Source organism: Sorex fumeus, unplaced genomic scaffold (genome assembly GCF_029834395.1).
Source record: "Sorex fumeus unplaced genomic scaffold, SorFum_2.1 ptg000125l, whole genome shotgun sequence".
In the NCBI taxonomy this organism is placed as follows: Eukaryota; Metazoa; Chordata; class Mammalia; order Eulipotyphla; family Soricidae; genus Sorex; species Sorex fumeus.
This window is the reverse complement of record NW_026606182.1, coordinates 4,630,648-4,774,466: the sequence shown is the minus strand read 5'-3', so window position 1 is coordinate 4,774,466 and position 143,819 is coordinate 4,630,648. Positions and strand designations below refer to the sequence as shown.

At 48.8% G+C, this 143,819-nt stretch overlaps 3 protein-coding genes across 3 annotated transcripts in view; all 3 read right to left on the bottom strand.

Annotated features, from left to right (window-relative positions):
• The window catches only part of LOC130044891 (histone acetyltransferase p300-like), a 7,536-nt gene extending 7,162 nt beyond the window's left edge, over nt 1-374 (bottom strand). The window contains exon 1 of the mRNA XM_056137557.1: nt 331-374. The gene's annotated coding sequence lies outside the window, so the exon portion shown is untranslated. The remainder of the gene's footprint in view (nt 1-330) is intronic.
• A 10,290-nt stretch (nt 375-10,664) lies between these two features.
• LOC130044901 (histone acetyltransferase p300-like) lies at nt 10,665-19,227 on the bottom strand. Its single transcript, XM_056137569.1, has 2 exons — nt 19,199-19,227; nt 10,665-11,263 (listed from the first exon to the last, which is right to left on the bottom strand). Exon 2 carries the CDS (start codon nt 11,214-11,216, stop codon nt 10,872-10,874), a length of 345 nt encoding a protein of 114 aa, XP_055993544.1. The 5' UTR covers nt 11,217-11,263; nt 19,199-19,227; the 3' UTR covers nt 10,665-10,871.
• A 38,774-nt stretch (nt 19,228-58,001) lies between these two features.
• On the bottom strand, nt 58,002-126,896 carry EP300 (E1A binding protein p300). The gene is made up of 31 exons (XM_056137544.1): nt 126,715-126,896; nt 107,366-108,003; nt 101,454-101,630; nt 99,923-100,184; nt 97,324-97,437; nt 95,535-95,771; nt 92,393-92,486; nt 91,759-91,896; nt 89,806-89,923; nt 88,692-88,860; nt 87,633-87,710; nt 87,073-87,182; nt 85,320-85,457; nt 83,617-84,033; nt 82,223-82,402; nt 81,151-81,295; nt 78,583-78,701; nt 76,196-76,435; nt 75,719-75,807; nt 73,738-73,818; nt 71,025-71,081; nt 70,453-70,530; nt 68,352-68,419; nt 67,553-67,703; nt 67,296-67,442; nt 66,688-66,801; nt 65,606-65,771; nt 64,778-64,942; nt 63,638-63,799; nt 61,453-61,734; nt 58,002-61,287 (listed from the first exon to the last, which is right to left on the bottom strand). Exons 1-31 carry the CDS (start codon nt 126,806-126,808, stop codon nt 59,092-59,094), a joined length of 7,224 nt encoding a protein of 2,407 aa, XP_055993519.1. The 5' UTR covers nt 126,809-126,896; the 3' UTR covers nt 58,002-59,091.
• Between the last annotated feature and the right edge of the window lie 16,923 nt (nt 126,897-143,819).

Genomic DNA, 143,819 nt, shown 5'->3' with positions numbered 1-143,819 from the left:
GAATCCCGGGGGGGGAGGGGGGCTCGCGCGGGCACCCGCAGCCCCCTGCCCTGCCCCCCGCGCCGGACACGACCCCTCGCCGGCGCGACGGGAGCCTGTCACCCCGAAACGCCTCGCGGGGTCTCACCCCCGCCCCCGCACCCCCTCAGGGAAGCGAACGGCGACGCCGACCTCCGCGGCCAGGCTCGGTTCCGCTACCTCAGTTTCTCCATCCTTGTCCCTCCCCCCGCCGCCCCCGGGCAGCGCCCGAAGACCCTAAGAAGGGTCGCGCGGGATGAAGAGACGCTCGGGGGCTGCCTCTGCCGCCGCAAGGAGCCGTCTCGCTCTCACCTCCACGCCCCGGGCCTTCTCCCTCCGAGATGGTACAATTTCTACGTCGTCACCAACTGCAAGAAGCCGCGATGGCGTCTCGCGGCGCTGGCAGGGCGCGCTCATTGGCTGCCTGCTGGAGGCGCGGGCCAATCAACGCCCGAGGAAAGCGGACGCGCTGGTGCTGCGCCCGCCCTCCTCGCCTCCGCGGGGAGACCCGGATGCCGCGGGCGGTTGTGGGACTTGTAGTTCGGGCGAGAGGCGCTCGCCTGGAGGAGGGTGCGCCTGGCCGTTACACGTGACCGGTTAAGGTGTGGCCCTAACCCGGCCCCACCGTCCAGTAAAAGCAAAGCACCAGGGGCCGGAGCCACACTAGTGCCGGGAGGGCGGTGCCTTGTGCGCGTTGGATTCAGCTTCAATCCCCGACATTTAATACAGCCAATCCCCTGAGCATCCCCAGGACTAAGTCCTGAGTGCAGAGCCCTGAGCATCGCTAGTTGTTATGCAATGAGGCAAAGAAAAAAGCACAGGAGGTGGATAGTACACTTGTTGTAACATTGACCCCAATTTAATCCCCAGTACCACATAGTCCCTTGAGCCCTACTAAGGACTCAGCACAGACCAGTAGCCCAATACCTATATCCATTATGATCACATGATCATCCTGTTGTTCGTGGATTGCCTCCAGCAGGCACCAGTAACATCTCCTACTCCTAGCCCTGAGATTCTAAAAAGTGCTACATTAAAGGCTCTTTCAGGATTAGGAGAATGAGACCCATCATTGTTACTGGTATTTGGCATAATGGCTATGCCACGGGGAGTTTGTCAGACTCTGCCTTGTGGGCAGGTTATATTCAGTAGCCTGCCAGGTTGTCCAAAGCAAGACATAAGAGCAGAGCCCCAGCAGCCAAAGACCTCCGGAACCAGCCACAACCATGCTGGGACCACTCTCCAAGCAAGAAGGTACCGCAGAGGAACAAAGGCATGTGGGTCCCGGGGCTGAGATCTCCAAGCCTACTCGGATAGGGGTTGAGCATCCTCCACCCAGATCCTCCATCTTCCAGTAGGCAGGGGTCACATCCACCAACTGCCCCCCTGGTGCCGTGTAATCCCATCAACGGCCAAGACCCAGAGACTATAAAACCCAGCTCTCAGAAGAGAACAGCGCAGTCTCCTGCCCCTGCGCCTGGCTGTCCTCACAGGGGCCCCTTGGAGGGGGGCGGGTTGAGTTTCTCTCCCTGCCAGAGCAGAGCCCCCGGCAGCCAAAGACCTCTGGAACCAGCCTATATCCATGTGTGACCCAGAACTCAAAATAAAAAAAAAATAGGCCAGAAAGACAGTATAGTAGTTAATTCACTTGCCTTACAATGCCAGGGCCTGGTTCCAATCCGCTGCCCTAAGTCTCCAATCCCTGCCTCTGAGCACAGAGCAGGAAATTAGTCCTGAGCTTCTCCAGATGTGATTCCAACTGCCCACACTCTCAGAAAAATCACTGAGAGTCTGCGAGTCCCGTTCTCTCTGTCTTATCTCACTGCACACATTATCAGCTATAGAAAATAAAAACAAGAAGCCTGCAGTGTTTAATAGCATGTCAAACACCGAGGAGTGGAAGTGGTGTTCTTTGGGGGAAGAAAAGGAGAGGAGCGAGCTGGGGTCTCAGTGACTAGAACTCTTAGTGGAAGTTGAAATGGCAGTTAATGAGGAATTCAGTTGAAACATCCTGTTAAAACGGGTTGCTAAGCAACTGTGGCTGCCTTAGAATGTGCAGTGCCCCCTGTTCCTTCAGGCTCAGAGCGCCTCACTCTGGGTGGCCTGGTGTAGCACGACATTTGACTGGATGTCCTGAATGCCCGCACCTGTACACACTGATCACACTGATTCATAGCCTTTTTTTTCCCTTAACAGATTCACTCTGATTTACAAAGATACAAAGTTGTGCAGTATCTGAATTCAGTCATACGATGTTCCAACACCCATCCCTTTCAGAGGCTGTTCTTGAGAGAGGTCTCTTCCCTCTGAAAAGGACACTTGTCCCTCCTCTGGGTCCTCTGTCGCTCCTCTATGGGAACATTTCCAAAGGAAAAGCAAATGTGCTCTTGTGTCACCAACTCAAAATCACCCGAACAACATGTTTCCAAGCCCATGTCCATCTGTCTTGAGACATAGCCAACTTCTCTTGGACTTTGAGGAGGCAGAGGACTTTCTTCCTCAAACACTGTCTGTTCTCTCCTCCCGCTTGCTGTTCCTGCCTTTTGGCAGATTGTTTCCCGGTTTGCTGGACTCCCCGCTTCTCCTTGAGATCCACAGACTGGTGCTCTCCAGTGTTCCAACTCTGCCCAGGACTTGCTCTTCAGCTGTAAGTGATGGCATCCACGCTCAGTGCTACCAGTATCACCGATGTCCCAAACTGCAGTCCTTGTTTGTGCTCTAAGTTCCTCTCATGTACCATTGCTACAAAGCCAACAAACAAACCCAGCGATGCTCAGGGCTTACTCCTGGGTCTGCACTCAGGAATCTCTCCTGGCGGTGCTCGGGGGACCATATGGGATCCTGGGAATCAAACCCGGGTCGGCCGCGTGCAAGGCAAACATCCTACCTGCTGTGCTATTGCTCCAGCCCCAAGCAGCCATTTTTGAACCAACCAACCACTCTCCAAATTCCTCCCTCTCTATCCCCCAGATTCAATTCAGCAACCAATCCCTAGAACTCTCCAAACCTACATGAAATATTTCCTCTACTATTTGTCCTTAGAACCACCCCAAATCCAGACCATCATCCTTTCTCTAGATTCCAATGAAGCCTCTGTACTGGTTTCTTCTTTCACCCTAAGTCATGGGCTGAGTCCAGGAGAATATCAGCAATTTGCCAGTTGTCTGCTCTGTTCCATACCTGACTACCCACTTCACATATTATTTTATTTTATTTTTTTGCGTTTTGGGTCACACACCGGTGCTCAGGGGTTACTCCTGGCAGTGCTCAGGCGATCATATGGGATGCTGGGATTCGAACCCAGGTAGGCCGCGTGCAAGGCAAACGCCCTACCCACTGTGCTCTCACCCCAGTCCTCACATATTATTTTAAAATTTATTTATCTTGGGCTGGAGAGAGAGCATAGCGGGTAGGGCGTTTGCCTTGCACACGGCCGACCTGGGTTCAATTCGTAGCATCCCATATGGCCCCCTGAGCACCTCCAGGAGTAACTCCTGAGTGGAGAGACAGGAGTAACCCCTGTGCATCATTAGGTGTGACCCAAAAAGCAAAAAAAGATCACGATCATGACCATCCTGTTGTTCGGCGATTGCCTTGAGCAGGCCCCAGTAACGTCTCCTTCATCCTAGCCCAGAGATTTTTTAAAAAGTGCCATATTCAAGGCTCTTTCAGGTTTAGGAGAATGAGACCTATCACTGTTACTGGTATTTGGCATATTGGGTACGCCACGGGGAGTTTGCCAGACTCTGCCATGTGGGCAGGCTACATTCGGTAGCCTGCCAGTTTATCCAAAGTAGGAACGAGATAATAAGATATCATAATAAGATGTCACGTGCCCGCAAATGCGGCTGCGCTTCTGGGAGCTGGGTTTTATAATCTCTGAGTCTTGGCCTTTGATGGGATTACACGGGCGGCAGGGGGGCAATTGGTGGGTGTGACCCCTGCCTACTGGAATTTGGAAGATCTGGGTGGAGGATGCTCAGCCCCGATCCGAGCAGGCTTGGACATCTCAGCCCCATACCTTCATGCGTGTGGAGAGTGGTCTCAGCATGGTGGTGGCTGGTTCTGGAGGGCTTCGGCTGCTGGAGCCCTGGTCGGGGCGGGGAGGGAAACTCAACCCGCTCCCCTCCAAGGGCCCCGGTGAGGACGGCCAGGCGCGAGGGCAGGAAAAAAAAAATACTTATCTTTGTTTATTGGGCCACACTCAGCGACACTCAGGGAATGAAACTCCTGGCTCCGTGCTCAGGGATCACATGTGGTACAGAAGACGGGACCTGGATTGACCACGAGTACCTGCCCCACTCTCTCTGATCACTCACTTCGTCTGGTTTGCCCCTAGCAATTTTATAAGACCCTTAAGAGGGGCCGTGGGGCGGGGGTCTCCAAATAAGGTTAGAAAGTTATTTCTTCCGATAATTTCTGATGTCTACACAGCTCTCAGCCGGGTGAAGGGCGAGATGGCACAGGCATCCCTGGCACTGCAGTCTGATCCAGAGAAAAGGCGACCAATGCTGCTCTCTGGCGTCTAAACAGGACACGTGCTAACCTCAGACTGGGCGAGGCGAGGCTGGCCGGCCCCAGTACACCCCGTCGGCAATCGGCTCGGTACTGGTGAGCCCCCAGCGAGCGCACTGGCATGGGCGTGGCATGGCGTGGGCGGAGCGGGCTCTACCCCAAGCCCCGCCCTCCCACCCAACTCCCAGCACTGGGGGCGGGGCCTGGGATCACGTGCCCGCACGCGGGGAGCCCGTTCCCAGCGCCAACCGCCTGACGCCCCGCCCCGGGCCCCGCCCCCGGAAGCTCCGCCCCCTGGGCGCCGGGCCCCGCCCCCCGCCCCCAGCTGGAAGGTGCAGCCCCGTGGGGCGACCCCAGGCAAACGTGTCCTGGATCAGGTGTGGAAAGAGGGAAGGCTGCGCCCCTTCCCCCGGCCGGCTGCCAAAACCTGGGGAGACGTTTGACTTTGGGGACCCCCAGGATCGCTCTTTCCTCCCCGATCTAAACGGCTGCACTGCGCTGCCCACCCAGGGTAGTGCTGTGCAACGTGCGACGCACTATCAGTCCCCGCGTCACAATGCCCCGCCCCTCGCCGAACCGCCCCGCGCCCCCCACCCCCGCCGGCTGCCAGAATCTGGGGAGAATTTGGAGATCCCCCGGACCGCTCTTTCGTCCCAGGTCCAAACGGCTGCCCTACGCTGGACCAATTCTGAGGGTCCTTGAGGTCAAGCCCAAACTCGGAGGGAGTTGGATGGGGTTGACAGATTCTGAAACTTCCAACTGAGTGCTCAGGCCAGATTAGCCTTTTCTAACCTTGGCAGGATCCTAATCCAGTTGTTACTCTTTGGATCATGACAGAATTTGTCCATGACCATGGTCTTAACTTACAGTTAAGTATTACAGTGCTTGGCCTGGCCCCTTTCCATGGCAGGGCAGCTCACAGCTTGCCTTGGGTCTATACAGTCCCTCATTGGGACCCTGCTTTTGGGGTGCTAGGGACAACGGGAAACCGAGGCTTAGGTCAAGAAAGCAGATGCCCAGGAGTGAATATTATTCGGAGTCAGTTTACTCCCAACTTGCAAAAGCATAGCATTAACTGTCTTCATGTGTCTATACAAAAAGGACATTGCTCTGAAGTAACTATGCAAAGAATATAAGGGAAGGAGAAAGGCAATATTTCACTTACAAATACAAAATTAGAGATTTCTGAGGAATTAGGCTTTACAAGTGACTTTACAAGTCATAGGTACTGCTCACGGGAAATGAGTGATTAATATCTGGTGAGAACAGAGCACAGAGAAGTTAAAGATGAATACTGAGGAAATGGGAGAACTTTGGGAGCACTGTGATGGGTATTACTCAATAAACCTGAGCTCCTTGTGGCAGAGGAGAAATCACAAACCAATGTTATCCTACACCAGACCATCCAGGCTTCTTGGTTCCAGGGATTGAAGCCCACTGGCCTAGTCAAGGTCAAGTGCCCTATATGCTGGAGTGTCTCTCTGTACAACCAAGGTTCAGGATTTTAAAAAAAAATTGTACTAGCTCTTTAATTTAGGTCTACAATCTTGAGTTTATGTTAATATTCAAGATCTATAGATAGACAGATGAGCACTGTAGCACTGTCCTCCTGTTGTTCATCAATTTGCTTGAGCAGGCACCAGTAACATCTCACAACAAATTGTGAGACTTGTTGTTACTGTGTTTGGCATATCGAATACGTCATGGGTAGCTTGCCAGGCTTTGCCGTGCGGGCAAGATACTCTTGGTAGCTTGCTGGGCTCTCTGAGAGGAGCAGAGGAATCGAACCCAGGTCGGCAGTGTGCAAGGCAAACGCCTACCCGCTGTGGTATCGCTTCAGCTCATAGATAGATAGATAAAATCTTTTCCCATTTTGGGAGCCACACCCAGAGGTGCTCAGAGATTACTTCTGGTGGGGCTCAGGGGGCCTTGTGTGATACTGGGGATCGAACCCAGGTTAGCTGAAACCCCTTACCTGCTGTACTATCACTCTGGCTCTCAACTTTATTCTACTGAATGGCAACCTTTAGTTATCCCAGCACTGCTTTAAAATTTTTTCTAGGTAGGGCGTTTGCCTTGCATGCGGCTGGCCTGGGTTTAATCCCCGGCATCCCATATGGTCCCCCAAGCACCACCAGGAGTAACTCGTGAGTACAGAGTCAGGGTACCCCTGAGCATCGCTGGGTGTGACCCAAAAAAAGCAAAAATTTTCTCTTTCCCTTTGAGTGGTCATGGCATGCTTGATCAAAAATCAATACAGGGGCGAGAATGGTAGCATGAAGGCTCAGTACTGGGGCCAGACCCCGTTCCAATCCCCAGCACCACACATGGTCGGTAGGCCCTGAGCACAGAGCCAGTCATCCCTGAGTACTACCAAATGTGGCAGTTACACCCCTTCCCCATCACTTGGCCATCTGGATTTAATCTGGAATATGATCCTATTCTATTGATCTATACGTCTGACTTTAGCTTGTATTTTATTATTTATGGGGCTTCCCGGGTGTGTGAGCACAGCTGGGGTCAGGGGCCGTGCTGGGCTGGGATCTAAGCCTGGCCCTCACGCATGTGTGGCCACCCCTGAGCTAACTCCTGGCTTTTTGTAGCATAAGTTTGAAAATTAGGAACTATGGGACTAGAGCAGTATTATGGCCTGTAGAGTGCTTGCCTTGCTTGTGGCCGACCTGGGTTCGATCCCCAGCATTCTCTATGGTCCCTCAAGCACTGCTAGGTGAAAATTCCTGAGCACAGGGCCAGGAGTAAACCCTCAGCACTGCCAAATATGGCTCCCCACCAAAATAAATCAAGTTACCAAGTGCGACTTGTCAAGGTTGTTTCACCGGCCAGAGTGTCAGAGTTAGGGCTCTTGCTGGGTACCCAGGCATAATCCTTCGCACCCCAGGCTTCGCCAGGCATGAGCCCCAAGGAGGCAGAAGTAAGCCCTGAGGACCACCAGGTGTGGCTCCTCTTCCCACAGTTCCCCACCCCCAAACAACCAATTTGCAGCCATCCTTCTTGGGCTTCTCTGCAGTAAGAGGAAAGGATTTGGAGGATTTGGCGATGAGCTCCTGAGCAGGTCACTTCACCCAAGCTGTTTTCTCCATTGTTTTGGAGTCACACCTGGTGGTGTTCAGGGCTTAGTCCTGGGGCGCAGGGGATTGAATCCAGGCCACCAGCCTCCCCACTATACTGCCTGTCAGTCATTGAACTCTGGACTTGTCATAGCCTGTGTGATCCTCAGTTGGTGGCCCTAGTAACCTCTCATATCACTTGTATCTTGGAATTATTTAACACGTCACTTTTATTTCAGGTTTCAACCAATCCTTTCTGCATTTTCACCTCATGTTACCTGTTTTAGTCAACAATACTAATAGAAGAAAGACAGGTATTGTTGTCAGTGATGCCTGTCAAAAATGTCTTAGACCTGATCCCTTTTTTTGTTGGGAGATGGGGCAGGTGGGGGCCATGTCTGTCTGTGCTGAAGGATCATTTCTGGCGGAGCTAGGCCTGGGACGGGGCCTCCCAGTGGAAAGCATGTGCTAACCCTTTAAGCTCTCCCCCTGGTCCCAGAGCTGACCCCTCCAGTACTTGCTCATTCTCATCCTGTGACCTGAGGTAATAGGAAGACCATCAAGTTACCTACAGCAAACCATATTAGTTTCTGGATTTTCAGTGCTTGGGAGCGCCCTGACCCCTGTCCGCTACCAGGAGGGCTTCAGTTCGGATTCTGGGCAATCGGATAAATGAATTATCTGTGAATCATTAATTGAATTTTTCAAACGGCTGGATGCCGTGAGCTAGAGCCTTTTGTTTCATCTTCTGAATCTAACATGTGATTGAAAGGGAAAAAAAAGAGGCGTGTATCTGTTTTAAAAACCAGCTCCTTATTATGGCATCTCATTCCTACTTTGGACAAACTGGCAGGCTACCGAATGTAGCCTGCCCACACGGCAGAGTCTGGCAAACTCCCCGTGGCGTACCCAATATGCCAAATACCAGTAACAATGATGGGTCTCATTCTCCTAAAGAGCCTTGAATATAATCTCAGGGCTAGGATGAAGGAGACGTTACTGGGGCCTGCTCGAGGCAATCGACGAATAACAGGATGATTTGTGATTTGTATCTGTTTTAAAGTATTAAAGGTTATTGAAGCATAGGTAATAGATGAAATTTAGCAGTCTCTACAGTGATCCAATTCATATTTATAAGTAATCAACTTTAATTGCATGATTTACAACAGTTGAGGGATTTTTTACTTCCTATTTTCACATTTTACAGAAAGTGTGTGTGTGTGTTGGATGAGGGCATTGTAAGGAAGACATTTTACATGTTAAAATTCTTTTACTGGAATTGTTTTTTTTTTACCCTCTTTTTATCTTTTTCCATTTTAGAATAAAAAATAATGAAAAAATTCTAGAAACAAAATCACAATATATAATAAATCAATTTGGCAGCTGCCTCATAAATTTAGAAAAAGTCTTGTTTCACTCTACATGTACCAATCATTTTAATACGTGGAGGTTTTTACGTGGAGACAGACTTATTGAATAGAAAATTTAGTGGAGCACAAAAGTTGATGTGAGGGGAGGAAAGGGAAAGGTAAAGGTAAATGCCCTCCCGTTGTTCATCGATTTGCTTGAGCGGGCCGCATGCCTTTGTTCCTCTGCTGGTACCTTCATGCTTGTGGAGAGTGGTCTCAGCATGGTTGTGGCTGGTTCTGGAGGTCTTCGGCTGCCACAGCTCTGCTCAGGGTGGGGAGGGAAACTCAACCCGCCCCCTGCAAGGGGCCCCGGTGAGGACAGCCAGGCGCGGGGGCAGGAGAGACTGCACTGTTTCTTCCGGGAGCTGGGTTTTATAGTCTCCGGTTCTTGGCCGTTGATGGGATTACACAGTGATGAAAAATAACAATACAGGACTCTTTCGAGGTCCTGTAATTGGAATGAGTCCACTTTAAATCCTTTAACAAGGATCCATTGGAGGGCAAGTCTGGTGCCAGCAGCCACGGTGATTCCAGCTTATATTAAAGTTGCTGCAGTTAAAAAGCTCCTTGTTGGATCTTGGGAGCGGCGGACTGCCCGTCCCCGCCCCTTGCCTCTCGGCGCCCCCTCGATGCTCTTAGCTGAGTGTCCCACGGGCCTGAAGCGTTTACTTTGAAAAAAATTAGAGTGTTCAAAGCAGGCCTGAGCCGCCTGGATACTGCACCTAGGAATAATGGAATAGGACCGCGGTTCTATTTTGTTGGTTTTCGGAACTGAGGCCGTGATTCAGAGGAACGGCCGGGGGCATTCGTATTGCGCCGCTAGAGGTGAAATTCTTGGACCGGTGCAAGACGGACCAGAGCGAAAGCATTTGCCAAGAACGAAAGTCGGAGGTTCGAAGACGATCAGATACCATCATAGTTCCGACCATAAACGATGCCGACTGGCGAGGCGGCGGCGGCGTTATTCCCATGACCCGCCAGGCAGCTTCCGGGAAACCAAAGTCTTTGCGTTCCGGGGGGAGTATGGTCGCAAAGCTGAAACTTAAAGGAATTGACGAAAGGGCAACACCAGGAGTGGAGCCTGCGGCTTAATTTGACTCAACATGGGAAACCTCACCCGGCCCAGACACGGACAGAATTGACAGATTGCTGGCTCTTTCTCAATTCCCTGGGTGGTGGTGCGTGGCGTTCTTAGTTGGTGAAGCGATTTGCAGAGAATGTGTTACAAAAACCTGCTGCTGCTGCTGCAGGGGAGAGCTGGGAGAGCGCAGAATCCGCAGGAGCTCCCGTAAGGCTTGCTGACACACTGTGCCTGGCTTGGGAGGGCTCAAGCCCACCTGGCCCAGTCCCGGCTGGGGAGCCACGTTCAAAGGCTGACCAGGCTGGGTCACGGACACCATGGCCGGTCTTGGCATCCCAGACTGGAGCGGCTGGGTCTGAGGCGATCCTCCTTGGGTCCATAGTGGCTGCTGCTGCATATCTGTGGGTCCCACCCCTGCCTCCAAATGCCCACGGGCTGCATGGCCATTTCGACCGCTGCTGGTGGGACCCAGGAAAAGGTGGTTGAGCAGTCTCAGGGTTGGTTGGGGCGGGGGGGTCACCTGGCTGCTGCCTTCCCCAGGGACCCAGGGCCAGCCGCCTGAGTCCTGGGCATGTAGGGCGGCATGCTGTTGGGAGGGGAGGGCTAAGGCTGCGAGGGGGGCTGGGGCTGGGGTGTCTGCGGGGTGCTTGGCTGCTGACCCGTTGGCGTGGTTGGAGTAGCAGGAGTCGGGGAAGGCAGGCCCTGCTGCTGCCCCACCGCCCCAGTCCGCTGCATGCAGGCCAACCTCCTTCGGATCATCTGGGCCTGCTGGAGCCGGTGCTACAGCTGCTGCTGCCGGAGCTTTTGCTTGATATATAAGCATAAGGTCACGGGGCACACGTTCTCCTGGCAGTGCTTGGCATGGAAGCAGCAGAGGGCGATGAACTGCTTGCAGATGGGACACCCGCCGTTGGTATTCCGCTTGCAGTCCTTGGTGTGCTGCACTATCTGCTTCATCTTCTGGCAGGACGGCAGGGAGCAGCTGGCGTTGTGGCACTGGTAGGAGTGCACCAGGGACTGGATGCAGCGTTGGATGCTCTCGCGGTGTGAGTCTCCTGGGCTCTGCGCGGCCATGGCCTGCTGGTTGTTACTCTCCTCCTCTTGGCCGAGGCCGAGCTTCTCCATTTTGTGGTCTTTTTATTGTTACAGCAGGTGATACACAGGCCCCAGTCCTGAGGAGCAGAAACACAAGGGGTTGGTCAAGGTGTAAGTCATCCCAAAATAACTGACTTCTATAATGTTTTCACTGGGCAGCAGGCGCCCGCTCCCTTTTCTAGAACTTGCCAAAGGGACTCACTTCCCAGAAAGTCCTTGGGGACGATGTCTCACCATTCACACGACTCACCCTGTTTGCCAACACTGCAGAGGTGCTGCCCTGACAAACTGCAGGTGCCTGTGATCTGGCCATTCGGGTGGAAGAACAAAGTCGGCTGATGCCTACCGGGCAGTCTAACTGCCACTTGCTGAGACCCACCATCAAGATGAATCCGCTGGGAGCCAACACACCTCCTTGTCCTCAAGCTACAACCTTAGATCCTAATTCCTCCCTAACAGCGGATTACTACTACTCTGTTTTTTGGAATGCCGCCCACACCTTGTGGTGTTCCGGGGACCAGTTGTGGTGCCCGGGAGCAAACCCGCATTGGCTATACGCAAGACGAATGCTCTATCCCTAGAGATATTGTTCTGGCCTTTCTACTAATCCTTTTTTTAATCCTTTTGAATAACGTCACAGAGTGCACCCATGATTATATGTTCCAAACCTACAAAATTCAAGATATTCCCAACGGCTTTTATGGTTAACGTTCTCACTTTTTGTTGCCTGAGCCTATGTCTCCTGAGAGTGAAGGCAGGGCCGCACCCATGAAGCACCTACTTCATGAACCCCTCGGGTCAGGTGACCTTAAATACTTTCCCTCTGGCCCCTACTGCTAAGCATTTACACATGTAACACAGAATTTCTGAATTCCTAGGGTGGTGGAAGTCAAAAGGATTATTAAGGTTTATTTATTTCCTTTGGGTGCAAAGAAAAAAGTAACGGGAACAGAGTGATGGTACATGACACAGATGCTTGAATATCCCTAAGAGAGTGCTCAATCTGTCATTCCCTAACCTCAGATAACCATCTCCGATTAAGGTCCTATCGAAAATAGGACTGAGAGAAACTGAGAGAAAAAGAAAAAACTGCATCTTAAAAATATCAAGGGGGGGAGACTGGAGCAATAATACAGTGGATAGGGCATTTGCCTTACACTCAGCCAACCTGGGTTCGATTCCCAGCATCCCATGTGGTCCCCTGAGCACCGCCAGGGGTAATTCCTGAGTGCAGAGCCAGGAGTAACCCCTGTGCATTGCCTGGTGTGACCTAAAAAGCAAAAAAAAAAAAAAAAAAAAAATCAAGGGGGAGGTTCCAGCACACCAATTACACTCCAAATAAACTAAAACAGAGTGACAGTTCAAAGTTGTAACTTTGCAGAGAATGTGTTACAAAAACGGGATTTTCCAATTCACTTTGAGGAAGGAAGACAATGCTCATTATTCCTTCTGGGATGTTTGCTTTAACAGAGGCTCCGCCCAGGGATGTAGCAGCCAGTGTCCTGGACTGCACTTTTGAGGCAGGAGCTCTCCTCCTTCCCCCATTCTGGTCTTTGGGCCGCACTCCCAGCGCAGCTTCTGGGGCCATACAGGCTGCGGGGAAGGAACCCAGGCGGCCATGCGTCAGGCAAGCGCATGACCTGCTGTCCTGGTTCTCTCTATTGAGCTGCTTCCTACAGACCAATATTTTTATTTTTCTAGTTCTGCTACAGGCAAAGTGGAGTGGTCAATGAAGTTCTTAGGACTGTGGCTTGAAACAACTGATAGTCAACAAGCCAATTTTCCGACAATGAACCTAGTTATCAGTGAAATGGGGCTGGAGAGAGAGTACAGCAGGTAAGGCCCTGGTCATACACTTTCCCAGGATTAGATCCCTGGCACCCCACATAGCCCACAAAGCCAGCAGGAAGGATTCCCTGATCATAAGCCAGGAGTAAGCCCTCAGCACCATGAGGTGTGCCTGTAAAATAAACAATGATAATAAAATAGGAACCAAAGAGATAGTATAGTAGGTAGGATGCTTTCCTTGCATGCACTGCCCTGAGTTTGATCTCAAGCATCCCGTAAGGTTCAGCAGGAGTGATTCTGGAGAGCTGGCCCCACGGAATGCGTGCACGCTCTGCACACTGCAAGCCCAGGCTTGACTCCTGGTGCCACACCCCAGACTCTTCCCGGAGTGACCCCCAAGCCAGTGCTGGGAGTAGCTCCTGACAGCAACCTGCTTTGGCTCCAAATCCAAACCCAAAAAAGGCCCAAGCTTGAGAGTTTAATGGGTCTAGAAAGGGAAGATGCTACCTGTAGTTTGGTACAAAGCTTGCCAGGGGCTGAGGAGAAGCTCAGAGGGCTGCAGTGTGTGTCCTACATATGAAGGCCCAAGTTCAATCCCGGCTACCCCATGGGCCTGAGCACCTCTGGGGATAACCCCGGTGGCTGCCAGCTGGGCCTGCAAAGAACTGCCATATCAGTACAGGCGTCACCAGATACAGTTTCTGAACACTGTTTGGGAAGCTCCTAATAAGGTCTCGCGATACATCAGTCTGATGACCTTGATGGCCTCTAATGGTTCTGGCTCGTTGTAATGTTGTGAGATTCTCGGAGAACACTTGGCAGACAGAGGAAGAAAAATAAAAGGCGAGAAAGGGAAGAAGAGGATGAATCGCAGGACGATTCAGCAGGGCCGAGAGTCCAGGGCTTGAGGCACCTGCCTGGCACTCACCCGGCCCCTTTGCTCCCTGGAGGCACAAAATGAGCCCTGAGCCCAGCCAGGTGGCCCAGAAGGAATACGACCACACCAGCAGCAGATTCAGCGGGGCGCTCTGCTCTCCTGGGCGGGGGCCAACTTCTCCAATGGGGGTGTCCCATCACAGGAGGCCACCAAGTGGGGACCAGTGAGGCTGACACAGGGCTCCAGCAGCTGCCCAGGTATCCCGTCTCTGAATGCCTGAAACCACTGCTCCCACACGGGAATCGTCATTGGGGGGGTGACTCTCTAAGGGTGTTGATGCCTACTCTTAAATTGGTGCTCAATGGACCACGTGGTGCTTAGAATGAAATCTGGGTCTCAGAGCCATCTCCTGACCTTCCTGGGTGATTATTATTATTATTATTTTTTTGGTGGGTGAGGACCACACCCAGCAGTCCTCAGGGCTTACTCCTGGCTCTGTGCTGAGGGACCCTGCCTGTCGGTACTGAGGGACCATATGAGATGTCTGGGATTGAACCCGGATCAGACCCGTGCAAGGCAAGTGCCCTACCTGCTGGAGTATCTCTCCAGTCTCTCCAACGGAACCTCTAATCCGCTGGTCCAGAGGTCCCTTTATTCTGCTTTTCCCTCCTCATCACTACCAATGCCACTCCACTTCCCATCCCTTTCCCGGACAGAACCCAACACAGGAGTTGACCAGCTTATCCTAGTTCTCAGCTATTCACAATAGGGCAAAGCAGAAGCCTGCCAACGACTGCCATTAAATTGACGCACTCACCAAGTCAAAGTGAATGAAATGAAAATCCAAGGACTGGAGAGACAATACAGAGGGTGGGGTGGTTGCCTTCTCTGCTGCCAACCTGGGTTCAATCTCTGGCCCAGAATATGGTCCTCTGAGCTTGCCAGGAGTGACCCGAGCATAGAGAAGACTAAACCCAGAGCACTACTGGATGTGGGCCCCAAACAAACAAATTAGAAAGTCCTGCCACTGGGGAACTGATCCCTGTAGGCTGTATGAATGCTTCCACCACATGCAACTGTCCTTCACCCCTGCAGGGCTCTGGCCACAAGGTCCATTCCCTGCTTTCCTCCACAGCCCCCTGAGCTCTCCTTGTCTCCAGGGGACACCCCAAAAGCATCTGGCTCTGAACCATTGCCGACCAAGGAGTGGGGCGTCCCAGGGCTGAGCAGATGTGGAGGGAAGGTGGGCAGCTCCCCTGCCTCTCAATCCTCAGTTTCTGGTTCACTGACTCAGGTTAGAGATGCTCTCACTGCCTGTGCTACTGCTGTAGTTACAGAAACTGTTGTAGCTGCCCAAGAACTCCAAGTCATCTTCACCCTCTTCCGCTTACATTGGTTCTGAGGAGGGTGTGAGTCTGGGGGTAGGTGGTGACACAAACAGGCAGAAGCAATCAGGGCTGACTTTGGCCCTGGGCAGGGAAATGGGCCTTTCCACAGTCTTTCCTTCTCGGGGTCAGTGCTTTGGGACGAAAAGAGTGACAAGCAGAATGAAACCCTCCTTTGGCAGACACAAGGATTAATACTGGGACATACTCAAGGGTAACTGAACAAGGTAGAAAGCATACCCCTTGGGGGTTTGGTGCTGCCAGCACGTCAACCTGTACCTGCAGGGCGAGTGCATCAGCAGCCTGATGGTGGCTTCAGGATTTCTGATACCCCCAAATAGCCGTGTGGGGCCCAAAAGCAGGCTCCTCCTTAGCAGCCACGATGGCCTAGAGGTAGCATTAAGTTTTAACTAGGCCTCAGTTTCTGTTTCCCCGAAAGAGGAAATGCAGTTTCTGGTAAACTCCCAATTGAGTAGTTTACCTAGATAAGAAAGAAACTGGGCAGTCATGGGCATGATCAGTCATGAGGGGTCACCACACCCTTGGATAAGAAGCTGGGAAGTCATGAGCATGATCAGTCATGGGGGGTCACCGTACCCTCCTTAGAAACTTCCAACCTTGGGGCCGGAGTGATAACGCAGAGGGTAGGGCTTTTGCCTTGCACGCGGCCTACCCAGGTTAGATCCCCTATGCACTGCCCTGAGCACTGCCAGGAGTAATTCCCGAGTGCAACGCCAGGAGTAACCCCTGAGCATTGCTGGGTGTGACCCCAAAACAAACAAACAAAAAAGAAACTTGCCAACCATTGCCTAATTGCTGACCACCATTGTAATAGGGCCAATGCTAAACATAGATCAGTATAAATTGTCTCTTAACGCTGAACCCTATATAAGCTGCTTGTGATTTGGAGTCGGGGTCCTTGTCAAGACTCCACTGTGTTGGATGAGACTTGGGCCCTGGCTCGAGCTAGCGCTGGCTTGGGCTAAGAATAAGGTCCCTTTGCTCCTGCATTATCGTGTGCGGACTGGTTCCCTCGGCAACTGGGATCTGAAACTTGGGCACAACAGCTGCTGCAGAAACCTCGCCAGAACCCAACAACTTGGGACCAACCTCCTGACAAATTAAACGGTCAAAATTTATGTATGTGGGAGACATGCCCACAAACCACCTCCAGTTCATTTATAAAACTTCATTTATCAATCTTGCTTCAGAGACTCATAAATAAATCTCGAAAGAGATCACAATCAGGCCACTTACAGCATTAAAGGCCACGATTCAGAGTCTCACAAATGAATCTCAGAAGAGAGCAGCATGCCTCAGAGATGTCTCCCTACCTGGTGCCATGCTGATTTCACCAGGGCACCTCGGAGGGAGACAGGAGTGTCCCTCGGCCTGTCCCAAATGAACCCCAGCAGACACAAACCTTCAGAATCTAATCGCCGCCAGGCTCACAACCAACCGTCACAGGCTCGTCCCAATCCACAAAAATGAATCCATTGAAAACTGCATGTATGAGGCACTAGTGACTGAAAACTCCAGGCTTCAGATGTCTAGGAAGGAGCTCTTCCCACCCCATCTCCACACCCTTCAGGTTTCCTGGCAGCCACAACCATGAACTGCCTAGCACACCATTTAAGGGCATAAAGGACCATGACTCAGAAACCCATGAATGAATCTCGGAAGAGAGCAGCACACGGCAAGAGGTCTCCCCACTCTGCGCAGGCTGGTTTCAACGGGGCACCTTGGAGGAGGGCAGGAGTGTCCCCCTGCCTGCCCAGATGAACTCAGCCACAATTCTCCAAAACCCAATTGCCGCCATGCTCACAGCTAACACTCACAAGATTGTCCCGAGTCCCACACAACGAAAATGAAAGTGCCCAGAAACCCAGGTATGAAGGACGAGTGACTGAAAACTCCAGGCTTCATGGAGTTGAGATGATCCCTCCCCACTTCCCTCTCCTTCCCATTTCCTGGCAGCCAAGATCAGGAACTGCCTCTGGGCTCCATCTAAGTGCATTAACAGCCAGATTCAGAGACTCACCAATGAATCTCAGAAGAGAACAGCATGCAGCAAAGCTACCTCTGACCACAAGTATTCAAAAATATTAGAATTCCAGGAGCGCACAGCTGCTTTTGCAAATGCGCGGCATCTCATACTATTCATAACATATTTTATTTTATAGTAAATTATTTATCATCTGCATTGGTGGTGGGAAACTTCGAATGGTGGTGGGATTGGTGTTGAAAGACTGCATGTAAACAATTATTGTGAACAACTTTATGAAAATAAAACTCAAAAAATATATTTTAAAAAATGTACAAGAGAAGAAAGAAAATATGCACCTGGGGCCAAAAAGACAGTACAACGGGTCTAGGCATGTGCGTTGATCCCTGGCACACACATGAAGGCCAGAGGCAACCAGCGTGATCCCTCACTGCAGAGCCAGGAGGAAGCCCTGAGCACAGCTGAGTGTGGCCGAAAAACCAGACAAGAAAACATGCATTAGGAATTCCCCAAACTCTGTTGGAGTAATAAGTGACAGTTTTTCAGCACGATTGAAGTAGAATATAATCCTGTGACCCAGATGTCTCAGGAGGGCCTTCACTTGAACTAGCAGCAGAGGGCTGGAACGGGAGGAAAGGCGCTTGCCTTCAGTGCAGCCAAGCCTGATTCAATCCCTAATACCACACAGGGTCCCCAAACTCTTCAAGGGGTCCTGAACACTCCACTCCTGAATACAGAGTCAGGAATTTTCCCGGAGAACGACTGGGTGTGGCGACCCCAAACTAAAACAGAAATGTGGAGCCAGAGAGTTAATTCAGGACTAAGGCGCTTGCCTGCACACAGCCCACCCGGATTCAATCCCTGGTAACACATAAGGTCCCCGAGCACTGTCAAAAGTGATCCCTGAGCACAGCCCTAACCAGGAGCAAGCCATAAGCACTACTGGTTGTGGCCCCAAACTTCCGCTCCCACTGGCACCCAGAAAGGAACTCGGGCCAGTGCCTCACATACAGTCAGTACTCTGTAAATGTCAGCATTATTACCAGGTAAAAGCACCGGCTCTGGGCTGGAGAGAGGAACAATGCTTAGGACAGCGGGTAGGGCACTGTGCGTTGCCTGCTGCCCACCTGGCTTAATGCCCCGAGCATCACCAGATCAATGGTTGGCTCCAGCGGGATTCATTTATGGATTAACAGGAGAGCGGACTTGGCATAAGCAGCTTCCAGCTCTCATCTCCTCCCCACTCCCCCCACACCAGGTCCCAGCCAGCGGCCAGGGGCCCCCAGCTCTGCCCGCAGCGGCCAGTGACAGCGCTGCAGGGGGCGGGATGGCGCCGTCCTCACTCCCCGTCCTCACTCCCCGACCCCCAGTTCCTATTTGCGTCTCTGCCTGCCCAGGTGCCAGAAAGGAGGCCGAATTCAAAGACCAGGTGCCCAGATGCCAAGCGCCTGCGCGGGTGGGGGTAGGGCGGTTATGGACCTGGTGGGGAGGAATGGGGGGAGGGGTACCCGAACCTGGGGAGCTTTCTGGAAGCGCCTGGCAGCTGCGACCCCTCCCCAACCTCGGCGGCGCCAACCAGGAGGTGCAAACAGCGGCCCGGCCGTGGACAGCCGCCTGCCCGGGGGGAGGGGAGGAGGGGGGTTCGCGCGGGCACCCGCAGCCCCCCGCCCTGCCCCCCGCGCGGGACACGCCTCACGACCCCTCGCCGGCACGACGGGAGCCTGTCACCCCGAAACGCCTCGCGGGGTCTCACCCCCGCCCCCCGCACCCCCCCAGAGAAGCGAACGGCGACGCCGACCTCCGCCGCCGGGCTCGGTTCCGCTACCTCAGTTTCTCCATCCTTGTCCCTCCCCCCGCCGCCCCCAGGCAGCGCCCGATGACCCTAGGAAGGGTCGCGGGGGATGAAGAGACTCTCGGGGGCTGCCTCCGCCGCCGCGACGAGCCCTCCCGCTCTCACCTGCACGCCCCGGTTCCTCCCCTTCCGAGCTGAAACAGTTTCCTCCAACTTCAGGAGCCGAGAGAAAGGATGGAGCCGCGGCCCCGGCAGGGCGCGCTCATTGGCTGCCTGCTGGAGGCGCGGGCCAATCACGTGTGAGGAAAGCTGGTGCTGCGCCCGCCCTCCTCTCCGTCGTCGCGCGCGGCGGTGGCCGAGGCGCTGGCTGGAGGCTGTGGGTCGGCCGTTACTCGTCACTGGTTAAGGTGGGGCCCTGACCCCTGACTCCCACTTTCCAGTAAAAGCGGTGGCCGGGGTCAGAGTACAGCCGTGTGGGTTCTTTCCTTGCACGCGGCCGTTGGGTCAATCCCCAACATTTAATAATACAGTCAATCCCTGGAGCTGACCAAGAAGAAACCAGAGTCCCTTTTTTTATTTGCTTTTTGGGTCACACCCCGCGATGCTCAGGGGTTACTCCTGGCTTTGCACTCACGAATCATTCCTGGCGTGCTCGGGGGACTCTATGGGATGCTGGGAATTGAACCTGGGTAGGCCGCATGCAAGGCAAACGCCCTACACGCTGTGCTATTGCTCCAGCCCCCAAGTCCCATCTTCTTTATCGCATCTCAGCGCCCACACCTTCGGCTATACAACATGAAAAGAAATAAGAAACCGTTTAATAGCATGTCAAGCAAAGGGGTGGAAGCGGTATTCTTTGGGGCAAGGGAAGGAAAGGAGAGGAGTTGGGGTCTCAGTGACTGGAACTGTTCATGGAAGTTGAAATGGCAGTTAATGAGGAATTCAGTGGAAACATCCTGTTAAACGAGCTGCCAAGCAACTGTGGCTGCCTCAGAATGTGCAGTGGCCCTTGTTCCTTCTAGCTCAGAGGTCCTGGCTCTGGGTCTCCTGGTGCAGCAAACTTCCTTATTAGACTGGGTGAGGCCACACTGCCACACAGGGCACCATTGACTTCTTCTTCTTAAAGGAATCACCGAGATTACAAAGTTACAAAAGTCACAGGATCTGGTTTCATTCAAATGTTCCACACTCCCTTTCAGAGGCTGTTCTTGAGAGATGTCCCTCCTTCTGAAAATCACACTTGTCCCTCCTCTGGGCCCTTTGTCTCTCCTCTATGGGCTCACTCCCAACAGCAACACAAATCTGCCTATGTGTTGCAGACACAAAGTATCTGTGAATCATTAATTTAAACAGTGAGGCTGTGAGATAGAGCCTTTTGTTTCATCTTCTGAACAAGTGATGCAAAAGAAAGAGGCGTGTAGCTGACTCGGTTTACTAAAGTTTATTGAAGCATACGTAATACGTCAAACTGAGCAGTCTCCATAGCGGTCGTATTCATACAGTACTCGACTTTAGTTGTATGATTTACACTAGTTGAGGGGTTTTGCTTTCGATTTTCACGTTTCACAGATTGTGTGTGTGTATGTTTGTAGGGTGGGGGCAGAGTAAGAAAGATGCAAGCATGCAAAGAAGAAAGCCCGAGGACATTTTGAACTTAAAATTGTTTCACTGGCACTATTTCGTACCCTCTACTTATTTTTCTCTTTTACGATGAAAAATAACAGAAAAATCTGTCAAGAAACAGAACCACAATATGTAACACATCAATTTACCAGCTGCCTCCATGTATTTAAGAAAGTCAGAATTCTCTCTACATATACAAATTATTTTAATACTTTGAAGTTTTCATGCTCAACACTTACAAAACAGAAAATTTTCTGGAGCACAAAAGTTGATGTGAAGGGAAGAAAGGAACTGTTCTTTGCCCTTTTGTATTATTTAGTTGTAAAATGAACTTCTTTGCACCCAGAAGAAATACTTTAACACACACACACACACACATATATATAATGTAATTTTAAAGTATCATTAACCCCTTTTGTCCTCTGGTTTTATAAACTTTCTTTTTAATCTTCCGTAAAGTGAACAGGGACAAATGTCAACCATCCACACCAGTAAATGTACAACTATTAATATTACATCTACTCATTAATTAAAAAATAATAAAACCTACTGAAGTACAAGGCAGGATCATGTGGCTGGTGTCAGAGACTTCAGCCTCCTCCCAGTGCACACTTGAACCGCACAATAAAGAAAAAAAAAGGCTGGCAGGAACCAGCCAAAACAAAGAGAAATTCTTTGTATTCTGTCTCAGGTCCATCGTGCATGTTTGCTTTAACCAGAAACAGGCTGCTGCCGTTCTTATGTGCTCCAAGAAAATTGTCACTTAGGCTAAGAAAGTTTCACAAATTATTTTCAGTACATAGTCTTGTTAAGAGAAATAACTTTTATTGGTCTCCAAATATTATGACGTGTCTCTAGTGTATGTCTAGTGTACTCTGTGAGAGGCTTGGATTCAAGTCTGAGTTCTCGGTGCTGAGTCCCAGGCCCGTGGCACTTGCACCATGGAGGTTTGTCAGGCCTGGATTGTTAGCAAGCTGAGAAAGCATCGAATTCTGGTCCGGGCTGGCAAAATGCTCGTTCTATGGGTTTGGCCCGAGCAGCTACCAGTCCAGGATGTGGAAAACTGGTCTGTGGGGACATGTCATGAGGAGGAGGTTGAGGCTGCATCCTCAGGGAAGGGTTGGAGTGGGGTGCTGCTGGAGGGGTTTCAGTTTGCTAGACAGGGAATGAGCCTGACCAGCGCCTCCCTGCCTCCTGCCGCAGTCTCTGCTGGGGTCCACAAAGGCATGGCGCTGTGGTTCCTGTTCATCTGCTGCGCCTAGGGGCTCAGCCCGCAGTAGCAACTTCTGCCTCTGCAGCACCAGGCCAGCTGCAGGACGCCGGCCTGCATGGGGTTCACGTTCTGCACGTTCAGGGTCACGTTCCAGGGGGGGGCTGTGCTTTGGATTTGGCATACCTGGCAGCCCGCTGCTTGATGAATGCAGCCAACAGCTGGGGGTTGGCGTGAAGGATACTAAGCACCTGCTGCTGCTGCAGGGGAGAGCTGGGAGAGCGCAGAATCCGCAGGAGCTCCTGTACAGCTTGCGGGCACACTGCGCCCGGCTTGACGAGGTTCACGCCCACCTGGCCCAGTCCCGGCTGGGGAGCCACGTTCAAAGGCTGACCAGGCTGGGCCACGGACACCATGGCTGGCCTTGGCATCCCAGACTGAAGTGGCTGGGCCTGAGGCATTCCTCCTTGGGCCCACGGTGGCTGCTGCTGCATGCCTGTGGGCCCCGCCTCTGCCTCCAGTTGCCCACTGGGCTGCACGGCCATTTCGACCGCTGCTGGTGGGGGCCCAGGAAAAGGTGGTTGCGCAGTCTCAGGGTCGGTTGGGGGGGTCACCTGGCCTGCTGCCTTATCCTGGGATGCAGGGCCAGCCGCCTGAGTCCTGGGCATGAAGGGTGGCATGCTGCTGGGAGGGGTGGGTTGAGGCTGCGAGGGGGGCTGGGGCTGGGGCTGGGGTGTCTGTGGGCCGCTTGGCTGCTGACCCGCTGGCGTGGTTGGAGTGGCAGGAGTCGGGGAAGGCAGGCCCTGCTGCTGCCCCACCGTCCCAGTCCGCTGCATGCTGGCCATCCTCCTGCGGATCATCTGGGCCTGCTGGAGCCGGTGCTGCAGCTGCTGCCGCCGGAGCTTTTGCTTGATGTTTAAGCAGAAGGGCACTGAGCACACATTCTCTTGGCAGTGCTTGGCATGGTAGCAGCCAAGGGCGATGAGCTGCTTGCAGACGGGGCACCTGCTGTTGGTTTTCCGCTTGCAACCCTTGGTGTGTTGCACTATCTGCTTCATCTTCTGGCAGGACGGCAGGGAGCAGCTGGCGTTGCGGCACTGGCCGGCGTGCGCTAGGAACTGGATGCAGCGTTGGATGCTCTCGCGGCGTGAGTCTCCTGCGCTCTGCGCGGCCACGGCCTGCTGGTTGTTGCTCTCCTCCTCTTGGCCGAGGCCGAGCTTCTCCATTTTGTGGTCTTTTTATTGTTACAGCAGGTGATACACAGGCCCCAGTCCTGAGGAGCAGAAACACAAGGGGTTGGTCAAGGTGTAAGTCATCCCAAAATAACTGACTTCTATAATGTTTTCACTGGGCAGCAGGCGCCCGCTCCCTTTTCTAGAACTTGCCAAAGGGACTCACTTCCCAGAAAGTCCTTGGGGACGATGTCTCACCATTCACACGACTCACCCTGTTTGCCAACACTGCAGAGGTGCTGCCCTGACAAACTGCAGGTGCCTGTGATCTGGCCATTCGGGTGGAAGAACAAAGTCGGCTGATGCCTACCGGGCAGTCTAACTGCCACTTGCTGAGACCCACCATCAAGATGAATCCGCTGGGAGCCAACACACCTCCTTGTCCTGAACCTACAACCTTGGATCCTAATTCCTCCCTAACAGCGGATTACTACTACTCTGTATTCTGTATTACTACTACTCTGCATTCGCAGCCGCGCGACATCTTATTATGACATCTCATTCCTTCTTTGACAAACTGGCAGGCTACTGAATGTAGCCTGCCCACACTGCAGAGTCTGGCAAACGCCCCGTGGCCTACCAAATATGCCAAATACCAGTAACAAAGATGGGTCTCATTCTTCTAAAGAGCCTTGAATACAATCTCAGGCTAGGACGAAGGAGACGTTACTGGGGCCTGCTCGAGGCAATCGACGAATAACAGGATGATCTGTGATCTGTGATCTGTGTTTTTTGCAATGCCGCCCACACCTTGTGGTGCTCCGGGGACCAGTTGTGGTGCCAGGGAGCAAACCCGCGTTGGCTATATGCAAGACGAATGCTCTATCCCTAGAGATATTGTTCTGGCCTTTCTACTAATCCTTTTTTTAATCCTTTTGAATAACGTCACAGAGTGCACCCATGATTATATGTTCCAAACCTACAAAATTCAAGATATTCCCAATGGCTTTTATGGTTAACGTTCTCACTTTTTGTTGCCTGAGCCTATGTCTCCTGAGAGTGAAGGCAGGGCCGCACCCATGAAGCACCTACTTCATGAACCCCTCGGGTCAGGTGACCTTAAATACTTTCCCTCTGGCCCCTACTGCTAAGCATTTACACATGTAACACAGAATTTCTGAATTCCTAGGGTGGTGGAAGTCAAAAGGACTATTAAGGTTTATTTATTTCCTTTGGGTGCAAAGAAAAAAGTAACGGGAACAGAGTGATGGTACATGACACAGATGCTTGAATATCCCTAAGAGAGTGCTCAATCTGTCATTCCCTAACCTCAGATAACCATCTCCGATTAAGGTCCTATCGAAAATAGGACTGAGAGAAACTGAGAGAAAAAGAAAAAACTGCATCTTAAAAATATCAAGGGGGGGAGACTGCAGCAATAATACAGTGGATAGGGCATTTGCCTTACACTCAGCCAACCTGGGTTCGATTCCCAGCATCCCATGTGGTCCCCTGAGCACCGCCAGGGGTAATTCCTGAGTGCAGAGCCAGGAGTAACCCCTGTGCATTGCCTGGTGTGACCTAAAAAGCAAAAAAAAAAAAAAAAAAAAATCAAGGGGGAGATTCCAGCACACCAATTACACTCCAAATAAACTAAAACAGAGTGACAGTTCAAAGTTGTAACTTTGCAGAGAATGTGTTACAAAAACAGGATTTTCCAATTCACTTTGAGGAAGGAAGACAATGCTCATTATTCCTTCTGGGATGTTTGCTTTAACAGAGGCTCCGCCCAGGGATGTAGCAGCCAGTGTCCTGGACTGCACTTTTGAGGCAGGAGCTCTCCTCCTTCCCCCATTCTGGTCTTTGGGCCGCACTCCCAGTGCAGCTTCTGGGGCCATACAGGCTGCGGGGAAGGAACCCAGGCGGCCATGCGTCAGGCAAGCGCATGACCTGCTGTCCTGGTTCTCTCTATTGAGCTGCTTCCTACAGACCAATATTTTTATTTTTCTAGTTCTGCTACAGGCAAAGTGGAGTGGTCAATGAAGTTCTTAGGACTGTGGCTTGAAACAACTGATAGTCAACAAGCCAATTTTCCGACAGTGAACCTAGTTATCAGTGAAATGGGGCTGGAGAGAGAGTACAGCAGGTAAGGCCCTGGTCATACACTTCCCCAGGATTAGATCCCTGGCACCCCACATAGCCCACAAAGCCAGCAGGAAGGATTCCCTGATCATAAGCCAGGAGTAAGCCCTCAGCACCATGAGGTGTGCCTGTAAAATAAACAATGATAATAAAATAGGAACCAAAGAGATAGTATAGTAGGTAGGGTGCTTTCCTTGCATGCACTGCCCTGAGTTTGATCTCAAGCATCCCGTAGGGTTCAGCAGGAGTGATTCTGGAGAGCTGGCCCCACGGAATGCGTGCACGCTCTGCACACTGCAAGCCCAGGCTTGACCCCCAGCGCCACACCCCAGACTCTTCCCGGAGTGACCCCCAAGCCAGTGCTGCGAGTAGCTCCTGACAGCAACCTGCTTTGGCTCCAAATCCAAACCCAAAAAAGGCCCAAGCTTGAGAGTTTAATGGGTCTAGAAAGGGAAGATGCTACCTGTAGTTTGGTACAAAGCTTGCCAGGGGCTGAGGAGAAGCTCAGAGGGCTGCAGTGTTTGTCCTACATATGAAGGCCCAAGTTCAATCCCGGCTACCCCATGGGCCTGAGCACCTCTGGGGATAACCCCGGTGGCTGCCAGCTGGGCCTGCAAAGAACTGCCATATCAGTACAGGCGTCACCAGATACAGTTTCTGAACACTGTTTGGGAAGCTCCAAATAAGGTCTCGCGATACATCAGTCTGATGACCTTGATGGCCTCTAATGGTTCTGGCTCGTTGTAATGTTGTGAGATTCTCGGAGAACACTTGGCAGACAGAGGAAGAAAAATAAAAGGCGAGAAAGGGAGGAAGAGGAAGAATTGAAGGATGATTCAGCAGGGCCGAGAGTCCAGGGCTTGAGTCGCCTGCCTGGCACTCACCTGGCCCCTTTGCTCCCTGGAGGCACAAAATGAGCCCTGAGCCCAGCCAGGAGCCAGCGCTGAGCCCCACCGGGAGGCCCAGAAGGAAAACGACCACACCCGCACCTGATTCAGCAGGGCGCTCTGCTCTCCTGGGCGGGGGCCAACTTCTCCAATGGGGGTGTCCCATCACAGGAGGCCACCAAGTGGGGATCAGTGAGGCTGACACAGGGCTCCAGCAGCTGCCCAGGTGTCCCGTCTCTGAATGCCTGAAACCACTGCTCCCACACGGGAATCTTCATTAGGGGGTGACTCTCTAAGGGTGTTGATGGCTACTCTTAAATTGGTGCTCAGTGGACCACGTGGTGCTTAGAATGAAATCTGGGTCTCAGAGCCATCTCCTGACCTTCCTGGGTGATTATTATTATTATTATTTTTTTGGTGGGTGAGGACCACACCCAGCAGTCCTCAGGGCTTACTCCTGGCTCTGTGCTGAGGGACCCTGCCTGTCGGTACTGAGGGACCATATGAGATGTCTGGGATTGAACCCGGATCAGACCCGTGCAAGGCAAGTGCCCTACCTGCTGGAGTATCTCTCCAGTCTCTCCAACGGAACCTCTAATCCGCTGGTCCAGAGGTCCCTTTATTCTGCTTTTCCCTCCTCATCACTACCAATGCCAGTCCACTTCCCATCCCTTTCCCGGACAGAACCCAACACAGGAGTTGACCAGCTTATCCTAGTTCTCCGCTATTCACAATAGGGCAAAGCAGAAGCCTGCCAACGACTGCCATTAAACTGACGCACTCACCAAGTCAAAGTGAATGAAATGAAAATCCAAGGACTGGAGAGACAATACAGAGGGTGGGGTGGTTGCCTTTTCTGCTGCCAACCTGGGTTCAATCTCTGGCCCAGAATATGGTCCTCTGAGCTTGCCAGGAGTGACCCGAGCATAGAGCAAGACTAAACCCAGAGCACTACTGGATGTGGCCCCCAAACACACAAATTAGAAAGTCCTGCCACTGGGGAACTGATCCCTGTAGGCTGTATGAATGCTTCCACCACATGCAACTGTCCTTCACCCCTGCAGGGCTCTGCCACAAGGTCCATTCTCTGCTTTCCTCCACAGCCCCCTGAGCCCTCCTTGTCTCCAGGGGATACCCCAAAAGCATCTGGCTCTGAACCATTGCCGACCAAGGAGTGGGGCGTCCCAGGGCTGAGCAGATGTGGAGGGAAGGTGGGCAGCTCCCCTGCCTCTCAATGCTCAGTTTCTGGTTCACTGACTCAGGTTAGAGATGCTCTCACTGCCTGTGCTACTGCTGTAGTTCCAGAAACTGTTGTAGCTGCCCAAGAACTCCAAGTCATCTTCACCCTCTTCGCTTACATTGGTTCTGAGGAGAGTGTGAGTCTGGGGGTAGGTGGTGACACAAACAGGCAGAAGCAATCAGGGCTGACTTTGGCCCTGGGCAGGGCAGTGGGCCTTTCCACAGTCTTTCCTTCTCGGGGTCAGAGCTTTGGGATGAACAGAGTGACAAGCAGAATGAAACCCCCCTTTGGCAGACACAAGGATTAATACCGGGACATACTCAAGGGTAAATGAACAAGGTAGAAAGCATACCCCTTGAGGGTTTGGTGCTGCCAGCAGGTCAACCTGTACCTGCAGGGCGAGTGCATCAGCAGCCTGACGGTGGCTTCAGGATTTCTGATACCCCCAAATAGCCCTGTGGGGCCCAAAAGCAGGCTCCTCCTTAGCAGCCCCGATGGCCTAGAGGTAGCATTAAGTCTTAACTAGGCCTCAGTTTCTGTTTCCCCGAAAGAGGAAATGCAGTTTCTGGTAAACTCCCAATTGAGTAGTTTACCTAGATAAGAAAGAAACTGGGCAGTCATGGGCATGATCAGTCATGAGGGGTCGCCACACCCTTGGATAAGAAGCTGGGAAGTCATGAGCATGATCAGTCATGGGGGGGTCACCATACCCTCCTTAGAAACTTGCCAACCTGGGGGCCGGAGTGATAACGCAGAGGGTAGGGCTTTTGCCTTGCACGCGGCCTACCCAGGTTAGATCCCCTGTGCACTGCCCTGAGCACTGCCAGGAGTAATTCCTGAGTGCAAAGCCAGGAGTAACACCTGAGCATTGCTGGGTGTGACCCCAAAACAAACAAACAAAAAAGAAACTTGGCAACCATTGCCTAATTGCTGACCACCATTGTAATAGGGCCAATGCTAAACATAGATCAGTATAAATTGTCTCTTAACTCTGAACCCTATATAAGCTGCTTGTGATTTGGATCGGGGTCCTTGTCAAGACTCCACTGTGTTGGATGAGACTTGGGCCCTGGCTCGAGCTAGCGCTGGCTTGGGCTAATAATAAGGTTCCTTTGCTCCTGCATTATCGTGTGCGGACTGGTTCCCTCGGCAACTGGGATCTGAAACTTGGGAACAACAGCTGCTGCAGAAACCTCGCCAGAACCCAACAACTTGGGACCAACCTCCTGACAAATTAAACGGTCAAAATTTATGTATGTGGGAGACATGCCCGCAAACCACCTCCAGTTCATTTATAAAACTTCATTTATCAATCTTGCTTCAGAGACTCATAAATAAATCTCGAAAGAGATCACAATCAGGCCACTTACAGCATTAAAGGCCACGATTCAGAGTCTCACAAACGAATCTCAGGAGAGAGCAGCATGCCTCAGAGATGTCTCCCTACCTGGTGCCATGCTGATTTCACCAGGGCACCTCGGAGGGGGACAGGAGTGTCCCTCGGCCTGTCCCAAATGAACCCCAGCAGACACAAACCTTCAGAATCTAATCGCCGCCAGGCTCACAACCAACCGTCACAGGCTCGTCCCAATCCACAAAAATGAATCCATTGAAAACTGCATGTATGAGGCACTAGTGACTGAAAACTCCAGGCTTCAGATGTCTAGGAAGGAGCTCTTCCCAACCATCTCCACACCCTTCAGGTTTCCTGGCAGCCACAACCATGAACTGCCTAGCACACCATTTAAGGGCATTAAGGACCATGACTCAGATACCCACGAATGAATCTCGGAAGAGAGCAGCACACTGCATGAGGTCTCCCCATTCTGCGCAGGCTGGTTTCAACGGGGCACCTTGGAGGAGGGCAGGAGTGTCCCCCTGCCTGCCCAGATGAACTCAGCCACAATTCTCCAAAACCCAATTGCCGCCATGCTCACAGCTAACACTCACAAGATTGTCCCGAGTCCCACACAACGAAAATGAAAGTGCCCAGAAACCCAGGTATGAAGGACGAGTGACTGAAAACTCCAGGCTTCATGGAGTTGAGATGATCCCTCCCCACTTCCCTCCCCTTCCCATTTCCTGGCAGCCAAGATCAGGAACTGCCTCTGGGCTCCATCTAAGTGCATTAACAGCCAGATTCAGAGACTCACCAATGAATCTCAGAAGAGAACAGCATGCAGCAAAGCTACCTCTGACCACAAGTATTCAAAAATATTAGAATTCCAGGAGCGCACGGCTGCTTTTGCAAATGCGCGGCATCTCATACTATTCATAACATATTTTATTTTATAGTAAATTATTTATCATCTGCATTGGTGGTGGGAAACTTCGAATGGTGGTGGGATTGGTGTTGAAAGACTGCATGTAAACAATTATTGTGAACAACTTTATGAAAATAAAACTCAAAAAATATATTTTAAAAAATGTACAAGAGAAGAAAGAAAATATGCACCTGGGGCCAAAAAGACAGTACAACGGGTCTAGGCATGTGCGTTGATCCCTGGCACACACATGAAGGCCAGAGGCAACCAGTGTGATCCCTCACTGCAGAGCCAGGAGGAAGCCCTGAGCACAGCTGAGTGTGGCCGAAAAACCAGACAAGAAAACATGCATTAGGAATTCCCCAAGCTCTCTTGGATTGATAAGTGACAGTGTTTCAGCACGATTGAAGTAGAATATAATCCTGTGACCAAGATGTCTCAGGAGGGCCTTCACTTGAACTAGCAGCAGAGGGCTGGAACAGGAGGAAAAGCGCTTGCCTTCAGTGCAGCCAAGCCTGATTCAATCCCTAATACCACACAGGGTCCCCAAACTCTTCAAGGGGTCCTGAACACTCCACTCCTGAATACAGAGCCAGGCATTTTCCCGGAGAACGACTGGGTGTGGCGACCCCAAACTAAAACAGAAATGTGGAGCCAGAGAGTTAATTCAGGACTAAGGCGCTTGCCTGCACACAGCCCACCCGGATTCAATCCCTGGTAACACATAAGGTCCCCGAGCACTGTCAAAAGTGATCCCTGAGCACAGCCCTAACCAGGAGCAAGCCATAAGCACTACTGGTTGTGGCCCCAAACTTCCGCTCCCACTGGCACCCAGAAAGGAATTCGGGCCAGTGCCTCACATACAGTCAGTACTCTGTAAATGTCAGCATTATTACCAGGTAAAAGCACCGGCTCTGGGCTGGAGAGAGGAACAATGCTTAGGACAGCGGGTAGGGCACTGTGCGTTGCCTGCTGCCCACCTGGCTTACTGCACCGAGCATCACCAGATCAACGATTGGCTCCAGCGGGATTAATTTATGGATTAACAGGAGAGCGGACTTGGCATAAGCAGCTTCCAGCTCTCATCTCCTCCCCACTCCCCCCACACCAGGTCCCAGCCAGCGGCCAGGGGCCCCAGCTCTGCCCACAGCGGCCAGTGACAGCGCTGCAGGGGGCGGGATGGCGCCGTCCTCACTCCCCGTCCTCACTCCCCGACCCCCAGTTCCTATTTGCGTCTCTGCCTGCCCAGGTGCCAGAAAGGAGGCCGAATTCAAAGACCAGGTGCCCAGATGCCAAGCGCCTGCGCGGGTGGGGGTAGGGCGGTTATGGACCTGGTGGGGAGGAATGGGGGGAGGGGTACCCGAACCTGGGGAGCTTTCTGGAAGCGCCTGGCAGCTGCGACCCCTCCCCAACCTCGGCGGCGCCAACCAGGAGGTGCAAACAGCGGCCCGGCCATGGACAGCCGCCTGCCCGGGGGGAGGGGAGGAGGGGGGTTCGCGCGGGCACCCGCAGCCCCCCGCCCTGCCCCCCGCGCGGGACACGCCTCACGACCCCTCGCCGGCGCGACGGGAGCCTGTCACCCCGAAACGCCTCGCGGGGTCTCACCCCCGCCCCCCGCACCCCCCCAGAGAAGCGAACGGCGACGCCGACCTCCGCCGCCGGGCTCGGTTCCGCTACCTCAGTTTCTCCATCCTTGTCCCTCCCCCCGCCGCCCCCAGGCAGCGCCCGATGACCCTAGGAAGGGTCGCGGGGGATGAAGAAACTCTCGGGGGCTGCCTCCGCCGCCGCGACGAGCCCTCCCGCTCTCACCTGCACGCCCCGGTTCCTCTCCTTCCGAGCTGAAACAGTTTCCTCCAACTTCAGGAGCCGAAAGAAAGGATGGAGCCGCGGCCCCGGCAGGGCGCGCTCATTGGCTGCCTGCTGGAGGCGCGGGCCAATCACGTGTGAGGAAAGCTGGTGCTGCGCCCGCCCTCCTCTCCGTCGTCGCGCGCGGCGGTGGCCCAGGCGCTGGCTGGAGGCTGTGGGTCGGCCGTTACTCGTCACTGGTTAAGGTGGGGCCCTGACCCCTGACTCCCACTTTCCAGTAAAAGCGGTGGCCGGGGTCAGAGTACAGCCGTGTGGGTTCTTTCCTTGCACGCGGCCGTTGGGTCAATCCCCAACATTTAATAATACAGTCAATCCCTGGAGCTGACCAAGAAGAAACCAGAGTCCCTTTTTTTATTTGCTTTTTGGGTCACACCCCGCGATGCTCAGGGGTTACTCCTGGCTTTGCACTCCGGAATCATTCCTGGCGTGCTCGGGGGACTCTATGGGATGCTGGGAATTGAACCTGGGTAGGCCGCATGCAAGGCAAACGCCCTACACGCTGTGCTATTGCTCCAGCCCCCAAGTCCCATCTTCTTTATCGCATCTCAGCGCCCACACCATCGGCTATACAACATGAAAAGAAATAAGAAACCGTTTAATAGCATGTCAAGCAAAGGGGTGGAAGCGGTATTCTTTGGGGCAAGGGAAGGAAAGGAGAGGAGTTGGGGTCTCAGTGACTGGAACTGTTCATGGAAGTTGAAATGGCAGTTAATGAGGAATTCAGTGGAAACATCCTGTTAAACGAGCTGCCAAGCAACTGTGGCTGCCTCAGAATGTGCAGTGGCCCTTGTTCCTTCTAGCTCAGAGGTCCTGGCTCTGGGTCTCCTGGTGCAGCAAACTTCCTTATTAGACTGGGTGAGGCCACACTGCCACACAGGGCACCATTGACTTCTTCTTCTTAAAGGAATCACCGAGATTACAAAGTTACAAAAGTCACAGGATCTGGTTTCATTCAAATGTTCCACACTCCCTTTCAGAGGCTGTTCTTGAGAGATGTCCCTCCTTCTGAAAATCACACTTGTCCCTCCTCTGGGCCCTTTGTCTCTCCTCTATGGGCTCACTCCCAACAGCAACACAAATCTGCCTATGTGTTACCGACACAAATTATCTGTGAATCATTAATTTAAACAAACAGTGAGGCTGTGAGATAGAGCCTTTTGTTTCATCTTCTGAACAAGTGATGCAAAAGAAAGAGGCGTGTAGCTGACTCGGTTTACTAAAGTTTATTGAAGCATACGTAATAAGTCAAACTGAGCAGTCTCCATAGCGGTCGTATTCATACAGTACTCAATTTTAGTTGTACGATTACACTAGTTGAGGGGTTTTGCTTTCGATTTTCACGTTTTACAGATTGTGTGTGTGTATGTTTGTAGGGTGGGGGCAGAGTAAGAAAGATGCAAGCATGCAAAGAAGAAAGCCCGAGGACATTTTGAACTTAAAACTGTTTCACTGGAACTATTTCGTACCCTCTACTTATTTTTTTCTTTTACGATGAAAAATAACGGAAAAATCTGTCAAGAAACAGAACCACAATATGTAACACATCAATTTGCCAGCTGCCTCCATGTATTTAAGAAAGTCAGAATTCTCTCTACATATACAAATTATTTTAATACTTTGAAGTTTTCATGCTCAACACTTACAAAACAGAAAATTTTCTGGAGCACAAAAGTTGATGTGAAGGGAAGAAAGGAACTGTTCTTTGCCCTTTTGTATTATTTAGTTGTAAAATGAACTTCTTTGCACCCAGAAGAAATACTTTAACACACACACACATATATATAATGTAATTTTAAAGTATCATTAACCCCTTTTGTCCTCTGGTTTTATAAGCTTTCTTTTTAATCTTCCGTAAAGTGAACAGGGACAAATGTCAACCATCCACACCAGTAAATGTACAACTATTAATATTACATCTACTCATTAATTAAAAAATAATAAAACCTACTGAAGTGCAAGGCAGGATCATGTGGCTGGTGTCAGAGACTTCAGCCTCCTCCCAGTGCACACTTGAACCGCACAATAAAGAAAAAAAAAGGCTGGCAGGAACCAGCCAAAACAAAGAGAAATTCTTTGTATTCTGTCTCAGGTCCATCTTGCCTGTTTGCTTTAACCAGAAACAGGCTGCTGCCGTTCTTATGTGCTGCAAGAAAATTGTCACTTAGGCTAAGAAAGTTTCACAAATTATTTTCAGTACATAGTCTTGTTAAGAGAAATAACTTTTATTGGTCTCCAAATATTATGACGTGTCTCTAGTGTATGTCTAGTGTACTCTGTGAGAGGCTTGGATTCAAGTCTGAGTTCTCGGTGCTGAGTCCCAGGCCCGTGGCACTTGCACCATGGAGGTTTGTCAGGCCTGGATTGTTAGCAAGCTGAGAAAGCATCGAATTCTGGTCCGGGCTGGCAAAATGCGCGTTCTATGGGTTTGGCCCGAGCAGCTACCAGTCCAGGATGTGGAAAACTGGTCTGTGGGGACATGTCATGAGGAGGAGGTTGAGGCTGCATCCTCAGGGAAGGGTTGGAGTGGGGTGCTGCTGGAGGGGTTTCAGTTGGCTAGACAGGGAATGAGCCTGACCAGCGCCTCCCTGCCTCCTGCCGCAGCCTCTGCTGGGGTCCACAAAGGCATGGCGCTGTGGTTCCTGTTCATCTGCTGCGCCTAGGGGCTCAGCCCGCAGTAGCAACTTCTGCCTCTGCGGCACCAGGCCAGCTGCAGGACGCCGGCCTGCATGGGGTTCACGTTCTGCACGTTCAGGGTCACGTTCCAGGGGGGGGCTGTGCTTTGGATTTGGCATACCTGGCAGCCCGCTGCTTGATGAATGCAGCCAACAGCTGGGGGTTGGCGTGAAGGATACTAAGCACCTGCTGCTGCTGCAGGGGAGAGCTGGGAGAGCGCAGAATCCGCAGGAGCTCCTGTACGGCTTGCGGGCACACTGCGCCCGGCTTGACGGGGTTCACGCCCACCTGGCCCAGTCCCGGCTGGGGAGCCACGTTCAAAGGCTGACCAGGCTGGGCCACGGACACCATGGCTGGCCTTGGCATCCCAGACTGAAGTGGCTGGGCCTGAGGCATTCCTCCTGGGGCCCACGGTGGCTGCTGCTGCATGCCTGTGGGCCCCGCCCCTGCCTCCAGTTGCCCACTGGGCTGCACGGCCATTTCGACCGCTGCTGGTGGGGGCCCAGGAAAAGGTGGTTGCGCAGTCTCAGGGTCGGTTGGGGGGGTCACCTGGCCTGCTGCCTTACCCTGGGACCCAGGGCCAGCCGCCTGAGTCCTGGGCATGTAGGGCGGCATGCTGTTGGGAGGAGAGGGCTGAGGCTGCGAGGGGGGCTGGGGCTGGGGTGTCTGCAGGGCGCTTGGCTGCTGACCCGCTGGCGTGGTTGGAGTGGCAGGAGTCGGGGAAGGCAGGCCCTGCTGCTGCCCCACCACCCCAGTCCGCTGCATGCTGGCCATCCTCCTGCGGAGCATCTGGGCCTGCTGGAGCCGGTGCTGCAGCTGCTGCCGCCGGAGCTTTTGCTTGATGTTTAAGCAGAAGGGCACTGAGCACACATTCTCTTGGCAGTGCTTGGCATGGTAGCAGCCAAGGGCGATGAGCTGCTTGCAGACGGGGCACCTGCTGTTGGTTTTCCGCTTGCAACCCTTGGTGTGTTGCACTATCTGCTTCATCTTCTGGCAGGACAGCAGGGAGCAGCTGGCGTTGCGGCACTGGCCGGCGTGCGCTAGGAACTGGATGCAGCGTTGGATGCTCTCGCGGCGTGAGTCTCCTGGGCTCTGCGCGGCCACGGCCTGCTGGTTGTTGCTCTCCTCCTCTTGGCCGAGGCCGAGCTTCTCCATTTTGTGGTCTTTTTATTGTTACAGCAGGTGATACACAGGCCCCAGTCCTGAGGAGCAGAAACACAAGGGGTTGGTCAAGGTGTAAGTCATCCCAAAATAACTGACTTCTATAATGTTTTCACTGGGCAGCAGGCGCCCGCTCCCTTTTCTAGAACTTGCCAAAGGGACTCACTTCCCAGAAAGTCCTTGGGGACGATGTCTCACCATTCACACGACTCACCCTGTTTGCCAACACTGCAGAGGTGCTGCCCTGACAAACTGCAGGTGCCTGTGATCTGGCCATTCGGGTGGAAGAACAAAGTCGGCTGATGCCTACCGGGCAGTCTAACTGCCACTTGCTGAGACCCACCATCAAGATGAATCCGCTGGGAGCCAACACACCTCCTTGTCCTCAAGCTACAACCTTAGATCCTAATTCCTCCCTAACAGCGGATTACTACTACTCTGTTTTTTGGAATGCCGCCCACATCTTGTGGTGTTCCGGGGACCAGTTGTGGTGCCCGGGAGCAAACCCGCATTGGCTATACGCAAGACGAATGCTCTATCCCTAGAGATATTGTTCTGGCCTTTCTACTAATCTTTTTTTTTTTATCCTTTTGAATAACGTCACAGAGTGCACCCATGATTATATGTTCCAAACCTACAAAATTCAAGATATTCCCAACGGCTTTTATGGTAAACGTTCTCACTTTTTGTTGCCTGAGCGTATGTCTCCTGAGAGTGAAGGCAGGGCCGCACCCATGAAGCACCCACTCCATGAACCCCTCGGGTCAGGTGACCTTAAATACTTTCCCTCTGGCCCCTACTGCTAAGCATTTACACATGTAACACAGAATTTCTGAATTCCTAGGGTGGTGGAAGTCAAAAGGATTATTAAGGTTTATTTATTTCCTTTGGGTGCAAAGAAAAAAGTAACGGGAACAGAGTGATGGTACATGACACAGATGCTTGAATATCCCTAAGAGAGTGCTCAATCTGTCATTCCCTAACCTCAGATAACCATCTCCGATTAAGGTCCTATCGAAAATAGGACTGAGAGAAACTGAGAGAAAAAGAAAAAACTGCATCTTAAAAATATCAAGGGGGGGAGACTGGAGCAATAATACAGTGGATAGGGCATTTGCCTTACACTCAGCCAACCTGGGTTGGATTCCCAGTATCCCATGTGGTCCCCTGAGCACCGCCAGTGCAGAGCCAGGAGTAACCCCTGTGCATTGCCTGGTGTGACCTAAAAAGCAAAAAAAAAAAAAAAAAAAAAAATCAAGGGGGAGGTTCCAGCACACCAATTACACTCCAAATAAACTAAAACAGAGTGACAGTTCAAAGTTGTCACTTTGCAGAGAATGTGTTACAAAAACAGGATTTTCCAATTCACTTTGAGGAAGGAAGACAATGCTCATTATTCCTTCTGGGATGTTTGCTTTAACAGAGGCTCCGCCCAGGGATGTAGCAGCCAGTGTCCTGGACTGCACTTGAGGCAGGAGCTCTCCTCCTTCCCCCATTCTGGTCTTTGGGCCGCACTCCCAGTGCAGCTTCTGGGGCCATACAGGCTGCGGGGAAGGAACCCAGGCGGCCATGCGTCAGGCAAGCGCATGACCTGCTGTCCTGGTTCTCTCTATTGAGCTGCTTCCTACAGACCAATATTTTTATTTTTCTAGTTCTGCTACAGGCAAAGTGGAGTGGTCAATGAAGTTCTTAGGACTGTGGCTTGAAACAACTGATAGTCAACAAGCCAATTTTCCGACAACGAACCTAGTTATCAGTGAAATGGGGCTGGAGAGAGAGTACAGCAGGTAAGGCCCTGGTCATACACTTTCCCAGGATTAGATCCCTGGCACCCCACATAGCCCACAAAGCCAGCAGGAAGGATTCCCTGATCATAAGCCAGGAGTAAGCCCTCAGCACCATGAGGTGTGCCTGTAAAATAAACAATGATAATAAAATAGGAACCAAAGAGATAGTATAGTAGGTAGGGTGCTTTCCTTGCATGCACTGCCCTGATTTTGATCTCAAGCATCCCGTAAGGTTCAGCAGGAGTGATTCTGGAGAGCTGGCCCCACGGAATGCGTGCACGCTCTGCACACTGCAAGCCCAGGCTTGACTCCTGGTGCCACACCCCAGACTCTTCCCGGAGTGACCCCCAAGCCAGTGCTGGGAGTAGCTCCTGACAGCAACCTGCTTTGGCTACAAATCCAAACCCAAAAAAGGCCCAAGCTTGAGAGTTTAATGGGTCTAGAAAGGGAAGATGCTACCTGTAGTTTGGTACAAAGCTTGCCAGGGGCTGAGGAGAAGCTCAGAGGGCTGCGGTGTGTGTCCTACATATGAAGGCCTAAGTTCAATCACTGCTACCCCATGGGCTTGAGCACCTCTGGGGATAACCCCGGTGGCTGCCAGCTGGGCCTGCAAAGAACTGCCATATCAGTACAGGCGTCACCAGATACAGTTTCTGAACACTGTTTGGGAAGCTCCAAATAAGGTCTCGCGATACATCAGTCTGATGACCTTGATGGCCTCTAATGGTTCTGGCTCGTTGTAATGTTGTGAGATTCTCGGAGAACACTTGGCAGACAGAGGAAGAAAAATAAAAGGCGAGAAAGGGAAGAAGAGGATGAATCGCAGGACGATTCAGCAGGGCCGAGAGTCCAGGGCTTGAGGCACCTGCCTGGCACTCACCCGGCCCCTTTGCTCCCTGGTGGCACAAAATGAGCCCTGAGCCCAGCCAGGAGCCAGCGCTGAGCCCAGCCAGGTGGCCCAGAAGGAAAACGACCACACCCGCACCTGATTCAGCGGGGCGCTCTGCTCTCCTGGGTGGGGGCCAACTTCTCCAATGGGGGTGTCCCATCACAGGAGGCCACCAAGTGGGGACCAGTGAGGCTGACACAGGGCTCCAGCAGCTGCCCAGGTGTCCCGTCTCTGAATGCCTGAAACCACTGCTCCCACACGGGAATCTTCATTAGGGGGTGACTCTCTAAGGGTGTTGATGCCTACTCTTAAATTGGTGCTCAGTGGACCACGTGGTGCTTAGAATGAAATCTGGGTCTCAGAGCCATCTCCTGACCTTCCTGGGTGATTATTATTATTATTATTATTATTTTTTTGGTGGGTGAGGACCACACCCAGCAGTCCTCAGGGCTTACTCCTGGCTCTGTGCTGAGGGATCCTGCCTGTCGGTACTGAGGGACCATATGAGATGTCTGGGATTGAACCCGGATCAGACCCGTGCAAGGCAAGTGCCCTACCTGCTGGAGTATCTCTCCAGTCTCTCCAACGGAACCTCTAATCCGCTGGTCCAGAGGTCCCTTTATTCTGCTTTTCCCTCCTTATCACTACCAATGCCAGTCCACTTCCCATCCCTTTCCCGGACAGAACCCAACACAGGAGTTGACCAGCTTATCCTAGTTCTCAGCTATTCACAATAGGGCAAAGCAGAAGCCTGCCAACGACTGCCATTAAACTGACGCACTCACCAAGTCAAAGTGAATGAAATGAAAATCCAAGGACTGGAGAGACAATACAGAGGGTGGGGTGGTTGCCTTCTCTGCTGCCAACCTGGGTTCAATCTCTGGCCCAGAATATGGTCCTCTGAGCTTGCCAGGAGTGACCCGAGCATAGAGAAGACTAAACCCAGAGCACTACTGGATGTGGGCCCCAAACACACAAATTAGAAAGTCCTGCCACTGGGGAACTGATCCCTGTAGGCTGTATGAATGCTTCCACCACATGCAACTATCCTTCACCCCTGCAGGGCTCTGGCCACAAAGTCCATTCCCTGCTTTCCTCCATAGCCCCCTGAGCTCTCCTTGTCTCCAGGGGACACCCCAAAAGCATCTGGCTCTGAACCATTGCCGACCAAGGAGTGGGGCGTCCCAGGGCTGAGCAGATGTGGAGGGAAGGTGGGCAGCTCCCCTGCCTCTCAATCCTCAGTTTCTGGTTCACTGACTCAGGTTAGAGATGCTCTCACTGCCTGTGCTACTGCTGTAGTTCCAGAAACTGTTGTAGCTGCCCAAGAACTCCAAGTCATCTTCACCCTCTTCGCTTACATTGCTTCTGAGGAGGGTGTGAGTCTGGGGGTAGATGGTGACACAAACAGGCAGAAGCAATCAGGGCTGACTTTGGCCCTGGGCAGGGCAGTGGGCCTTTCCACAGTCTTTCCTTCTCGGGGTCAGAGCTTTGGGACGAACAGAGTGACAAGCAGAATGAAACCCCCCTTTGGCAGACACAAGGATTAATACCGGGACATACTCAAGGGTAAATGAACAAGGTAGAAAGCATACCCCTTGAGGGTTTGGTGCTGCCAGCACGTCAACCTGTACCTGCAGGGCGAGTGCATCAGCAGCCTGATGGTGGCTTCAGGATTTCTGATACCCCCAAATAGCCATGTGGGGCCCAAAAGCAGGCTCCTCCTTAGCAGCCACGATGGCCTAGAGGTAGCATTAAGTCTTAACTAGGCCTCAGTTTCTGTTTCCCCGAAAGAGGAAATGCAGTTTCTGGTAAACTCCCAATTGAGTAGTTTACCTAGATAAGAAACTGGGCAGTCATGGGCATGATCAGTCATGAGGGGTCACCGCACCGTTGGATAAGAAGCTGGGAAGTCATGAGTATGATCAGTCATGGGGGGTCACCGTACCCTCCTTAGAAACTTGCCAACCTTGGGGCCGGAGTGATAACGCAGAGGGTAGGGCTTTTGCCTTGCACGCGGCCTACCCAGGTTAGATCCCCTGTGCACTGCCCTGAGCACTGCCAGGAGTAATTCCTGAGTGCAAAGCCAGGAGTAACCCCTGAGCATTGCTGGGTGTGACCCCAAAACAAACAAACAAAAAAAGAAACTTGGCAACCATTGCCTAATTGCTGACCACCATTGTAATAGGGCCAATGCTAAACATAGATCAGTATAAATTGTCTCTTAACGCTGAACCCTATATAAGCTGCTTGTGATTTGGAGTCAGGGTCCTTGTCAAGACTCCACGGTGTTGGATGAGACTTGGGCCCTGGCTCGAGCTAGCGCTGGCTTGGGCTAATAATAAGGTTCCTTTGCTCCTGCATTATCGTGTGCGGACTGGTTCCCTCGGCAACTGGGATCTGAAACTTGGGAACAACAGCTGCTGCAGAAACCTCGCCAGAACCCAACAACTTGGGACCAACCTCCTGACAAATTAAACGGTCAAAATTTATGTATGTGGGAGACATGCCCGCAAACCACCTCCAGTTCATTTATAAAACTTCATTTATCAATCTTGCTTCAGAGACTCATAAATAAATCTCGAAAGAGATCACAATCAGGCCACTTACAGCATTAAAGGCCACGATTCAGAGTCTCACAAATGAATCTCAGAAGAGAGCAGCATGCCTCAGAGATGTCTCCCTACCTGGTGCCATGCTGATTTCACCAGGGCACCTCGGAGGGGGACAGGAGTGTCCCTCGGCCTGTCCCAAATGAACCCCAGCAGACACAAACCTTCAGAATCTAATCGCCGCCAGGCTTACAACCAACCGTCACAGGCTCGTCCCAATCCACAAAAATGAATCCATTGAAAACTGCATGTATGAGTCACTAGTGACTGAAAACTCCAGGCTTCAGATGTCTAGGAAGGAGCTCTTCCCAACCCATCTCCACACCCTTCAGGTTTCCTGGCAGCCACAACCATGAACTGCCTAGCACACCATTTAAGGGCATTAAGGACCATGACTCAGATACCCACGAATGAATCTCGGAAGAGAGCAGCACACTGCATGAGGTCTCCCCACTCTGCGCAGGCTGGTTTCAACGGGGCACCTTGGAGGAGGGCAGGAGTGTCCCCCTGCCTGCCCAGATGAACTCAGCCACAATTCTCCAAAACCCAATTGCCGCCATGCTCACAGCTAACACTCACAAGATTGTCCCGAGTCCCACACAACGAAAATGAAAGTGCCCAGAAACCCAGGTATGAAGGACGAGTGACTGAAAACTCCAGGCTTCATGGAGTTGAGATGATCCCTCCCCACTTCCCTCCCCTTCCCATTTCCTGGCAGCCAAGATCAGGAACTGCCTCTGGGCTCCATCTAAGTGCATTAACAGCCAGATTCAGAGACTCACAAATGAATCTCAGAAGAGAACAGCATGCAGCAAAGCTACCTCTGAACACAAGTATTCAAAAATATTAGAACTCCAGGAGCGCACGGCTGCTTTTGCAAATGCGGGGCATCTCATACTATTCATAACAAGTATTTTATTTTGGAATAAATTATTTAGCATCTGCCTACGGGCATTGGTGCTGGGAAACTTTGAATGGTGGTGGGATTGTTGTTGAAAGACTGCATGTAAACAATTATTGTGAACAACTTTATGAAAATAAAACTTAAAAAATGTATTTTAAAAAATTTACACGAGAAGAAAGAAAATATGCACCTGGGGCCAAAAAGACAGTACAACGGGTCTAGGCATGTGCGTTGATCCCTGGCACACACATGAAGGCCAGAGGCAACCAGCGTGATCCCTCACTGCAGAGCCAGAAGGAAGCCCTGAGCACAGCTGGGTTTGGCCCAAAAACCAGACAAGAAAACATGCATTAGGAATTCCCCAAACTCTGTTGGAGTAATAAGTGACAGTTTTTCAGCACGATTGAAGTAGAATATAATCCTGTGACCAAGATGTCTCAGGAGGGCCTTCACTTGAACTAGCACCAGAGGGCTGGAACGGGAGGAAAGGCGCTTGCCTTCAGTGCAGCCAAGCCTAATTCAATCCCTAATACCACACAGGGTTCCCCAAACTCTTCAAGGGGTCCTGAACACTCCACTCCTGAATACAGAGTCAGGAATTTTCCCGGAGAACGACTGGGTGTGGCGACCCCAAACTAAAACAGAGATTTGGAGCCAGAGAGTTAATTCAGGACTAAGGCGCTTGCCTGCACACAGCCCACCCGGATTCAATCCCTGGTAACACATAAGGTCCCCGAGCACTGTCAAAAGTGATCCCTGAGCACAACCCTAACCAGGAGCAAGCACTACTGGTTGTGGCCCCAAACTTCCGCTCCCACTGGCACCCAGAAAGGAACTCGGGCCAGTGCCTCACATACAGTCAGTACTCTGTAAATGTCAGCATTATTACCAGGTAAAAGCACCGGCTCTGGGCTGGAGAGAGGAACAATGCTTAGGACAGCGGGTAGGGCACTGTGCGTTGCCTGCTGCCCACCTGGCTTACTGCACCGAGCATCACCAGATCAATGGTTGGCTCCAGCGGGATTAATTTATGGATTAACAGGAGAGCGGACTTGGCATAAGCAGCTTCCAGCTCTCATCTCCTCCCCACTCCCCCCACACCAGGTCCCAGCCAGCGGCCAGGGGCCCCCAGCTCTGCCCGCAGCGGCCAGTGACAGCGCTGCAGGGGGCGGGATGGCGCCGTCCTCACTCCCCGTCCTCACTCCCCGACCCCCAGTTCCTATTTGCGTCTCTGCCTGCCCAGGTGCCAGAAAGGAGGCCGAATTCAAAGACCAGGTGCCCAGATGCCAAGCGCCTGCGCGGGTGGGGGTAGGGCGGTTATGGACCTGGTGGGGAGGAATGGGGGGAGGGGTACCCGAACCTGGGGAGCTTTCTGGAAGCGCCTGGCAGCTGCGACCCCTCCCCAACCTCGGCGGCGCCAACCAGGAAACGCCCGAAACGCCTCGCGGGGTCTCACCCCCGCCCCCCGCACCCCCCCAGAGAAGCGAACGGCGACGCCGACCTCCGCCGCCGGGCTCGGTTCCGCTACCTCAGTTTCTCCATCCTTGTCCCTCCCCCCGCCGCCCCCAGGCAGCGCCCGATGACCCTAGGAAGGGTCGCGGGGGATGAAGAGACTCTCGGGGGCTGCCTCCGCCGCCACGACGAGCCCTCCCGCTCTCACCTGCACGCCCCGGTTCCTCCCCTTCCGAGCTGAAACAGTTTCCTCCAACTTCAGGAGCCGAAAGAAAGGATGGAGCCGCGGCCCCGGCAGGGCGCGCTCATTGGCTGCCTGCTGGAGGCGCGGGCCAATCACGTGTGAGGAAAGCTGGTGCTGCGCCCGCCCTCCTCTCCGTCGTCGCGCGCGGCGGTGGCCGAGGCGCTGGCTGGAGGCTGTGGGTCGGCCGTTACTCGTCACTGGTTAAGGTGGGGCCCTGACCCCTGACTCCCACTTTCCAGTAAAAGCGGTGGCCGGGGTCAGAGTACAGCCGTGTGGGTTCTTTCCTTGCACGCGGCCGTTGGGTCAATCCCCAACATTTAATAATACAGTCAATCCCTGGAGCTGACCAAGAAGAAACCAGAGTCCCTTTTTTTATTTGCTTTTTGGGTCACACCCCGCGATGCTCAGGGGTTACTCCTGGCTTTGCACTCTGGAATCATTCCTGGCGTGCTCGGGGGACTCTATGGGATGCTGGGAATTGAACCTGGGTAGGCCGCATGCAAGGCAAACGCCCTACACGCTGTGCTATTGCTCCAGCCCCCAAGTCCCATCTTCTTTATCGCATCTCAGCGCCCACACCATCGGCTATACAACATGAAAAGAAATAAGAAACCGTTTAATAGCATGTCAAGCAAAGGGGTGGAAGCGGTATTCTTTGGGGCAAGGGAAGGAAAGGAGAGGAGTTGGGGTCTCAGTGACTGGAACTGTTCATGGAAGTTGAAATGGCAGTTAATGAGGAATTCAGTGGAAACATCCTGTTAAACGAGCTGCCAAGCAACTGTGGCTGCCTCAGAATGTGCAGTGGCCCTTGTTCCTTCTAGCTCAGAGCTCCTGGCTCTGGGTCTCCTGGTGCAGCAAACTTCCTTATTAGACTGGGTGAGGCCACACTGCCACACAGGGCACCATTGACTTCTTCTTCTTAAAGGAATCACCGAGATTACAAAGTTACAAAAGTCACAGGATCTGGTTTCATTCAAATGTTCCACACTCCCTTTCAGAGGCTGTTCTTGAGAGATGTCCCTCCTTCTGAAAATCACACTTGTCCCTCCTCTGGGCCCTTTGTCTCTCCTCTATGGGCTCACTCCCAACAGCAACACAAATCTGCCTATGTGTTGCCGACACAAATTATCTGTGAATCATTAATTTAAACTGTGAGGCTGTGAGATAGAGCCTTTTGTTTCATCTTCTGAACAAGTGATGCAAAAGAAAGAGGCGTGTAGCTGACTCGGTTTACTAAAGTTTATTGAAGCATACGTAATACGTCAAACTGCGCAGTCTCCATAGCGGTTGTATTCATACAGTACTCGACTTTAGTTGTATGATTTACACTAGTTGAGGGGTTTTGCTTTCGATTTTCACGTTTTACAGATTGTGTGTGTGTATGTTTGTAGGGTGGGGGCAGAGTAAGAAAGATGCAAGCATGCAAAGAAGAAAGCCCGAGGACATTTTGAACTTAAAACTGTTTCACTGGAACTATTTCGTACCCTCTACTTATTTTTTTCTTTTACGATGAAAAATAACGGAAAAATCTGTCAAGAAACAGAACCACAATATGTAACACATCAATTTACCAGCTGCCTCCATGTATTTAAGAAAGTCAGAATTCTCTCTACATATACAAATTATTTTAATACTTTGAAGTTTTCATGCTCAACACTTACAAAACAGAAAATTTTCTGGAGCACAAAAGTTGATGTGAAGGGAAGAAAGGAACTGTTCTTTGCCCTTTTGTATTATTTAGTTGTAAAATGAACATCTTTGCACTCAGAAGAAATACTTTAACACACACACACATATATATAATGTAATTTTAAAGTATCATTAACCCCTTTTGTCCTCTGGTTTTATAAACTTTCTTTTTAATCTTCCGTAAAGTGAACAGGGACAAATGTCAACCATCCACACCAGTAAATGTACAACTATTAATATTACATCTACTCATTAATTAAAAAATAATAAAACCTACTGAAGTGCAAGGCAGGATCATGTGGCTGGTGTCAGAGACTTCAGCCTCCTCCCAGTGCACACTTGAACCGCACAATAAAGAAAAAAAAAGGCTGGCAGGAACCAGCCAAAACAAAGAGAAATTCTTTGTATTCTGTCTCAGGTCCATCTTGCCTGTTCGCTTTAACCAGAAACAGGCTGCTGCCGTTCTTATGTGCTGCAAGAAAATTGTCACTTAGGCTAAGAAAGTTTCACAAATTATTTTCAGTACATAGTCTTGTTAAGAGAAATAACTTTTATTGGTCTCCAAATATTATGACGTGTCTCTAGTGTATGTCTAGTGTACTCTGTGAGAGGCTTGGATTCAAGTGTGAGTTCTCGGTGCTGAGTCCCAGGCCCGTGGCACTTGCACCATGGAGGTTTGTCAGGCCTGGATTGGTAGCAAGCTGAGAAAGCATCGAATTCTGGTCCGGGCTGGCAAAATGCCCTTGTTCCATGGGGTTGGCTTGGGCAGCTACCAGTCTGGGATGTGGCAAACTGGTCTGTGGGGACATGTCATGAGGAGGAAGTTGAGGCTGCATATTCGGGGAAGGGTTGGAGTGGGGTGCTGCTGGAGGGGTTTCAGTTGGCTAGACAGGGAATGAGCCCGACCAGCGTGCCCCCCCCCCCCCACCCCGCAGCCTCTGCTGGAGTCTATGGAAACGTCTCAGAACCACGAAGCCATGGCGCTGTGGTTCCTGTTCATCTGCTGCGCCTGGGGGCTCAGCCCGCCCAGCGGCGGCTGCAGCTGCTGCCGCTGCCTCTGCGACGCCAGGCCGGCTGCGGGACGCCGGCCTGCATGGGGTTCACGTTCTGCATGGCGGGATTGTTGCGGACGCCCTGCTGGCCTGGCCTGGCAGGAGGCTGCTGCCCAGGCTGGCCCTGGGGCATGCCCGGCTGGCCAGGGGGGGGCTGTGCATTGGAGTTGGCACGCTGGGTAGACCGCTTCTTGATGAATGCACACAACAACAGGGGGTTGGCATGAAGCATACTCAGCACCTGCTGCTGCTGCAGGGGAGAGCTGGGAGAGCGCAGAATCCGCAGGAGCTCCCGTAAGGCTTGCTGACACACTGCGCCCGGCTTGGGAGGGCTCATGCCCACCTGGCCCAGTCCCGGCTGGGGAGCCACGTTCAAAGGCTGACCAGGCTGGGCCACTGACACCATGGCCGGCCCTGGCATCCCAGACTGGAGCGGCTGGGCCTGAGGCATTCCTCCTGGGGCCCACGGTGGTTGCTGCTGCATGCCTGTGGGCCCCGCCCCTGCCTCCAGTTGCCCACTGGGCTGCACGGCCATTTCGACTGCTGCTGGTGGGGGCCCAGGAAAAGGTGGCTGCGCAGTCTCAGGGTCGGTTGGGGGGGTCACCTGGCCTGCTGCCTTATCCTGGGACGCAAGGCCAGCCGCCTGAGTACTGGGCATGAAGGGCGGCATGCTGTTGGGAGGAGTGGGCTGAGGCTGCGAGTGGGGCTGGGACTGGGGTGTCTGCAGGGCGCTTGGCTGCTGACCCGCTGGCGTGGTTGGAGTGGCAGGAGTCGGGGAAGGCAGGCCCTGCTGCTGCCCCACCGCCCCAGTCCGCTGCATGCAGGCCAACCTCCTTCGGATCATCTGGGCCTGCTGGAGCCGGTGCTGCAGCTGCTGCCGCCGGAGCTTTTGCCTGATGTTTAAGCAGAAGGGCATGGGGCACTTGTGTTCCTGGCAGTGCTTGGCATGGTAGCAGCAGACAGCGACGAGCTGCTTGCAGATGGGGCACTCGCCGTTGGTTTTCCGCTTGCATTCCTGGGTGTGGCGCATGACCCGCTTCATCTTCTGGCAGGACGGCAGGGAGCAGCTGGCGTTGTGGCACTGGCCGGCGTGCGCCAGGGACTGGATGCAGCGCTGGATGCTCTGGCGGTGTGAGTCTCCTGGGCTCTGCGTGGCAACGGCCTGCTGGTTGTTGCTCTCCTCCTCTTGGCCGAGGCCGAGGTTCTCCATTTTGTGGCCGTGGTTTTTAATGTTACATCAGGTGATACACAGGCCCTAGTCCTAAAGAGAGAAACACAAGGAGTGTGGTCAACGCTCAAGGTCTAAATCATTCCAATAGAATCGGCTTCTGTAGTGCTCGCACTTGAGTGGTGGGCACCCATCCTCTCATTCTAGAACTTGCCAAAGGGACTGGCTTCCCAGAAAGTCCCTGGGGTCAATGTCTCATCATCCACATGGCTGACCGTTTGCCAATACTGCAAAGGTGCTGCTCTGACAAAGAGCAGGTGCCTGTGATCTGGCTATTCAGGGGGAAGGAACAATGCAAGTTAGCTGATGCCTGCCATGCAGTCTAACTGCCAACTGCTGAGAGTCAGCATCCCGATGAATCTGCTAGGTGCCAATACACCTCACTTTCCTAAATGTACAATCGCAGACCCTAATTCCTTCCTAACTTCTGATTAGTTACCCTTTTTTTTGGGGGGGGTGCCTCCCCACCTCGTGGTGTCTAGGGGACCATATGTGGTGCAGAGATCAAATCTGCAATGGCTGTGTGCAAGTCAAATATCGACCCCCAGTCCTATTGCTCTGATACCTCTACTAATCAGGTAAGACGCTTGTCATGCACTTACCCAGAATTAGATCTCTGGCATTCCATATAGTCCCCAAAGTCAGCGGAGGGATACCTGAAAGCCAGGATTAAGCCCTCAGCACCATGGGATGTGGCCTCAAAACAATGAAGACTCACAACTGAATCTCAGAAGAGGGGCTGGAGCTATAGCACAGCAGGTCGGGTGTTCGCTTTGCACGCAGCTGTTGACCCGGGTTTGATTCCCAGCATCTCATATGGTCCCCCGAGCCCCACCAGGAGTAATTCCTGAGTTGAAAGCCAGGAGTAACCCTGTGCATTGCCGGGTGTGACCCAAAAAGCGGAAAATCTCGGAAGAGAGCAACACACTGCAGAGATGCCACCTGCCCTTCCTGTGCCAGGTCAATTTTATCTGGGCACCTTAGACGGGGGTCAATGTGTCCATTCGATACCCCAAAAGAACACCAGCAACAACAGATCCCAAAAACATAATGCCGCCACGATCATGGCCGACCTACACAGGGTTGCCCCAAACCCCTCAGGTATGAGATTTAATCTGCTGAAAAACCCAGTTATTCGGGACGTGTGACTGAAAACTCCAGGCTCCTTAGGAGTCAGGGATGGGCCGTTCCTCCCATCTCCCTGTGCTTCCGGTTTCCTGGCAGTCATGCCCAAGAAACACCTCTCAGCACCACTGAAGTACATTAATGGCCATGATCCAGACTCACAAATGCATCTTGAAAGAAAGCAACATGATTCAGAGGTGCCTCTGGACCTCAAAATCACAATCCAACATGTTAGTGATCTGTAATATGGGGCTTAATGGCTCCACAATGAGATATAACAATTTTCACACACTTTCCTTTAAGGAAACATTTTTGAATCATTTATAGTCAATTATTCATAACAAGCAATACAAAATAAACTACTTGGTGTCTGTCTTTGGGGTAGCTTGGGAGGTGGTGGTAAAATTTGAAATAATGGAGGTGGGAAATTGTAATGGTAGTGGGATTGGTGTTGGAATATTGAATACAATCAATTACTGTGAAAAACTCTGAAAATCCAAAACAAACAAACAAACAAACAAACAAAAAAACTACTACAAATAACACAGGAGCCGAAGAGATAGCACGGCAGGTAGGCTGCTTGCCTTGCATGTGGCCGATCTGGGTTTCATCCCCATCATCCCGTATGGAAGCCCGAGTCCACCAGGAGTGATTCGGGAGGGCTGGCTCCATGGGAACGCACACACGCACTGCACACGGAGAGCCCAGGCTTCACCTTCAGTGCTGCACAAACCCCAAACTCTTCCCAGTGTGACCCCCAAGGAGAGAGCTTGGAGTAGCGCCTAACCTCAACCTGAGTGACTCCCAAAACCAAACTCAAAAAAGGCCCAAGCTTGAGAATCTAATGGGTCTAGAGCAGGAAGATGTAGCCTGTAGTTTGTTACAAAGAATCCCAGGGTCTAGGGAGAATCTCAGAGGGTTGGAGTGCGAGTCCTGCACACAAAGGCCTGAGTTCAACCCCTGCTGCCCATGGGCCAGAGCCAAGCCTGATTCAATCCTCTCCTGGATAAGGGCCAGGCATTTTCCCTGAAGGATGACTGGGTGTGGCAACCCCAAACCAAAACAGAAATTTGGGGCCAGAGAGATAATTCAGGGCTAAGGCACTTGCTTGCACACAGCCCACCCGGATTCAATCCCTAATAATACATATGGTCCCCCAAGCACCGTCTAGAGCGATCCCTGGGCACAAAGCCAGGAGTAAATCCTAAAGCACGACTTTGGGCTTTGGAAGTTTGGGCTGTGGCCCCAAACGTCCCGACCCACCGGCACCCAAAAGGGAACTCGGGCCAGTGCCTCACATACAGTCAGTACTCCGTCAATGTCAGCATCATTACCAGCTAAAAGCACCAGCTCTGGGCTGGAGAGAGGAACAATGCGTAGGACGGCGGGTAGGGCACTGTGCGTTGCCTGCTGCCCACCTGGCTTACTGCCCCGAGCATCACCAGATCAACGATTGGCTCCAGCGGGATTCATTTATGGATTAACAGGAGAGCAGACTTGGCACAAGCAGCTCCCCGCTCTCACCTCCTCCCCCTCCCCCCACACCAGGTCTCAGCAGCGGCCACTGACGGCACTGCAGGGGGCGGGATGGCGCCGTCCTCACTCCCCGGCCCCCCAGTTTCTATTCGCGTCTCTGCCTGCCCAGGTGCCACAGAGGAGGCCGAATTCAAAGACCAGGTGCCCAGATGCCAAACGCCTGCGCGGGTGGGGGTGGGGCGGGTTGCGGCCCTGGTGGGGAGGAATGGGGGGACGGGGGACCCGAACCTGGGGAGCTTTCTGGAAGCGCCTGGCAGCTGCGACCCCTCCCCAACCTCGGCGGCAACAACCAGAAGATGCAAAGCAGAATTGAACCCAGGAGGGGGGGGGCTCGCGCGGGCACCCGCAGCCCCCCGCCCTGCCCCCCGCGCCGGACACGCCTCACGACCCCCCGCCGGCGCGACGGGAGCCTGTCACCCCGAAACGCCTCGCGGGGTCGCACCCCCACCCCCTGCACCCCCCCCCCCCCGGGGAAGCGAACGGCGACGCCGACCTCCGCCGCCGGGCTCGGTTCCGCTACCTCAGTTTCTCCATCCTTGTCCCTCCCCCCGCCGCCCCCGGGCAGCGCCCGATGGCCCTAGGAAGGGCCTCGGGGGATGAAGAGACGCTCGGGGGCTGCCTCCGCCGCCGCAAGGAGCCGTCTCGCTCTCACCTCCACGCCCCGGGCCTTCTCCCTCAGAGATGGTACAATTTCTACGTCGTCACCAACTGCAAGAAGCCGCGATGGCGTCTCGCGGCGCTGGCAGGGCGCGCTCATTGGCTGCCTGCTGGAGGCGCGGGCCAATCAACGCCCGAGGAAAGCGGACGCGCTGGCGCTGCGCCCGCCCTCCTCGCCTCCGCGGGGAGACCCGGATGCCGCGGGCGGTTGTGGGACTTGTAGTTCGGGCGAGAGGCGCTCGCCTGGAGGAGGGTGCGCCTGGCCGTTACACGTGACCGGTTAAGGTGTGGCCCTACCTCCGGCCCCCACTTCCCAGTAAAAGCAAAGCACAGGGTCTGGAGCCTTAGTACAGCGTGAAGGGCGATGCCTTGTGCACGTTTGACTCAGGTTCAATCCTCGACATCTAATACAGTCAGTCCCCTGAGCATCGCCAGGAATAATTCCTTACTGCGGAGCGCTACCTGAGCATCGCAGAGCGTTACTCAAATTGCGAAAAGAAAGGAAAAAACACAAGAGGTGAAGAGACAATATGCGTGTTGTATCCTTTGACCCCCAATTTAATCCCCAGTACTACTGGGTTCCCTGAGCTTTGCTAGAAACAGCCCAGCACAGACTCAGTAGGCCCAGGGTACCTATGTCAAAGTGTGACCCCAAACCCCAAAACAATAACAGGTCAGAAAGACAGTCTGGTGGTTAATGCGGTTGCCTTTCAATGTCGGTGGTTTGGTTTCAATCGCCTGCCCTGTGTCCAATCCTCACCTGAGCACAGAGTAGGAAATGAGCCCTGAGCATCTCCAGGTGTGATCCCAACTGCCCACAATAACACTGCACTCTCAAAAAAAAAATTACTAGACCAAATGAGAGCCCCATCTTCTATGTCATATCTCAGTGCACACATTATCAGATCTACAAAAGAAAAAGGAGTGAGCAGTCTGTTTAATAGCATGTCAAGCACAGAAAGTTGAAGTAGTATTCTTTGGGTGGAGGAGAGACGAGTAGCTGAGGTCTCAGTGTAATGAACTGTAAATGGAAGTTGAAATGGCAGTTAATGAGGAATTCAGTTGAAACATCCTGTTAAACAGGTTGCTTAGCAACTGTGGCCACCCAGAATGTGCAGTGCCCCCTGTTCCTTCTAGCGCAGAGCTCCTCACTGTGTGGTCTCCAAGTGTAGCAAGCTTCCTCTTTTTTTCACTCGGAGAGCCCACACAGCTACACACAGTCTTATAGACTTTTTATTCTTAATAGAATCACCCTGAGATTAAAGAGATACAAAGTTGCTCAGGATTTGGTTTCGGTCAAACAATGTTCCTACGCGTCCCTTTCAGAGACTTCTTGAGAGATGTCCCTCCCTCTGCAAATCACTGGTGTCCCTCCTCTGGGCTCTTGGTCTCTCCTTCTCTATGGGATCATTCCCAAAAGAAACACAAATGTGGTCCTGTGTCACTGACTCCAAACAAATAGACGACTGAGTTCAGATCTGTGACATGGTAAAAGGTAACATGGGACTGTTACTGTGCCATCCCACCCACCAATTACTTGAAATATTGTTTCAAGCTCATGCCCATCTGCCCTGAGACACAGCCACACCTCATCTCTTGGGCTTTATTTTTTTCTTTTTGGGTCACACTCTCCGATGGTCAGGGGTTACTCCTGGCTCTGCACTCAGGAGTTACTCCTGTCGGTGCTCAGGGGACCATATGGGATGCTGGGAATCGAACCTGGGTTGGCCGCGTGAAAGGCAAACGCCCTACTGGCTGTGCTATCTCTCCAGCTCCAACTCTTGGGCTTTGAGGTGGCAGAGGACTCCCTTCCTCAAACACTGTCCATTATCGCCTCCTGCTTGCCGTTCCTGCCTTTCCGCATATCATCTCCCCGTTTGCAGGACTCCCCGCTTCTCCGGGAGATTCACAGACTGGTTTTCCATTACTCCGACTCTGCCCAGGACTTGCCCTTTCGCTGTAAGTGACGGCATCCACGCTCAGTGCTACCAGTATCATTGATATCCCAAACTGCAGTCCTTGTTTTGTGCTCCAAGCTCCTCTCATGTGTCATCGCTACAAAGGCAACAAACCTACTCCTCGAATGACAGGACACAAGCAGCCATTTACGAACCAACCAACCACAGGATTCCTGCCTCTCCATCCCGCAGACTCAATTCAGCAATCAATCCCTAGAACTCTCCAAACCTATGTGAAATATTTCCACTTCTATTTGTCCCTAGAACCACTCCAAATTCAGACCATCATCCTTTCTCTAAGTTCCAGTGAAGCCTCTGCGCTGGTCTCCTCTTTTACCCTAAGTCATGGGCTGGGTCCAGAACATCAGCAATTTGCCAGTTGTCTGCCCTGTTCCATACCTGATTACCCATCTCTCTTATTATTATCATCATCATTATTATTTTTTGCTTTTTGGGTCACGTCTGGCGATGCACAGGGGTTACTCCTGGCTCTGCACTCAGGAGTTACTCCTGGCGGTGCTCAGGGGAACATATGGGATTCTGGGAATCGAACCCGGGTCAGTTGTGTGCAAGGCAAATGCCCTACCCGCTGTTCTATCGCTCCAGCCCTGATTATTATTATGATGATGAAAATAACTTATTTTTGTTTTCGTGTCACACTTGGCGATGCTCAGGTCCTTACTCCTGGTTCTGTGCTCAGGGATCACATGCAGAGCGGGACAAATAGAACTGGGTGACCACGAGCACGCAAAGGCCCTACCTGCCCACTCTCTCTGATTACTCACTTCATCTGGCCTGCCCCCAGGAATTTTATAAGACCCTCAAGAGGAACCAGGGGAACTCCAGATAACATTAGAGAGTTATTTCTTCCAATAATTGTTGATGTCTCCACAGCTCTCAGCAGGGTGAACAGCGTGATCCGGAGAAAAGGCGACTAACGCTCTCTGGCGTCCACGCAGGGCAAGTACTAACCTCAGACCCCGGCGAGGCTGCGGGTCCCGAGTACGCCCCTCGGCAACGGGCTTGGCATCAGAGAGCGTTTGCACTCGGCAGAGCGGAACGGGGCGGGGCGAGAGGCGGGGCGTGCACGGGCTCAACCCCCAAGCTCCGCCCTCCCGCCCAACTCCCGGCGCTGGGGGCGGGGCATGAGGTCACGTGGCCGCGCGCCCGTTCCCAGCGCCCAACCGCCGGTCGCCCCGCCCCGCCGGCTGCCCCGCCCCCTGCGCGCCCGGGCTCCGCCCCCCGCTGGAAGGCGGCAGCTCGCGGGGCGAGCCCGGCCGGAGCGGGCAGGGGCGCGGCGCGGGCTCGCCGGGGCTGCTGGGCAGCGGGTGCCGTGGGGGAGGGAGGCCCTGACGGGGGCGTGGAGGCGGTCGGCGAGACCCGACGACCCTGAGCGGGGGCTGCGGGGCGGCCCTACTGCCCCCGGCTTGGTGCCCAGCTCGGGGGCGGCGACCCTGTCCTGGGGAGGGGCAGAGCCATTGGCGCGGTGCCGGCCAGGAGCGACGCCGTCCAAGACGCTGTTTGCAACCGCAGGGCCGGGAAGAAACAGCAAACGGGCCCGGGCTGAGTGCCAGGCGTCCACCCCAACTCCCGCCGCCGCGGTCAGCGAGAGGGACCCGAGCTGCGAGAGGGACCTGGGACACGCGCCCCGCGCCCCCCGGGCTCAGGCAAACGTGTCCTGGACCAGGCGTGGAAAGCGGGGCGGCTGCGCCCCGCCCCCCGCCGGCTGCCAGAACCTGGGGAGACGTTTGACTTTGGGCACCCAGGGACCGCTCTTTCCTCCCCGATCCAAACGGCTGCGCTCCGCTGCCCACCCAGGGTAGTGCTGTGCAACGTGCGACGCACTATCAGTCCCCGCGTCACAATGTCCCACCGTTGATTCCCGGCCAGAGCGTTTTATTAGCCGCCTCTGGTTAGATCAGGGACCAGGGAGAGCATTTCCTGCAGAAGAAGAGGGTGTTTCCGGCGAGTTCCTACAACTCAAGCATCCCTCTAAGCTGTTTTTAAAACCGTACCTTGGCTGTGAGCTGCTAGGTGCCCTGGGCAACCCCACCACGGGAACCAGGATGCCTGCTACTCAGATGCCCAGGACCCAGTGGGAAATGATAATCGTTGTATTATCGTCATTGTCTGTTCTGGTTTGAGCTGGCCCAACTCTCAGGCCAAGCTAAAACTCGGAAGCAGTTGGATGGGAGTTGACATTACCTAAAAATTCTGTGTTTTGCGTTTCCTAAGTAGCTACTATTGTGAGGGCAGTGATGATTAATGGCTTTTGTCGTTTGTGTTGACAGAGCCATCTACTAGACAGCTATTGGCAAGACCATGAGAAATGGAAGTTGGGATTTTGAAGCAGCAGTTGAAGGAGGGCAGGTAGATTGTTTATAGAATACTGGCAGTTAATTTAGAGTGGGCCTTTTCTGGGTGGATGAGGCTGGCCACCTGGCAGGTGCTTCTGAGTGTCTGGATGTACAGGCAGGCTGCGGCACCTCTGGGACACGCATGTGCCCGGCAAATGCCCTTCGCCTCAGTCCCATGTAGGCCTGTGCTGTGTGTGTCCATTCTAATGGGCTAAATGTCTTCACCCACCTTACAGCCTGGTCTCTCAAACTTTAACACCAATGTTTTAATTATTTTAAAATTATTTTAAAATAATTATTTAAAAAATTTTATTGGAATCACTATGGATTAGAAAGTGAGATTTTTGTGATTTTTGCCCATGTCCTCTGCGTATTTCCATTCCCTTCCCTGACTTTACCCCTGCCAGCCTGCCCCGGTGGCAAGCTTCCGACTGAGGCCAGCTCTGCTCTCCGTTTTGTTGCTTTCTGGAATTTAGTGTTCCACTGGGAAGTTTCTTTATATCCCGCGTCTGAGAGTGATCCTCCTGAGTCTGTTCCTCTCCCTCTGACTAACTTCACTCAACACATGATTCTCTCCAGATCCATCTGAACTCAGGTAAGCGAATTCCCCAGTCTTCTTGGTGATAGAGACCAAGTCCAGACCATCTGAGGCTTCGTGGTGCCTGATATTGAAGCTGACTGGCCCAGCGCAAGGCCTGTGCCCTACCTCCTGGAGTGTCTCTCCGAACAACCAAGGTCCAGGTTAAAAAAAAAAAAGGGGGACTGGAGCGATAGCACAGCCGGTAGGACATTTGCCTTGCACGCAGCTGACCCGGGTTCAATTCCTAGCATCCCATATGGTCACCCGAGCACTGCCAGGAGTAATTCCTGAGTGTGTGAGCCAGGAGTAAGTAACCCCTGTGCATCACCAGGTGTGACCCAAAAAGAAAAAAAGCAGTACTAGCTCTTCTATTTAGGTATACAATCTTGAGTATATGTTAATAAAAAATACATATATATATATAAATTTTTTCCTTTTTTTTGGCCACACCCAGAGGCGCTCAGGGATCTGTCCTAGTGGGGCTCAGGGGACCATGTGTGATGCTGGGGACTGAACCCAGGTCAGTCACATGCAGAGAAAAGCCTTACCCGCTATATTATCACTCTGGCCCTCATCTTTATTCTATTGAATGGCAAGGTTTACTTATCCCAGCACTGTTTTAAATCTTTTCTCTCTTCCTATTGTCTTGGCATGCTTGATCAAAAATCACTACAGGGGCCAAAATGGTAGTAAGAAGGTTCAGAACTGTCACCAGACTCCAGTTCAATCTCCCAGATCCCCAGCAGTACACATGGTTGGTTTCCTGAGAACCAGCAGCAGTGATCCCTGAGCTCAGAGCTAGTGGTCCTTGAGTACTGTCAAATGTGGCAGTTTCCCCCAACTCCCAACCCCAATCAGTTGGCCACTGGATTTAATTCTGGAATGTGGATCCGATTCTATTGATCTATGTCTGCCCTAGCTTGTATTATATTTGTATTATCCATGGGGCTTCTTGCATGCCTAGCACAGCTGTGGTCAGGGCCCATGCAGGCTGGGGTGTAATCCAGGCCTTCACACATGCATGGCCTGTACCCCTCCCTCCACTCTTGAGCTAACTCCTGATGTTTTGTGGCTAGTTTTAAAACCAGTAAGTATGGTAAGAGCAGTATTATGGCCCATAGGATGCTTGCCTCACGTGTGGCCGACCACGCATATGGTTAGAGACCTGGCATTTTATGATAGGTCATTTATTTTGTTTTTTTGGGCCATATATGGTGATGCTCAGGGATCACTCCCACTCCTTTCAGTGCTTGGGGGACCCTGTGGGATGCTGATGATTGAATTCAGGTCTTTAGCATCAAGATAAATGCCCTACTTGCTGGACTATTATTGCTCTGGACTCTATCCCCAGCATTCTACATGGTGCCTCAAGCATCGCCAGGTGAAAATTCATTAGTACTGAGCAGGAGTGAACCCTGAGCATTGGCAAATATGGACCCGCACCCAAATAAACAGGAAATAATGAGTCTTCCGAACTTCCTTGCTCTTGCCATGTACCTAGGCTTGATCCTTAGCAGCACTGGGTGTGGCCCCTCTCTCCCCAGTATCCCACCCCCAAAACAACCAACTTGCAGCCTTCCTTTTGGCTTCTCTGCACTAAGAGGAAAGGATTTGGAGTTCAACTTGCACTTGGTGGTGTGCTTTAGTGCTGTGCGCTCCTGAGCACGTCACTTCACCTGAGCTGGTTTCTGCGTTATTTTTTGAGTCACACCTGGTGGTGCTCAGGGCTTACTCCTGGGGAGCAGGGGATTGAATCCACAACAGGCCGCCTCCCCACTATGCTCTCTCCAGCCAGTGAACATGAGAACTTGTCATAGCCCAGGTGATTCTCAGCTGGAGGTGCTAGTAAACTCAGATTACTTGTCACTATCACTGTCCACCCGTTCATGCTCAAGTGGGCACCAGTAACGTCTCCAGTTACTGTTTTGGCATATCAAATATACCAGGGGGAGCTCACCAGGCTCTTGCCGTGCAGGCGGGATACTCTTGGTAGCTTGCCGGGCTCTCCGAGAGGGACGGAGGAATTGAACCTGGGTTGGCCGTGTGCAAGGCAAACGCCCTACCCGCTGTGCTATCACGCCTGAAATTATTTAACACACTGCTTTTATTTCAGCTTTCAACCAATCCTTTCTCCATTTTCACTTCATGTAACCTGTTTCAGTCAACGACACTAACAGGAGAGGCAGGTACTGTTGTCAATTATGGTTTTCAAAAATATCTTAAATCTGATCCCTTTTATTGTTGGGAGATGGGGCAGGTGGGGCCCCATCTGTCTGTGCTGGAGGATCTGGTGGTGCTAGGCCTGGGACAGGGCCTCCCAGTGGAAAGCATGTGCCAACCCTTTAAGCTCCCCCCCCCCCCCCCCCCGGTCCCAGAGCTGACCCCTCCAGTACTTGCTCATTCTCATCCTGTGACCTGAGGTAATAGGAAGACCATCAAGTTACATAGGGCAAGCCAGATTAGCTCCTGGATTTTCAGTGCTTGGGAGCACACTGACCCCCGCCCGCTACCAGGAGGGTTTCAGTTTGGATTCTGGGCAATCGAGCAAATGAATCAATGACCTGTGAATCATTAATTCATTTTTTTCAAATAGAGAGGCTGTAACTGACCCTTTTGTTTCTTCCGCTACATCCAGCATGGGAAAAAAATGAAAGAGGCCTGTATCTGTCTCACACAGTTTATTTAACAATAGGTAATAAGAAATCAAATTTAACAGTCTATACAGTGATCCAAAGTTCATATTTATAAGTAATCAACTTTAATTGCATGATTTACAACAGTTGAGGGTTTTTGCTTTCTATTTTCAAGTTTTACAGAAAGTGTGTGTGTAGGGTGGGGGCAGAGTAAGGAAGAAGAAAGCAAGCAAAGAAGAAACTCCAGGGACATTTTGCATGTTAAAACTGTCCCACTGGACTGTTTCTTACCCTCTTTTTAATTTTTTTCCTGTTAGATGTAAAAATAACGAAAAAAAGTCTTCCAAGAACAGAACAACAATATATAATACATCAATTTGGCAGCTGCCCCTGCATGTTTCGAAAAAGTCATGTTTCATTCGCCATGTACAAATTATTTTAATACTTGAGAGGTTGCACGCTCGACTTAGGAATAGAAAATTTTCTAGAGCACAAAAGTTGACTTGAGGGGAGGAAAGGGGAATTTTTTTTTCTTTTTATTATTTAATTTTAAAAAGAACGAACATCTTTGCACCCAGAGAAAAAAATTGGTATTTTAATATATATTTATATATATTTATATATATAGAATGTAATTTTAAAGTAACATTAACCCCTTTTGTCCTCTGGTTTTAGAAATGTTCTTTTTTTTAACTCTTCCATAAAGTGAGGAAAATAGGGAAAAATGTCAACCATCTGCACCAGTAAATAATAACTATTAATATTACATATTTTCATTAATTTAAAAAAAATAATAAAACCTATTGGAGGTGCAAGGCAGGAGCATGTGGTTGGCGTCACAGACCTCAGCCTCCTCCCAGTGCACACATGAACCACACACACAAGGAAAAAAAAAAGGCTGGCAGGAACCAGCCATAACAAAAATATATTCTTTGTATTCTATTATCCCTCAGGTTCATCTTGCATGTTTGCTTTAACCACAAACAGGCTACTGCAGTTCTTACGTGTTGCAAGGAAAATTGTCATTTAGGCTAAGAAAGATTCAAAAAATTGTTTTCAGTACAAAAAGTCTTGTTAAGAGAAAATAATTTTTTTGCTCCCAAAATACTACAAGGTGTCTCTAGTGTATGTCTAGTGTACTCTGTGAGAGGCTTGGATTCAAGTCTGAGTTCTCGGTGCTGAGTCCCAGGTCCGTGGCACTTGCACCATGGAGGTTTGCCAGGCCTGGATTGTTAGCAAGCTGAGAAAGCATCGAATTCTGGTCCGGGCTGGCAAAATGCCCTTGTTCCATGGGGTTGGCCTGGGCAGCTACCAGTCCGGGATGTGGCGAACTGGTCTGTGGGGACACGTGGTGAGGAGAAGGTTGAGGCTGCATCCTTGGGGAGGGGCTGGAGTGGGGGGGCTGGGACTGCGGCCGTGGTGAAGGGACGGGCTGAGGAGAACGCACTTGATTGGAGAGAGAAGGGATCTGCTGGCCTTGTAGGTGTGGTGACTGCGCCTGATTTGGGAGCATGTGTTGCTGGGGACTCATGGGGTTGGGCTGAGCAGGAGAGCCCATCTGCTGCTGCAGGAGCCGCTGCTGATAGGCCTGCAGACTGCCCGCGTCTCCTGCCAAGGCCTGTGGGATCTGTCCCATCTGTCCCATGTTCCCCTGCTGCATCTGCTGCATGTGATGCTGCAGCCGCTGCTGCTGCTGCTGCTGTTGCTGCTGCTGCTGCGGGGAGTAGCCAACGCCTTGGGGCTGCTGAAACTGGTTGTGGTTGGCCATCCCGGGGCCGAGGCCCGGCCCCGCGCCCCCCTGCTGTACCATCTGCTGGCGTCTCAGGATGTCTCGGAACTGTGAAGGCATGGCGCTGTGGTTCATGTTCATCTGCTGCGCCTGGGGGCTCAGCCCGCCCAGCGGTGGCTGCAGCTGCTGCTGCGGCTGCTGTGGAGGCAGGCCAGACCGCGGGACACCGGCCTGCATGGGGTTCATGTTCTGCATGGCGGGATTGGAGTGGACGCCCTGCTGACCTGGCATGGCCGGAGGCTGTAGCCCAGGTTGGCCCTGGGGCATGCCCGGCTGCCCAGGGAGCGGCTGTGCATTCGAGTTGGCATACTTGGCAGCCCGCTGCTTGATGAATGCAGCCAACAGCTGGGGGTTGGCATGAAGGATACTAAGCACCTGCTGCTGCTGCAGGGGAGAGCTGGGAGACCTGAGAGTCCGCAGGAGGTTCTGTAAGGCTTGTTGAGACACAGTGCCCGGCTTGAGAGGGCTCACGCCCACCTGGCCCAGTCCCGGCTGGGGAGCCATGTTCAAAGGCTGACCGTGCTGGGCCACGGACATCATGGCCGGCCTTGGCATCCCAGACTGGAGTGGCTGGGCCTGAGGCATTCCTCCTTGGGCCCACGGTGGCTGCTGCTGCATGCCTGTGGGCCCCATCCCTGCCTCCAAATGCCCACTGGGACCTCTGGCCATGGGGGGCGGGTTCATACCCATGGGGGCCATGGGAGCCATCTGGGGCATCTGGTGCTGGATTGGCCTTTGGAAGATTTGCACATGGGCCATCTGGCGCTGCGTCTCGGCTGCCCTCTGAATCTGCATGGCCATTTCTACCGCTGCTGGTGGGGGCCCAGGAAGGGGTGGCTGAGCAGTCTGCGGAGGGGTTGGAGGGGTCACCTGGCCTGCTGCCTTACCCTGGGACACAGGGCCAGCCGCCTGAGTCCTGGGCATGTAGGGCGGCATGCTGTTGGGAGGAGTGGGCTGAGGCTGCGAGGGGGGCTGGGGCTGGGGTGTCTGCGGGGTGCTTGGCTGCTGACCCGTTGGCGTGGTTGGAGTGGCAGGAGTCGGGGAAGGCAGGCCCTGCTGCTGCCCCACCGCCCCAGTCCGCTGCATGCTGGCCATCCTCCTGCGGAGCATCTGGGCCTGCTGGAGCCGGTGCTGCAGCTGCTGCTGCCGGAGCTTTTGCTTGATGTTTAAGCAGAAGGGCACGGGGCACTTGTTCTCCTGGCAGTGCTTGGCATGGTAGCAGCAGAGGGCGATGAGCTGCTTGCAGATGGGGCACCCGCCGTTGGTTTTCCGCTTGCAGCCCTTGGTGTGCTGCACTACCCGTTTCATCTTCTGGCAGGACGGCAGGGAGCAGTTGGCGTTGCGGCACTGGCAGGCGTGCACCAGGGACTGGATGCAGCGCTGGATGCTCAGCCGGCGCGAGTCTCCGGGGCTCTGTGTGGCCACGGCCTGCTGGTTGTTGCTCTCGTCATCCAGGCCGAGGCCGAGCTTCTCCATCTTGTGGTCGTGGTTTTTAGTGTTATAGCAGGTGATACACAGGTCGTAGTCCTGAGGAGCGGAAACACAAAGGGTGGGTCAACCTTCAAGGTCTAAGTCACCCAACAGAACCTGCTTCTTTAGTGCTCGCACTCAGGAGGCGGTTCCCCACCCCCTTGTCCTAGAACTTTTCAAAGGGACTGGCCTCCCCGGAAGTCCCCGGGAATGACGTCTCACCTCGCACACCGTGCAATGCCAGCGTGTCTCCACGTGGTGCTTGCACTCATTGCAGGTGTAGACAAAGCGGTCCTGGCTCTGGGTGTGCAGCTCCACCAGCATGCACATGGTGGACCACTGAGCCCTCCGGAGCGACGAGAACTCCAGGTGCTTGTCCCGCGCGAGGGTGAGGAAGGCATCCCGCCCGTCCATCAGGTCACAGGGAATGAGCGGGTCAGGATCAACAATGGGGGGCAGGGAGTTGGCATTCGGGCTGGAGGTTAGCCGGATCACAAAGAAGACCTGCAAAAGACATAGTCTGACTGACTCTGGGACAGGAAGGCCACAGGACAGCAGACGGCAGAGGCCAAGACTTCCAGACACGAGGCAGGGCACACAGCGCAGCCCCTCTGGTGGCACTTCTGTAGCAAGACCTTGTTCTCTTGCCTACTCAGGGATTTTCTGCACTCAGTCACTGCTAGTGGGGGACTGAACCCGGGTCGGCCTTGTGCAAGGAAAACACCTTACCCACCATACTGTTGTGCTGGCCCCCAGAAAGTCTTTTGGATCAACAAAGGACTATGACATGAGTCAGCAATATTGGGGCTCAAAGAACTAAGTCACCAAGGAAGACAAACCAGCAAAGGGGCCTGTGACCGGCCATTCAGGGGGAAAGAGTAAAGCCAGCTGGCGAACGCACCCCGAGACCGTCAAATCAAATGCTGAGAGTCACTATCCCGATGAATCCACTGGGTACCAATACACATGTTTATCCTAAATCTCTACAACCTTACATCCTAATTCCTTCCTAACAGGTGATCACCTCTACTCTTTTTGGTTATTGTGACGTTAAATACTATCGATCTGTCCCCTACAGCTAAGCATTTACAAATGTAGCATACAGAATTTCAAGAATCCTGGATGGTTGAGAAGTCAAAAGCATTATGGGACTGCACTTCTGAGGCAGGAGCTCTCCTTCCCCTCTTCTGGTCTTTGGGCTACACGCCCAGTGCGGCCACGCATCAGGAAAGCGCCTGACCTGCTGTCCTGGATCTCTCCGGCCCCTGAGCGCTACTGAGCTGCTTCCTACAGACCAGTATTTTTTTTTCCAAGTTCTGCTACAGGCAAAGTGGAGTGGCCAATGAAGTTCTTATGACTATAGTTTAAGACAACTGTCGGGGGCTGGAGCGATAGCACAGCAGGTAGGGTGTTTGCCTTGCAAGCGGCCAACACAGGTTCGATTCCCAAGTCCCCTGAGCACTGCCAGGAGTAACCCCTATGCGTTGCCAGGTATGACCCAAAAAGGGGGAAAAAAAAAAAGGACAACTGTCAACAGAACTGTGGTTTAAAACAACTAGTCTTTTCTCAGCAAGTCTAGTTATCAATGAAATGGGGCTAGAGAGACAGTACAGAATGTAGGGTGCTAGCCTTGTACATGGCCTTGTACATTGATCCCCAGTACCTCATATGATTTCCCCCAGCTTTCTAGGAGTATGCCCTGAGCATCACCAAATAATCTTAAACCACCCAAACCCCAAAAAACAACTGCAGCTCAAATATGATTTAAAGACATGTAAATAGACAAACATACTATGGGACATCATCCATCACCTATGCTTGAAACAGGACGTATAATCAATCTCAGGAACCTCAGCATTTCCTGTCCTTAGCGATACACTCTTTTCCCTCTTACTGCTGAAATAATTTCTTCATTCTCAGTTTCAAATGATTTGGTGCTCAAACCATAAGTGAAACTATGGCAGGTAACTCTCTCCCCACCCCCCTTTCTTTTGGGTCACACCCAGCGATGCACAGGGGTTCCGCCTGGCTCTGCACTCCGGAATTACTCCTGGTGGTGCTCGGGGGAACATATGGCCATATGGGATGCAGGGAATCAAACCCGGGTTGGCTGCGTGCAAGGCAAATGCCCAACCTCTGTGCTATTGCTCCAGCCTGTTTTTTTTTTTTTTTTTTTTTGCTTTCTGAGTCAGACCCAGCCGATGCTCAGGGGTTACTCCTGGCTCTGCACTCAGGAATCACTCCTGGCGGTGCTTGGGGGACCATATGGGATGCTGGGAATTGAACCCAGGTTGGCCGTGTGCAAGGCAAACGCCCTACCCGCTGTGCTATTGCTCCAGCCCCTCCTTTCTTTTTTTTCAAAGAAATTCCCCCCCCCCCCCATTTTTGGAGGCTATATGTGACATACCTCTTTGTGTTTCTCCATGGTCGCGTACAATTTCTGGGAGAGATCGTTGGACACATTGGGCATGCCAGGCTTCTTCTTGTTGCCACGACTCAGGCTGCTTTTGTTTTTGCTGGTTTTCTTATTATTCTTCTTCTTAGCATTTTTGCTGTCTCCCTTTGTCACCTGCAAATTAAAATTAGTGAAAGGAGAAGAAAGTTAGGTTTTTGTTGAAAAGATACCTCCAGAGAACAATTAGCACTGGTACAAGACATTTTTCCCTCGCGAAAAACAATCGCGAATTTTGGAGGAGCGCCGAGTGTCTCAGTCGTCGTGTGAGGAGTGTGACAGATCATGTTGTGCCCGGGATAAGTCCGAGGCCCCCTTTGCAGCCATGCCCTCCACTAGCTGCTTTCTTCTCTCATGTTTTTTTTTTTCCTTTTTGGGTCTCACCCGATGATGCACAGGGATTACTCCTGGCTCTGTGCTCGGGATTTACTCCTGGAGGTGCTTGGGGGACCCTTTGGGATGCTGGGAATCGAACCCAGGTCGGCTGCTTGCGTGCAAGGGAAACACCTGACCCGCTGTGTTTTCGCTCCAGCCCCTCTCCTCTCATTTTAAAGTTGCCAATTTCACTTACATTTTTGTACAATGTCCCCGAGACCCCTAGACTTGTCCAGCCTATCCTAGATTTGAGGAAAGGCACAAGGAGTGGGATAGTGTGAGACAGAAGACTGCATGGAAGTGGAGAGTCAGTGACGCGAGAACTGGATGCCACGGTGGTAGAGCCCTTCTACAGACTCTCAGGGTGGTGAGCGAGCGTCGAGGACAAGTAAAGCTACGTGACGTTAAAATGCTAACCAGGAGGAGCTACGATCAGACGGTCTCTTCTCCAAAGCCAAGTTCTGTCAGACTGGTTCTGCATTGTTAACCGTAAGGGTTAAAAAATGTGGTCGTCTAGAGGCAATATTCATGATCCGATGATGAAACAGCTTAGACCTAGGTAACCAAAGCGAGCCAACCCTTCTTCCCAACTTTCCAATTTAAAAGGTTCTTTCGTAACAGGTTTTTTGGGGGCGCACCACTCAGCTATGTTCCGCTGACCCAGGGGAACCCCTAAATTATTTCCGAACGAAGGTTTTCAGAAGGTCCCAAGAGCCTTACGTCTGTGCTCTCGTTGCTGGTGTTCTCCTCCCGCTTCCTCTCCTCCTCCTCCTGTTCTAGCTCCTTGATGCTCTCTTCTAGAACGTTAGGCCAGAAATCACCCTCAAAGTAAGGCAACTCCTTTGCACTTGTCAATCGGTCTTCAGTAGCTTGTTTGAAAATATCCTGTGAAAATATTCAAAGGAATTCATTTAAAACGTAATTATGACTGAGATAGTCACAGCTAAGGGTGAAACAGGGAACATGAAAGGTCGAATGGCAGAGCAACCAACAGTGAAAAGGGCAAATACGTGCCTTTATATAAGCACCAAGGTGCAAAGTGCCCCACTGGGACCAGTGACAGAGGGATCATCCACACTGTTTCACTGCAAAGGGTGTGTCTTACAACCACCCACGACTCAAAAAACAATGCAAAAGTCAAATACTGAGAACTCCATGGCTATGTGATGATTTGCTGTACTTGGGAAAATATTCCAGTTGGTATTTTTCCATCCCATGGGGTGAGGGGGGTGGATCAAGAACTCTAGTAATTAGTAACTGATTAGTAACTTTCCCCCAGTATGGTATACATTGTGCCAGGGACTGAGTGGCATGCCTTCTGGTTTCGCTGTAGTTCCAATTCTTGGTTGTGCTTTGGTTTGGGGTCACTCCTAATGTGCCTATCTTTCAAGCAGAGTGTTTTATTTTTTGTTTTTGTTTTGGCCACAGCCAGAAGTCCTCAGGACGCAAGCCGGGTCTGCTGTGAGCACGGCAAGCACCCACTTCCTCTACTCTTGCTCCAGCCCCCAATCACCCAATACATTCTAACATTCTCCCACTCCCGCTGACCTTGTAGTCATGAACAATCCGCTCAGATGCGGCCTTGTCAAGCATCTTTTTGTACCATTCCTGGAGGCGTTTGGGCTTCGGTATCTTCTGGTCCGGAGGGTGGCAATGGAAAATATAGTCGTCTCCTTCACTAGGGGGACAGGCCCAAATATGCCCTGTGGTGTATCTAGCAAAACAAAGGAGAAGAACATTGAGGGAAAAAGTCACCACTCTAGAGGACCATATGAGGTGCTTGGGATCAAATCCGGGTTGGCTGCACACAAGGCCAGTGTCCTCCCTGCTGTGCTATCGCTCCCACCCAGAGCAAGATAGTCTACACCACCAAGTGGAATCCATACAGAAACCAATAACTGCACCCAAGTTAAGACAAAGTGTATGCCAGCAAAAGATCCAAATTCTTAGGTCTGAACCAGGGACAGCTAACAGTGCTAACAATGGATTTTGCATTATTATTTCTTGAAGGACATTGAGGAATATGGTGAATTTCAATCCAAAGAATTACTTAACTTGGACTAAAAATCCCAAATTTCCATTTAAAGACAGATGGGGTCTGGAGAACATGCTGTGTATCTAACGCTTTCAGGCTGAACTCAGGGGTCACTCCTGGCGGGCTTGAGGGACCATACTTGGTGCTAGGGATCAAACCCAGGTTGGCTGCAGAGAAGGCAAGCACCCTGACCACTGTGTCATCACTTGGGCCTAAGTCAACCATCCGAAGTGCAGTTGGTTGAGGGAATCTCTTGGGTCCCACAAATGAATTATTACATTCACTCGTTTTACTGTATCCAGGTGATCAAAAAAAAAAAAAAAAAAAAAAAAAGGAAACCCAAGGTTCTGGCTCTAAAGTAAAACCATCAGATATCAAAGTAAACTTCCTAACTGTGAATGAAGAAAAAATCGGCAGTGGATGTGACAAGGGTAAAATATCATTTTCTTTCCTACTAGCAACATTCAAAATTAGCACCCAGGTTCGCCATTAAAGTCAAGAATACAATTCTGCCAAAGACACATAGTCTGGTAATCTATGTTTCATGTAATACCAAACTTATACTTATTAAAAACTTTGTTATCAATTCACTTACCCTAATTTCTTGACGTATTCTAAATACCCAATTAAAATTTCATGGTAGACTGCAGTCCTCAAGCATTTAGGGCGGAAGAAATGAACACTATCGAGGTACGAGATGTATACTCTCCTACACCAAACAGGAAGAGAAAGAGTTGCAGAATTCGTCTGTATGTGGCGCGTCGTATTCTCGCCTGTATTCTGCCCAGCGTTCCCTGTCCATGCCACCCAGAAGTTAACGTCTCACTCAACACTCATGAGTCCAAAGGTATTCTGGCAACATCTTTCACTGGCTTTATAACATTTCCTGAAGAAATTTCAAATCCTACCCTCCATTAGCTTGTTCTGCCGATTTTTGTTTGGGGGGTACGGGGTGTGTCCACCAAGTCGGGATCAGAGGCTTGTCTACCAAGTTACCTATCTCCCAGAACCCGACATTCTTCCACAGAATGCTCAACAAGGTATTTAATGCAATACAAATGCAAAAACCATTTCCTGAAAAGTAGGAAGTTGTCTCTATTCATAATTTTAGGCTGCTATTCATAACCCCTTTCCTTACTACTATACAAGAGTGGTATTTTCACTTCGAAATTCCACTCAGAAGCCTGTCAACGGAAGACGTACCTCTGGTTGGGAGGAGGGCAGTCGGAGCCATACTCCTGGACGTGCATTCCAAAGAAGCACAAGTCCACTCCATCAATCTCCTCAAAGGCAAAGAGGGCTTTGGTTCGATACGGAAAGGATTCTGCCATCTCTCCACTATCCACAAACCTACATGATACAACCAGAAAGAGCGCGTGTTTCAGCGAGACTAGTGTCGGCAACTCGGGCCACGTGCGAGCGACTGCGGCTCGCCAGAGAAGACAAAGACAGCTACACACCTTGCTTTCATGCCTGGTTTGACTTCCACAGTTTTGTCCGAAGCATGAACTACCCGAACAGTGACCTCGCCTGATTCGGGGTGATTCTGTCGCCTCAGAAAGTCATTCACACGATTCTCTAGGAAAGTGCCAAGTCTAGTAGATGGCAACCCTAGAAACCAAAGCTGAGAGTTAGTAGATGTAAAAAAAATTTTGAGCTTGTCTGTGGGCAATACCTGATGGTGAATGGAGGGTTGAATTTGGGTTTCCTGAATACGAATCAGGCGTTCAGCTCACTAAGCTGTCAGCTTGTATCACTATTTTTCAGTTTGCTTTCAGGCAACATCCTGCAATATTCAGCCCTTATTCATGGTTGTGTAATAACTCCTGAGAGTGCTGAAGATCAAACACAGTTTGAGCGCAAGGGAGACATTCAACCTGCTGTCCCATCTCTGGCTCCTACTTCTATTTTCACACAAGGTGAAGCTCAAGGCTTGCTTCTGGCAATGCTCAAGAGGCCATATGGGGTGTCAGGGAGGCTGACTGCAAGGCAAGGACCTTATTTTCTGTATTTATGTCTCATGGTCCTAATTTCTACTTTCAAAAATAAAACAGTCTGCTGTATTTTGTAAACTTCACCAAGAAGACAACACTTGGATCAAACCCAGGGCCTCACACATGTGAGACAAGTGCTCTATTCCTCGAGCAGTAACTCTGGGCTTCTCGTGTCCTTGGCGCTATTGTGTCTGGGCCAGGATATTCATTTCCAATGTTCACCTCTGACTTTTGCAAGATTTATCTGCGAAAGAATGAAACTTACTTTTAGCAGAAAACTTGTTTTCTTTCCTAGTTCTTGCAGTTTTCTTTAAACAGCCATCACAGACAAATCTGAAACATAAACCAGGACATGCTTACACAATTTAACGTAACCTCTTTTACATATATGCGAAATTACAAAGACAGTCTGCGAGAAACATTTCGAACTATTTAATAATTTACAGAGAACATTTGGGAATCTTTTTTTTGAGCGGGGGTGGCTTTTAGTGTCAGTGCTCAGGGCTTACTCCTGACGGTGCTTGGAGGGACCATATAGGATGCCAGGGGTCAAACCCGGGTCGGCTCTGTGCAGGGCAAACGCCCTACCTGCTGTACTATCGCTCCAGCCCCACATTTATCTTTTAGGATAAATTTCGAATGGAAAAAGAGATATTAAGATATTTAACAAGTGAAAAGATGGGCAAAAAGACTTCTTTAAAGTAATAGATTCCTGTTTTTTTGCACCACAGCCAAGCATTGCTCTGGGCTTACTTGTGACAGGCTTGAGGATCACATGGGGGTTGAAAGCGGGTCTGCCACGTTCAAAACAAGAGCCCTAGTACCTGTACCATTGCTCTGACCCCTAACGCATTCCTATTTCAAAAGATTATAAGGTATTTTGGGGGGTTATGAATTATAAACTCCTATGATTGGGTCATATCTCCACCCCTTCATCTATTTGTTGATGTTTGCCCTGAGCACACCTGGTGTGGCGCAGGGCAACTCTTGGCTCTGGGCTCAGTGAACCAGATATGTTGGGAATTCCAACCATGGCCAGGCCACATGCAAGTCAAATGCCTTAATTTTTGTACTTTCTCTCTGCCCCGACCCTTCTGAGTTAATTCTGTCATTATGCTATGCACTGAAAAGGTGCCTAGAAATTCAAGAAATAACAAATACTAAATATCTATTTGTATTTTAATTAGCATCCTTCTTAACCATCAGTGCAAGGAAAGATGATAGTAGGAAGGTCTCACTGTAATGAGAACTATTCAGTGCACATTCCTCACCATCGGGAACGGTCCTGGGATCAGCCCCATTCCCAAAGAGTAAGAGGGAGCCACATTGAGAAAGATGAAATGCACAATGAATACGAAGCTGCTATCGAAGTAACTGATAATGTGCTGTGAAGAATGATCAGAAAGGTATTTTGTAAAGAATACTCAAAAATGAAACATGGAATCCTGAGAATAGTGAATCCATCAAAATGTGTAAACTGGTCATTTATACATTTGTATGTAACTGTCTTTCAATAGACAGCAGCACTACAACTTCTTACAATGCGGGGGAGGAGGTTGTCAAACCGGGTGATGCTCAAGGATCACTCCCAGCACTGCAAGGGACCATATATGTGGGATGGATGGCAAGGATCAAGGAAAGCAACTTACTGGCTACAGCATCTCTCCAGCACCTGTCATTTATTATCTACTCCTAGGAAGATATTCTTTCATACCTCATTTTCCTATTAAAGCATAATGAACATTCCAAGATGGGGAAGTCTTTTTTGCTATTTTCAAGTGTCAGAAATGTTATTGTGGTTGCTGAGAAATTTATTTTATTCATTTGGGGGGGGGGGGGGCAAAGGCAGGGGTTGGCTCACACCCAATAGTGTGGAGGACTTTCTCCAGGCTCGGTCCTGGGGCTAGAACCTGAATTGGCTGTGTGCCAGTCAAGCACCCCAACTTACTGTGCTCTGGCCCTTTTGAGAATTTTTTTAGTTTTCTGTTTTTGGAGCAAGTCCTAAAGTCTTTCCCATTCAAAAGCACCTTCCAGCTGAGCTACATCCCCAGGCTACTGAGAACCCTGTTAGGGACTGAGAGAGTATACCTGCTAGGGTGGCTGCCTTGCTCATAACCAACCAGGGCTCAGTCCCTAGCACCCGACAGTTCGCACAACCTGCCATGCACAGAACCAGGAGTAAAGCCCCAGCAGTGCCAGGTGTGGCCCCCAAACAAAAACACCTACCTACTGCTACAAAAAAGAGGAAAAAATGAACAACCCTTGTTAGGGGCTGAGTACAGCAGGGAGGGTGGTATTAATCCAAGTAGACTCCCCCCGCCCCCAAACTGCTAATGGTCATGATAGAGAAAAATTAAGTCTCTCACCCAGACGGCCAGATGATTTCATGGTGAAGGACACATATCTGATGCATCTTTCTCCCACACTCTGTACATTCAACAAACCTGGAGAGACAAGGCAACATTTTCAAAAGTATATTCAAAACATTAGCTCTTCCAATAGTTCCGATTTTTGACAACCAAAAACAACAACAGAAACAACAACAAAACCCAAACATGTTCACACCAAGGAATCCAAAGAGCAGAAAGATGCACATAAAAGGAACCAACTCTAGGTGCACAGAAAATGGATCCATTCTAGAAATGTTAAGAACCGGTATCTCCAAGTTCTGGGAAGCCTCACAAAACCTAGAGAACAAATGTGGTTAAAAACAGAAAGGATGTTGGGGACTGGATTATGCGGAGGTAGTGAAATGCTATTATATAACGTCAACTATATTCCCCAATGTTTCTACCACTTATGTTGGACATGTAAGTTGAATCAGCCCCCAAATCTAACCAGCTCTCAGTCCATACAATTCCAAAGGATGAAAGGAAAAGTTAAAAGCAAACTGTACCGAGTAAAGGCGGTGGGGGTGGCAGAGAAGAAATACACTTACAATTCGGGATCCAGTGTGTCATTTTTTCTCTTGGAAAATTGTTCTTTATTTATTGTACTAAGGAGAAAAGAGGGAAACAGTGAGAAAATCTTATACAGAAAGATGAATAATATGAACACACTTCTACTATTAAAGAACAAAATCTTGTAGTTCAACTGCTTGAATCATTTAAGAATATATACTGAGGTATATATACTGAGGACAAAGTAGACAGGTATATTCTTGCTAAAAAAAAAAAGATGCATCTTCACAAGGAATTGCTTCCATTTTTATGTTTTTTTTTTCTTTCCCTTTTTGGGTCATACCTGGCGATGCACAGGGGTTACTCCTGGTTCTGCACTCAGGAGTTACTCCTGGCGGTGCTCAGAGGACCATATGGGATGCTAGGAATCGAACCCGGGCTGGCCGCGTGCCAGGCAAATGCCCTACCCGCTGTACTATCTCTCCAGCCCTGCTTGCATTTTTATCAAATACTTTATAATGAATAGTTCCCCTTGTAGGAAACGGAAAGATTCATGGACCCGGAAACAAGAGCTTACTCATGTTTATTATTAATGCTTTCATTCTGGGAAGTGGGGGCTACCAGTGTCAGTGCTCTCCGTGGGGACACACTTGGTATGGTGGGTGGTGGCCCAGGCGGTATCAGGGGCACATGCAAAGCATGTATTTGTACTACCTGAGTCACACCCCATGATGCTCTTTGATTAAAGAAAAGAGAAATTACCTACCATTCTTAGATATTTATTATTTCCATTTTGGCCCACACATGACTTAGGTTCAGAGCTTACTCCCGGTGGGCCGGGGTACCCTATGGAGTGCTGGGACTGAACTTGGGTCAGCTAGCCCTGTGAGAGGCAAGCAAGCACGCTACCCGTCTTATTTCCCTGCCTGACCAACTTTTTCCCTTAAAAAAAAAATCCTATATTAACGTGAGATATTTAGTATATAGTTACAAAGATATTCATAATTGGCCCAGACTTTTTCTTTTTTCTTTTGCTTTTTGGGTCACACCCAGTGATGCTCAGGGGTTATTCCTGGCTCTGAATGCAGGAATTACTCCTGGCACTGCTTGGGGAACCATATGGGATGCTGGGGATTGAACCCGGGTCGGCTGCATGCAAGGCAAACATCGTCCCCGCTGTGCTATCACTCCAGCCCCTGGCCCAGACATTTTTAATATTAAGAACTTGCTTTCCTAGTCAGAGCTATGAAACCTGGAATGTATAGTGGCACTGAAACACATACACACCTACGTTTTTGACTTTTGGGGTGAGTTACAGGGGTTAATCCTGACTGCACTCAGGAATTAGCTCCTGGCAGCGCTCGGGGGACCGCATGGGATGCTGGGGCCAAACCCAAGTTGGCCATGAGCCAGACAAACACCCTTCCCACTGTTCTATCATTCCTCGGCCCTAAGAGTTAAGGCACTACTTAACAATATTTAGTTATCAAGATCTGATCAACTATACTAGTAAAAAGTTTAACATTAAGACCATAGTTGAGTTACTTAGCTATTTATATCTAGTTACTCTAAAGAGTAAATGACGCAGCCTTGCTGTGTTCTGCTCCCGAGCGCAGGACGTGGAAGGCCCGTCCCAGACTAGCGGGGTTTCCTTTATCAGGGATGCCTGTCCCAAAGCACTCAAGGGTACAAACCGTGGTTGCTGTCCTTTCTGCATTTCAAAAATGTAGCTGAAATGGAATTTCCCGACTTACACAAGGGCGGAATATTAGGGGAGGGTTGAGAGTTATCATTGTGGTTAATGCCATGAACACGAGGCCTGCATAAATTTCTGACACTGTTTGATCCTGAACCACACCAGGAGTAAGAACTAAGGGGGATTGTGTGTGGCTCACCCCGTGAGGAAGAATGATAGTAAGTGGGTAGGGCGCTTGCCTTGGATGAGGCAGATATGGGCTTGATCCCTGGCACCCCTTGAGTCCCCCTAGAATGATTCATGAGCACAAAAACCTAAGCACCACTGTGTGTCGCCCCCGCCCCCAAAAATACAAAGGGCCATTTCAAAAACCTTAAAGATTAAGAGGATGTGGGGTGTGTTCAATTATCTACTCTAAAGACTAGCACCAATAAACCGTTCTATATTGTATTTTAATTGTAACTGAAAAGTAACTTTAAAACCCTATTTGAAAAAAAAATAGTTTTCTCAGAATTCTTGTTTTTACTATTAATCTAGTAATTCCCTATTGAGTAGTGTTCTGAATTAAGTTCTGTTAGTCCCATGTTAAACCAGAAAAATCAGATGAAAAATAACTTAAGGAGCACTTTCTACCAAAAACAGAATTTGAAATATATCATAAAGACTACAAATGTAAAGCACATTAGGTCAGGCAGGCTGTCTGGGAAACACCAAAGAGTGGGTGCGCCTGCAACAGGCCAGGCACGGCCTGGGGGTTAACCAGCCCTAAAACCCCCCCCCCCCCACTGAGAGACTACTGTGATTACTGATCCATTTTGCTCAAAACTGAAACAGTTAATAGTGTCTACTTGGGCTGAGCAAAACACAAGCTACAAGCCACAGATGATTTTTGGTTTCAGTGACATTTAATCACTTTGTATCCAGCTAGCCACCTGCTGCTCAAAGTCACCACCATCCTTAACAGCATAACCCAAGATTTCTTAGGAACCGAAGCATAATCACCTGATAGCAAACTGAGAAAGCAAACAAGTGTCCAAAATAACGCAGGTACTTACGTTTGAGGCTGGGAAGGGTCATCCCCCAAAGAAACGCTCTCCCCTTGGATCTCATTGAAACACTTCTCACAGAAATGATACCTGTCGGCAAGAAGGCCATACTGGGGTGAACTGTTCCGTTCACACAACACAGCCCAAGCCAAGCAACGAAGCACCAATCACAGCAGGCCAAGGAGGGGGACGGGAGCAGAGAGCAGGTCATCAACGGCGACAAGGACATTCAATGATGCAGATTTATGGGCACCACAGTTTTGGGTTTTTTGGTTTGTTTGTTTTGCAATCAAAGCCAAGTGCAGACAACGACAAGCATGAGGGAGAAAAAAAAAACACAAAACAAACGAAGAAATGAGGGATTGCAAGACAACAAAAAACATAAGCAAGACAAGACAACACAAAGCAGAAAGCCAAGGCAAAGCACAGATTAGCATTAAATATCTCAAATGGGATCACAAGTAGCAAATGAAACAAAAACGTTTCACTTACATCTCTACCTTCTATTCATTCTAGTAATTACTGATGCATATACTCAAAAAGAAGACTACTGATAAAAATAACAGGGAGAGAAATTGCTCTTCTATTACCCAAACATAGGTCATCACATACTTTTAATACTCCTCCCCATTAGTGGGCAGGCAGGTGGGGGAGAAACAGGCATGATCTACTACAGTCAGTCACCTGTAAACAAGCAGTTCAAATCGGCCATTGGTTGAAAACCACAGAAGCCCTTACTTTTTGGGGGGATGGGCGGCTGAGCGTGCCATAGCCTGGCAGTGCTTGGCTGCATGCAAGGGAAGCGCCTGAGCCGCTATGCCGTCGTCTGAGCCACAGCATTTCTTTCTGACTTCAGAGGAAGCCGGAGTAAAGAAAAAAGCAAGAGAACTGCAAGTAGGACGTTTGCCTCGCGTGCTGCCTACCCAGGGTTCACATTCAATACAAGGCACCCCACATGGTAGGGAGATGTCTGAAGTGATCCTGGAGTGCAGAACCAGGAGTAAGTCCTGAGCACTGCGGGGTGTGACCCCAAAACCAAAACAAACAAAATTCTGGGGCTGGAGCATAGTACACAGATGCTTGCCTTGCATGCGGCTGACCGAGTTTGATCCCTGGCACCTCATTTGGAACTACACGTTGCCAGGAGTGATCCCTGAGTTGCAGAATCAGGATTAAGGCCTAGGCACTGCTGAGTGTAGCCAAAAACAACTATGCCCCCCAAAGCAAACCCCAAAAATACAAACAAAAAAGGTAGCATGAAAGTTTTATGCCAGTTACTTGCTTTTCTGAACATAAGATGCTTTAACAATTCCAGTTTCATTTTCCCTTTGTTTTAATAAGCAAAGACTGGATTCTAAGGACTACAAACCATTAGGAGAGTGCACCTAACTTTTTGTAAATAAAACAAAAAGTTTGTGCCTTTTCCAATGCTAGAAATGCATCTGTAGCACACAAGTTCAGCAAGAAAACACCACACCACTGAGGGCTTTGGTTTATAAACGATTATTACATATGCAGCTTTGCTATTAATATCTCAGAGTCCCAAAAAAGTTATAGTTATTAACTGAATAAAGGAGACAAATCACTGAATGCAATTTGCAAGACTATACCACTAGATAGGACAAAACAAAAAAGCAATACTTAATGCATTATATAGGAGCCTACTATTATTATACCAGAATCTCTAAGAACTGGGTGGTTCTCCTTTTGATAGTCAAAAGCAAAAACTCTGCAACAAGGAGTAATTCCCAAAAAAGATGTATATTTAGCTGGCCAATAAACTTTTCAAACAACAAAGTGAAGCTACATTTTGCTAGAGATCATTCTACAAAATCCTGCAGACAAAGGTAGAATGCAAAGACCAGAACTTGTGCTGTACAGTTGTTTTCAAGCGAGTTCCACATAAACCACAACAATGTGTGCTGGTCCATCTGCATGCACTCTTCAGACATGGCCGCAGGGACCATGACCTACACATGGCCAAGCTTACCTGTTCTGGTAGCTGTAATAAGTGGCATCACGAGGGATTGTGCATAATTGTTTGCCATAACAACAGAGTGTCTGTGGAGAGAACTCCAACTGCAAAAGAAACCATTTGTTATAAAGTACAGAGGCCTGAAGAACAAGTGTGTGCAGCTAGTACCAAGTCACTTTTCATACTGGTGCTGGCATCGCAGTTTTCATACTGGTGCTATTTAAGCCATCAAGGTAGTTCACAGAACTAAAAGCATTTCTGTTGACATTATTCCACTACTCTGATGTAGGCTTAGTAACAGACACATCTGTCACCACTTACCAGTAATTCAACAGGTCAAATGGAGCTCACTGTAAACTAGCAAGTAAAGGAAACTCAGTACATGCCAGGCAAACATGATCAAGTGCCTGCTTCAGATGACCTCATATAGTCTGATGAGTTAAAATTCAAACTGTTAAAAATTTTAATATATTATGTGCAAAACCCCCTTACCTTTCTGCCACAACAATATCCAAGGCTCTGCATAACCGGGTCGATTTCTTGTTCAAAGACCTCAGACAGTTTGGAGCAGTATTTATATACCCGAGATGTTTTTCTGTTATATAACCAGGCATTGTTGAACATCAGCCAAATGTCATCCACATACTGCCAAGGCTCCTGATACTGTCCAGTGTCTAACTTCCTCTTTATAGTAGAAAGATCCATAGGGCTCTTCACAATATCAAAGTAATCCTGGAAAATAAGTGAAACCAACATTACAGAAAAGTTCTACGGGGCTAGAAGGAAAGTGGGGTTCTTGCCTTGAATAAGATCGAGCCAGGTTCAATCCCTGACACCCCGTATGGTCCCGAACATACAAGGTGGGACTCCATAGTGCAGAGCCAAGAGTTAAGCCCTGAACACTGCAAGGTGAGGCTCAAGACCAGAGTTTCAGTCTATCTGAGGGATGGCTTGATTTAGCACTTAGTATTATAGAAGTACTTTATGTATTTCCAAAGATGCCACAAATACCTATTACTTTTTGTTGTTTTTGTTGTTTTAGGGTCACACCTGGCAATGCTCAGGGATCACTCCTGGTTCAGCATTCAGGAATTGCTCCAGGTGGTACTTGGGAAATAGGGGAATCCCAAACTGGTCCTGTGCTATATAGCCCTACCCGCTTCACTATAGCTCTGGCACAGATGCCTATTACTTCTTTCAACAATTAAAACCACCTTTTTTTGAGGAGGGGAGGAAACGCCAGGCAGTACCTGGGGACTATTCCTGCCTTAGGAATAGAAACTAGACCTCCCGCATACAAGACATTTCCTGCCCTTTGAGCTATCAACCTGTCCTCACTTCTTTAAATCATTAAGCAGATAAGCAAAAGCTCAGAGGTCCGAGAAACAGAGCTAACAGACTTCCAGAGAGCAGGCTAACTGCCTGCCAGACACCAGATGCCTACCATCATGCAAGTGGGATCAGTTTAAAGAGCAAGGCGTAAAACATTTCAGTATTAGAAGTAATTAGAGATGAAGAAACCCAGTGCAGAGAAATTCCATGACCCATCCACGGTTGGGGAGCCGAGAGAAAAAAAAAGCAAATTGCTCTACTGGAAGGTCTGGCAACCCCACCAGACCCTCTGGCATATAAATGGCTTCATAGCTGACCCTGTCCTCATCCAGCTGCCAAGCCTCCAAATCATCCCAGCTCCACAGCGCCTTGGCGGGCACACCTCCGTATTTCACACCACTGACAGCACACTTGATGGGAAAGTTACTGAGGACACTAAAGCCAGTGAGTAAAAGAACTAGCAAAAAGGCTCAACGAGGACCAGTTAGCTCAGCAAATTCTCAAGGACTTTAGTAACACCATTGTGAGATATAATAATGACCACAATTTGACTTTCACTGATTTTAATTTTTTTCTTTTGCTTTTTTTGGGTCACACCTAGCGATGCTCTGGGGTTATTATTCGAACCCGGGTTGGCCATGTGCAAGGCAAATGCCCTACCCACTGTGCTATCACTCCAGCCCCTGATTGATATATTTTAAAAGTTAGTTCCATTTGCCATTTTGTTGTAAGAAGCAATATGAGGGGCTGGAGCAATGCGCGCGGCGGACCCGGGTTCAATTCCCAGCATCCCATATGGTCCCCTGAGCACTGCCAGGAGTAATTCCTGAGTGCATCGCCAGGTGTGACTCAAAAAGAAAATAAAAGAAGACAATATGAAGTAAGTTTGCCTATGGCTGCTAAGAGAGCAGGAGGTTTGGAGGGTGGGGGTGGGAAATGGAGGACATTGGTAGAGAAAAGGCCACAGTGGGGGGTGGGAGTGGTGCTGGAAAACAGGATGCCTGAAACAAGGATATTAGGAGTTTTAACTCTGTAAACTGCAGTGTTTAAAATAATGGCAACAACAACATTACCCCAAAGAGAAAAATAGAGGAGGAAAAAGGAAGCAGAAAAGAAAAAAAGGGGACAAAATAATTAAAGGGACCCAGGGAGGGACACGCATTCCTGCGACACTCAGCCCACTGGGCTAGAATTTCTAGCTGGTCCTAAACTGTCTGGACAAACCAGTCATCAAGAACCATGGTTGCTGAAAAATTCCATTTCAGGAAAATATTTAGAGTTGGAAAATCCACAGAAATAATAATCCTGGTTGGGGTGGCCATAAAATCAACTACAAATAAACTCTTACTTTTTATGTTGGTAAACTATCCAAAATCAATGACACTAATATCTGTGCATAGTTCTGTGACTACACACAAAAATACACTGACACGTAATACACTTATGTGGGCTAAATGTGTAATCTGAAAATTCTATCTAAACAAAATGACTCATTTTTAAAAACTCAGAAGATAAAACAAATGCCAAGTACCACCACATACACTTACAGGTATTCCCAGAAGCTGAGGGTCCACAGGTTGACGAAAGGGAAGCGATTCAGGATCCTGTCGATAAAGTGCCTCCAATGTCGGCATCAATGCCTGTCGTAATTCTTCTGGTTTGAAAACTTTGGAAAAGTGTATTTAAAATTAGTTATTAGACCACCAGCAAAGGAGAAGACATTGAATTTGAAGTTATTAAAATATCTAATTCACAAAAAATAGCCTACATTGTCCTCATGAAGCACCCTTGTTTCTAACTGCTGGTCTCTTTAGGGAATAACTATAGGATAACATCCTATATAAACACCCTCATTAACTCATTCACGAGGAGGTAGGTCTGCATCAAGTAAAAAACAATTCAGCAACTTCTGAAAATTTATTGAGATGTGACAAAGCAGTATTTCAAAAGATAATGTTGACAGGAAGTTGACAGAGAGATGCTCTCAGCAAGAATACAAACAAGCACATTTGTGATACAGACTCTGAAAAGCCAGAAATCAGACGCAGAGCCAGTGAAGATACTTCCCAAAGGAGGAAGAAATACTGTGTGCTCTCTTTATGTTTCCCAACAATCGGAAAATTTGCTGGTGTTTCCCAAATGGAATTAGTATGAGCTAGTCTAAGTTATTAAGTGCTGAGGGCTAAACTTTCAATATTTTCTGAGCAAGTGCTTTATTATTTATGTACAAATCAATTTTGCCTCTGGGTGTATATAATAAGTACTTTTTCACATTTTTATGGTGGGATTGCACTGGAAGGGGTGAAGCTATGTCTAAAAATCAAATAGTACAGAGCCAGGAATAACCCCTAAGCACTGCTGGGTGTGGCCACAAAACAACAAGAATAATTCCTGGTAACAGTTTGGGTTTATTAGAGCTTAAATAACACTCTAATATATAAAACCATAAACAGGGTCCAGGCGACAGCCAGCTATGTTCCATGCTTACTACTTCGTCTGAATTCACGGGACCACATAAACTCCAGGGATTCACTTTGGGTTGGCAAGTGCTTCAACCCTTGTACTATATCACAAAAGCATACTTTTTAATATTTTTGCTGTTTGGGGGCTAAAAAGATCATCCCCCCCCTCCCCGGGGTGGGATGGGAGGGGAGAGCTCTGAGCTCAAAGTGTTGTCTCCTCTCTTGGGCTCACACATTTTACATTTGCTTTCTGGGCCATACCCAGTGGTGCTTGGGGGACCATATACAAGTGGCTGGGATCAAATCGGGAGAGGCGACATGTAATGCAAGTGCCTTTAGTCCAACACAATCTCTCCAACCCGAGATCTCACTTTTAATGGGAGTACCTGGAAGCCTCATTTCACATCACATTAATAGAACTATCTCTGCAGTCTGTTTTGGTGGTGCCTGAAATTAAACCCCAGAAAAATCCACAGAAATAATATTCTGGTTGGGGTGGCTATAAAACATATACATGTAGCCATACATGCAAGCTTTATAAACAAGCTATGTCTGTCCCCTGTTCTAAAGAAACACTATTTTTCCCCAGAGGGACAATACAGAAGGCAGGGTGCTTGCTGGAACATGTCTGACCCACGTGTGATCCCTGTAATCATACATGGTCCCGAGCTCTCCCAAGAGACTCCTGAGCATGAGGATGGCACAAAACCCCGAACAGAACACCCCCAACCCCCACTCTTCCTCGCTTGTATGCTAGCCGGCTGAGCTCTCTCAGGGGCCTCAATGGAATCCTTATAAATACATCACGGATTCCTCCATGTTATCCTTGACAGTGAAGCAGTCACGTGAGGGAATCACAAGGAGCCAGAGATATAAAACAACATGCAGAGAGCACAGCGCCACTCTGCTGGCTATGGTACGGAAGGAAGGTCCAGGAACTAAACTTGTGAGGGAATGGAGTGCACCGCTGTACGGAGCCATGCCTGGTGACTGCACTTACTGATGACCGCAGGAGTGTGTCGGTGAACAGCTGTCTACGCTGGGACAAGTTATGGGCTGTAATGATGAGCTCTGCTTTTGGAAACTGTCTTCAGATTAGGGAACCTTAATGTCAAAACTGTTGTGAAGGTATCAGATAAAATCACGCAGGGAGATGAAGTCTGGTTCACAGAGCAATGACAGTAAGTGGTAGATTTGTCTTGCATCTTGTTATTTCCATTAGTCAAGGTTAAGAATTTTATTCCCGTGAAAGAGTTCTGAGAAACTTAAATATTCGATCCAAAAAGAAAAAAAGATGTATCAATCCACTGACTGCAGGATGCAAAAATACCGAAGTATAGCAGAGACAGTGCTTGCCTTACAGGCCTCCGATCTAGGTTTAATTCCTGGCAAACCACATGGTCCCACAAGTCCACCAGAAGTGATCCCTGAGCAAAGAGTCAGGAGTAACCCATGAGCATCGCTGGGTGAAGCCCAAAAACCCCTCAAATATCTAAAGAAAAAGCAAACATTTTTCCCCCACAGTAGTAACAAGAGCAGTAATTAAGAGACCAGAGCAATGACCCCAAACTTAATGAAAGCACTCAGCAGTGAATTTGGGCTCTCTGAGAAGCATTTCCCATTTCTAGGCCGGATGGAGCCCAAGACACTTACTCTTCTTCTTCGACTGGCCCGGGGCTGGCGAGGACTGGGGAGCCGAAGTGCTTGGGTGGTCTTCTTCCTCTTTTGTCTCGGTTTTTAGTTCAGTGTTCCTGACTTCTGCTTCGGTAGCTTCCAATTTACAGTCTTCTGCTTTAGCCTGAAAGGTAGAATTTCATGACATCTGTACCTATACGTTCACTGCAGCACGGTTCACAATAGCTCAAATCTGGAAACAACCCAAGTGCCCTAGAACAGATGAGTGGTTAAGGAAACTTTGGTACAGCTACACAATGGAATACTATGCAGCTGTCAGGAGAGATGAAGTCATGAACTCTGCTTATAAATGGATAGACATGAAGAGTATCATGCTAAGTGAAATGAGTCAGAAACAGAGGGATAGACATAGAAGAACTGCACTCATTTGTGGAGTCTAAAACAACATTAACATGAGGCTGACACCTAAGAATAGCAGACACACGGGACAGATAGATTACTCCATAGCTGGAAGCCTGCCTCATGAGCACAGGGGAGAAGGCAGCTGGAACAGAGAAGGGATCACTAAGAAAAAGATGGCTGGAGGAATCGTTCGGGATAGGGTCGGGATAGGAGATGTGTGCAGAAAGTAGATGAAGGAACAAACATAATAACCTCTCAGGGTCTGGATTGCAACTATAATGCCCCAAAGTAGAGAGAGATTATGGGGAATCATGTCTGCCATGGAAGCTGGGGGGGGTGGGGTGTATACCGGGGATATTGGTGGTGGGGAATGTGCACTGGTGGACAGGTGAGTATTTGATCATTGTGTGATTGTAACCCAAACATGAAAGTTTGTAACTATCTCACGGTGATTCAATAAAATAAAAAAAAAAAAAAGAGTTTCAGTATTCAGAAGATTTTCAGTATTCCGAAGATTAATGAAACTGGGAAGCAGTGAGATCACCTTATTTGCTCTAGTATCTGAGGGGATTTTCTGAGGAGGAAATTGGACAACGAGACCTAATCATCAGAATAGTTTCCTATTCAAAATGGTTAACTGGGTGGTCCCTACAAGGAAATGCTCAACAGGTAACAGTCTTATTCTTACCTCAGAAATATCCTCCGGCCGAGAATCTGCTGGTTCTGGTTGATCCACTTCCATCTTTGCCTCTATTTTCACTTCCTGTGACGGCTGCTTGTCAGGAACAGCCTGGGCACTCACTTCCGCGCTGCTAGTGGACGGCGGGTTTGACGCCTGCCCCTCGAGACTCACAGCTGCCTGGGAAAGCTGGCCAACAAAGAGGGGAAACGAAAACTGCCAATCAGACAACCAGAACTTTTGGTTTTGGGGCCACACCTGGCTACGCTCAGGGGCCCACTCCTGGTGGGACCGCGGGCACTCTATTCAGCGCCGGGAACAGAGCCCCGGTTGGCTGCAAGCAGGGCCAAGAGTGACAGACATTGTACTGTTTCTCCAGCCAACAACACAGTCAGAACATAAGCTATACAGCACGTCCTGCCTCTTACTCCCTTGAAGAAAATTTTTAGAAACAGGAGATTGTGAGCTGGAGCAACAGTTTACTTGTCTTGCAAACAGCCAACAAGGAAATGATCTCCAACATCCATGTGGGACCCCCAAACCCGGTGAGAGAGTGATTCCTGAGTGCAGAGCCAGGAAAAAGCCAGGCGTGGCCCCAAAACAAAGCAAAACAAAAAACAAAAAAACACCAAAGCAAAATCTTCTTATTAAATCAAAATGAACACATACCGACTGTACCAATTCACAATTCATAGTAATAACTAGCTCTCTTTCCCCCTAAATCTAATATTTTTTACAGTAACAAGTTACTATTTTGTTTTTGGGCCGAAGGTCAGGGGTTCCTCCTGGCTCTATACTCAGGGATCAGTCCTGGTGGGCTCTGGTACCATATGGGTCCCGGGAATCAAACCCTGGTCAAACAGCTACATGGCAGGTACGCTCCCTACTGTACTACTGCTCCGGCCCAAGAAGTATTTTTCAATAGCTACCCTACAGAAAGATAAAAATAAATTTTCTCTTCTCACACTGCACTTCCCAAGGAACAATTAGTTTTTGAGGTAGCTGTGACAAGATCAATGGCAATTCTCAATTCACTTATTTATCAGGGTGAAGGAGTTTTAAGTTTCAATATAAGTTCTATTGGCACTGATTAAAAACAAAAGATACTAAACTCAAATTAAGCTTTGCTATGGGTTTCTCTACGTTCAGACTTTTGTTTCAATTTAGGTCATAATTTTATAACCTTGGCTGAATTCAGGTTTTGTTCACTTATTCTGAATTTCTCTAACTCAGATTGGCTTATAAAGAAGACAGGTCCAAAACATGTAAGACTACAGTCGACGACTGTAACGAAACAACACCAGTGACCGAAATAATCTAAGTTTGTAGCCCTGTAGTACATTCTGGAAACACTTTCACTCGACTGTGACAGACAACCGCGTTTGAGCTGCACTGAGTCTTACTGGAGTCGCGGGCTGCGGAGGCAGAAGCGGCGCCGTGGGGGTGGGGACGGACGCGGCCGCACTCTGCTGCTGGGGCTGCTCCGGGGCAGCAGCGGGGAGCGAAGGCTGCACTTGCGGGAGCTGCGCTGTGGGTGGGGTCGGCGTCTGTCTCGGAGGCGGATGGAGCGCCTGGGTCTGTGGTCCAGGCGGGATGGCTGGAGGCGTGGGAACCGGGGCAGGGATGGATGCTGCTGGTGCCTGCTGAGCCCCGATGCTCGGGGGAGTGTGGTGAGGCGTCGGGGTGCGACTAGGTACAGGAGATGGGGAGTTCTGATGGAGAGCTGACTGCGGGAGAGGGGGACAGTGAATGTGGCTCCCTTGAGACCCTGGAGGCATTATGGGAGAGTTCACAGGACAGGAAGAACTGGACATTTGTGCCTGTTAAATGAGAACAGAACAAGAAGGTAACTCAGAACAGAAATATTTCAAACTGGCAATGAACCTTCCAAATCCTCTACATATTTGGACGATGGGAAAAATCACAGTTCTTAGAAAATTCAGCAGAACGTATTTAGTTAGCGGTGCCTAGACAATTGAGCAGCGTTTTCCGGCCTTCTACTGCTCTTCCTGAAAGTCAGGGTCCTTCCTTTCCCATTGGAACTAAGATTTCCTACTGCCACGGAAAGGGGAGAAAAAGCGCGTGATGCAGTTATAGTAGGGGAGGGAAACCTTTTTTCTGCCATGGCTACATGGATTTTTCTAACATCGTTTATGCATATAATACAAGTAGAAAGGATCCAGAGAGCCCATGAGAAACATAGAGGTCTACCCGGTCATGATTTCACAGCCTCATAGGGTCTGCGGGTTGCGTTTCTCCTCTAAGTTACAGGGATGGTACCCAGGACCACACACTAAGCGACAACCCAAAACAAAGTTTCCATTTTCTACATTATTTTATAGGGGCCATACAACTATAAAAGTGGTACTTGGGAGTGGGCAATTTGCAGTATGGTTTGGTATTTTCGGGACCTCTGAGCGCCACACCTGGCAGTACTCAATGGTGTCCAACATTGCTATTTTGGCAGAGAGAACGTCTTCACATCTAGTGTTGCTCAAGTGACCATATTATACCAGGAAATAAATCCGGGTTTTCTGCTTCAAGATAAGCATCACACACCTCCTTGAGCCTACTATTCCATCTATTTTCTGGCTCTGGCTCAGGGAGCCAAATACAGTGGCAGCAGAAAACTCAAGTTGGCCAAAATCAAGGAAAGTAGCCAATCACTTACACCATCTCTTCAGTCCCATGATTTTATTTTAAAATGTGAAATGCGTTTCCCACCAAAGCAAAACTAGTAAAGGTTCTGTTGTTGAGTGACGGGCCATCTACCAGCTGCACACAGGGCTCACTCCTGGCTGTGTATGCGTCATTATTGTTGGTGCTCAGGGGACCATATTATGTGCCAAGAACAGAACTGGAGCCAGTCTGGTGCAAGGCAAGTACCTATGCTATCTCTCCAAACAAGAGAAGAAAAATTTGGGGGGAGGGAGTTGGGAGGTGGTTGGCAAAGGTGGCGGCGATGCTCAGGGAACATATGGGATCCTGGGACTTGATCAGATTATAGCCCTACCCCGCTGTATTCTTCCTGGGCCCATTAAGAGAATCTTTGAAACTGTACATGAAATTTAAATTAGAAACCAACACACAAGTGTGTGGGACGTACTTGCGACACTGGTGCTTGACCTCCAGAGGGAGCCAAAGGCATATTTGTTACATTCATTCCCTGCGCTGAGAACTGAGGCTGGGAGAGGAACTGGCTCTGGTTCGGAGGCTGCTGCATACGAGGTCCATAGCCCATAGGCTGAAAAATAAATGAATGCATGAATTAAAGACAAGCAAAACCACACACAGAGTGCCAAATGACTTTATAGCAGTGACCCTAGTGTAGCCGCAATGACTGATTCTCTGGCATTTCTGAAGCCGGAGGGTGGCAGGCAGAGCAAAACGTGATGGAGTGGCTGCTTGTCCGACTTCCCAGAACAGGACACCGGAATCTAGTCTCCCCAAAGTCTTAGTCTCTATGGAAGAGTTTAGGCAACTATCCCCGACACAAGGATTCCCAGATGCTGAACGAAGTGCTGAGACTGCTGTTCAATGAGAGCAGGGTCCTAGGGTCCTTGCTCCTGAGGACTGTCACACAGACCCCAAGACTCCAATATGGACAACAAAGCAAGTGACATCTGACAGCTTACCGCAGAACAAATGAACAGCAGCCACGCACAACGGCGCTCGGCTACTCTTCTTTCCCTTGTGCTTTTGTGGGGATAGGGCTAGTGCTCAGGGCTGGTTCTGAGGGGCCACTACTGGCTAGGCTTGGGGGACGTATGATACCCAGAGTGGCTGTGTGCAAGGCAAGCTCCTCGCGTGCTGTACTATCTCTCCGGCACCTACAATTCATCTGTGAAACTGACCTGAACAAATCCAGGCCTTCAATAAAAGGGATGAAGAAATAAAAAGAGCAGAAACTTATCTTCCTGGGCTCAGCAGCTGTTATATGGCTGAAAAGAATACTTGGAAGCAAATATCTTAGTGTTTATTTTGTGGATGTTATAATTCAGGAGTACCTACTTACAGTAAGATCCTTTGGAAATTTGATTTCCCATTTGAATCTATAAAGAGCTTTCATGTCATAATGTAAGATTTGCAATCACTGGTTATATAGAATTGCAATTACAGACCCTAATTTAACCCAATATAAATCCCCTAACATAAAATTTCTTGAAATTATATTCTCTAGTATTGTGGTTAATTCTTGAAATTCTAAAACAAATTTGTAAGCAAGAGAAAAGTAAAAATTAAGGATTTTAGTGGTTAAAGTCCAATAGCAGTCTATCATTTTCTTTTCTTTTCCTTTTTTTTTTTTTTTACGACGACACCTTATTCTGTGGTCATGCCTGGTGAATGAATTTTCTTTTTTTAATGACCTTTTGGGTCACACACCGATGATACACAGGAATCACTCCTGGCGGTGCTTAGGGAACCATATAGGATGCTGGGAATTGAATCCAGTTCGGTTTTGTGCAAGGCAAACATCCCTCTGCTCCATATAATCGCTCCAGCCACGAATTAATTTTCTACACTCTACTTTTTTTTTTTAGTTTTCCTTGCTTTGAGATCCTATTTAGTAGGGCTCTGAGATTAATACGGTCTCTGAGCTTAGAGAGCACGTGGGCTCCCTCCATGCAGAGCAGCACTACCCAAGCTGTTACCTTCCCAGACTTCCTCTTTACTGTAAAAACATCAATTTACACACTACTGAAAAATAAAATCATTTCATCATGTTTGTATCAAGGACCAATCACAATGAAATGTCTCCAGGAGCGTGAGAATTCTGTTTAGGTAGCAGACAAAAAAAGGAAAGGGAATTTAAAAATGTCAGGCAAAGGTCAAGGGCTGTACAGAAGGGTAAAGCTTACTGGGTTGAGCGCGCCGGGCTGCGCCAACTGTCCATGGTGCTGAAGAGGAGAGGTCTGTCTGGCGCCGAGCGCTGGCTGGGCCATACTCATTTGGCCAAATTGATTCAAACCTGTAAAATGTGTCAAATTTTACATCTGAGTACCTTCATGAAGTCAAACAATAAAGAACAGAATTTTATTTGAACCTTTTCAAACAGGCAATTAGTCTTTTTCATCCAAAACAGTGGGGAAAGGATAACAGTCATTTACTTTGATTTGGGGGGGGCTGGTCACACCTAGTGGTACTGGGGCTAAGTTACTTGAGGTTCTGTGTTCAAGGGTCACTTCCAGCGTTGCTCGCACGCAGGGTAAGTACCCCACCTCCTCTAGACTCCCTCTGGTTGGTGGCGCTGAACATTCAATGCCACATGGCCACTGACTTGTCCTCATTGAGCTCTGCTCCAAGAGGGTTTCTGACTCCTCTTACGAAAATCAAGATAACTGCTGCTGCCCAGAGACAGGAACAGAGGCAGCAAGTCTCAGCTCGCTGTGGCCAGGCCCCGATTTCTCTCCTGACTTACCAGACTGCGGAGGCATCCGAGGCATCATCTGGTTTGGCACACTGCCGCGGATCATAGACGGATCGGGTAGAGGACCATCTACAGGTAAAAAGAAAAATGGTTAGAGAGGCAGTTTTTAGAGAGCTGGGAGAAAAAGAAATACCCTCAAAAATCTTTAATATAAGGCCAGAGCCATAGTACAGAAGGCAGGGCATGTGCTTCGCATGTGGGAGACCCAGGTTTGATCTCTGGCATCCCATGCGGTCCCCCAGCACCACCAGGAGTGATTCCGGAGTGAAGAGCCAGGACAACCCTTGAGCACTGCCAGGTGTGACCCAAACAGCAAAGCAACAACAACAAAATACCTGTTAATAGAATTTTGAGCTAGTTGTCTACATGAAAAGAATAGCTACAAGGGTAACAATACTCAGCAGTCTTATTGTCAGGAAACTAATAATCTAGACATATTATTGTGTGATTAGATATATGAAAGTTGATGGGAAGTTCGTAACTTGATTAGTGTATGGCTCTTAGCTGCCTGCCATCAGCAGGCCACTGAATCAGTGGATTATTATTTCCGAGTGTCACTATTTTAACAGTGGGCTCTAGAAGCGGCATATTATTAACATATTAAATACCATGGGCAGGAATATTCCCCGAGGGGGGGCCATGCCAAGGTGTAACACACGATAGAAGCACAGTAGCACTGAGCTATGTATCCCAACTCTGCCAGAAGTGTTGTGTCACCGAGTCACACAGTGTTGGCAGGCTACTCCTGTCCCAGTGTTTGGGAACAAACCTGCTTTTTTGGTTTGTCCTGGGACTTGAGCCACGCCTTGCAGTGCTCAAGGAACCATATGCTATCCTGGGACCCAACCGGGATTAATCATGTGTGGTGCTCTACCCCTGACTTATCTCTGTGGTCACAAAAATCGTGAAAGATAGAGTGCAGCTATTTTTACTGGATGAATATTTTCTTTGCACAAATGGATTACTTGAAAACCCTCACTCGCAACAAGCAAATACAAATAAGACTTATTACCTATTTCTCCCTGACACATCAGAACAAAGGGGACTTACTAGTTGTCATTCCTGGCTGCGGCTGCCCCATGTTAGGGCCCGGATTCATGGAAACCATGCCCGCAGCATTTGGTAGCATATTCTGTTTTTGTAATCGTGTCCTTCGTTTTTCTTCTAGTTCTTTCTGGATCTTATAAATCTTCTCAGCTAGCAGGTGGTAGTATTCCGCCTTTTTTGAATTTTGGAAGTTAAAAAAAAAAGAATGAAGGAAAAAGAGAATCATTATTGTTAGGTAAGCAGGAAAAAAGAGATTTATTATTAGATATTAAACTTAAAATAGATTATTAACTTCATATAAAAAGAAAGACAAATAGAAAGTGGGAAGAATCCATCCTTTCTTAGATCATTCCAAATCCAAGTTCATGCTTCAGGAATGATAAAGTGAAAAGAAGTTATTACGAAGGAATGCACTAAAGGCAGAGCAAGACCTTTCAATGCAGCTATGCAAAACATCTCCTTTAAGTTTTACAACACAGAAAGACTATGCTACGTTCTGAAGATGTGCTAATTTAGGAAACAAGTTTAACTGATATAGAAACTAGAATTTTCCTGGAGATGAAAATAAGCAGCTGATTCACCACAATCTAGGTGGCGAACAGCTTAACCACTCTCTGAAGTTTGCAGAAGGACAACAGCGATAAAGTGCCACCAGAGTACACTACATTTAGAGGAAAAACATTAGATTATTAAGGAAAACTGCTTCATTATCTCTACGACATATGGTGAGACATATATGAGTAGCTAAAAGGTATATATACTCTGGTTTTTGTTTCTTGGGCCATACCAGTGTGTTCAGGGGACCATACAGGGTACTGGAGATGAACCCCAGGTTGGCCGAGTGCAAGGCAAATGCCTTAATTGCTGCTTAATTTCTCTCTGGCCTCTAAGGGGTAAATTCTATTTTTAAAAAAGTTTAATTAGTTTTATTAATTTAAATTTTAACAGTTACGAAGCTGTTCATGAGTGGATCTGAGTCAATGTTACAACTCCCATAAAAGGTAATTTCTTGATTACACTATTATTTGCTACAAAGAGAAGTAAATTACACATCCAGAGTAAGTCCATTTGAGCTTTTAAATACAAAAATTTCATAGGGAGAAAATAAAATGCTCACTCGATTATTTGCAGATTCATACATGTCCCCTTCTACTTTCCGGGCATATGCAACAAGGTTTTCCATCCTTCTATCTTTCAAAGCAGCAGGATCAGGAGTAGGAAATATGGCTTGAACTCTAGGAAGAAAAGAATGTATTATTCCTAGCTCTGTGTTAATGGTTCATTCTTGACGGAGACTAGGGAAAACTATTTCGTGCCAGGGATCAAACCCAGTTTAGCAGCAGTGTGCAAGGCAAACACTGTTAGCAACTGTACCATCCCTCTGACCCAGGTATAATGCTTTTAAAAATTTTCTTCATAGTACATTCTTATTTTTGGCCAATGAACACAAGAAATTACAAATGAGGGTGGGATATACTCAAACCAAAAATAACACTAATCAATGTGAGAATGTCTTGTGGTCAAAGGGTTTACCCTATTCAAAGTATTAAGTGATTTCACAAAAATATTTTCTAAGTCAGGGCTGGCGGAGGAGGGGTGTGTTTTGCAATTTTAAATTCCTGGGTTCGATGTTATATGGTACCATCCCGTATAACCAGAAACCAAAATTCTGGCCTCCATCTCTCTAAATGTGGAGCAAAAAAATAAAAGAGAAAATGACCTTTGTCAAATGGTTTTAGGTCCTTTCAGATTACATGACTTACAGAGCTTACAACTAGAAATAGAATGAAAACTGATGCTGAATCTGCTTTAGTCCATGTTTTCCGACTATCAAGTATTACTATGGGATCAACAGTGTGATTCCTGGGCTCCTGAGTGCACATCAACCAGAAGTTAATTCAGTGTAAACCACAAAACAAATCCACAGTGTTTCTGGCAGTGCTTGCCTGAGTTGCATTTCTTGAATGAAAGAGGTCACTTGCAAAAAGTTTCAGGTCTAATTTTTTAAGATTACACAGAAAACAACCCTACCAGAACCAACATGATAAAAGCTTTACAAATATCAACAGGAAACATTGCTTTAGCTATCTTCTAATGAGTAGAATTTTTCATTTTAAAATTTGAGTTTTGGGGCTGGTAAAGCATGCCGTGCGCGCAGACCTGGGTTTATCCCTGGCATATCATGCCGAGTACCCAGAGGAGAGACCCCTGCATTTCGAGCTGGATATTGTACCAAATTTATAATAAAATTGGGAACTGGGTGTGACCTACTAAACAAAAAATGAATAAAAAAGCCAGAGCAATAGTAGAGTGGGGAGTGCATTTGCCTTGCATGCAGCTGAGCTGGGTTAGATCCCCGGCATCCTATACTGTTCCTGGAGCACCACCAGGATTATTTCCTGAGTGCACAGCCAGGAGTAACCCCTGAGCATCATGGGGTGTGGACCCCCCCGAAATAAAGATCTGAGTCACCAAATGACACATTTTAAAATGGAGAAATTTGATTTGATTGTGGCAGGGTAAGAGCAGGGCCTACACCTGAGGGAACCACACGCAGTGTCAGGGACTTCAACCAGGGCTAGAAGCACACAAGGCAAGTACTTTAGCCTTGACTATTTCTGCATCCTAAAACCAGTCATTTTAAATTAATATGATGATAGCATTAGGCTGAATAACCCAAACATTTTTCAAGTTGGAAAAAAGTTACTATAACGATGAAAGTTACAAGAATAATAATGTTACATAAATACAAGTATCGGGAGCAATAGCCAGGCTACAGGAAAATCAGTGCTGCCCATTTTATTTTGCAGTGAACGGGCTTGGGCCAGCCCGGCTAGTGCTAGGTGGCTCCCGCTCCTGCTCCACGCTCTGGAATGACACCTGGAAGTGTTCGGAGGATCATGTGGAGTGCTAGGAACTGACGCAGGAAGTGGCCACCTGCTAAGTTGAGTGCCTCATTTTATACTGGTACTCGCTTCCAGCACCAACATTATTGTCTTATGGTTAAGTGCCGGCAGATAAATGTGACATGGCCTCGGAAAGTCTGAGTAAGGCACGCCTTCACTCTTACAGTTTATGAACAAGATGATTTCGGAGATCCTGGGTTATATCTTCATGCCACTGCTTCCGAATTCCAGTACTGGACGGCTGCGCTGCTGTTGGCATCGGACCCAGGGAGGCCACACTGGCATTTTCATTCATCATTGGGCTTTAAAAAAAAGAATGAAATTGTTTTAGTGAAGAGTATGGGGGGTGGGGTAGGCCTTATACAAATACAGCTGAGAGTGATGACAGCAGTGTGTGTAATTAACTGTAGTTTACAGAAAGAGTCTGGAGAAGTCTCCCTCTATTGCTACTTTTGTGAGGTAGAGAGAGGCCAGATATTTCACTGTGTAGAAGAAATTTTGGGTTGAGAAGACTAAGCCCTCTGTTGTAGAGACCAAGTTATAACTTGACACCCTCAGGAACCCAGCCGTGAACTCTGAAGAATATACTAAAGCAGTTACAAACTTGCAACTCCCTACTACTTGGGAAGTGTTACTTTATAGAAGACAGATTTCAAATGTTCCTTGACAGTCTAAAGTACAAACTTAAACATAGTATTTGTCTTAATATTCATCAATCATGCTTGGAAATGAAGGAAACTGTTTCAACAAACCCTAACAAGTGTTTGAAATGACAGCAGAGCACAAAGCCAAACTTACTTTTGAGAATTTATGGCTGAATGCAGCATTGGATCAGAGAGAAGAGTAGAGGGCTGGACGCTGACACCTCCATTCACTCCCATTGGACTCGCACCTAAGGTTGAAATAAGCAATGAATGTAAAAAAAGCGAAGGAGACAGAAGGGGAAAGTCGTAAAAAGGAACACAGAAACTCCGGTGACCCGCCCATAGTCTTTGAGTATGGTTTTTACTTTTTTAAGCAGCGCTAAGAGGTACTGGGGGCCAAACCAGCACTGCTGGAAACGACTCTTGGCCTGAGCAATGGACCAAGAGTAGCCTCTCAGCAGTAATGGGGATGTCTCTACAAAATTAGTGGCTAGAATGATAATCAATGCTTGAAGAAAGATGTTATCTCCTACAACGTTCCTTAAGTTTTGCACCAGCCAGCTTTGAACTGTAGGATAAATCAGCCTTTTGGAATATAGATACGCTATAGACACTTCTGTCTACGCTCTAACACTTGCATGCAAACACTGTTTCAGCTTATGTGCAGGGTTGGAGTGATGCTACAGATACTACAGTGGGGACGGTGTTTGCCTTGCGCGCGGCCAACCTGGGTTCAATCCCCGGCATCCCATATGGTCCCCTGAGCACTGCCAGGAGTAATTCCGTAATGCAGAAAGTTTCCAGATCCATTCTGCACTGGACTCCAGCTACGAGTAATGATTTAATCACAAAAGTGACACGGGGAAGTAATTAAGTCCCTTGAGAGTGAATTCTCTTGGGAATCTGCCTGTACACAGCTGGCCCCAGGAGATCCCAAGCACCACTTATGGTTCCGAGCCCCACCCAAAGAGATCCCTGAGCCCAGAGCCAGGACGGAGGAGCCTGGACGAAGCCAGAACACGGCAAACATGTGGCCCAGCAACCAAACCGAAACAACGAACGAGTAATCGTGTGCCTAACAACTGGCCAGGCTGTATTTTTGTTCTGAACCATAGGAAAAATCCCATACTAATAAAATCTTTATACAAGACAACTCAACAGGAGGTAGAAGATGGAAGATGTGGTCCAGTAGAGTGAAAATCTCTCACTTATGGGGGAAGCCAGGAAGACAGCACAGAGGTTAATGCAACTGCATTGCAGTCAATGCTAGTGTGATCTCCAACACCACCAGGGGTCACTACTGAGCACAAAAGAGGTTAACAGCCCCTGAACCCCTCCAAATCTTTTTACACCACCCCCAGGAAAAACACTCCCCTTTGGGCTCCAGGGGTCATGGGAGGCATCTGAAAGGGTACAATGCAGTGGGGCGAACTGACACTGGCACTACTGAATGAAATGACTTGGTAACATCCCAGGCGGTACCCGGGGCTTACTGCTCGCTCTGTGCCCAAAGATCACTCCTGGTATTGGCTCAAGGAGTCATTTGAGGTGTCAGGGATCAAGCATGGGTCACCTGCTGCACTCAAGTCAAACACCCTACTTTTGTACTGTTCTCTGGATTGTTTGAGCTGCTTCTGGAAAAGTGTATCACTGCTCAAGGTGCCCGGGACGACAACACCTGATGAGGGATTGGGCGAGTATCCATTATTTGGCGGGGTGCTGGGGATCACAACTAAGCAGCCAGTAGTACTCAGGGGACAACGCAGTGGTTTGAGGCCAAACCTGCTCCTCCCCAGTGAGAGCATGGACTCCAGCCCTAGGATTTTAGATTTTTAATATAAAAATAAAAAGAGCAAGAGAATATAATCATTATCATTTAGAGTATTTAATACCTTAATACGTTGTTTTTTTTTGGGGGGGGAGGGGGGATCCATTTTACATGGCTCTGACTCCAGAGGCAACCTTCCTGTCCCTCTCAGAGTTAAGTAAATTACTAGCAGCAACCTTTATAAAAAGGTAATGACGAAACAATCCCTAAGAAATCACATAAAGCACCAAAGAATAAAATGAGCTCTGAGGGGCCGGAGCAATTAACAGTGGGAGGGCACTTGCCTTGAACACAGTTGACCTGTGTTCAATCCCTGGAATCCCAAATGGTCCCCCATATACTGCCAGGAATAACCCCTGACACCACTGGGTATGGCCCAAAGGGGAAGGGTGGAGTGGGAGATGAAAAAGAAGATCTGGTCTAAATTTAGACTGTCTAAAATTACAGTATTTTAACTTAAAATTTATGCATCAAATATTTTTGGTATAAAAAAATCAGTAATAATTTTTAATAAAAGTAGTAATTTTAAATACATATTTTCTTAAAATCCCCAAAAGACTTCTGAAAATTATATATCCCCTTGATGAAAACTGTATTTTAATATTCATTTCTTTACTGTGTAAGCTTTTAGGGACTCAAAAAGCAAACAGGAGGGGATGGAGTGATAGCACAGCAGGTAGAGTGTTCGCCTAGCACGTGGTCGACCCAGGTTTGAATCCCAGCATCCCATATGGTCCCCTGAGCATTGCCAAGAAGTTGGCCAAAAAAATCCAAAAAGCAAAAATGGCAGAAGTCTACAGGTTTTGGTTTAAGAAAATTACTAAAAAGAAATCAACTTTTAATGAGAAAAGTAATCCAATTCTAACTCTAATTCTTACATTAAAAAAAAAAAAAGGAAACCCTCCCAAACAACTTGAGGGTATATACAAATGTACATACATTAGTGATACAAAAAATTAAGAGCAAAATCTGGACTAATATTCATAAATTTAAAAAGAAAACAGTAAATAATTATAAATATAAAATTTAAGACAGTGCAGACAAGTTTTTAGGGCAAAATCTTAGAAATTAAGAAAGATGCACTCTGCTTAACACTGAAACCCCCCCAAACCAACAGCAAGGGAATACAAGAGATTCTGTTTCTAGAAATTCATATGTATAAAAGGATCCAAAATTTTGCTAGCTTTTGGGCCACAGTCAGTGCTCGGGGCTTACTCTGTACTCCGAGATGGGTCTGCACTGGGTCAAGGGAAGACCTGGGGTGCTGGCAATCAAACCTGGGTGGCCACAGGCAAAGCAGGCGATCTGCTCATAAACTAGTTCTCTGGCCCAAGAACCCAAAGAATTTGAAGCACGATAATTATGCAAAAGCACACTGCAACCTTACAACTGATTATATAAAAAACTCAATCACGCAACAAAAAAATTGAACTGTCATTATCGTATCGAGCACACGGAGGTAACTTACTGATGTTGCTCATGGGCCGCATGCCTTGCGGAGACTGCCCAGACTGCTGATTTTGCTGGTTCTTGGCTTGTACCTGGGGCTGCGTCTGCATCTGGTTGACCTGATAGGGGAGCCCAAGGGCTGCATAGGCTCTTTCTATAGAGCTGGGGTCGACAGTGCTGAGGCTGGGCGTAGACTGCTGACCCACCCCGAGCGCGCTGGCATTTCCGAGCCCAACCGGTGCTCCAGTCAGAATTGCTAGGAAGGACAAAAGAAATGGGAAAACGTTAAAAAAAGATGAACAGCAGTTACTGGCTTTAAGACGCTATGAAACTACTGTTACAATCATAAAACATCCAAGTAAGTGCATCTTGTTCCCGTAATTTCCTTGAAAAACTTAAAAAAATGTACAAGTGATTTGATCAAAGGAAACTTGGCATGAAAAGCTTTTAAGCCAACATGTCAAAGGCATTCCTCATTGGCTAGATCAATGTTACCCCATCTATAGTGCATGAATACCCTAGAGTATGTGTATATCAATCACTGTATCACTGTCATCCCATTTATTGTCGATTTACTCGAGCGAGCGCCAGTAATGTCTGTTCGCCCCAGCCCTGAGATTTTAGCAGCCTCTCCCAACTTGTCTTTCCCAACGACTAGAGGCTCTTTCAGGGTCAGGGGAATGAGACCTGTTATAGTGACTGGTTTTGGCATATCGAAAACGCTACGGGGAGCTTGCCAGGCTCTGCCGAGAAGCATATATGTATGTGTATGGTGTGTGTGTGTGTGTGTGTGTTTTCCCTCTCTGTGATTTGTTGCCTACTATCTGAACTCCATCAAACATGGTGTGGTAATTATGGAAAATTGGCTGGAAGTGTCTTAATGATGTCGCGCGGTCTGGAAGGTGGCCTGGAGCGTGGTGGCGGTTGGGTAGTGGAGATCAGCTGCCTGGCTCTGCTCTCAGGGTTCATACCTGGTAGAAGTCGGTAGACTACATAAGATGCTAGAACTAAACTCAGGTCAGCAGCATGCAAGGCAAGTGCCAGACCCGCTGTCAACTCGCTCTGGCTTCCAATACATTGTACTTTTTAGTACTTTCCTTTGTCTAGTGAATTGTTTATTTCTTATTCCTAATAACCTATTAATTACTTAAATTCTCTAAATTTATGAAATTCTTTTCTCAAATACTGCACATGTGTTTCCAAACTGTTCTTAAATTCTAAGTGTTCAATGTTTTACTGCTAGAAGTTCTGGTAGCCACACTTAATATTCTTTCTTAAAACTTGTCGCTATTTGTGGAGTTCATGCACAATTCAATCAGCTAATCAGTGGCTGAATAAATAGCAGTACACCTACATTTAAAAAAAAAAAAACCAACTTGTCGCTATTCTAGAAAAATCCTTCTTTGTGCTAGGACATTGCTCAAAGGCATAGAGCACATGTCCTGCATGTGAAAACCCCAGGTTCAATCCCAGCTATGATCCACCAAATTCTACCTGGGAGTGCATCCCCAAAATGAATAAAAATAATCACCCACCATCAAAGCAATTTATGATTTTTGTGAATTTCAAAATAGAGCATAGATAAGTTTTTTAATAGTTTTCCAGAAACTTCATGCAAAGTTTTCTGGGTTTTATTTGAGCTGATAGTTACATTCTAATCTCATTAATGAGCAATACTACGGAAAACAAAAGCACCAGGAAGTCACCAAAACTTCACACCAGCATTGAATGATCTAAATCCAATTTTATTGCCCATATGAGAGTCTAATACTTTTGGTATGAAAGCCTCAGGAGACTTAACTACTTACACTGTTGATTTCTCTTATCCCCGGCATTCTTAAGGGGAAGACAAACAGGGCAGTCATGCCTTGTACAATTCTTCCAGTGCGAAATGATTTGTCGAGAAGAAGCACAGTGTGCCACTGGAAGGGAAAAAAAGACAAACGTTCATGTCATTAAAACAATCCAATATAACTTTATCATCACAATAATCCAATAACTGAAAAATTGAGTATTTGAGATTTTTTCAGAAACTGGTAATAAGTGCTTAAAAAAAGTCAAAAAATATCCTAAGTGGAATTCAGATTAAAGAAACCTGGATTCAGAGCCAGTATTTTCCACTAAAGGAGTGATTTATTTTATTTAAAATTAAAAAAAAAATCCGTAGACGTGATCTTCAACCCCGTTCTTCTGTTTCCCTTTTTTGCAAATCCATGTTCTTTCTTGAGCACGTATCTCACTTGCTAATCTCTTGTTTCTTTGCTTAATTTACACTCTGGAGAAGCCAGATATTTCCTCTCTCTCTTCTCTCACATTTTCTAAGCAAATTTCATTCAATAAAAACCTACATGACACAAAAACACACATGATTTCTAACAACTCCATAAATACACAAACTATCCCATTTGGTAGCACTACTCTAGAATTTGCCCAGTGAAAAGGAGTGTATGAATCAAGGGCAAATCCAAGTCAGCAAGAATGATGCCAAAAGGGAACTGCTTTAAAAGGAGCTCTCCTTGGGAACTTCAATTGGTGCAACCATGTTGGAAGACACTATGGCGCCTCCATGCTAATGAATGAACTCTCACAAGAGCCTTTCTCCTCAGGTCATCTTAGCTCCATGATCAAGTCCACAGGTTTGCCTGCTCATCAATTTGAAACATTATCAGGCCCCTAATTCTGTAGCCTTTGGCTCGACACCCATAAAGTGTGGGGGATATATCCTAGGAGGAAGGGGGCTATGTGCAAAAGAGTGGAAAAGAAAAGTTTATCAACTTAATGAAGAAAGATATGGGAGGGGGGTGGAGAGCTAATACGGCCATGCTTGCTGCAGACAAGGTCAATCCCCACATTTCAGTGTTAGAATGTGCTGAAATTTGTATTATACATTCAAGAAGCATGAAAACTTTGCACTAACTGTCAAGATGCTGCAATCAGAGCTGAAGAAAAGAAAAAACTGTAGTATTTCTTCATAAACACAGCAAAAAGTTCCCCAGGCCCCTCTAACACTCATCAAACAACGAGACTTGACAAACCTGAAGTTGCACATTTTGAAACGCATAACTCAGTGATAACGTCCATTTTCAGTATGATGACGTGGGGAAGAAATCATAAAATATTTTGAAGGGACAAGAGAGGTAATAGTGCAGTCAAAGTGTCTGCCTTGCATGCAGTCAATCATGATTTGATCCTTTGTACCTCAGTCCCCCAGCACCCCTGGATGTGACCCACAAGCACAAATCCTGGTCATTGCTGGGCACCGCTCAAAAGCAAAAAAAAAAAAAAAAAATCCCCATTTTCCGATTTGTTTTAGGACCATACCCAACTTTGTTCAGGGTTTTCTCGGGGCACTGTATGTGGAGCCAGCGGTCAAATAAAGCTGGCTGCATCGGGACTTAACGTCTATACTACTCCTCTGGCCCACAAAACAAACCAATGAAACTATTATGATAGCAAGTAAGAAAAAAAGTCAGGGCATTTAATTTAGGAACAAATACTGTGGTGCAGCTCGAGTTAAAAGGCAGAGAGGGCGGGTGAGAGCAATCCACAGCAGACAGGGCAGGAGCCCAGCACGCGTCCAACCTGGGTTCGATTCCCAGCTTCCCATATGCTTCTCCATGCACTGCCAGGAGTGAAGAGCCAATAAGTAGTTCCTGGGCATCACTGGGTGTAGCCAAAGGGAGGGAGTGAAGGGGGAGCAGAAGAAATAGAAAAGCGGGTTGGCCACTTGCTAGCTCAACCCCCAGCCTCCATATGGCCCCTTGAGCCAAGAGTCAGGAGTAAGCCTGAGTACCACCAGCCATGTCCTCAAAGCAGCAGCAACCCCCCCACCATGTGTGTGAGCATGAGTGTGTTTGTGTGTACCCACTGTGGGTGGGGGGTTGGGGAGGTAGGCCCAGGGTCCAGGAATAATTTCACTTACAGAGTAGCTGTTCTAACTATGAGGGACCCTGGGTTCAATCCAAGAAGTAAAGGAAAGGGGAAATTTTAGGCCAAGAGATACTGCAGTAGCCAGGGAGCGTGCTTAGCACATACTGAACTTGGGCTCAATGCCCAGCACCAAAGGGCCCCACCAAGCAGTGCTGGGTATAGCCCTGGAGATGCCCTGCGCCATGAGGTCCAAGCAGCACAGCTCGCTCAGGCCCACACAGTGACCTGCTGGCAGGGCATGGAAGCTGGACAGCGGGGCCCCTGGGTGACCTCGCCCCCCACCCCCAGAAACTTCTGATGAAAAGTAAGACCCATCAGCTTATCAACAAAATTTCCTCCCGTACTCATTGTCTCTTTATACGCAAAGTGAAACTGAACTTTCTCAAATCCTAGTACAGACCGAGACTTTTCAGTCAAGGATTCTACTGGACTCTGCTCTGATCATCCAAATGGTAACGGCTGGGCACACAAACTCACCTTGGCAGGACTTGCCGGACTGGCAGTGCGTCATATGGTTCAGGACATTCTTCATGGTGCGGCAGTGCGGGAGGTTGCACTGCCTCACCTCCCCGTTAGCCTGTTCTCGACGCTGACACTTGTGAGCGTGCAAGAGGAGGACGAGCTGCTGCTGGATGAGCTTCCGCTTCTCAGGGTCAGCGGTGTGTGCTCCTGAGCCCATCCCTTGGGCGACTGGAGCCACAAGGCCCGGCTGCTGCACCTGCGGGGCCTGCTGCTGGCCCTGAGGGATAAACGACCAAGAGACTGAGCTTGGATACTGAGAGCGCTGCCCTTTTGATGACTCTGAGCTTGGGCATCTCCGTTCAACGACTTAATGGACGAGGTACTATGTGCCCAACTCAACCTTTTGGTCAAGGGAACTGCAAGATAAACCACTGATGACTCCCATCCAAAGCATCTCAATTTAGTAAGAAAACAAATGACTATATTATCACATGATAAACTGAAATATGTACACAGAGCAAAAGAAAAAGGCTGGGTAAATTACACTGCGAGTGGAAAGGCAAGGGGTCTGTAGTGAAGAATACGCTCTTGTTAGAAGGGGGACACTGAGACAAAGGAGGAAGGACGTGGTCACACTGGGGGAGGGTGTGAAGCTAGAATGTGTCAGGCATGAAACCCGATTGGTAACAGTACTGTAAATCACAGTGCCTTTTTTAAAAAAGTGTCTCTCTTGTAAGAGGGCGGGTGGGGTGGAAAGAAAACTAGGGACACTGGTGGAGGGAAGCTGACACTGGTGATGGAATTGGTGTTGGAACATTGTATACCTGAAACTCAATCATGAATAACTGTAAATCACGATGCCTTAAAAAAAATAAAAATTTAAATTAAAAAAAAATATACATATACTGCTAGATTTTTAAAAGTAATGAGTAGCTTCTTAGGACAGTCAGCAGGCATCTTTTAAGCGGATGAATAATTATTAGTTAAAATGTCTGAGATGCCATGTTTTATCTTTTTTATCTCCAGTACATAGCAGTGTTTCTGAAATACAGGCAACTAATGAATACATGAAACAAGTAATATACTGCCACATCTAAGAGAGAAAATTCTACGGAAATTAGTTTTTTTCCAATGATGAATGTGGACTGCCTGACATACTTGTAAGTCACTGTTTAACACTACATGTGACCCTAAAAAAGACTCTTGTGTGAAAGTACAAATACAAATCAGTAGATATGGCCATTTAAAGTTCGAACTTTCCCAGAGTTGTTCTCAGGGAGGAAAGTCCCACTTTCTGATCCTATAGAAAAGTTCACAAATTGAAGCTGCCAAAATAATACATGCTCTGAAAATTTTCATTATAGTAGCCCCATTTGCTAGGATTTACACCAGCATCCTTACTAATCAGTATCACGAATAATAAAATATCAGTGAAATCGAAGGCAGGCCTGCTGACTCTCAAAAGCCACTCATTACATCCTAGTATTTAGAAACATCATTCTTTCGTTAAGTCACTGTGATGACAAATTCATAGATCGCTACCCACCATGTTGGGCATTCCTCCACCGGGAACTGCTTTTTTGTCCATTGCAAACGGAGACAAGCTATTTGGTAGTACAGGCTTTGTCTGAATCTGGAGACCAAGGCCACTGGCTCCAATCTGCTGTCCGGAATTCTGAGTGTATGGTGAACCGTAAGGATTCGGGTTGTTCATCATTCCCATCTAGAAGAAACAGGAAAAACTAAAGGTTATTCCCATTAACTTAACAGAACATTTCTATCATTTTTACTTTCCCAGTTTCTAATTTACAAAGAAAAGCTTCAAGGAAAGACTACGCCCATACAAAGAGAGTGAAAGAAAAGTATGTTTGTGAAAATATACTTTCATGATTTTTTATTTATGGGGTCTTAGGCACAATAAATTCATAATGCTATATGTATTTTTTACTCCCTGCTGTTTTCTATTTGTTTTCTCTAAGTATCAATCTCTTTTTTAAATTGAATCACCATTAAAAAGCTGTTCCTGGTCGGGTTTCAGTCATACAATATTCCAACACCCATCCCTCCACTAGCGCACACTTCCCACCACAAATGTCCCCAGTTTTTCTCCTGCAATGCTATCTTTGTACATATCCGAGGCTAATGCTCTTTAGAAAAACATCTTAAGAGCTGCTATTTAACTCCACGTTTTAACTGCCCCATGTGCATTTTAATAAACTATGACTGCAAAAGTCATAGTTGAATTTAACTGCAAGTCATCTAAATCCCTTAATATATTACAAAACCTCCTATTCCAGTGTATTTGGATGTATATTCCAGTATTTTGTTTATATGGAAGGCAAAAAAAAAAATATATATATAGTGATTTGAGGCTATATCCTTTCTAATTTAAGAATATGGTGGCGGGGCTGGAGAGATAGCACAGCGGGTAGGGTGTCTGCCTTGCATGCAGTCGACCCGGGTTCGATTCCCAGCATCCCATATGGTCCCTTGAGCACCGCCAGGACTAACACCTGAATGCAGAACAGGAGTAACCCCTGTGCATCGCTGGGTGTGACTCAAAAAGAAAAAAAGAAAAAAAAAACAACACGGTGGCACGGTGATCTTTAAACTATTTGAATAGAAATCATTTACAATAAGCAAATAATAGCATCCAAACCACTCGTTGTTACAGCAAGCCTAACTGCTTGGTTTTCAATTATTTGTTAGGATTCTAATGTAATTCTTTGTGACTCCTATGTATTTTAAAAAGTAGAGTGTTGGGAACAGAGTGATAAGACAGCAGATATGCATTTGCCATGGATGCGACTGATCCGGGTTTGATCCCCGGCATACCACTTGATCCCCCAATCAACACCAGGACTAATTGCTGAGTGCAGAGCCAGGAGGAACCCCTAAGCATTGCTGGGTGTAACCCAAACAAACAAAAAAAGTAAGAGTGTTTCAGTATTTGTTTAAGTCCATCTGAACCATCATACTGTATATAGATTAACTGAAAGAACAGTATTAATTACTGAAAAGTCAAATGTTTTACTGACAATAATTCTATTTCACATAAAATCCTAACAACCATTACCTTCTAGAAATACACATCAGGTGTGCTACTCAAAAATAGTAAGACCCTACAGATAAAAAATCATGTCATTAACCATCTCCCTCCTTCCAATATATCCAATAAAGATGAATCTTTAGCTTCATTATAGCTTACATAAACCGTGCCCAACCAGTTTTCTTGCCTCTATACTAATTTATTTCTATTCACAGACATCTAAATGTATAAAGCCTATCAGAGCCCTTATGATCTTCCTGACGCCCGAGGAAATCTCACTGGCACCTTAATTATCTCGTATTCCCACTAATTTTCATATTTGGAGACAACATATTCTTTTTTGCTTTTTGAGTCACACCCAGCGATGCTCAGGGGTTACTCCTGGCTTTGCACTTAGGAATTACTCCTGGCGGTGCTCGGAGGACCATATGGGATACTGGGGAATCGAACCTGGGTCAGCTGCATGCAAAGCAACATGCTCTACCTGCTGTACTATCACTCCGGCCGCAACAATATATCTTTAAAAACCTACTGCAAATGGAAAGGAGTGAATGGCACATACTCCTTTCCATTTCGACCAATTGGTAAAGAAAATCAAAATCATAAACATTCACAATGAGGCAGTCCAAGTTTCATTTTTTGTTGCTTAGTACTAGTACAACTACTGAGTAAATAGCAGTAGTTAGTATGTACAGCTAAAGTAAGAAGTGGATACAAATTTTATCATTAAGAAACCTTTCAGGGGGCTGGAGCGATAGCACAGCGGGCAGGGTTCGATTCCCAGCATCCCATATGGTCCCCCGAGCACCGCAAGGAGTAATTCCTGAGTGCATGAGCCAGGAGTAACCCCTGTGCAAAGCTGGGTGTGACCCCCCCAAAAAAAGGGAAACCTTTCAGAAACTGAGAGTTCTATGAAGGATTTGACTGCCGTCCTGCCATAAGGTTCTAAATATCATTAGTGTTGTAAAAAAAAAAAAACGAATAAAACTGAAGTAGTTTTCTTTGTTCTAAACATAAATGCTTAAACGCAATGCTCATGTCTCTATAATATAAATGACTAAATAATCTGCTAAAATGTATGACTTTTCTATGGCCAGGTGATACATAAGAAGGAAATGATTTTATTTATCTTTGTAGCTCTATAACCTTAAACCTGATTGGCAACACAACTCAGAGACCCAGGAAAACTTTAGACACTGAATAAAACTCAAGATTTTTGGGCCAAGGAAATTGCTTGCAAGGGCTGAGCATATGCTCTGCATTCCGGAGGCATGGGTCTGATTCCAGGCACTGCATGGAACCCAAGCACTACAAGGAGAAACCCCCAAGCAATGCTGGTGTATCCCCAAAACAAAAACCAAAAAGCCCAAAAGCCAAATTCAGCTCTTTAAATAATACAAAGCACTTACACTACACAAATTTATGAGTATCATTATCTTTATCAGTTAAAATAGTTCTCTTGTAAACTTTTTAGCAAAAGCTAAAGAATAAAGAATGCATTCTCCAGATGAGATAAGAGACCAGGAGTCAAGGATCTTGCTGAGTGCTCTAATGACAGTGAATAAAATTCAAGTTTTCTTTGGCTTCAATGTATGCAAGGAGTGTGCCAGCCTAAATGGGAATTATCAAAATGTTGATTCAGTCTCCACTAACTGAAGTTTCCTGAGTGAATTCAAGATTATAGGGATAATTAAAAGGGCTTAAAGGGGGGTTCACATTTCCTTTTGCTATTACTTATTATATACTGTACTCAGGGGTCACCCAGAGCCTAGGGAGAGAACCTAGAGCTTCACACACGCAAAGTAGGTGCTCTAGGAGGTAAAGCTTCATTCAGTCCCAGCTCCACTGGGTCTATAGACCCCGACTCGCCCTCAGCACAGTCAGGCCTAAGGAAAATGGCATCACAGGCAGAGCAGAAGACCATCTGTACTGTTCGGCCCAATATTACTCAGAGAGGTCCAGAGGTTCTGGTGTGGCCCTACCCACCATGCCTTCCAAAATAAATTGCTACCAGGGCCAGAGAGAGAGAGTACAGCAGGGAAAGTGCTTGCCTTGCATATGCAGCCAACCTGGGTTCAAATCCTATATGGTCTCCCGTTACTCCAGCCACGAGTAACCCTTAAGCATCAGCAGGTGTGGCCCCCAAACAAAATTAAAACATGGTTGAGGCCGGAGTGATACTACAGCAGGAAGTGCGTTTGTCTTGCACACAGCTGCCCGGGTTTGATCCCCACAGGAGTAATTCCTGAGTGCAGAGACAGGAGAAACCCCGAGTATGCTGGGTGTGGCCCATAAAGCAAAAAATGTAAATACAATTTGAAATACAAAAAAATAAAACATGATTGCCAGTGCTGCTGCTACCCTGGAGTTTTGAGTCTTAATGCTTATACTACTATGATCCGATATCATGTGTCCTACCAGGGAAGCAGTATTTCACAGAACTGTGTTTCCTATTAACGTCAAAGTCCAGCACAGTTCTAATATAAAAGCCATTCTATCACAGAACCTATCTGTCAGATTATAAAAGGCCAACAGAAAATACTATTATTTATTTTGGTTTTTGGGTCATACCCAATGACGTTAGTTACCTTCTGGCTCTGCACTCAGGAATTCCTCCTCACAGAGCTCAGGGACCAAATAAATGGGTGCCGAGAATCAAACCTGGGTCAGCAATATGCAAGACCCGCACTTTACCTGCTGCATTCTCTCTCTCTGGCCCCTAGACAACATATTTTATATTTTTGCTTTTTGGCTCACACTCAGCAATGCTCAGGGTTACTCCTGGCTCTGCACTCAGGAATTACTCCTGGAGGTGCTTGGGGGACCATATGGGATGACAGGGATTGAACCCGGGCTGGCTGCATGCAAGGCACACACACTCCCCAATGTGCTATCGCTCCAGTCCCTAGACAACATATTTTAAAAGCGTATTATTTGTATACATAAAATGTGAGGGTTTGTAAGCTGCCTTGAAGCCTCTTTAATAAACATAAGTCCTCATTTAAATATATCCCTGAGGAATCTGGTTCCCATATTTGATCACACAGACACTGTGTTGTCTGCCCCCAACCGAGTTTGCTCCTTCAGCAGCAATACATGATTACCTAGAAACTTCAAGCTCAGGGGCTTGCAAGTAGGACATCTGCTTTGTATGCAGCTGACCTGGGTTCGATCCCCAAACCCCAAACAGTTCCTCAAGATCCCTGAGCACAGAGCTGGGAGTAAAGCCCCGAGCATTACCAGGTGTGGCCCCACACAACAACAGAAAAGACAAGAACAACCAAGACTAGTGAGCAGGGCTGAAGTTACAATACGCTCGTAGGGTACCTGTCCTGCACTAGGCCAAGCTGGCTAGGGTTCCCGGCACCCCACATGGTGTCGTTCCCAGTCCTGGTCCCGCTCCCCGGAGCCCCACCCCCGGAAAAATGTCTGAGTGCAGAGCCAGAAGTCACCCTGAACATCACCCAGCAGAGCCAAAAACACCAATTATTTGAAAGACCATTATAATGATGTCATAATCTTACAAATCTGAATTAAAGACATCCATAAAAAGAACTATGGTAGGAGGGAAGGGCGGGGGGAGAGGGAGAGAGAGAACAGTGGGGAAGGTGCTCGTCTTGCATGCGGCCCACCTGGGTTTTATCCCAAGCGTCCCCAAAGCACCACCAGGAGTTACTACTCCTGAGTGCAGAGCCAGGAGTGACTCCTGAGCATCAACAGGCATGGCCCCAGAACAAGACAAAAAAATTTACAACTCAAGGCTGATGGTACCCCAGAGCATGTGCAGTATGTGGGGAAGGCAAAGGGCCCACCCATGAGCCCTGCACTGTATTCCCCCAAACCAAAAAGGACATTCCAGGGGCCGGAGCCATAGTACAGGGGGGAAGCCTCTGCCTTGCAGGCAGCCAACCCAAATTCCATCTCGGGCATCCCCTGAGCACCGCCAGGACTATTTCTTAAGCACAAGGCCAGGAGTAACCCCTGAGTATCAGGAGTGTGGTGCAAAACCAAAAAGAGGGCATTCCACACAGTTGGAATCATCTAGAACAAACTTCAAATGTATACAAATACTGGTTAGTTGTAAAACTCGCTTTTCACTCAAATCTATTGCGAGAACATTCCTGTGACATTTTACAAGGTACAGCCATGAGTTCAACATATGGTGAATGCGAAGACTGAACATGGCGTAAGAATACAAACACAGACATAAAGAATAAATGAGTAGGACTATGTGAAAGGGTTTGAAGCACATGCCTGGCAGAGCGAGGCCCTTCCAGCTGGGAGTGGCGAACCTCCCAGCACTAAGGTGAGATGCCTCTCACCCCGCTGATGAACAGAAAGAAGAATAACACATCCACACCTGCCCAAACCTCCAGCCCTCGCGCCAGGACGCCTCCAGGTGTGCCTACCTTCAGAGGCTGGGGGCCTCGCAGCCCCGTCTGTCCTCCCATCTGCGGGGAGCCTTGCTGCAGTGGCTCGGTCATTAAGCTGCCAGCATTTCCCATGCCTGGGTTGGGATACTGCATGTTCGGTCGCCCGCGGCCCGCTCCAATCGAACCGTTCATGACTTGATTCGGCATCATCCCCTGTCCGTTGCCTGCAGCCAACATCCCCGGATTCATGCCAGCATTCATCCCTGTGTTCATTCCCATGGCAGGCTGATTTACTGGGTTGTTCATCATGCCTGTTGCAGAAGGTGCGGGACCCTGGTTGGGTCCACTAGTGCCCATCCCGATGTTGGGAGAAGTCAAGCTTGCCTGTGTCATTGGGCTTTTGACCATGCTATTGATCAGACTTAATCCAGGACTGTTCTGTTGGGCCTGGCTGGCCATCCCTTGGCCTGGGCCACCAACCCCCATGTTGAGGTTAGGGGAGCTACCAGACCGCAGCAATTCTGACAGCTGTTTATGTTTAGAGGCTGCATCTTGCACTATGCCAAGACTTGTCTGAAGCTGATTAATATCACCACCATTGGTTAGGCCCAGGTCTGTAGAGTTGATTAATTCATCTGGTAAATCATGCTCCAAGTCGAACAGAGAGCCAAAATCTAAAAAGAGAAAAGACAGGTTGAAGTTTTAACAGAAATCAAAACGAGAGATCACTTTGTATTTCACTCCTGATTTGCATAAAGTTAAGCCCAAACTTCAAACTATGCGATATATTAGCTATTTGTTGGGCTAAAATTCTTAATAGAATAGAAAAGTTCACATGAGCATTGAAAATCACAAGAAGTGAATGAAATTAAACTTTATAATATTCAAGATTTCAGTAGAATATTTAGTGTAAATGTGATGAAGGCTGGGGCTGCCCATATGCCACAAAAGCCTAAATATTGGGCTGGAGCAAAAGTACAGCGGGTAAGGCACTGCACGAGGCTGACCCAAGTTCAAGCCCCGGCAACCCATATGGTCCCCCAAGCACCACCAGGAGTAATTCCTGAGAGCATCACCACTGGGTGTGACCACCCCCCCAAAAAAAGCAAACAAACAAACAACAACAACAAAATAACAACTACAGACTAATTTCCCAAAAACTAAAATTTAGGTACAAGGGATACAAAATCATGCCTGTGAGCCCGATAGATGGTAAAGTGGGTGGAGCACTTGTCTTGCAAATGGCTGAACAGAATTCAATCCCTGGCACTCCACATGGAACCCCAAATCTTGCCAGGAGTGATCCCCGAGCAGAGCCAAAGCAACCACCACCCCACCCCACCCCCCAAAAAAAACCCCTCACTTCCCCAACTTCTGAAACATACTCATTCCAACCTGGCATAAATAGAGCACAAATTAGGTTCATACAGGGATTCTCAGCCTTGACAATATTAAACACTTTGGGCAGGATCATTCTTTTTCCCTTATTTTCTTTTAGAGGACACACTTGGTAGTGCTCCCACTACGGTGCTCAAGGTTCTAAGGCTCCCACATACCAAGCACATACTCCAGAGCCCTGGGTAACTCTTGACCTGTGCGGGGCTGCAGGAACAACACTGCCTCAAGACACGAAGAAAGAATGCCTTTGGAAGGCACAAAATGGTTTGACTGACTACAGATTGTATGAGCATACTGCACAGATTAAGGTGTTTCCTTCCAATTGTTCAAGTTTTCACACTGAAAAGAAATTTTACTAGGTAGGGAGGCCAGATAGCACAGCAGGCAGAAAATTTGCCTGACCACCAAGAGTTAGTTCACTACCACCAACGGTCAGTAGTGACCTCTGAGTACTACAGAGCCAGGAGTAACCTAAGAACCACCCAGTGTGGTCCAAAACAACAAATTTCGTAGGTATTAAATAATGCCTTCAAGAACGTTGAAGAAATAACTAAAAAGACAAAGAACCTCCAGCTACGAGCACATCTCTTTGATTCCACTGTTCTTCCTGCATTAACATTTGCCTCAGACACCTGGACCCTACGAAAACAGGATGAGAATGCTATTCGGGTCTCTCAAAGAGGAATCGAAAGAGCTATGCTTGGAATATCACGATTCACTCAAATGAGAGATAGAATCCGGAGTTCTGATCTTCGTCAACGCTCAAGAATCAGGGACACTGTCTCATTTGCCAAGACATCAAAAATCAGATGGGCTGGACACATAATGAGGTTTACAGACAACCGCTGGACTAGAGCCATTACTGATTGGATTCCACAGAACATCAAAAGATCACGTGGACGCCCACCTACAAGATGGTCAGACTTCTTCGTCAAGACCCTGAATGATCGGTTTGAGGCTCTGCGTGTTCCTAGAACGAACAGATACCATTGGGCTACGCTAGCACGCAACCGGGATGAATGGAGACGTTACTGGCACCTGCTCGAGTAAATCGATGAATAACGGGGATTAAGTGATTAAGTGATTGAATAATGAAATGCACCTGAATTGAAGATATTGCTGTCACTGGGGGGCGGGAGGCACAGCACACTCCACCACACCCAGTGCTGCTCAGGACTCCTAGCTCTGCACTCAAGTACTCCTGATGGTGCTCCAGGAAACACGTGGGACGTGGGAGACTGAACCCTGGTCAGCAGTAGGCAAGGCAAATGCCCTCCTGCTGTGTTCTCTCTCTGGCCCCAATACGCCATCACTGTAATCTCCCAGTCCAACTCTTCCTCTGTGTGCCCTTACATTTTTATTCTGTCTAGTCTGTCACACCCAGCAGTGTTCAAGGCTGACTTCTGGCTCTGTACTCAGATATCACTCCTGGCTGAGGCTCAGGAAACCACATGAGGAGCAAGGGATCGAAACAGGGTTGGCCACATGCAAAGTTAAACTCTATATATTTTTGTTTGGGGGGGGGAGGGCGGCGCAACACCCAGTGCTCAGGGCTTAGTCCTGGCGGTATTCAGGGGACCATATAGGATGGCAGTGATCAGATCTAAGTTGGCTGTGTGCAAGTCAAGTGCCCTACCCCCTATAGTACTCTCTCAGCCAACCTCCCCCCAAGTTCTTTTTCTAGCACTCTACCTGGTGTCGAAATGGTGTTTCTGCTCCTCCCTGCCAGTGCTTCCCAACCGCCAAAACAATCCCAACAACTACTGACACCAAATGTCCAACGCAGTTAAGCTACTGATCACATTTAAATCAGATTGATTAATCTGCCATGGTTGTAGAAATGGAGTTTTCTTTCTTTTTTGTAAAATTGTATGGATAGCTCCATCACAAAAAAGCACATGTGTGGGCTAGAGAGATACATCAACAGGCTAAACACAGGACTTACAGGAAGCCTGGGATCGAACCCCAACACTGTATGGTACCCTAAGTACCAGTCAAGTGCAAACAGCAAAATTGAACAGCAAGTATGCCTTTTAGATAGTTTTGAAATATGAAGTTTCAAGTAAAATTTATCTGCCATCACTACTCAAAGACAAATGCTCAATACAGTAATACAATGATAGAGTAGCTGACGTACTTCCTTCATCAATACCTTCCACTCAAAGAATTCACAAAACTGAGATCATACACACTTTAATAAGCAATTCAGCATTCTACTTTCTCCTGTAGTTTATAAGAAAATATTTCATAAGGGGCAGGGAAGAGAGTACAGACATCCCACGAGTAATTCCTGATTACAAAGTCAGGAGTAACCCCTGAGCATTGCCAGGTGTGGTTCTCTACTGCCCCAATTTTTTTCATGAATCAGTCTATTTTTAGTACTCACAACATTTAGAAAAAACTGCTACCCATTAAAAAATTTGTAAAACATTTAGGTAACAGATTAAAATGCAAATCACAAAGGAAACCATGCAACAGTAAATATATGAATCTCAAAACCTAAAGTCTTACTCATGAAAGGGGCCACAAAGATAGTCCAGTAGGCAGGGCACTTGACTTGCACACAAAAGATCCAGGTTGGATCCCCAGCATATCAAGGTGCGCAGAGACAGGAGTAAACCCTGAGCATGTCTGAGTGTTATAACAACCCCCCCCCAAAAAAAGAAAGAAGGAAAGAAAGAACAGATTCTCAATATATGCCAAAGAGAGATTCCCAATATATGCCAAGACACCCATCCCTCCACCAGTGCACATTTTCCACCACAATGTCCCTCCAAACACACACATACACATCGCAGGCCTCACCCTGGCTCTATCTATGTCAGACAGTTCCCCCAACACTATCTAATTTTGGCATTAATCTTGCTCGAATTTTCCCACCAACATTCAAGCCTACCTGCCATTGGCAGATGCTAGATAATGTATTTTGCATGGCTCATTTAGAATATCACAAGAGCTTGTGTGGCCACAACTGTAAATGTAAATTATTAGATTGTAAATAGCTGGGTTCAGGAGACATCTCTGTCCGGCACTAATCCATTCTGGGATTCAACTGGGAGTCTGGACTAGGGCTGTTGGTGCACTAAGATGGTGCCTGGAGGCAAAATGTGGGTGTGACAGCCAGTCTTCTGGGCGGGCCCAGGGGAGGGACAGCCCAGGTCCTCTGCTGGCACACAGCCTGGAGATTTAGTCCTGGAACCCGCATACCTGGGTCTTGCGTGTGGAAGCTCTTGGTCACCGGGATTACATCTGGAGTAGGTGGGGAGACTGCACCTGCTCCATCTGGGGTGACCCAGGCCTGGTACTAATCCCCAGCACTACATATGATCCTCTGAGCACTGCGGGTGGTCACTCTTAAGCAGAGCCAGCAGTAGCCCCTAAACACAGCTAGGTGTGCCACCCCCAACAGCCTCAGGATTGAACCATCCTCAGAATGTGAAGCCCTGAGATCCATAATGCTCCACTCACCCCTCGCCCTGCAAAATCGCTAGTAACTGGTTACTAGAAACAGACACACAGGAGCTATTTATCCTATGGAATTAAAAGCCTCCATCTAAACAACTTTAAAGGGAGATACAGAAAGCTTAAGCAACCCTAAATGATTAAAGGGATTACTGATTTTTTAATTAAAAAAATTACTTTGTTTTGGGGCCACAGCTGGTGACGCTCAGGCCTTACAACCTTAACTCTGCATGCAAGGGATCACTCCTGGCAGGATTCAGAGGATTTTGTGTGCTGGGGGTCAAACTGGGTTGGCCACATGCGAGGTAAGCCCCCCAAATCTAAACTTTTACAGGCAAGTCCTACTGTATTTTCAATGAAAAGATAAATCAACCACAAACACATCTAAACTGAACTAAAGTTTCAAAGACCACACGTGACCAGTACAAGAAAATCATATACAATAAAGGATGAAAAAAAAAATTTTGTGGCTTTTTGGGTCACACCCGGTGATGCACAGGGGTTACTCCTAGCTCTGCACTCAGGAATGACTCTTGGCAGTGCTCAGGGGACCATACAGGATGCTGGGAATCAAACCTGGGTTGGCTGCGTGCAGAGCAAACACCCTACCCGCTGTACTATGGCTCCAGCCCCCAAAAGATGAAATTTTTAAGAAGTATTTAACACAGAGCAAATCAACATCAATGTCTTTAAAATGTAGTTATCTGCATTCAGGTGAGACTCAAACAGCAAAAAAAAAAAAAAAGCTTAGGCCAACTTTCGTAAGTCATTTACCATACAAAGGAGAAAGAAACTAATATACATGGCATCTCAAAAGCATTGATAAAATTTAATAAACATGCACTATTAAGAAACTGACCATCACTGGGTGTGCCCACCCACCACCAAATAACACATTATATATTCATAATAATTGATAACACAGGGAAAAACAAAGTATCTGGCAAGTTACTATAAAGTCAAGAGCCTGAGAGATAGTTCAAGGAATAAGGTACACATGTTCCAGGCAGCCAACCGGGATTCAATCCTCGACAAGAGTCTGCAGTGCACTGTTGGGTGCAGGCTGGATGGCCCCAGCCCGCCAGGAATTAAGCCCTGACCAAGTCAGATGTGACCCCAAAACTAATTACAATAGCTCTTCATGGCACCAGAGAGGTAACTCTAACTTATACGGAATTTCTACCTCTATATAATTTTTTATATATTTTTTAAATTTGTGGGTCACACCCGGTGATGCACAGGGGACCATATGGGATGCTGGGAATCAAACCCGGGTCAGCCGTGTCCAAGGCAAACGCCCAACCTGCTATACTATCACTCCAGCCCCAATATATATATAAATTTTACTGAAGTTTTTCTTCACAGATGGCAGTCTCTGGACTTCTCTGTGCTCAGGAGTCACTAACGACAGTGCTCAGTGTACCATATGCAGTGCTGGGGATCAAACTGGGGCTGGCTGCCTGCAACGCTGGACGTGTGGTGCCTCCCCAAGGAGTAAAGTATCTACACTGACGTATTTCTGAGGATTAACAACCGAAATATATTCAGAACAGGTCTGATACAAATAAAAATGCTATTTTAATTATTCAATGGTCATCACCTAAGAGACACAACTAATAATATCCAGAACAAACATTTATCCTTCAGGCACTTTTGGGGTAGGGGGACAAAATCCAGTGATGCTCAGGGCTGACTCCTGTGGGGGGAGGCCATCTGGGGTACCAGGGATTGAACTCAGGTTGGCAGTGTGAAGGCAAGTAAGTGCCCACCCGATGTGCCGCACTATCTTCCTGCCCTATTTATCAAGCACTTTTGGTGTGTTTTACTGTTCGTGGCACCTTAGTAATTAATTACTCTCATTTACTCTCTTAGTAATCCCAAAATTAGGTATTGGCCACATATAGACACTGTAGTAATCAACTTTAGTAACAAAGAAATCTTACACTTTAGGTTCTGGAGTCTAATTTAACCCGTTCTTCAGTCAAATTTGCATCAGTAATTTACTACTTTATGTCTATAAAAACATTAAGATCACATTACAAAGTCCAACTACACTGTGAAACAGACAGGAAGGTTTACCATAGGATATCTTGAAAATGAAGGTTAGGTCTTGTATTTTGTTTCAGTTTTTGGGGCCACACCCCAGAGTGCTGGGAGCTTACTCCTAGTTTGGTCCTGGGACAATGTGGGGTAACAGGGACTGAACCCTGATCAGTCACAGGCAAGGCAAGTACCCACATTACTTGCCTGAGATTGTTTTCTTTTAAAAGTAAGGGCCAAGGGGCTGGAGCAATAGTACAGCAGGTAGGGCGTTTGCCTTGCATGTGGCAGGTTCGAGTCTCAGCATTCCACATGGTCCCCACTCAGCATCGCCAGGAGTAATTCCTGAGTGCAAAGCCAGGAGTAAACCCTGTGCATCACCGGATGTGACCCAAAAAAGAAAAAAAAAAAGAAAAGTAGGGGCCAGCCCACTATGAGTGATCCTTGAGAGCCATTGAGGGTGACCCCCCCCAAAAAGGGCCAGCCCCCAAAACCCCTGAATGATCAAACTCAAGACATCACAGAGCATGAGCTATACTGCTTGAGCTCATTTCCTACTTCCTCTCCCCCACGCAAGTGACCATCGTGTACAACCGACCGGACTGCAATCACCAAACTGAAATCAATAAGTACCCAAATCCAGTAAGCCATCTATCTCCTGCTTACTTTCTAACAACCTATGAATATCATTGGCAACTTAAACCAAATTGTTAAACAATTTCCCATGTACTTTTTCTTTTCTTCTTTGTCTTGGGGCCATATAGGCTCGCAGGGCCAAATGAGGTACCCAAGATGGAAACCAGGTCAGCTGCACGGGAGGAAGTACCTTACCTTCTGTACTGCGTGTATGGACCCCAACTTCCCATTTACTTCTAATGTCCAAATACTAAATGACCCAATGAAATGTTCTTCAGAGTGCACATTCAGTCCAAAGATATAAATATATAACTGACATCAGATTTAATCTGACTTGAAAAATTCTGTGTAACATGTTTATCCAATGTACCTTGTATTTTGTAAGACTGTGCAAGAAGAAAAACACATGTTTCAAAACATGCTTTCATTTTTACATGCTGATTCTGTAGGTCACCTTTGGCATCATCTCTAAAACCGTAATACAAAATTACTCTAATATCAGATTTAGTCTAATGTCCCTTGAAAAATACTCAGTTCACTTAGGCTTTCCAAAAACCAAAAGATTATTTCCCTGTAGTTAATTAAGACATTACCCACCATGAAATGATACAAAACCTTCAAAATTATGACTTAGTACAGTTCCAAACATTATACTATATGTACTATGTGAGCATAAAATGTTTTTACTAATTACTAATGACAAATGTAAAACATCTTAAAATTGAAATGGTTTTATCTAAAAATTTAATTCAACTGGAACGATAGCACAGCAGGTAGGGCATTTGCCTTGCATGCAGCCGACCAGGTCGACCAGAAAGCCTGGGAAGTTACCTGTGACATATTTGATATGCCAAACACAGTAATAAGTCTCACAATGTTACTGGGCCCGTGAGCAAATCGATGAGCAACAGGAGGACAGTGACAGTGACATAATATCCCTTGTAATTATAAGCTTTCTTTCCCCTCTTAAAAGGGCTGGGGAGTAGAGGGGAGGACATCTGCCTTGCATGTGGCCAACCTGGGTTTGATCACACACGCGCCCCCTGTGCCCCCTACCGCCCCCAACAAGCCTGCCAGAAGTGATTCCTGAGTGCAGAGCCAAAAGCAATCCCACAGAACCACTGGGTGTGGCCCCAAAACAAAAGGATTCAAATACTAAATGCTGCATAAATAAGCTTCTGTACTTAAGGCAAACAACTTAAAAATCCAGTTTAGTTTTTAAAGCATGCACATTAAACAATACCCACACTAATTATTAATATCTATTCATTATTCTTTAAATTAGTCTTCTTTGTGGTACGAATGACCATTTCAGGGCTGGGGAGACAGCTGAAAGGGCCGGACTCCATGCCATGTTTGATACCGACACTGTGTTTGATACCAACACTGTATGCCTGTCCACTGCACACAGCCGGCAGGGTTTCAAACATTCCACCAGTACTGGTACCAAAATATCACAAGGTATCAGAGGGCGTGACCAAAAACTAAAATTAAATAAAAAATTTAAAAAAATTTCCCTCGGAACTAAAAACTCTTCTTTCATCTAACCCAGTTATGATGCTGGAGAATAATGTAGGGCCAGGTGAAGAGCAGAGGAAGAGAAAGCGATCCACTTATAGTCCAGTGATTCAAAAACTGAGAAAACTCAGCACGGGGTGAAAAAATACTTGCAGAAGTGTGAAGAGTTCTGAGACTTTAAGGGAGATTTTAAACTAAGAATGGAAACAAAAGTTAAACACTAAGAAAACTGAATTCTATGCTGGAACACAGGCAAAACTTTTAATACAATCTTTAAGTTATATACAACCTTGGATACAAACTGACAAGCAACGTAAAGTCATACTATATTAGAAAGCTATGCATGATGACAGCTGATTTTTGAAATACAATCTAGTTGAAGGACAAAAGTACAGGCAAATTTCAAAACAATCACCTTCTTTGGGGGGCTGAGGGAGCACACCTGGTGGTACTCAGGGATCACTCCTCGACGGCTCAGCCACCATACAAAATGCCAGTGATGGAGCTCAGGTCAGTCATGTGAAAACCAGGCACCCTACCCATTGAACTATCACTCTGGCCCTTAAAAACATGCGTTCTTGGGGCTGGAGAGATAGCACAGTGGGTAGGGCGTTTGCCTTGTGCCCCGGTTCCATTCCCAGCATCCCATACGGTCCCCTGAGCACCGCCAGGAGTTAACTCCTGAGTGCAGAGCCAGGAGTAACCCCTGTGCATCGCCAGGTGTGACCCAAAAAGTCACTCAGTCGGTAGAACATCAGACCCAAAAAGCAAAAAAAAAAAAAAAAAACACACGCATTCTTTTTGAGGGGAAGGGAAGTGCGTTGTACACCTGGCAGTTCTCAGGGATATGGGATATGGGGAATTGAACCTGGATTAGTTGGGTGCAAGGCAAGCACCCTACCTACTATACAATCTTCTCCAGCCCCCTAAACATGCCCTCTTCACACTATTTTCTGCTATTTTTTGACATCAGAAACAGGGCTGGAATAGCACAGCGGGTAGGGCGTTTGCCTTGCACGCAGCCGACCTGGGTTCGATTCCCTCGTCCCTCTCGGAGAGTCCAGTAAGCTACCGAGAGTATCCTGCCCGCACAGCAGAGCTTGGCAAGCTCCCTGTGGCATATCCGATATGCCAAACACAGTAACAAGTCTCACCATGGAGACATTACAGGTGCCCGCTGGAGCAAATCGATTAACAAAGGGAGGACAGGCTACAGAAACAGATCACACTTTGGGAAAAGGATGGCTTAAGTTGATTCTCTTAAAATTTTTCTTGTGTGGTGGAAGGGATAAAACCCAGAGTCTCACATATATAACAAAATAAGTGTTCTATCACTTAACTACATTCTAAACCATAACCTCCAACAAAATCAAGCTTGGTTTCAATTATTTTCTTTAAGGGGCTAGAGGTGCTCCGGGGTGCATCTGACAGGGGTAAGAGGCTACTCCCACCTCCGTGCTGCTCTCCTCCAGTGGTGCTATGAGCCATTAGGTGCCACAGCTCAAGTCTGAGCTTCCTCTTTGCAAAGCCTGAGCTCACAACCTACTGAGCTATCTTAGTCTGTTTGGAAGTTTAAACCAAGAGGTGCTCTAACTTGTTATGGACGTGACCTGGGGTCCATTTCTAGTTGTTTTACGTGGATTATGTCTTGTTCCTTATAAATTAGTATATAATAAAACTTCTTGGTATTGGAATTAGAAATTTTGGTTTATTAATCACATTTGCAGAAACAAATCAATGACATTTATATTAACCCTAAACCTTATGCATATTTAACGATGGGGGGGGTGCTCAGGACTTACTGAGGAGACTACATGGGGTCCCAGGGATTAAGCCCTGATCAGGTCAACTGCAATGACCCTACCCTCTATACTATGGCTCCAGTCTAGCTGATCATTTCTTGATTTTCAGTCCCATTTAAGGTGATGTAAACTGCTAGAATATTTTCTTGATTAGCCTCTGCCCCAAAGAAACCCCTACTTTTCATCCTCATTTTAAAATCTCAGGGCTTATAACTTCTGGTAGTTAGCATAATATATACTGTTGTTTAACAATTTTGTATACCTAAAAGCTGTATACAATTAGAAACCAGTAATACTTGAACTAAAAGGTTTTCAAGGAGGTCAGAAAGACAGTAGGGTGCTTGCTCTGCATACGTCCAACCTGTTTTTGATCCCGAGCAATCCATGAGGTCTCCTGAGCACTGTCAAGAGTAATCCCGAGTGCAGAGTCAGAAGTAAGCATTGTAGGGTGTGGCCAAAACACAAAAAGGGGGAAAAAAATAGGAAAAATTTTTTTAAAATCTTACTATAGTAATGAAAGGAAGATGGGGCTGCAAAGAATACAGCGGGGAGGGTGCTTTTGCCTTTCACGTAGCCAACCCAGATTCGATGGACCCTGAGCAGGCTAAGAGTGATTTCTGAGTACAGAGGCAAGAGCAATCCCTCAGCAATGCTGGGTGTGCCCCTTGCCCCCCAAAAGAAGAAATTATCAGGCCAGAGAGATGGCATTGGGATGTTAAGGCTCTTGTCCTGCAGTAGTGATGTGATCCCTGGCACATGGTGCCCACCCAGCATAGTCAGAACTGATGCCTGACTGATCTCACTACGGTGCTTAGACAGGAGCAGATGTCGACCCTCCACCTGCCCCATATGAATCCCTGGGGCCATAAACCTCCAGAACCCAGTGAAAAACCCAGGTATGCGGGACCAGTGACAGAGAACTCCAAGCCTCCAGGGATGCAGACTGTTCCCTCCTTCCCATCTCCCTGCCCCTTCAGGGTCCCGGCTGTCACAGCCACAAACTGCCACCGGGTGCCATTTAAGTGTAACAATGGCCAAGATCCAGAGACTCACAAATGAATCTTGGAAGGATCAGCTCGCTGCAAAGACATCTCAGACCACAATTACTTAAAATTTTAGAATTCTGTTGCACGACCTCCCATGCTATTCGTAATAAGCAATACAAACTAAATTACCAAGCAGCTGCCTGAGGGGCAGGCAGGCTTGAGTGGTGGTGGGAAAATTCGAAATCATGGTGTGGGCAGGTGTAATGGTGGTGGGATGGGTGTTGAAATTTTGTATGAAATCAACTACTGTGAACAAGTTTATGGGAAAAAAAAAAAACTGATGCTCTGAGCACCAGGAGGTGTGGCACCCCTGCTCCCATCAAGGAAAAATGGTCATTTCACTTCTTTAAAAAGAAAAAAAAAACTGAATCTTCAAAATAATTTTTTTCCACTTTGGTAATTCAAATTAATTAATACCACAATTAATTGTCCTGTCAAAATCACTTCCCTACTCCTAAAAATTTTATCAGGATCTAAGATAAATTCTTAAGCATACTATTCTACCTCCACTAATTGAACCCCAACCTACTTTCTAATCTGTCTCCCATGAAAACACTCCACCACACTGTCTTCTAGTACATCAGAACTACGGGTACTAGTTGGACCCAGGAAACTTTTTCTTAGTAAAAGGAAAAGCGAACAAACAAGTTACCTTGCTGTCCCACTCCTGTTCAAATTCATTTTCTCTATGAATTTCTCCCCCAACACCCCACATACCCTGTCAGAAATCACCCCCCCACACACACACCACCACTTATCCACATTTTAAAAAGCTTGAAAGTCTTGTCTAATTGTCTATGTATATCAACCTCACCAGATCCTGGAGGCCTTGAGCGAAGAACTTCACTTTGATGCAATTCTATACCCCACATGTCTCAATCTTGGTTGGTGTTCAGTGTTCGCTGGCTGAGCCCATGAATACAGATCAGTGGTAGTACACATGCCTAACGTATGAGGTCCTGATCTGTGCCTCCGTTTCCCCGAAGTGAACAATATATAGGTTTCAGCCAATGTTTGTTGGCTGATATGAAAGTCCCACCAAATAAAAGCAATGACCACTCAATTCAGGAGCATCACACATCAAAAAGCCCAGAATTTAATACCTCCCCACCACCCTCATACACAGCACAAACGTGAAACTTGTAAATTATCCTTGAGTCTTCCTTTGCACTCTGACTGCTAAGGGATCATGCCAAGTTCTGCTTTCTCGCTCACTTTCCCGTCCCGTAAATCTTTTTCACTACTATCTACGAATTCAGTCCAACAACATCACAGACAAATAGTCGTCTCACAGGCTTGCCCTGTTGCTTTTCAAACCATCCTTCATTTCTGTCAATCAAGATACAGTTCTGTCCCATTCACTTTAAAGAGCTAAAACAGGAAGTTGAAACTCCCATATGGACTATAGGAGCCCTGTGTGATCTGCCCCTTGCTACAGTCCTATTTCTTCCAATTGCCTTCCCAGCTATAAACAGAGGGGAAGTACAGGTTTCCTGAACAGGGCCTACTGTCTTAATCCTAGCTTGAGCTCACACTAACTCCTATCTCTCATAACCCCAAATCAAATGCTAATGCCTCAATGAAAAAGCAGTTAAAGGTTAGGTTCCCCCCTCCTCCCATTATTGCCTGCTGTACACTGTACTTCCCAAATACAATGGTCACATCAGTCTGCTGACTTTCACTCTCCACCCCTTACACTAACTTCAGGAAGGAGGCCGTTATGTCTGCCTGGATTACGGAGCCGTCCGGTAGGGAGGATAAATGCCTAGCCAATAGAGAATGTTAGTCCCAATACAACTGACTTCCAGTCAGCCCATCAAAGCCAGTTGTCTTACAAATTGTGGACAAGTCAATAATGATTCACGGAATCAGTATAGCAGATGTCACATACCGGAAAGAAAGTTGTCTGCCATTGCTTTATTAAACAGAAACATAAAAAAGCAGTGGAAGCATGTGAGATGGCTCAGAGGTAGAGTACATGCTTTGCATGCAAGAATCCTGGATTAGATCCCTGGTACCGTTACCAAGCTAACAATAAGCACATATTGTACTGCAGTAAATGCTTAGGCCTGAGCCTGAGCATTTGACAAAACAAATTGTTATTTATTTCTACTATTCCAAGTAATGAAGCTCATAAAAACAGATCAGGATCTGAACTTTAAAAACCTGACCCCAGGGCTGCAGAGGTGCAGCATGCAAGGCGCTGTATCTGGCTGACCCAGGTTCAATCCCTGGCTCCTATTACGGTCCCCACAACCCCACCAGGAGTGATGATGCCCTAAGCCTCCCGGGAGCACCAGTGGGTGTGGCCCTAAAGCAAAAATTAAAAAAAAAAAAAAGCCTTTCTAGGGGGCCAGAGAGTTAAGTACAGCAGGATGGGGTGGTTGCCTTGCACACAGCCAACCCAGAGTCCATCCCCAGCACCCCATATGGTCACTGAGCACTTCCAAAAGTGATTCCTGAGCGCAGAGCCAGGAATAAGCCCTGAGCAACAACTCCGTGTGCCCCCCTCCAGAAAAAAACCCAAAACTTTCTACTTAGTCTAATTCAAGTTTTGATGATCCATTAATGTTTGTCATACTTAAATTCAGAAATCCTTAAGAACTTTACACATATACAGAGCAAGACAAACATCCAAACACAGAGCAAGACTATTATTTTAATTGTGGGGTTATGAATTGGCAAAATAACTTCTGAATTGTTTTTGTAAATAAACCAAGGAGAAATATTTTACACTCCCACTTGTATCTGCAACATTCTTCCTACTCTTTTTAAAACCTTTTTCTTCTTCCTACTCTTTTTCCTTTCTGGCTTACACTATAAACACCACTGTGTACAGACTTTCAAGATCATCTTTAAACTTTTTCTTTTTATGGAAGTAAAGGTATTAAAACAGACAAGGGGGCTGGAGAAATGGGACGGTCCAGCAGGTACGGTTTGCCTTGTACAGCTTGCCTCGCACAGAACAAGCCCAAGTTTGATTCCTGGGACCGCATACCCTAAGCACTGTCAGGAATGATCCTTGAGCACAGAAATACCAAGACTAAGGCCGAGCACAGGTAAGTGCTGCCCAAACCACAAAAACAAGAAAAAACCCTTTCCTCCCTTCCTATCCACTCAATGGACCATCAACACATTTCTTGCTTTTATACTAGAACTACATGAACTACTGGAAAGGAGAATCTATATGGTAATACACCTGAGACTTACAACTCAAAATCACTAGTCCCACTATCCAAGTCAGAGATTCTTTTTCCTTTCCTTTTTATGTGTGTGTGTGTGGGGGGGGGGGGTGCTGGAGCCACACCCAGCAGCGCAGTGCTCAGAGCTTACTCCTGGCTCTGTGCTCAAGGAACAGTAGGTGCCAAGGATCAAACCTGAGTCAGACACATGCAAAGCACCACTGTTCCCACTGCACCATCACTGTGGCCCCACAGTTCGCTTTCTTGAAGCCTATAAAAAGTCCTGAGAATAAGCAATTGCCTGAGTTCGTGGAACTTGGTGAAAAAGTTTCCTGACTTAACACTGAGATCAGTCAAACCTCACTAGACCAGGATTCAAGTCTGAAAAACCTCAGAAGCAGACTCTAATGTCCACACAGGTATCTAAAAACTAAAATTGAAACATAGTATCACTGGTTTAAGACCTGAAAAAGAAATAGCCTCAAATATCTGGGTTAGCACAAATCAGAAGCACAGAGAGTATTTTCAAGAAACATCACTAAAATAAAACCGGGACTTAAAAAAATTCTTGCCACTTCTATATAATGTTCATTAATCTATAGTGGTCAAAATATAGGCACATATAAAATGCCACCTGCCCTTTCGGCTTAAAAAAAAATACGGGGCTGGAGTGCCAGCACAGCAGGGATGGCGTTTGCCTTGCACTCGGTCGACCCAGGTTCGATCCCCAGCATCCCATATGGTATTCCATATGGGATGGATTCCTGAGTGCATGAGCCAGGAGTAACCCTTGTGCATTGCTGGGTGTGACCCAAAAAGCCAAAACAAAAATGAAAACAAGTTGGAGAGATAGTACATACTTACCAAGCACAAGGACAACTCAATTTTGATCCCCAGAAGCCCATATTGTACCCCAAGCCCCACCAGGAATGATTTCCTGAGCAGGAGAAAGCCCTGAGCATAGCCACCTATGGCACCAAACACAAACAATACCCCCTCTCCACCAAAAAAAAATAAACCACCTACTTTGTACAGTGCTGCGCAGTAGGGCCTGAACAGACAAGATCTTTAGCCTGTACTTCATATGCCACATTCTACCAGTCACTCACCCTTCCAGGGAGCTCTTCCAGTACAGACAGCATTAAGCGTCACAAAGCAACGACACAGGCTGGAAGCAATGAAGGCAGCTACCCTCCGCATTATTCCCTTCACTCAGTTACTATCCAAAATAAGCTCGAGAAATAGTTCCGGCACTGGAGAGCAAAATGGGCAGGGCACTTGCCTTGCACACAGCCAACCTGGGTTCAGTACCAGACTTCACATATGGCCCTCCAGCATCAGAGTGACAAAGAACAGAGCCAGGAGAACACAGCCAGATACAGTCCTAAGAAGAAATACTTCCAGAACTTATCTGTTAACTTTCAATGGTTTTACCCAATTAAGAAAAGAAAGAAAAGAAAAAACCTGGAGGGGATGGAATAAAGAGGACGCACTGAGCCAGTCATACCAAGTTAATTAAAATTTTCAGTGGAACAGTGCAAAACTAACAGTAACAGTTCAAAAGCAGTAACGTAGAACTTAGTCTCCTCCTCATCCTAATACAGAAAAAAAAAATCCCGAATCCGTAACTTGTCAATTTGGAAAATTTTCAGTAGAATCTGAGTATTAGATTACTTTTATTCTTTATCACTGCCCAACCTTTGAATCATACAAATTAGGATTCACACCATAATTTCTTAAGTCTTTAGAGTACCAACCAAATTGGATCCCTTTCTCCTATATAAAGGCACAAACTTTTGATAGGTGCTCACACAACTAAACTTCCAATCATTTAAAACTAAAGTTTCTTGGAGTCTAGGATTTTGACTAGTTCTAGATGTAAAAACAAAAGTTCTAGATAAAAAGACCATCTTCTAGGGACTGAAGAGTAAAGGTAGGGTGTCTGCCTTGTACCTGGCTGGCAGACCAGGGTTCATTCCCTATCACCCCATCTGGTCCCCCAGAGCCCTTCCAGGAGTAAACCCTGAGGATTTGGGGCGTGGCCCAAAAACTAACAAACCAAAAAAAAAAAAAAAAAAAGAATTACTTTATTATAAAAACCACTTGATACATTTAAGGACATCATTATTCAAAGATATTTCTAGTTGCAAAACAGTTTCTATGTATTGGAGGAGTGAGACACTATCAAAAAGGAGTTAGCTAAAGTTACCAAGTACACAGATCAAATATGGAGAGTGCAGTAGTGCACCTGAACTAGTGTTTGAAGAGGGTATAACCCTCCTTTCAGGCACTGCATTACTCAACACTGAGCTTCATTCAAATCAACATCACCAAAAAAGATGATATAAAAAATGTTTTCTCTACCATATTCCAAGTCACTAAATAATTCAAATGTAAAACTGTTTTCCATGTTTTCCACATTACGTGAAAAGCACAATACAAATACTAAAGAACACAATGATCTATAGGTACGAATGTATTTGAAGGTGACCCAAAAATCCTCCTCAACGGCATCTTAGTGGAGCAAAGAACACAATATTTATTGTGGAAATGTAGGTATTATGAGCAAAGACACCTTTAAAAAAAAAAAAGTCCCGAGGACGAAAGAAACTTCAAGGAATAAGCACAGATCAAAGTCCAAGCACTGGCACTGCTCAAGGACCCGCGGGGAGGAAGTCTTCAAGACTCCCACTTCTCAGTTTTTGCCTGTTGCCTTAAACTTATGAAAAATCCAAAGCTTCACGTTCTCGTCCCCCCCTGAGCTGAAGCCTGCTGAGAAACCAGCTCCAGAAGTTCCCCACAAACTCAAAGGGAGCCTGAAACTCCATTATGCACGCTCACTGGCAGATGGAGGGATGACGCCGAGTCTGCTCGGAGTGAGCGATGCTCCGTAGTAAGGGGAACATCGCGGGGACTGTCAGATGGCCAGCCATTCTTCCTCTTCATTATCCTGCCACCTCAAACAACCACCACCGCAACAAAACAGAAGAGGGTGACGGCCACCACCGTGGCACCATTAAACTGATTCTATGAAACGGAGGACAGAAATACGTGTCCTTGAAATTTCTCTGGACAGAAAGCCTAGTTCACACTCACACGCACGGTCTTGAACTCTAAAAATGTTTAAAGCATAGAAAGGGCGCAAAAAAAAAAAAAACACAAAAACACAAATACAAAACCTAATGCGTATTTTAAACTTTCGCATGATCTGTCCATGTTTGCTGTTCACCACGGGAACTCTCTGAACCTCTAATCTTGATTTCCAGGTACAAAGCCCCACAAAAATCGCTTTATCTTCTTCTCTACCCCCCTTAAAGCAAAATGACTACAAGGGGGGGGGGAGGACACACACACACGGACAGAAAGACTCTGCTCGCTCTCTAAAAACCCAGTTTTCAGACATTTCGGTCTCACACCAAAGCGATGCGAGATGTAAAATGAACTGCGCTCCATATTGATTCTTAAAGCAAATAAGTGAAAAAGAAAAGGAAAAAAAAGGGGGGGGGGAGAACCCCCTAGTAATGGTGGGTAAATTAATTCAAACCCAATTCCAGGCTTGATGTTAAAATCTGAAATCCCGACACTCACACACACACACACACACACACACCCCCCAACAGACCGAGTAGCAATATCCACATACACATTTTACACCTTAAAGAGAAAGGCTTGTCAAAGGGGAGAAGGTGTCGAAACGAGTGGAAAGCGAACTCGGTGCCATCCAGAAAAATGGACTCGCCATCCCGCCACCCGCCCCCCCCCCCCCACCCACCACCACCACCTCGGTCTCAACCGAAAAAATTCCCGAGGCCAATTGCGGAGCTGAGCCCGTCCGCGCACACACACACACAGACACACACACACACACATGCACCGGCATTCAGCACTCCCCCACACCCCCCCTCCAAATTATTAAAAAAAAAAAAAAACCCACCCAACTGCATGGGGGCCACCACCAAGCCCGTTTCCCGAGCACTCAACTCGAGAGCTCTAATTCCAGAACACACGGCGAGATGACATCGTGTTGCAACGACATGTACTCGGGGGGGGGGGGGGGGGGGGAGAGAGAGAGAGAGAGAGAGAGAGAGAGAGAGAGAGAGAGAGAGAGAGAGAGAGAGAGAGGAAAAAAATGGTCGGGGCACGGGCCGGCTCGGGCCGGCTCATTCAAACACCCCGAAGCCGCGGCCGGGCCCGGGTGCGGGCCGAGGGCGGCCGGGGAGCGGGCCCGGGGCAGCGCCGGCCCGCGGGGGAGCCGGGGGGACCCGGGTGGGGGGTGGGGGGAAAGGGAGCCCGACACTGACCTGTGCCGTCGCTGGCCGACGCCGAGAGGGCCGGGGAGGAGAGTTTGGGCCGCTTGGCGGACGGCGGCCCGGGTTCCACCACATTCTCGGCCATTTTTAATTCTTTCGGCGATCCGGGCCGAGGGAGCGGCGAGTCGTCGGCAGGTCGCTCGTCGGGCCCGGGCGCCCCGCGGCGGGGCCGGGGGTTGGCGGCGGCGGTGGGGGTGGGGGGGGCTGCGGCGGCTCCCGCGGCGGGGCTGGGTGTGTGTGTGTGTGTGTGTGCGTGCGTGTGTGTGTGTGTGCGTGTGCGGAGGGGAGGGGGCGAAGTTCCCTTTTCGGGGCGCCGGCTCCGCGGGGCCGGAGAGCGATGCGGGCGGGCGGGCGGGCGGGCTCGACAGCCCGGGTCGGGGCGAGTGCGAGTGCGAGGGGCCGGGCCTGGGCCGCGGCCCCGCGGGGTCGCCGAGCGCGTCCGCTGCGGCGGGTCGCCGAGATCTCGCGGCTCTAGAGGCGCGGTCCCCGGCCCGCCGCGGCCGGCGCCGGCCCAGCCGAGGTCGCCCGGAGCTCCGCCGCCGCCACCGCCGCCGCCGCCGCCATCAGCCTCTTCCTCCTCGGCGCTGTCCTCCTCCTTCTCATCGCCACCAGGAGGCGGGGGCGAGAGGGGGGGAGAGGAGGAGGAGGCGGAGGCGGAGGCGACGAGAGACACTCACCTCCTCCCGGTGCCCCCTCCCGGACCTGCGCCCCCACCCTGCGAGCCCTCCTCCCGCCGCCGCCGCCGCCGCCGCACCGGCCCCCTTTAATGGCCGCGCACAGCTCGCCGGAGCCCAGAGCCAGGCGGGCGCCGCCGCCTCACATCGCGCGCCGGCCGCGGAGCTCGCCGGGCCGAGGGGGGCCGGGCCGGGCCGGGCCGGGCCGCGCCGCCCGCGCCGACCCCGCCGAGGCGGCCTCCGCCGCTCGCGCCGCGTCTCCCGCGGAGGGAGAAAAAAAAAAGGGAAAAAGAAAAGAAATCAATCCGGGCCGCCGCCGCTGCCGCCGCCGCCGCCGGGCCCCCCAGCCGCGGCCGCCAGGTGCCGGGAGCGCCCGCCCCCCGGGCTCCGCTCGGGGCCGCCCTCGACGGCGGGCCGAGGCGCCGCGGGACGCGCGGGGCTTATGTAAGGGTCCCGCTCTCGGCGTCGACGCCGGCCCGGCGGCCGGGCCGCGCTGGGGGTGTGTGCGGGCGAGCGGGGGGGCTGGGGGTCGCCGGAGCCCGTGCGCCCCCCCTCCCGGCCCCCTGCCACTTGTCTCGGCCCCGGCCGCCGCTCTCCGGCCCGGCTCCCCGCCGCACGCCCGCTCCCCGCAGTTCGCACTCAAGCCCGGCGTCCCGCTCGCCCACTCGCGCCCGCTCCCTCTCGCCCGCTCTCCCCCCCGAGCCTAGCACACAAACAAGATGGCGGCTGTTGTTTCTTCCCTCTGCCGAATCCTCCTTACAGGCTAGCGGTAGCGGCGGCGGCCGGAAATGAGCCAAGGGGGGGGGGTGAAAAAAAGGGGAGGGGTTGGGCCTCCGGAGGGAGGCGGCGAGGGGGCGGGGCCTGGGGCCGAGCGGCTCGCACAATGGGGGAAGCGGCGCCGGGGGGCGGGGCCAGCGCCGATCACGGGACCCGCCCAAGGCCTCAACGCGGCTGGCGCTTCCGCAAACTCCCCCGGCGTCACCCGGTGGCTCCCTTTAAAGGGGAGGATTTTTCGGGGCGGAGGGGGCGGACTCGGGAGCTATTTTCGGTCGGTGGACACTTTACGGGGGAAGGTGCCTGGGCTGGGGCTCGCGGGCTGCGTAGGGAGCCGGTGGGAACCGGGGTGACGGAGCCCCGGGATTACTACTACGGCGGGGAACGGCGCGGCTCCCCGCGCCCGGTGGCCGCGGAGGAGCGCGGTGCGGTGCGGTGCGGTGCGGTGCGGGGGTCCCCACCTAGCCGGCCTTCGGGATGACGGTTCCCCCCAACGCAGGTTGAGTCCACCAGGCAGGGGCTGCCCCGCCGCCCCGTGTTCTGGGCCGGAGCCCTAGTGCGACTCTCTCCATCGAAAGGTTCACATCCCCAAATCTCCCAGGTTACAACTTGTTTCCATTTTCTCTGACTTCTACAATGTTGAACAATGTGTGGCTTATTATTTTGACCATCAGGAAAACAAATCCCCACCGTGGAAAGACCTTTTAGGACAGGCCTAAATAAATTCGTTTCATGCCCACCCCGTGTCCACGCATCCCGAACAGGAAGAGGGTCTTCTCACCAGAAGAACCTTCACTTAATGTTCTGGTCCGGGACCCAAGGACACTGGAGAGTATTTCTTTTCACCCAAACCCCAGCAGAGTCCCTTAGTAAAAGACCACCTTTGGGCTGTACCTCCAAGATGTAGGTATGAATAAAAAGTATTGGGGAAATGTGCTAAAGAAAGGTAACCAAAAAAAAAAAAAATGAAAGGATGGGGGAGGCAAAATATAGCTTGAGCATACACACGGGTGTGTGTATGTGTGTGTGTGTGTGTGTGTGTGTGACAATCTTGCAGTGGAGGACTGGTGAGCAAGCTTTCATGTGCCTCCACCTTATAGGATTCCTGCTGTGTTTGGTCTGGGATAAACTGGGACTTCTTGGGTTGGCAAGGTTGGAAGCACTCCCCAAGAAATCTCCAAACCACTATCTATGAAGATAGCAAAATGATTAAAACAAAACACTTTTCAAACCTCAGGCTCCTTCCTCTGTGTTTACTTATTGTGGAGTTTACTTTGCTACTGTTACTGTTGTTAGTTTTCTTGAGAGATGAGAATAAATAACCTAGGCTGAGCAAAATCTCAATAAATAAACTCAAGAGGCCAAGGAGGACGAATTCACCCAAACTGGGGCAGAAAAGCAGGTAAATTAAAAAGAACAGTACCTTCTTATGTCAGAACTGTTACAGTGTTACAGAATTAATTCAACATGCAGCCCTGAAAATCAAAATCTACTCCTTGGGCCCTGCTGATAGTACAGCAGGGAGGTGTTTGCTTTGTACAGCCTGCCAGGGTTGAATCCTCAGTACCCCAGATGATCCTTTGAGCCTGCCAGGAGTCATCCCTGAGCACAGAGCCAGGAATAAGCCAATGTGGCACCCCCCCAAAAAAAAATCAACTTTCAATTACTTCTGATTCAGTGATTTTTTTTTCTAATGGTTGATACCCACATTCACAAAAAAAAAGAGGAAATAAACATTGAACAACAACTGGAAACTTGCATGGCACCTGCTCACCTGAGTTTTAAGAGTTTCTGAGTTTGGGGGAGGGAATGTCTAATTTTGCAGGGTATCCAGCGTGAATATGCCATGTTGAATGTACCTGAACCCTCTGGACAGAAAATATCGTGGGACAAGGGTTCGAGAAGCCTATAGCAGAAGACTGAGGAATATCTTCAGAAAACTGCAAAGAGAAATCAGGGACCAGGGCCTGCCTGATGGGAAAAGCACTGCCCACCGAGTCACTCCTCCGGCTCATCCCCCAGGACCCTGGATGGAAAGAAGTTAGCTACCTTGAGACCTTGGAAGTAACTGCACAAGTCTGCATCACACGAAGGCAATCAAGATGACATGGCATAGGGTACTGGAAAATTGCAGAATCAGCGTGGATTGCATGTAGCCTCTTCAGTTGTGCCGCTCTCCAGTTAAGAGTGGCATGGGCAGGGCTGGAAACGTAGCACAGCAAAGACACTTACTTGCCTTGCACGTAACTGGCCCATGTTTGGCGCCCTGGCATCCCTTATGGTCCACCGAAGACTTGCCAGGAGCGATCCCTGAGTACATAACCAGGAGTAAGCCCCTGAGTACAGCCCGTTGTGCTTCCAAATTATAAAAGGCTGGCGACCTCAGAAGAAATCGCCTCCCGGGAGCTGGGGCTAGGGAAAAGTTGGGAGGGGGGATAGATACAAGAGCAGAGGGGTCGGATAGACAGTCCAGGGGTGAAGGTGTTTGCTTTGCCTCAGTCTACCCCTATTTGATCACCACCACTGCGTGGTCCCTTGAGCACAGCTGTGAGTGAACCCAGAGCTCCAAAATGCTCCCCTAACCCACACACACTAAAAAAAAGAGTAGAGATTGTTCAGGTCAGAGAGCAAGAGTGTCCATGCCTGAGATAAAGCTGAATGTCAGAGTGTTGCCCTTGGATGTATGAGCTCTGATTCCTGGTACCTTAAGGAAAAGGAAGGTAAAGGTAAAGGCCCTCCCGTTGTTCGTCGATTTGCTCAAGCGGGCCCAGTAATGTAACAGTAAGGAAAAGGAAAGAAAATTTTAAATGAAAGAAAGGAAGGAAGGAAAGAAAGAGAGAAAAAGAAAGAAGGAAGGAAAGAAGGAAAGAAAGAAACGGAAAGCAAAAGCTCTGAAGTGACCAGGGCCTGGGTTTCAGTTCCATGACGCCCTTAGCAGCTGTGAACTAGTACAGAATCATCATGTGCAACCTGGCTTCTTGATTAGAACTGCTTACCTGTCATGAGATAAAACATGTTTATGAATAGAGCTTATTCCAGTGACTGGCCTGTGGCAAACGCTTCTTGCACCAGGGCTGTTTCCAGTCTTTCCTTCCAAGAGGGAAAGGCCTCTCGCTAGCCAGCTGCTCAGAGCTTTGCACTGAAGGTGTTTAGAAAGTGCCTGGAAGCTGGAGGCTCTCGGGTCTATCCCTCTGTTGATCCCTCTTGGAAGTCTCCCAACTCTCTTTAAGGTCTTCTTGATGACCTTGAAGTCCTCCTGATGACTTGCACAGTTTCTCATGGGCTGGCACTGATTGCTGTGGAGGAAGCCCTTTGCTAGGGAGTAAGGACGGGGGAGAGAACCCAAAGGCAGGAGTGCATGCAAGCTCAAAGACAACCACACGGTCTGTCCCACCAGTGAGTATGATCTCGTTTCCCCAAGAAGAAATGGACTGGAGGAGAAAGCGTTATCCCAGGGTGAATTCATCAGTGGCACCTGACCAGAGACAGCCCATCAGGTCCACAACACCGGGGCCTTAGGACAGCCCTCCGGCCTTGGGACCCCCACCTCCTCCTGAGCAACCTCCTCTGAACAACCCCCCTCTTGTCCAGCTGGACACCTGGGGATGACTCACAAATCCATATAGTCCATGGCATCCCCTCCCCCACACCCCCAGTCAGTTTGGATGGTTTCTCCTTCCTGGATTGAATTATCTTCCAAATCAACTGGATATTGAGCCATATATATGCATTAACGGAAATTAAATCAGAAAGAGCTCTTGGAAGCATGGCACCAACGATATTTTATAAACTCAAGGCATTCTTGCAAATGTTAATACAAGACTGGGCTGTGAAAGGGGTTACACAGCTGTTCCATGAAATGTACTAATTTATACACTTCTAAAATGTCAAGAGTTCACTAGCACGTGTTTTTATTTACGTCACACATTTACTGAAATCTGTTCCTGAAAAAAAAAAAATCAACAGCCAACGTAGACAAGGAGGTGAAGAAAGTGCTTCTCTATGCTGTGAGTGGGAATATAGATGGTTCAAGCTTTTAGGTCCATAGCAAATGTTTATAAGCTTTATTATTTTTTAATTTTATTTATTTATTTAGGTTTTTTAGGTTAAGCCATGCGATGCACAGGAGTTACTCCTGGCTCTGCACTCAGGAATTACTCCTGGCGGTGCTGGGGATTGAACCCGAGTCAGTTGTCTACAAGGCGAAGGCCCTCCCCACTGTACTATCGCTCCAGAAATGTTTATAAGCTCTAAAGTCAAGATTCAGCAGCTGGAGAGAGAGTACAGTAAACAAGGAGCTTCCCTTGCACACAGCTGACCTGGGTTCAATCTTAGCACCTCATAAGATTTCCGGAGCACTGGCAGGAGTGAGCTCTGAGCATAGAGCCAGGATTAAGCCCTGGGCACAGTCAGGTGTTGCCCAAAATTGAAAAAAAAAAATCCAAACTTCTCAGATTCAGGCCAGAGAGTTGGGGACAACGAACTCAAGGATTGGTGTGAGTTCAAAGTGTGGGTGAGTGTGGGTACATTTGGTGGCCTAGAACCATTCAACAAATGATGGACAAAAAAATGGGGCCACGTGAGTGATCCCTGAGCACAGAGTCAGGAGTAAACCCTGAGCACTGTTGGGTGTGGCTCTCCCCCCCCCCAAAAAAAGAAAGTAAAAAACAAAAAAAAGTGTTCGGGAATGTAGGTCAGGGGATAGAGCACATGGATCAAAAATGTGAAGCCCTGGATTTGATCCCTGGCACCACGAACAGAAAAATGTAAGTAAAATGGTTGGTGCCAGAGTCTGAGAGGAATAGGAAGGTGTTTAATGGCCCAGAGTGTCAGTTTGAGAGGATGAGAAACTTCTAGAGGGGGTGGAGAAGATGGCTACACAGTGGAGTGAAGATACTAACATTAATAGGCATACATAGGGACTGGAGCGATAGCACAGCGGGGAGGGCACTTGCCTTGTACGCAGCCGACCTGGGTTCGATTCCCAGCATCCCATATGGTCCCCCCAGCACGGCCAGGAGTAATTCCTGAGTGCATGAGCCAGGAGTAACCCCTGGGCATCGCCGGGTGTGACCAAAAAGCAAAAATAAATAAATAAAAAATAAAAAAAAATAAAAGGCATAAATAAGGGCTGGAGCGATAGCACAGTGGGGAGGGCACTTGCCTTGCATGCAGCCGACCTGGGTTCGATTCCCAGCATCCCATATGGTCCCCCCAGCACTGCCAGGAGTAATTCCTGAGTGCATGAGCCAGGAGTAACCCCTGGACATAGCTGGATGTAACCCAAAAAAGCAAAAAAATAAAATAATAAAAGACACACATAATGATTCCAGTGGTCAATTTAATGTGTATTTTATCACAACCTGTAAAAATGGCTTAAATGGTAAATGTTCATGTAAATTATTAATGCATATGTAAAGGTAATGTGTGTACATAGCATACGTACCGCTGCACTGCACTGCACTGCCCTCCCGTTGTTCATCGATTTGCTCGAGCGGACCCAGTAATGTCTCCATCGTGAGACTTGTTGTTACTGTGTTTGGCATATCCAATACCTCGTGGGCAGCTTGTCAGGCTTTGCCATGCGGGCGGGGATACTCTCAGTAGCTTGCTGGGTACCACAATAAAGCAAACTATGAAACAACTTTAGTGAGTGGCTATTATGTAGTCATTTAAACACAAGGACAGTGGCAATGGGCAGAGATGAGGGTCTCACATGCAGCCTACCCCTATTGCTTCTGGCACTACATATGGTCTCCTGAGCACTGTGGACATGATCCCTGGCCCTGAGCCCAGCGGGTGTCACCCAATGCACCCCAGTTTGTAGAGGCGAGATGACTGGAACTAGCTCAATGGGCTAAGCACATGCTTTGCACGAAGGAGCTCTTGGGCACCACTGGGTGTGACAAAATTAAAATTAAACAAAAATTAATGTTGAGATATATGTTACCCCAGAAAGTTGTGCATGCATTGCCAAAGAGAGCCAGAGAGATAGTACGGGGGGTAAAAGCCTGGCCTTGATCCCTGGTACTACATGGTGCCTTGAGTACTGCTGGGAATAGACCCAGAGCACTGTTGGGCATGGCCCAAACCTCTCCCCCACCCCCCTCCAAATACAGACACACACACACACACACACACACACACACACACACACACACCATTTACTATTGAGGAGATAAAGTTATCGAGGAGTTGGAGAGATATCAGTCAGCAGATAGGGTGGTCGTCTTGCACACTTTCAGTCATGGTAACATGTCTTCTCTAAAAAAAAAAAAATTGAAAGAGCAGGTTGGAGAGAGTGCTCAGTGAGTTGAGTATGTGTTTTATATCCAGGAGCCTGAACTCAGTTTCTGGCACCACATATGGTCCCCCAGCACAGAGCCAGGAGTAACCCCTAGGCACCGCCAGATGGATGTGCCTCTCCCACCAACACTATCTGTATCTTCAAGGGGGCATTTATTTATTTATTTGAACAAACAAGAAATAGTGCACAGAGGGTTGGGACCACCAGAGCAGTCACAGAATGTCTCTTTCACCGCATCCACAGGCAAGTGTTTGTGCCACCAGGATGGATGTGGGTGGTCTACAACAGGCCTGAGGCGGGGGGAGGGGGGACCTTCTAGGGATGCTCAGCCCAGTCTGATGGGTCAGTGCTTGGCCTAGAAATGTGGCACTGCTCAAGCCTAGGGCTGCTGGGGGCTACTCATGCCACACTGGCAGTGCCACAGTGCTCAGAGGCTGGGTGGTGCCGGGGATCAAACCCAGGGCCTAATACCTGACTTGCTCCAGGCCCCACACCGACTCCCCAGACCCAAACTCCAGCTACCAAGCAAGCAAGCAGAGCGGCCTCCTGTGGGCAGTGCATTATGGGGGAGCCGGGACCTGTGACTTCAAGGAAGGAGACTCAGGCCTGTCAGACTCCCACAGAGGTGGCACTGCCAGCTCTGCTCCCCAAGGCTCTCCTGATGCTAATGTGAGTGGCCAGACACAGAGGAGACAAGTTGGCCTGAGGGTATGGGGGGGGCATGTGTGCCCTGCAGGAAAGTTTGGGCAGAGATCTGGCCTCCCCACTGTTTTTTGTTTGGAAGATACCATCCTCTGCTCTGCAAAGGAATTCAGCTGGAGATGAAAATCAGCCAGGAGTGTCATAAATAAAAATCTGATGGGTTTCAGAATAATAACACCTGGATCTGAACATCCAGTCCATTGTATTCTAAAAGGGTGCCCCAAAGAGGAGGAGAAGATATGCAAAGAAAATGCTTTCAGTGCCGGGTACCCCCAAGCTAGTGCCTGTGGCAACTATTAGTGACCCAAGTGTGTGTGGTGGGTGGGGAGGGGGGCTAGGAGACCCGGGCTCTACCTGAGGGATCTCAGAATAGCTCTCTCTCTGCTCTCCTCAGCCATTCTCTCTGCACTAGCTCATTCTTTGCTGTTGTTGCTATGTGACAGGCTATTGGCTCTGCCTGTTAATCCAAGCCTGCCCGAGGAGGGTGGGCAGAGGGCTTCTCGAGCAACTGTCCCCAGAATGGCTGTGACAACAAGTGGAGCATCTCCCAGGGCCCCTCGGGATGCCTGCACCATGAAGAGAGAGACAGTCAGAGCCCGTCCATCAGCCGGGACCGACTTAGCCCCTCTGTGTGGGGCCCCCAGGATGCAAAGCAGGAAGCTTGACCGGGCTGGCGGTAGGGACAGCAGTTAGCTAGACGCCAGGGTTTGATTCCTGACACTACCTGGTGGCTCAAGCGTTGCTGGATGCATCCCCCGGGAACCCCCCCCCCTGCCCCCCACCAAGCATCAGCAGCCTGGGAGGGCCCCAGTGCCGTGGGGGTGGCCGGGAATCCTCAACACAGCAGGGCGTAGCAACAACACACCCTAGGACACTTGCATTAAATCTCCAGTGACACCCCTGGGTTCCGAGTACCCCCTGGGAAACCAGCCCTCCCCCAGATAAAGACAATTCACAGAATTTCTGCTTTCAGCTCTGACTCCTGAGAGATGGTCCTGTAACCAAAAGGTCCTTGCAGCTTCCGGGTGCGAGGGGGGTTCAGATGAACACAACTTTGGGCAAGGCCACAGGTCTGTGGGAGCCCTGGCGAGGCTATTCATGGACATCTGAACATACAAGCCTCTCGGGGAAATCAGGGAACTCAGTCCTCATGCTTTAAATGAATTAGAGGCCCGACCACGAGAGATGGTTCTTTGGGGGCCCGAGTAAGCCAACACTGGGTAGTGGCTAAGGCACTTGCCTTGCCTGCAGCCAACCAGATTGGATCCCTGGAACCCCATAAAGCCCATCCCCACCCCCCAGCAACCTGAGAGGTGATTTCTGAGTGCAGAGCCTGGAGTATCTCCCCGAGGGTGACCCAAAAGAAAAGAAAAAAAAATGAAAGAAAAGAAAAAAGAGGGATGGCTCTTTTGTTTGCTTGCTTTTCATTTGGGGGCCGCCCTCAGATGCTCAGGGCTTCCTCCTGGCTCTGCATTCAGGAATTAGTCCTGGGAGGTGCCCAGGAGATCGTCTGGGGCCCAGGATCTGGGCTGGGGGGATGCAAGGCAAACACCCCACTCGCTGTACTATTACCCTGGCCCTGAGATTGCTACTAATGAGTTGTAGCACTGAGGCTGGGAAGCCTGGGGGCCCCTCTAGCAGAGTGTGGGAGCTGTGTCTCCAGTGATTTGGGATGGTTATCCTAGTTCAAAAGCAAAAGGTAGTTGCTGGAGCCATGGTACAGCGGGTAGGGCATTTGATTTGCACGCAGCTGACCTGGGTTCAATCCCTGGCATCCCATATGGCTCTCCCAAGCACTGCCAGTAGTAATTCCTGAGTGCAGAGCCAGGAGGAAGCCTTGAGCATTGCCGGAGGTGACCCAGAAAGAAAAAATGAAAAAAGAAACAAGAGGAAAAAGTAAAGAGGGGAGTCCTCCATGAAACAACTAGACAAGTAGACTATCACCCAGGTACAGGTAAGTGGGGAGCAGACTGCACCCCAGCCTGCAGACACCCCAAGCTCCCTGGGGAGTTGAGGGTCTGACCTCACATACCGACTTCAGATGTTTTGAGTTATCGGCGTTGCCATAAGCATGCGACCTTTCCAAACCCAGCTAATCACACAAAATGGCTTTTCTGGGTCACTTGGGTCTGGTCCCTGGCACCACATGGTCCCCAAGCACTGCCAGGGTACTGGAGCAATAACATAGCAGGAGACGCATTTCTCTTTTTTTTTTTTTCCGGCTTTTTGGGTCACACCCAGCGATGCTTAGGGGTTACTCCTGGCTTTGCATTCAGGAATCACTCGTGGCAGTGCTGGGGAATCATATGGGATACTGGGAATCGCACCCAGGTTGGCCACGTGCAAGGCAAACACCCTCCCCACTGTACTGTCGCTGTGGCCCTGAGAGGCATTTGTCTTATATGTGGCTGACCCAGGTTTGATCCTCTGCATCCTGCAGGGTGCTCTGAGCACCTCCAGGAGTGATTCCTGAGTGCAGAGCCAGGAGCAATCCCTGAGCATTCCTGGGTGTGGTATGAAAACAAACAAACAAAAACCTAAAAAAAAAACAAACAAACAAGAAAAGAGCAGGGATACTGTGGTCAGAGCCAGGATTAAGCCCTGAGTAGTAGCAGCTCTGGCCCAAAAACAAACCAATCAACAGTCAAAAAAAGCCTTATTCCACAGGATTTTGGGGGCATTTTCTTGAGACCTGCCTGCCCGCTGACCGGCAGACTCATTGCAAGTCTAGTCTTTGCACCATTTCTTCTACTCATCTGACATAAAACACAGTGAAAACATCTCAAGGCAACTCCACTTCAATATTCTCACCTTGAATCTCCAGTCAATTTTGTGCACTGACTCAGTTCGAGCGGGCCCAGTAACGTCTCCATTGGAGACTTTGTTGTTACTGTGTCTGGCATATCGAATACGTCACGGGGAGCTTGCCAGGCTCTGCCGGGCGGGCGAGATACTCTCGGTAGCTTGCCGGGCTCTCCGAGAGGGGCGGAGGAATCGAACTCGGGTTGGCCATGTTGGCTACGTGCAAGGCAAGTGCCCTACCGCTGTGCTATCGCTCCAGCCCACTCAGTTCAGCTTCCCAGGGAAGGGAGAAGAGACACCACACGGGCTCAACAGAGTCCCTGTCGCTATAGCCAGAAGGGTGGAGAACTGGTAAGAGACTCACGAAGCCACTTGTTAATTGACCCAATATGTGTTGAATAGTATGCAGCCCATGTGGCAAGTAAATGCTTCATTTATTTAGCTCCTAGTTTGAGCTCTTGCAAAATGAATTTTTTTTTTTTTTTGCTTTTTGGGTCACACCTGGTGATGCACAGGGGTTACTCCTGGCTCTGCACTCAGAAGTTACCCCTGGCAGTGCTCAGGGGACCATATGGATGCTGGGAATCGAACCCAGGTTGGCTGCATGCAAGGCAAACGCCCTACCCGCTTTGCCATCTCTCCAGCCCCAAAGTGAATTTTTAAAAAATAATAAAATGGGGCTGGAGTGATAGCACAGGAGGAGGGCGTTTGCCTTGCATGCGGCCGACCCGGGTCCAATTCCCAGCATCCCATATGGTCCCCCAAGCACCGCCAGGAGTGATTCCTGAGTGCAGAACCAGGAGGAACCCCTGAGCATTGCCAGGTGTGGCTGCCAAACCAATAAATAGATAAATAAATAAAATTAAAGCGATTCTATTATTAAAAGATAATGCAGATGTGAGTTAGTACAAAGGTGAAGGCACTTGCCTCCCGTGTCTGTGGCCCCAAACCTGGTTTGAATCCTCCAGAACAACAGTTCCCCAGCAGGAAAGCCCCCAGAGCAAAGAGCCAGGTGTGGCCCCCTCAACCAAAAAAAAGTTAAATACAATTAAAATGAAAATTTAGGGGCTGGAGCGACAGCACAGCGGGTAGGGCGTTTGCCTTGCAAGCGGACAACCCGGGTTTGATTCCCAGCATCCCATATGGTCCCCTGAGCAACGCCAGGAGTAATTCCTGAGTGCATGAGCCAGGAGTAACCCTGTGCATCTCCGGTGTGACCTAAAAAGCAAAAAAAAAAAAAAAAAAAAAATTAGGGAAAAAATGTAAACATGGGGCCACAGTGCTACTCCGGAGGCGACAGTACCAGCCTTGCATGCTCTCTGCTTTGATCCCCAGTAAGTTCCTGAGGTTTAACACTTTCAAAGGTTTTGGCCTGTTTGCTTCCGTTTAGCTTGTCTTGATCTGGGGGTGCTCTGGGGCAACTCCCTCGGTGCACTCTCTTCTTCATTGGGGGTGAAACCCAGGCCAGCAAAATGCAAATTGGGCATCTGATTTGCTATCTTCAGCTCTCTCCACCCTCACACTTTATTTGTTTATTTATTTATTTTGCTTTCTGGGTCAGACCCGGCTATACTCAGGGGTCACTCGGGGCTCTTCACTCAAGAATCCCTCCAGGTGGTGCTCCGGGGAAACCCATGGAACGCAGGATCAAACCAGGGTGGGCCACAGGCAAGGCAAACGCTGTCCAATTGTCTTATCACTCTCGATTCCTTCCCCTGACACTTGAAGTTTCTTTTCCCACCTCTCCTCCCTGCAGCACCCAGTGCCCCACCCTCGTGACTGTGACTTACCAGCTTCTTATTCTCCTTTTTGTTTCTGTTTTCATGGCACACCCAGCAGTAGGGCTTACTCATGGCTCTGTGCTCAGGGATCACTCCTGGGTGGGACTCAGTGGACCACATGGGGTGCCAGGGATGCAACCCGGGCTGGCTAGGTGCAAGGCGAGCACTTTCCCTGCGGTTCATCTCTCCAAGTGCCCCAGCCTTCTCTCTCTCATACGCGCGCATCCTTAAGACGTGGTACGGTAGTTCCGCTTAGGCTGCGTGGAATTTCTCCAAAGAGAATCAGGAGTGAGAGTAGGTAGACAGACAATGCGTAGGGTGATTGCCTTGCACAAAGCCACCCTGGCATCAGTCCCCAGCACCCCTTCATGGTACCCTGAGTGCAGAGCCTGGAGTCAGGCTGAGCACCTGCAGGTGTGTTCTAAGCAACATCAACAACAACAACAACAACTAATAATAATAATGATGATGATAATGGTCTCTCTTTGCCTTTGGAGAAGCCCATGTACTCTCGTATGTGTTTCTCTCTCTTTCTCTCTCTCTCCCCTTCCTCAAAACTTTCAAATAAAAACTGGTATACTTCAAGCATGGGCTGGAGTGATAGCACAGTGGTAGGGCATTTGCCTTGAACACGGCCGACCCGGCCGACCCGAGTTCAATTCCTCCGCCCCTCTCAGAGAGCCCGGCAAGCTACCGAGAGTATCTCACTCACATGGCAAAGCCTGGCAAGCTACCCATGACATATTTGATATGCCAAACACAGTAACAAATCTCAAAATGGAGACGTTACTTACCCCTGGCGGTGCTCAGGGGACCATATGGGATGCCGGGAATCGAACCCGGGTTGGCCATTTGCTCGAGCGGGCCCAGTAATGTCTCCATTGGAGACTTTGTTGTTACTGTGTTTGGCATATTGAATACGTCACGGGGAGCTTGCCAGGCTCTGCCGGGCGGGCAAGATACTCTCGGTAGCTTGCCGGGCTCTCTGAGAGGGGCGGAGGAATCGAACTCGGGACGGCCATGTTGGCTGCGTGCAAGGCAAACGCCCTACCGCTGTGCTATCGCTCCAGCCCCTGGGATGGGCTTTTAAAGTTTTTGTTGTTGTTGTTGTTCTACCAAAAATATTTCTTCTCTGATCACTCTGTTTCGTAACTGCATTTTAGGCTATCGAGTGTTCGAACCTCCATGTTTTGCAGGCAGTTCATTGGTTTACACGGAGCCTGAAGTGAGCAGTTTCTAGTGCCCCACACGTGTGCAGTACTTGGTATCAAGCATCAGCTTCATTTTCAGCACTCAGTGGGCAGGCGATCGTGTCAGTGAGATTTTAATGGTATCTCCCTGAATGCACACTGGGAGGTTTTCTACTACCAAAGGCCAGTCCAAGTAGGGACATGGGGCAGGGGGGGGTGGGGGGGGACTGGAGCTATAGCCCAGTGGGTAGGGTGTTTGCCTTGCACGTGACTGACCCAGGTTCAATTCCCAGCATCCCATATGGTCCCCCGAGCACCACCAGGAGCAATTCCTGAGTGCATGAGCCAGGAGTAACCCCTGACATCACTGGTGTGACCCAAAAAGAAGAAGAAAAAAAAAGTCGGGACATGGGGTTGGTGGTTGGTTGGTTTGGGGCCTAAAGCCGGCTGTGTTTAGGGCTTTCTCCTGACTCTGTGCTCAGGGATCTCTCCCGGCGGGGCTCAGAGGACCACAGGGGATACCAGGGGTCAAATCAGGGTTGTCTGCTTTGATGCTAAATGCCTTCCCTGCTGCGCTATCACTCTGGTTCCCGGACCCCGTCCCGTGTCCTCCAATCTGCAGCTACATTGTGCGTCTGTGATAAGATGCTAACTCTCAATTCGAGAAAGAGATGAAAAGCTAAGATGGCACTCTTGTGGCACTATCAGATTGGCCACAGATCAAAGAGCGGACGGCACTGGGCTGCCAGCCCGCCGAGTTTGTGCAGTAGGAAAGCACGGAGGGGTGGGAGGGGGAGAACTGGTCCTGAGAGCACGTTGGCACATTTAATGCACCACGGCTGCTGCTCTTGCACTTCGAGGAATTTATCCTATAGCTAGGAGCACTGGTGGGACGTGATGCACTCAAGGATAATCAAGGTGATGTGGTTTAAAAGAGCAGAAGAGGGGCTGAAAAGATAGCACAGTGGGTAGGGCGTTTGCCTTGCATGCAGCCGGCCTGGGTTCGATTCCCAGCATCCCATATGGTCCCCCGAGCACTGCCCGGAGCAATTCCTGAGTGCAGAGCCAGGAGTAGCCCCTGAGCATTGCCGTGGGTGACCCCCCCCAAAAAAAGAAGAGGGGCTGGAGTGATAGCATAGTGGGGAGGGCGTTTGCCTTGCACACAACCGGCCTGGGTTTGATTCCCAGCATCCCATATGGTCCCCTGAGCACCGCCAGGAGTAATTCCTGAGTGCAGAGCCAGGAGTAACCCCTGTGCATTGCCAGGTGTGACCCAAAAAGCAAAATAAAATAAAATAAAATAAAAGAGCAGAAGAGGGGCTGGAGTGATAGCACAGCGGGGAGGGCGTTTGCCTTGCATGCAGCCGGCCTGGGTTTGATTCCCAGCATCCCATATGTGGTCCCCTGAGCACTCCCAGGAGTAATTCCTAAGTGCAGAGCCAGGAGTAACCCCTGTGCATCTCTGGGTGTGACCCAAAAAGCAAAAAATAAAATAAAAGAGCAGAGGATTGAGGGGCTGGAGCAATAGTACTGCGGGGAGGATATAGTTGTGTTGCACGTGGCCGGCCCTGGTTCAGTCCCCAGCATCCCATATAGTTCCCCGACCTCTGCCAGGCTAATCCGTGAGCACAGCCAGTATGGCTCAACCCCCTTCCAAAATAAATAAGAAATAAGATAAAAGACATGCTTTCCATAGACTTCAAAGGAATGGGAGCTGGAGAGAGAGAGCACTGCAGGGAGGGCCCTTGGCTTGCATGCAACCCTTCTCGGTTTTACCCCTGGTCCTCAAGTCTGGGAATGATCTCTGAAAGCAGAGCCAGGATTAAAGGCCACCTGGATGTGGCCCCAAAACGAACAAAATTGTTTTCAAAGGAGCATCTTCCAAGATATGCTTTTTGAATTCTACTCTCCCTCACCCCCCCCAATCCCGGCCCACTGTGTGTTCAACATCGCTCCCAGCAGTCTTTGGGGGCCAAGCCTTGCTGGGGGATCGAACTAGAACTGGCAGCAACACAGATCAACCACCTTAATCCCTGAACTGTCTCGCCAGCCCCTGGGATTCCTGGGAAGTGGCACAGGGCCAGCCCGGGGTGCTGGGAGTCACTTACTACCAGATTCACAGTTTGTGGACCTGGACTTGAAGCCACAGAAAATACTTCTTTAGAAGGATAGATACAAATAGATACAGTACTGTAGCACTGTCCTCACGTTGTTCACCAATTTGCTCGAGCGGGCACCAGTAACGTCTCACAACAAATTGTGAGACTTATTACTGTGTTTGGTATGTCCAATACAACATGGGGAGCTTGCCAGGCTTTGCTGTGAGGGCGAGATACTCTCGGTAGCTTGCCGACTCTCCAAGAGGGGAGAAGAATTGAACCCGGCTGGCCGCGCCGGCCGCGCCCAAGGCAAACGCCCTGCCGCTGTGCTATCAGCAGATTGTAAGGAGAGAAACAAATCTTACAGTGTATTCCCCCCTCCCACCCCACCCTCCACACCTTATGGATGTTCTACTATGGGTGTTCATTACCTACCAAAAAGTAAATTAAGGGGTAAGAAAGACAGTAGGGTGGGTCCAGTGTTTGCCTTGCACTCGGTTGACCTGGGATTGGTCCCCGGCACCCCAGATGAGCCCGCCAGCAAGCAGTGATTCCTGAGTTCAGAGCCAGGAGGAAGCCCGAAGAACTGCCAGGTGTGGCCTAAAAGCAAACAGAAAATAAAAGGAAAATAAAATAAAAAGTAAATCAGTAATTATCTTTAATGCATTGCTTGTCTTACTTTAGGCAGGACGATTTGCAAGACTGTTGATAAGATGTCATAAGCACAATGTGCCAACATTTCCCTCCCCCAGGCTTCTGCCCCCAAC

Coding starts and splice junctions, on each gene's coding strand:
- LOC130044901 (XM_056137569.1), bottom strand. CDS start 11,216: ATGGAGAAGCTCGGCCTCGGCCAAGAGGAGGAGAGTAACAACCAGCAG.
- EP300 (XM_056137544.1), bottom strand. CDS start 126,808: ATGGCCGAGAATGTGGTGGAACCCGGGCCGCCGTCCGCCAAGCGGCCC. Junction 87,711..88,691: donor GCAGCCAGGAATGACAACTA/GTAAGTCCCCTT, acceptor TTTTACCTGTAG/ATGGTCCTCTACCCGATCCG. Junction 84,034..85,319: donor GTCAAGCACCAGTGTCGCAA/GTACGTCCCACA, acceptor CTCATTTAACAG/GCACAAATGTCCAGTTCTTC.